The sequence below is a fragment of the Haliotis asinina genome, chromosome 1 (genome assembly GCF_037392515.1).
Source record: "Haliotis asinina isolate JCU_RB_2024 chromosome 1, JCU_Hal_asi_v2, whole genome shotgun sequence".
NCBI lineage: Eukaryota > Metazoa > Mollusca > Gastropoda > Lepetellida > Haliotidae > Haliotis > Haliotis asinina.
The window spans coordinates 98,166,632-98,292,921 of record NC_090280.1 but is presented as its reverse complement, the minus strand read 5'-3'; the positions used below and the strand labels follow the sequence as shown (position 1 = coordinate 98,292,921).

General features: G+C 39.8%; 1 protein-coding gene across 5 annotated transcripts; it reads right to left on the bottom strand.

Moving 5' to 3' along the window:
- Nucleotides 1–5,326: 5,326 nt before the first annotated feature.
- Nucleotides 5,327–93,162, bottom strand: LOC137256364 (RNA-binding protein Musashi homolog 2-like). 5 transcript variants are annotated; one of them, XM_067794183.1, is made up of 16 exons: nucleotides 92,970–93,162; nucleotides 92,745–92,785; nucleotides 92,242–92,323; nucleotides 90,845–90,929; nucleotides 89,640–89,681; nucleotides 69,159–69,251; nucleotides 55,663–55,711; nucleotides 24,128–24,210; nucleotides 23,597–23,681; nucleotides 22,790–22,852; nucleotides 20,933–21,037; nucleotides 17,001–17,144; nucleotides 15,114–15,317; nucleotides 13,182–13,381; nucleotides 12,291–12,349; nucleotides 11,086–11,174 (listed from the first exon to the last, which is right to left on the bottom strand). In XM_067794183.1, the coding sequence occupies exons 1-15, from the start codon at nucleotides 93,032–93,034 to the stop codon at nucleotides 12,308–12,310; spliced, it is 1,383 nt and encodes a 460-aa protein (XP_067650284.1). In that variant the 5' UTR covers nucleotides 93,035–93,162; the 3' UTR covers nucleotides 11,086–11,174; nucleotides 12,291–12,307. The 5 variants fall into 5 exon arrangements, with proteins under 5 accessions (XP_067650309.1, XP_067650295.1, XP_067650284.1 ...); XM_067794208.1 differs by lacking the exon at nucleotides 17,001–17,144 and having other exon boundaries at nucleotides 5,327–11,174; XM_067794194.1 differs by lacking the exon at nucleotides 12,291–12,349 and having other exon boundaries at nucleotides 11,037–11,174.
- Between the last annotated feature and the right edge of the window lie 33,128 nt (nucleotides 93,163–126,290).

Sequence of the window (126,290 nt, the reverse complement as noted above, 5' to 3'; positions counted from 1 at the left end):
AACAAAAATATCTCAAAGTGGATTTTTTTAAAAAAAAAAAAAAAGGCAGTTGATGTTAATACATGTGTTCTAGCGATACTTTTGTGTTCTTTAACATGTTTTACGAGGGAAGGCCGCGGTGTATCATTTAATCATTCAATCACCGGAGTTTACAAGATGGATGGGCATGTATATCACGGTATATCAAGGCCTCATTAACACACGCGGTGTTGTTGCGATCTGTTGGCCATTTTGACTTCGAAGTTTTGTGGCCATTGTTGCCGGAGTGAAAGGACAATTACGATATGCTCAATCACATGAAACAGTACAAAGTACAGAAAGAATAACAATACAACTGAAATGATCTTGTATATTTTTATGTGATTCTTTCACATAGTTTGTAATTGGTAAGAATCACACCAGTGATAGGTTTTATGCAAGATAGTATGACATCATACCATTAGTCAATAGGAAATATTGAAAACTGAATAAACCAAAAAGACTTCTATACTCGGTAAATCCAAAGTTTTGGATTGAGAAAAGTTTTGCTTTTCGCAGTCAGCTGAGGAAACGCTATGATTACTCGGGAAAAAGGTAATAAATTAAAAACACTCTCATTTTAGTGCGACTGCACATGCATGATGATGAAAGTAATTGTAGTAAAATTATGTAAAATGTACCATTCAGACCTCGCACACGAACGTAAACACTTACTCAGTTGCATATCACTTATTTGTGGTTACACAAGCCGTATCCCTGTCTTTCGTCATGGATGATCGCCATTTAAATCCACTCCCACTCTCACACACGTATGGGAGTGTTGGAGAGCGGAGACTCTTAAGGTGATCCTTCAGGTACTTGGAAGCCTTAAAAACCGGACTACATTGATCACACTGTGGGTTATGGGGGTTTCATCGTTCTCACATCGTGTCTGTGATGTACGTCCCGATGAATGGGCGTACTGGGTCTTACATTTAGAACATTTGTAAGGCCTCAGTTTAGAATGACTGTTCATGTGACCATCATAGTGATGGTTGGACATGAACATCTTGATGCAGATTTTGCATTGATAGGTGACATTTGAAAACAGTGTGTGGCCTCTCAGTCTCAATAGTTAAGAATACAAACCACTACCACTTGTACTCATTTATACAAGTTGAGGAAGAGAATCCGTCCGCAGGAAATAGCCTTACTATATCATAGAAAAAAATGTGTGAGAAAGAATTATCATCCGTGACTGAAACACTACACTAGTTTGGGGAAGTACAGCACACCTTGTCATCAGAAACTGCTGAATAACCACCGTAAAGCGTTCACTGTGTAAATCAGAGTTCGACATGTAAACGTTCACCATGATGTTCTTCACTCGTTCACTAACAGTTTGATGGTGTCGGTCTTTCTAGGGTGAGAGTTTCTAAACGGCAAAACACAAACCATTCAAATTTGGTCGATACTTACTCTAAATGTTGGTGTATTTTATTTTGGGTTTATACAACAATGATACCTAAAACTTTGATAAGTTTATGCATCTTTACGGGCACAAAAGACGAAGCTAGACATTGTTTCACAGGCTCATGGGTTTGAATACTGACGGAATGGAAAGATATTTGGTGGGAATACGCACATGTATCTTCTATTTCACGGAATGAATTTTGAGGACAATGTGACCAATAGAAATTCAGATATTGACAATTTTCCTACACCTAAAAAATAAAACGTGCTCACCTCTAGCATGATAAGTCGTTCATTTCCTGCGATGAACTATTTCCTGCCGTACACCGCTCCTACCGTGTGTACTTCGTGGATAGTAGAGACTGCCGTGACGTTTACTGATAACACTTGAGAGGATGAACGCGGAGAAATGATTGCATTGTACATAACCAGTTGCCCAAGTCTTGTGTCATTACAGGTGAATGACAACGGGTACAAGCCTGTGTGATTGTAATATTTCCCTATTATCAGAGATGAAGTACAACTGGAACACATCTATGTGATTGTAACCAGTCACCTTAGTCCCGTATTATTACAGGTGAATTACAACCGGTACAAAACTATATACATATGTTACAGTCAATCTGTTAAATCAGTCATTTCACGTAATGCCTAAACTTTTTAGGCATTTCGCGTAATGCCGGATGCGTTTAGGCATTTCATGAAATGACTGAATTCACTTAGTCGTTACGTGAAATGACTTAGTTTTGTGTTAGTTGATTACACAGATTGCCTAAAGCTTCAGGCAATCCGTGTAATCTCGCAAACTACCCTGACAGCTCGACTCAAAGAGCTCGACTCAATGACAGCTGGACTCAATGACAGCTGGACTCAAAGAGGGGTAATAAAATAAAAACTCGGTCACTTTCTACGCTCAGCATCTATAGCAAAGAACATGGATATCGAAGCAAAATTCGAACCGAATTGCTCGCAAAATACCAGAACAACCCGAAGGTCTTAATTCCGAGAGAGCTTTACACTACTACGTTGGACGAACTGAGACTAGCGTCGACACTAACCGGAAAGAAGACAAAACATGAATACTACCTATTATCGAAGTAAGTGTCATTCATTGATATTTGTTCGGTTTTCTATTTCCATCTTACTGTTGCAATTGCTTTGAACTTCGATGGATTAATAACCCTGCCTGAGCTTGATCGAGTCTTTTACTGGATGGCGAAATTGGTCATGGTACATGGGAAACCGAGGCATCCACAGAGCCAAGGCTCGGTCGAAAGAGCCAATGGAGACATAAAGGATATGTTAGTTGCGTGGATGGGAAATAACAAAACGAACGATTGGACCATTGGATTAAAATATGTGCACTTTCAAAAGAATTCCAGTCTACACGCCGGGATTCAACGTTCCCCGTACATGGCCATGTTTGGCTGTGATGTGAAGGTCGGTCTGTCTTCGTCCACACTGCCGACTGAGATACTCGGTCGTCTGCCAAGCGAAGAGGAACTACTTGCTCTGAACATACCTCAGCGCAATCGTCATGCGATGACGATGACCACCAAACAGCAGCAACACCAGACCTCCAAGATCAAGGGTTGCAACTTGAAGGTACCCTACCAGACACAGGCGCGAGTGGTTATGAGTCCAGCGAGGAAAGTCGGAACCAAGATAAGGGAGAAACGACCAAAATTATCGAAGAACAACCAGAAGGATAACCTGAGAGTGTCCAGCAGGATACGTTGATGGGGAACCTTGATCAGCGACACGTCAACATTCATTCCGAGTGGAATATGGCACAAACGTCGCAGTTGAAACAGGCCGACAGGATGGTGCAGAGAAGCCGTGTGGAAATGGTTGCCGGAAAAGTGGGTGACAACGTCGCTGTGCCTATCCCTCTTGTCGATAGGGTAAGAGGAGACCCAAGGAATATTCTCGGGATTATGTTGGACAGGAATGAAAACGACTTGTACACCATCTGCGTGAAAGGTGGGATTCTCGAGGGTAAATATTAGCGTAATCAGTTCGATGTCTGTCCTCAAACTCTACTGACAGAGCAAAATGTCGACCAAACGAAGACCATCAGCTTGAGACAAGCCGTGAACATGGAGTCTAGCTCAGGTGGACAGGGCTTCATTCACTGTAATTGCTCGGGACATAAAAAAATGTCAAACCAACCGCTGCAAGTGCTTCAAAAATAAAGTCAAGTGTTCAAGCTGCTGTAATAATAGTTTGAACTGTAAAAATAAATGATATATAGTGCGTATTATGGCAAAGCCTACAGTTTCAACAGATTTGAGTTGTAAATGCTTTAGCCAGCTTCACGATTTTAATTGTAAGTGCGAAACGAATGCAGTGTAACATGTATGGTCTGTAATTGAATAGAGTATTGTTGTTAGTCATTTCACGTAATGCCTGACCCCGAATTTCAGTCATTTCACGTAATGTCTGAAAATTTTAGTCGTTTCACGAAATGCCGAATCACAATCAGTCATTACGCGAAATGCCTAAATCGTTTAGGCATTACGTGAAATGACTGATTTCACAGATTGACTGTAACATATATATATATATGTGATTGCAACCAGTTACCTTAGTCCCGTACTATCACAGGTGAATAACAACGGGTACAAAACTATGCGAGTGGGATTGGCATTGGGACACATTGGAACAAAGGTGAAAGTATTTGAGTATATATATTTCTGTTGTCTTCACTATCGTGTATCGTGTACGCACGCTATAGCGTTTTGTGGGTCACCTATAGTTTGGCATGAAATGCATGTGGACCGTCATCCAATGATCTAATTGATCTCAAACTGTGCAAGTGGGGGAGCGAACGCTTTAACCACTAGGTACCTCACTGACCTGTGAGTTTGTGAATGATCCTTCAACATAGCTGTAATAAAGGAGCTTGCCGGCTTACTTGCAGCGAAACCGTTGAAATAGCAGCAATCACATATTGCTGTGGGACACCAGGAATGGTGACTGCAGGTTGCTGACCACAGCTTGTTGACTACAGTTGGCTTTGATAATACAGCTGTTATATTGCTGGCTACAGGTTGTTGTGAGATGGTCATATTGCCAACTACAGGTTATGAGATGGCAGTCATGTTGCTGACTACAGGTTGTTGTGAAGTGGCAGTCATGTTGCGGACTACAGGTTGTTGTGAAGTGGCAGTCATGTTGCGGACTACATGTTGTGAGATGGCAGTCATATTGCTGACTGCAGGTTGTGAGATGGCAGCCGTATTGCTGACTACAGGTTGTTGTGAAGTGGCAGTCTATTCCCAACTACAGATTATGAGATGGCAGTCATAATGATGACTACAGGTTATGAGATGGCAGTCATATTGCTGACTACAGGTTGTTGTGAAGTGGCAGTCATGTTGCTGACTACTGGTTGTGTGATGGAAGTCATATTTACAGACTGAAGGTTGTTGTGGTACCAAATGAACATTGCAGAAAGAGGAGTGTTGCTCTGCAATATGTCTGAAAAATAATATGACTTTAAGAATTTAGGAAACAAATTTTACAGAGCTAAATTGTATGATGCTTTTTGCAGTAAAGAATCAGCACATGCAAAAAAACATTTTAGGGGCCATGCATCTACAAATTTACTTTATGATTAATTTTTATAAACTGACAAAGAAATGCATGTGAAATAGACATCCTCCAACAAACATGTAAATTTTCAATGACATATTTAACAATATTGGCATACTTTCTATTGCCATTCCTTTTATAAATAAATTTAGGTGTTGACAAATCACCTAGTGTGTGTGCTTGCATGTGCAGGACACTGTGCACACACAAGAACTCTGTATCTCCTCATGAACAGAATTAGTTCATGTTCACACAAATCTCAATCCACAATAAACTTAAATCAAAACTAAGACAGGCAAAAGATTCAACCATTTTTATTTCAGAAAAAAATTGTGCACAAAACACGAGCCACAGACGACAAATAGGCACAGGCCTGTAATGTGCCGGCTGGGCAGTCAGACATACATGGGTTACGATGGACAAGATGTGTACATGTCAGTGGCCGATATCACCATAGGGAAGGGGGGAGGTAGAGGGGGAGGGGGTACAACATCAGCTGATGTGTAGAGCCAGATGCTAGCTGCATGTAAGTGTTATACCTATTGCTAAACATACACGAAAAAATATTAAGTCAGCTTGGTCTTTGGCACTTGTCAATATTGTTCAAAGATAATAGTTTACCCTAGTTGCTAGATTATATTAAACGACGACAGGCAACTGGGGAGCTGTGATTGGTCAGGACTAGTACAATGACCTGTGCAACACCATTGCTCCTGCGGAGTTGGTGTTGACAATGTAGTCCTGACCGACCACATCCACCAAACCTTGTCTCACATAGACTGGAGAATCTAGAGGTGATTAAAGCCTACCAACAGAATGTCTACGTCGATCAACAGCCATCAGTGTTCCACACTCACACCTAGCTCCAAAAAAACACTTAAAAATACATACTAACTTCATTCTGGATTCTTCATTCAGCACTGTCAAAACTTCTATTTCAATAAAGCAAAGATGACTAATTTGGTCTGAAGCATACATTGAGAGGCATATTTTCAAATTCAATTTGTTCAGAGGATTACTTGTTTTTAGTTTCGTACTTGTTTTAATCTTGCTCTTTATTGGTTTTTTTTCTTCATTTTTTATTACATCACATAGATCTTGTCACCTTGATACCATCAAAATTTCAAATGAGATTTTGTATCCTTCATTAACGTTGGCTGGGCTCTGAATGTGGGTGTAGGCACTGACGAGTTCACCGACAATATCTACAACAAGTTTCCGACCAGGCTCTGTGCCCAACATGTCATGTTAGTACACAAAAGTCACAGTCGGTCAAATCACATAAACAGAGCACATGTCTACGGGTGACCTTGACCTACTGACGAATGCAGTGCCAGGTGGCGCTGTGGTATCACAACTGTAACGTCCATTGATACCCACCAATTATTGCTATTATCAAGATTATAACAAATTTTATTGCATGATTGTGAAGACTTCATACATTGTGCAAGATAACAATTTAAAATCTAAAATGCTAAAACTTGTTTGACCCGTTTCGTGAGCAGCTGTCTCTGGTCCCTTCAATAGCACTGAGTTGATTGCGTAGTACATTCAAAATATTTACATCCAATCATTTGATAAACTTGAATATTTCACACAAAAAATCACTACAATCGCCCCAGTCACGACTGCACTGGAAACAAGTTCAACTAATCACTGGTAAGCTAATCGATGGTTTAATGCTTACACCGCAAAACAGGTCCTGTTCAAGGCAACAACCCCAGATCAATCAAGCCTTACTCATAGGTAACTGTTATAAAGGGAGATAATGTGACACCACAAGGGAGACAACTCAGTACATACTATACTATACCGTGTAGTGTCTAACTATTGGACTGGGATATTTCCCTTGTTGTAATCAAGTTGTGGTTTTTACATGCTCAAGTTAGTTGGTGTATCGAGAACAATGTTTTATTTACAAATAATGTTAATGAGTCAAGAGGTAGATAACAGCTCAGTTGTTGCCCTCAACAGGAGATTGTGTGGTTTAATCGTTGGTGGTTTGGGATACACTGAATAGTTGCTCCAATCTAAACAAGAGCAGTAGCAACAAGGTGGAAATAAAATCATAAAAATGTTCTTTTCTCAAATGTTTTCCCCGACAAAACAAGATACCCTGTAGGGAAGATAACAGGGTTGTATTAGCTGCAGAGACATGTACTCTGTCTAAAACAGGAAATTAACAATAACAGTATGAAACACCTCTATACAGACTCACTCTTTAGTTCTGTACACACGAAGCACTGTAAGAAGTCATTGAGACATCCTATGTATACACGCGATCCAGGTTATGGCCGTGTGACCTTGACCTCTCCCTAGAGCTAGCCTACAGATCAGCGATGTCAGATCACACGAAGTTTGATCAGGGGAGACAACTGAGATTCCATACCCCTCATGTCAGAGCTGGTGTACATATTCTACAAATCCTAGTGATGCACTCCGTAAGAGACTGCAACTTGTAACTACCTGAGGGCAACTTTTCCATTTGTGCAATGACTATGTACACTTTCCGTGACAACTATTCAGTCAATTTCAAAAGTGACATATCTGCTTAATTAAATCATCTCCATGCCTTTCAGTGATCAAAAATGTTGTTTTAATCCTATCATAAACATCACGGTAATCAATACAAAGGTGCATCTTTGGATGTACTTGCCACTGAAATGCATCACTCATAGGCTTTGGTTTCAAAAGTTAAAATGTCCAATTCCTACCTAGTAACTAGCTACGTATCAACTTGGGACGGATGACTTTTGGCAGTCTCTAGGAACTGCTGCTACACACGTATAGCTATGTTCAGATCTGTAAGTACAACTTGTTATAACTAACACTGTACCTAATTCAACTTTGGAAAACTGATATGTCATGTAATGGGTCTGTAGAATTAAATACAAAATAATTACATCCTTTCAATAAAATATCTCAATATCTCAATAAGGAATAATTTAGAATGATCCAAGAGAAACTATTGCGTGTTCTAATGAACAATAAGGATATCATCTCTACTATCGTCTACTCTACTCGGATCAAAATGTACAGATCAATTTTGGTCTATGTTTAACCTGTGGCCATGATAGTGCTCAGAGCAGCTACTTAGTCTTTCTAGCTAGTACACACAGAAAGCAACAGATTACTGGTGACTGTCTTAGCTGCTAAAATAGCTAGCTTTTCTTCTATCAATGATCAACATATGTACACCTGGATATTCCACCCAAAAAGCTTCAATAATTATCTAAATTTAAAATCTCAAAGAGGTATAGAAATTTCGATGTATCTGATGAAAACATGGCTGAATGACCAATGTCATGGCGTAGCTAATTAAAACTTTGTGCCAATAATTTAAATATATTTGCTAAAATACAATGCCAGGGAGTACGATGTCTACATATGTACCTGCCAATAAAGGATGAGGTCATCAGATGACCTTCAGCATAACCTTGACCTTCAGTGACGGGATGACCTGACTGCGCTGATCTTCAACCGAAGCTAACGAGCCTCTCTAACGACTAACGACTATTGAACTACAGATCCTGAGGAATGTGGCCGTCATCATGGCAACCTCGGCACAGGTCCAAATTGAAAAGACTGGACCGCTCTGTCCATGGCATTTAAATATACGAAAAATAACAACCAAGAGATGACAATCAGGGGTGCTGCCGAAGTTTCGGTAAAAACAGTAAAAATCAGTATTTACAAATTAAACATAGACTAACCAGATAAAATACTTGTAACAAACGCCTCCATCTTCAACTCTCCTTAACAATGGAGTAGGAAGGACGCTCCACACATACATCCTCTTACAACCACATCGCAATGAATATGATGCCATTTGGAAGATGGCAGTCGGACGGCAGCCATCTTGTAGGTGCTAACATTGCTTATCTAGTGTGGGGATCTAGCTAAGTAGTGACCTCTTACTTCAACATCTACTGGTTCAACTTGTTCGTTGCGTAGTTTTTGTACATTTATAGAGACTTTTTGAATCGTGGGAGAGATCATAGAGCTACAAACTACATGGGTTTATTTACACACACAATAGTGCAAAAACAGTGAAAACCACATCAAAACCTACACTACAGTTGACACAACATCCATGTCTGTACACAGGTAACCAACAAGTAAACAGTGTTATATAAGTAGAAGCAATAATTACACACACAGTACGTAGTCCCTGACGTACACGTCGCTGCAGCAGCGGGACCTGCGGTGCACGACGTAGTCCAGCTGACTGGGATCAGTGACATGACTGCTGTCGGCGTCGGCGTCGAGTGAGGGGAGGGGGATGAATACCCTGTACACCTTTTTCCTGCCCTACCATTCCTTTAAACCATCGCAAGACCTGTATCCATATGCCATACAATTACTTTCATCAGGTAACACCTATCACGTCGTAACACCAAGGTAATTCTCATTTGGCAACACCATTGTAAGGTGACATGCTATAGGTGGCACACAGCATCTGTCCTCATAACATGACCTTGCCCAGTTTGCATACGCTCATATATAAATCATATAAATGATCAAATGCACGAATGATGCACATAGCCTTAGCTCTAAATTCAATGAACTGATGGGGCATCAGATGGAACTATTGAGTCTTGAAGACTGTCCTGCCAAGACTGAGGTCACCAATGTAATTTTTCTGGTGGTTTGAGGACAGAGAGAGGAATGGTAGTCACAGACAGAATGCAGTTTCGAGACACGACTTCCTCCAGTGGGGCGAAAACAACATAGGGAGACTTTAGGTATTTAAGTAAAATGTCCTTCCATAAAAATAAACTCTGGCAATAATTGAAAAATAAACATTGTTAAAAAATGGTAACAGGAAAAAAAGTAGAGAAATAATTGATCTTCGATTGTTCAGAACTTCAAGTGATGGAAGATGAAAACACAGGTTTTGGACAAGTGGTTGAAAAACATTTCATAAATATTTCGACTTCATTTGCAGTTGTGAAATGTCACGTCATAAAAATAAAATGTCTTGTAATGAATTTATATGGTGGGATTTCTAAAAAAATAAATTGTTAAAAGAAAAAGCAAAAAAATAGCTACATTGTAAACAGTCATAATGCAAAATAGCGAGGAAGATAAATCTATGAAGTGTAAAATTGAACTGAGACGACGCCATCAAGGTTGAGAATCACAATATGTCCATGCTTGTAAACAACCATTAAAACAACTGCTAAAATAGTATAAGTATGGACCTGCCAATTTGAGTAAAATTCGAATATTATACATGCCAAATTATAATATACACTGCATAAACAAGGGCGATGCCCACCAACATGAAGTAACAGTTTCATCATAACAACTTTATACAATTGTATTGCTATCAGTGTAAATTTGTCAAAAATGTAGCTTACTAATTAAAAACATCTACATAATGTTTGAGTGAACATTTTTCTTTCCTACTCTACGCTCTAACTGTGCAAGCCCGAAGGCGTTATGCAGGGGTTGTTATTACCTAATCAACAGTAGCCTTCAAATGGAATTACTCCCTGTGGAGTTTGGCAACAGGCAGTCTATATCGACCAACGGTGCAATCTCGGAAAAAAACAAGCCAGCTAATGCTAAAAATAAATACAGTAACATTTCTTCTTAAAATCCATGAAAATATAAGATCTTGGTTTTAATGTCATGAACACAATAAAAATTGGTATAAAAACAAAATAACGAAATGTTAACTGGTAATCTACTACAGCAAACATACGTATGAGCTCAGATCACGAGCCATGTCAGCGTATGAATGACAGAGCTCGGCAATATGTCTACAATGTCTACAGCTAACTACATCTACACAACATTTATAACATGGACGTTAGACAAGTTATAAACAAGTCAAAATTAGAAAATAAACCAATAAGAGGACCCCAAAATGGGTATTTCACAGTGAAAACCAGAGGCAACATCATTAACCTTACGCAAAAATATTTACAATACCACTTATGACAATGAACAATACGTATGACATGAATAGTATAGGATGACCTCAAAGTCAAGTCGTCATAGTGACGAGAGTTGCATCAGGCCTTGGCAACAGTGTCTTGGTCGTAGCGACATCGTCCACATGTTGTTGCGGCTGGTGAAGATTTCGGTCTTTCACCTCAAAAATTCTGACCAGTCAGCATTGATGCTCCAAAGCTGGGCTGAAAGGAAGATAAAACACAGGTAAGCTACATCATAAATGCTAACAATAGCTTGTTCCTAAATGCTATCCACGTCATACTGGTTCATTAAAATGTTAACAATGAATCTGACAAAAAGAATTGAACATCAGACTAATTTATGCAAACTGTAGGATTTCTGTAAAGTAATTTAGACTCAGGAAATTGCTATGTGGATTGTATATTACAAACATCAAACATCTTTTGCCAGTATACTGTTTTTTTTAATACTGCAGAAGAAAAAATATATATGATTGTTTTTCAACTGCCACAAAACATTTTCTATCTACATATTACCTACTGAATGGAAGCAGCATAGTCACTGGGATCAAGCAGAGGAGACTACCTCAACACTTATCCTACTTCAGGGACAGACAACTCAAAATCAAAAGTCTGACTCGTGAACATGTAGTAACCCCCCCAAACTTATGAATTTGTTTTTTGATACTTGCTATGAAACACTGTCAATCCAAATTTGAACATTCTATAAGCCCCAACTATGCTGGACAAAAAGTTAGGGATACATCTAAATTTTTAAATTATGAATAATGATCTATGTATTTTCTGACACACTGATAAAATATCAATCCTATACATACCAATATCCCTAACTAAGTCCAGCATAGTTGATATGAACCTCTTATTTTGTCCAACTGTCCCATCTATAGGGTGGGTGTCTCTATATGCACCATGACATGCAGGGGAGATAATCAGGAAAGTAAGGGTGATAGTAACACAGGTGTGCAAGTGTTCTTCTGGAACTAACACATTCGACTTGTTCTACACTACAGCTGGAAATAAAACTCATAACTTCGTTGAGGCAAGATAGTATAGTTTAACACTGCTCTAAACATTCTTTCAGTCGTATCACAGCGTATCTAGAAAAATATGACGGCAAGCTGTTTCAAACCAAATTTGTTGATTCCTGGAATGTGAGAGGATGCTGTACCTCAACACCAGTCATTGCAGTGTCTCATGCAATCTTACTTGACTTCATATACAGTGTAATGTTCAACAAATTCATGCAAGTTGGTTCTGACTTTTCTAGTAGACATTGGTTGCTACGCTACAGGACGAGATCATCCTGGCATATAGTACCTGGTAGGAGCGACACCTCAATGGTAGCCATTTTGGAAGCTTGCCGCAATCAGAGGCCCCTGGGGACAACAACAGTTGGTACGTACAGTAAACATACAGTCAACTGGACACATGGACATTTAGCACCCAACACACCAGCAACTAACACAAAGGGCTCCAGTTGCATTCAGTAAAAGTTTATTTGTTTGACAAGATTGATCTGGTATAGGTCTGGATCTCTGAAATGTTGGGTGTGTAACCTGCACCCTCATACCCCTGGAGCTAACCAATTTTCAGGAATGGAATTTCTCATTTCTTAGTCATCATGACAAAAATACAAAAAACGGAGAAACGCATAAATTGAGTAGAATTCATGTCTTGAAGCCTAAAATTGGGTTAATATTAGACCAAACAAAAATACTGATTCAATTCTGTTCAATTTTCATCTGAAAAATTTGATGGTTCGTAATTTTTACTATCTGAAAAGGGACCTGGCAAATAGGGATTCTGGTGTACTGGGTGTTTTAGTACATCTCATCAACTCCAAACTGAAGTGTTCTCGAAACACTGGCTTTGCAATTAAATATTTATTCCCATGTTTCTGAACACTCCAGACCACCACCATTCAAATCACACTGGCTGAGACTGGTGAAAGCACAATGGAAAAATCAAACAATGGTGCAGGGAGTATATAAAAGTAAGTTATAGAAGATCTGTAAATCCTTGGCTCCCAGTCAGCAGCTTGACTTGAGGATTTGAGAACTTGAGGAACGAGACTCATAAAATTCACAAAGTTACACAATTTACAAAAAATAATATTATCACAAAAAAAATGGCCTTCTCAGAGTTCTCACACCACTGTCTGTCGTTGTTAATAAGCGAATAAAGCTGCACATCCATGTAATGACTTACCCGACTGACAGCAATGTTGTGCCCAAAAGCCGAGGGTTGAGGGCTAGTGGCCTGAACGTAGCTCAGGGCCTCCTGTCCGGAGGTGTACAGATCTATAGGTCCAGGGCTGTTAGCCGGAGGAAACGAGCGACTGCTTGGCGAAGTGGCTGTCGGGAACGCCTGGGCGCCAAAGTTGTTGATCATAGCAGCTGTTGCAGCTGCTGCTGAAACAAATAACAAAATAGCAAACATCGTCTCCCTCCCAAAATTTTCTACGCCATGTTGGTCATGTGACACCTGGAACAGGATGTTCGGCCAATCGCTGGTCTGCAGATAGCATCAACACTGGTTGTGTTCGATCTCCAGTTGATCAGTGTCTCCTAGCAAAGTCTGGCACAGCAATGTCAAGGTCGGACAGTTTTCACTTTGATATTACGAACTTGCAGAGACACTCCGGCTTTACACTCTGGATGATGTATTCGTAACTGGTATACATTAGCCCTAACATTATTTATAAACATGTGTTGAATAACCAGACATGTTTTCTGTAGGAATGGCCCATGTCTGCTTCTGTGATGCCAAGTGTTTGAGTGAGTGACTGAAGCCTGGTGACTATTTTGAGTTAAGATCTACAAAAGAAGTTGAATCTCTACGCTTACATCCATATTTTGGTGGAAGAACTGTGGAAACTAATGAGCGCAGGTGCTACCAAGTTAAGACTGTAATAATCTCTGTAAGACGATCTTCCAGGCCATTCTGCAGAGTGTGTGTTCTCCTTCTGGAACAATCTTGTCTGCATGTTTGTGTGTCTACTTGCAGATCAGCACAGACACAACTACAGATAAACAGACCTCCATACACATACTTATATCAGAAGCATCATACTAAACTATTACCATTAACTTCAATTCTGACTGGAGTAAAAGTGGGCAAAGAACAGGCTTTAGATAGTTAAAAAAAATCCCAAAACCCCCAAATTGTGTATCAATTTTATGAAAATCTTGAAATGCAAGAATCTTGACACATTTCGCCAATATTAATTCCATCCAAAATAAACTGCTTTGTTCTGAAAATGACCAAGGGAATAGTGTTATGTATGTGCCGTCCGCTTTGTAAAACCAGAATGATGTACATGCTCCACCTTCAACATTCTTGTGATTCAATTTAGAGTCGTCAGCCAAAATCTCCAAAAACTGTTTGAACAAAACTAAATGATTGAAGACAGACAAGTACATCTTCATCCAGATGATAATGAGATTGGCATGGTACCTCCTACTTGTGTAAGTTGCGAGCTAACCACATATATACAAGAGACCTACTTCCTTCTTCTGAGTGAGTTCTACATCTAGTGTTTCTGACTACAGAAGGAAAAGGAGCAGACAGACCGTACAGTAAACAATGCATGCATGCAAACAAGCTGGGAGCAAAACACTCAACATGGCCACAGGCATCTTGTTATTATCAGGGATGGTTCTTAAAACAAAAAAATTTTAAATAATTTTCAGTAGTTTATCCGAACAAAAACATCCACTATAATCTTACCGTTAATAAACTAGATTTCAAACTCTGACTTTGTCCTTTGAAATGTGCAAATTTATTAAAATATATCATAAACTTCTGTTTTCCAGCAGCTGTATTATCCAGATAAAAGGGTGGTACATACTGATGTTCACACCATTGCTTTAATTCATGTTTGGCCAGATCATGGCTGTGTAGACACCAGAATGCACTCTCCAACATATATGGTCAAATGATCATAATTACTATCACCATCAAAACATGAACTAAACATTTGCAAGAAAGAACTCTTTTAGGAAAGTTTTACAAATTTCATATTAAGTTATTCATGATTTCCGTTTCATATTATTTCACTAATGATGAGACTATTACAAAAGACAAGCATGTTAAGATGAGCTGCTAGCTGTCAAGGAATATATGGCTGGAAGTACCCACCTATTCCAGAACTACGATGCAGGGAACTTGGGTCACGGTGGATGGGCGAGCTCGATATAGGAATGGGCGAAGGCTCACTCCGTTGGATGCCAGCCGCAGTCAGCTGACTGGGAGGGCCAGCACCAAAGTCAGCATATATGGCCGGGGAGGTGGTTCGTTCACCAGGGGTGGCGGGGACAGGCAAGTAGCCATAACCAGGGAAGCCTAGCAGGACAACAAGAAAATACTTCAATCTGATTGGTCCAAAATTGGCTTCAGTTACTTCAAACAAAAAATCTTTCCTGCTTTCGAAGAAAGATCTTTTAGATTTTTAAAAACATTTCATCAGTTTGAAAGAAAGAAAAGTCCCTCTTGTATATTGAAGAAAGACTTTACATAGGATTCAAGTTTTTGATTTTTGATCTGACATGTTGGCTTCCCTGGGCTGGTCCAGCAGTCTAGACAAAATCACAGCACACTAATTCTACATCTACACAACTACAGCCAATCAGATGAGGCCTAGCATGCATCGGGTGGCTACAACCAGTCGCATCCACCCTTTCATGCATGAAAGTTTGACCATGCAGGTCAAACTAAAAGTGGCGACATCATCATAGCTTTGTGATGAGAGTAGGCATATTATTCTAGTGAGAAATTTTGAGATTTGAACAAGGATCATGATACTTAGTAGAATACATGGTAGCATAATAATGGCTTGAAAATGAGCCGGATTTTTTAGCCGACGACATCATGCAGACAGTCGTCAGTACTCTATGCTACTACAAGCAGGCAGTGAGGTGTGCGTGACAATACCAGACATGCAGGGGACGCAACTCCAGGGAAACCACGACTGGCAGACCACCAAAATTGGATTTATTTCACAATTACCCAGTTACAAGAGCCATTGTTTTTTTAATGGCAAAAGCACATGGGAAGGTGTTAAACATTGAACACATTTTGTTAAATTACACATCAGTATTTACAAAATCAACACAATATTGATAACAATGTACAATGTGATCCTGAGCTCATAAATAACATGAGATAAAAAGCTCATACAAACACCTCAAAAACAGTAACTTGACAAAATCTGCAGCCAAATTTTGTCAAATTTGAAAACTATCATTTTGAAAACAATATAAATGGTATGCAAGAAGTGTGCAAGAAAGTTAAAACTTCTATACAACGGTATTTAATAACACCACCATGTACCATGGCACCCGGTTAATGAGAAGCTGTAAGACTATTGGCTAGCTAGGCGGGTGATACACACATATATGGCACATCACACAAGTGTTCAGTATTCAAACATAGGGAACGCATTAATATCACCACCATATGATCACACCAAGGCAAAATAGAATGATAATATTCTAGGGGCAGTACTGTAGCATGAAAAAAAGACTCCAACTTTCATGAAACATGTCCCAGAACCAGGCATGCTTCTTCATGGCCGAGATCAGGTCATGTTCAAGACTAAGTAATAGGGGTCACATTCAAGGTCAGTTTTAGGATTTGAGTTTAAATTTATTGTTCAAGAACTGTTACTGAAGGTGCCAAATCCTTTCACTGGAGCGAAAGAAAAGGAAAAAAAAAAAAAAAAAAAAAAAAACACCTTGAAAAAAATAAAGGGGCAATATAAATGGGGTGATAAAAAGACACACTGTAATGTGCAACAAATAAATTTGTGCAAGATCAGATTCTGGCCAAGACAAAAGCAAATCAACTGGCTTAAAACAGTAAAGCTTAAAACATAACGTGCAATGCAAACACATCTTCCCATAAGGGCATGTTAGTCAGGTCTGGCACAGAAGACCGGCCAATCACAACACCTCTTACAAACCACTAAGGCAAAACTGCAACCAACTAGAGTGAGACTGAGAAGGTAAGACTGCAGAGGCGGCTTACCCGGTGATCTACCGGTAATTGCACCAAGATATGAGTCGGGGGAGACACAAGCAGTCACTGAACTACGGGATGTAGGCGCACTACGTGCCACGCCCGCTGGACCAAGACTGAGAGCAGCGGCAGCAGCAGCTGTAGTGTTCAATCCTGCATGTGACAAATAAACACATGTAACTAATAAATGGCTGTTAATCACCTCAAAAATTGCCTTGCAAACAAACAAACAGCCTCGATAGACAACTCATGCAAACACTACTCGTCACTCAAAGAAGAAGGGCTTGGGCTGTGGACTGATTGCATTATGCAACAGGAGGTACAATGAAGGGAGGTATTCCATTGTTGACCAAGGTCGGACACAGAAATCACAAGGTCAAGATATAGTGCCAATGAAACTCTTTATTCAAAAATTCATTCAATCCATCACAGCTGATGAATGGTGATGTGAAGAATGTAGCATGGTCTATAGGGACTTCTCTACTCTGGTAGTAACCTCATCAAATGACCAGCCGACAAGGTCAAGGTCGGCAGATGGCAACCTCCCTCGCTCGCTCACTTGCGTACGTATGTTCAGTCACACGAATACCCACAATGTTTGTATGTCTAGGCTTCTGAGATGGGCTAGACATTAGCACTTACATGATCTTGGCACAGAAAGTCATATAATCCAGAACAGAGCACCATGCGACTGGTAGACAACCAATGGCAGACATCTTCAAGAAGAAGCCATGAGCCAGGGATACAGCTGGCGCTTCTGTCTTTCCAGTTAAATATAGGACAGCGACATTATGTAACTATTCTGCACAAAATTCTGACATTCTTTCAGGGGAAAAAACTGCAAAGGACATGGTCATCCCTGCTGTAAGTATGCTATTATGCTGAATTTGTGCTGCCATCAAAAAAGCATTTTCCACATTCAAGTATTCAAACAAGGGAGATAACTGCTACAGAACAGACAGACAGAAGGAACTAAAGCCTGTCTACCAATCCCATGGTGCATCTGGGTGTACAGCATAATTCTCCATATTCAAACACAACAAGGACAACAACAGTAGTGGATACTCCACATATATTTACAATAAAAGATTCATTTCTTAAGACTCAAAGATCTCACTTTAAAACTTTTGCCATGTTAAAATAACTTACATTCAAAAATAGGGTAAATTAGGCTGCCGGAATCAGATACGTCATAAATGTAACCCTGATCGCGTTGTTCCGGCAGATGGAGGTAAGGGAAAAACAGAACACAATAGTTAATAATGAATACTGAGTGAGGATGACCGCCTAAATATCTACGTCTAGCTACACCCGTCGAAGCCACACACCTAACCAGAGAGCTGCCATGCAAAAGTCACAAGGTAATTTCAGGCTAGCATCTCGACAAATAAACACGCAAAGATTTGCCATTTTCGATAGACCGCTATTCACGATCATGATGGTGTAATGGGTTCTGGTTATGCAGCTAGTTAGCACTTAAGCCTAGGTTATAGTGGTAGCGACTCGACCTATTGGAAGCTGTGCAATACACAACACTACATTTTTACTACAATCCAACTGATGGCCACTACATCCTTAAACCCCCTCGAGATCAAATAGACTTGCCCTTGGAGATGTCACAAGCAATGGTAAACCAGGACTGTGAGGACTTGGGGTCAGGTCTATTTAACTTTGTGGAGGTGAAAGGATACTTAGTAACAATATCTACACAATTATGAGGAATATTATTGCATACATTAAAACTGCCGATTTGGCACAGAGTGAGTGATACCTAGACTTGAATATAGGACTACGATACATAACAATAAAATGGTAACACATATCACCACGACTATCACTGTTCGATTCTGCATGGCCTGCCTTGAAATGTGTTCAAGGGAGGTAATTATTGCTTCATATTGGTAAACATACTGGGTTTATTAAGCAGTGGCATGAATACATATATGATCGTAAGTACCGATGACTTGATAAATTTAATTATTTGTGAAAACCACAGGAAAAATATAGTACCCTGAAAATATTCTTTGTCACAATGTCCTTTGGATGACTTCGTCTTAACATTCACAATGATGATGAGCCTGTATGTAGCATAGTAGATGTCACCAGAGACTACTTGGAGGATAACTAATTGTGGTTAAAATATGTGTATCAAAAATAGCAAATTGTACTAAAACCACAGGACATGGGTTTCAGAATTCCCTATCACTTATCAATGAACAGGTATTTAGTGTTTTGAAAATGTTTGTTGATTGCTCATCTAATGTGCCACACCCAGTGGATGAAGGGGCATCAAGCTCCAATACTGGCTCCATTGCTGGCTCCAATACCAGTTCAAATGCTGGCTCCTTGAGTAGGACGATCAGAGGAATGCCATGTATCCAACTGCTTGGAGTTGGAGATAACAGTATTTTTCCTACATTAAAATGTCTAATTTTAAATCTAGTCATCGTACAAATGGATGATAATTTGGAATAGTCATGAACTTATCTAACTTGCTAACATCCGATTGGCCAATATGTCTACATCCTAAGACCTATCCAGTAAACTGCCTACTCTCCTAGAATCTAGATGAAAGTGAGGCTGCCAATGACTGGGTGTATCAGGACAGTCGATTGGTGGGATGGACGCCCGGCACAGCCGGAACGTTGGAGACGGGTATGTGTGAAGGACACAATGTTGTAGGCACACCGTCTTCACAGAACACATACAATCCTATGTACATTAACAGAGTCATATACTGCATGCAGTCTGGGCATCGGTAGCTACTGAACAAAGTCAGACTAATGAGGGTCGTATGACGTTCTTCAACGTACAAACCACTCATCAACCTAAGAAAAAAAGATAAGCCAGTAGTCTTTTCATCTACAATAAATAGATCTAAACAAAATTGAGACGATCAAGAACCAAATCATATACTCTAACAGTGACTTTCTTGTTCTGTTATTGCAACACATAAAGACTTAGATTTAATGAGATTCAGTATTTTGGAGTCAAAATCAAATCCAAATTGACTACAGATCAAACACAACCAATTATAAACAGTCTTAGCCTTCAATGGCTACCGTAAAATGCCAAAATAATAAAAATATACAAAAAGGTCATTTACATCAAGACAGTAAAGAATAGGCGTTTGGCACAATATCTGACTCTTGTATCAGAGAGTGCAGGAACACTGCTAGACCTTCAACACGCCATCAACCATACCCACAATGCATATCCACTTCCTGCTCTATATCAGCAGGATTTGCGCAGATGAGAATAAATGTAAAAATTAATAAATAGTATATTCAAAATTTGCAATATAAAGATATAAATTGCATAAATTAGCTTTTGTTTCAATATTGAAACAGTTTTGATCAACACGAATATAGTCTAGTATCACAGTTGGGAGAACCCTGAGGGATAGCGTTGATAAAATGCCACGTTTTTATCACAAAGGCCTCTCCATCGTATCCCTTGATTATCGCTTGAGTATTTTAATTAGTCTGATCACAGCAAGCCATGGACAACAGAGAGAATTCAATCTTATTTGGCGTTGGGTAAGGACAATCTTAAAGCAGCGCAAATTTTGGCAAAAGGGGTAGTATAATTAAACAGGGTTAGTCTGATGGAGCGTTGAAGGTCTCCCGAGGTCGTCTGGATTGGTCTGTGCTGACTGTTCGTTCGTTCATCGGGAACGAGATCCACGTTCAAAGGACGACCATTGATTCGACGCATGGACAACATCACCAGGTCCATCTGGTTCCGTCTTCCTCTCATCCCGAGTTGATATGTCTAAAAATCGTCTTGCATAAAGAACAGTCGCACCTTCCACATATTGCTCTGTGCCGAGCAGCACGGCGGTCAGCCACAGGCCAACAACCCGCTGCCTTAACTAGGCCATATCTAGAATCCTAAATGAGACTCTGGGTACCACGACGCCAGTTGCAACAGCTCCATACCTGTTGTCATCCCAGGGTAGTAGTACCCCGCTGGGCTGAAGGCAGGGAACCCTCGGCCATAAGCAGCTGCCGCAGCAAACCCAGGGAAGCCGGTAGGAAGGTAACCTGCAGGGAGAGAGGAAACATGTCACTACATGCCGCAATCACACACACACAACACAACATTCACAAACATTAAGAACAGACATTACTTCAAGTCAAACCTTATGTTCAAAGCTTGAATTCTTTGTGTTAACGGTTAATGGATAACTGATATGAATGAAGGTTGGTTAATATAGCTCCGTTATTAATTATGCAACAAACCTGAGCAGTGTCAACCAGGGCACTGCCATCACAGTAGCAACAGAAACATGCACTATAATGCTTGTTCTTCAAGATCTGAGGAAGTTGGAAGGCTATTCTAGCAGGAGATTATACCAGTTACTACCTGTACTGTCATGCTTGTCTTGATGCCATTACATAAACAGGGTTGTTATTTCACAGGCCTGACCACAGCTCTTGAGGCTACTTTCATGCAAGTTCCAAACTCAAAGCTACATTCGGTATTACTTCCCTAACAACACACAATCAAACAAGGGGCATAACTACAATGGCTGCACATATTCTCATTACGGTCATCCATATGCAGCAATTAGGTCTATGCACGATGCAAGTCAGTATCAAATTAAATTAATAACTGTATACAGATGATGAATATATCCATTACTAATATATTAACACTTCAAAATATAGATAGTCTTAAAGACTACAGTATCAGGATTGATTGTTTCTGGGACAAAGGGTTGGAAAGTAAAAATGAAGTAGGTACACAGGCAGGGATCCGACAGGCAGTAGAGATTCAGGCACAGATTGTGACATATGCATTGTCCCGCAAGGCAATCGGCATGGCAACGTTAAGCAGTCAAAGTTGGAAACAGAACTGAAGAAATACATGCAGTTTGAGTCCCGAGTGGAGTCATGCAGGTCACCCTCGGTCCTACTTCTTCTCTCTACACTTGTAATTCTATATACACATGGTCTACAGATGGTCAAGGAAATATACTTATTAAATTATAAAAAAAATAAAAAAATAAAAAAAATAAAAAAAATAATCAAGCAACACACTAATCCAACTTTACCAACTGAAATCATATTGCTGTTGGTTATTTGTAATGATCTCCTTCAAAGGTTTCTCATGTTTCAGAAGTGAGAAAGGTGTGGCGTTTCCATGGCAACGATTCACACGTGTGAAAAGCAGAAGCCGTGGACACCAAAACAATCATGCATAGCAAGACATAAAACATGCAGTTATCTTTGGACAATCTTCAAGTAAGTTACATTACGCATGCTCAAATGGGATTCATGTAAGTATTCAAAGAGCGGCAGAGCTCTAAGTAAAGACTAACAAGTTTGAGATATCAATGGAATAACTAGTCATAGAGAATATTTTTCATCAAAATATCATTAATGAAAGGGAAAGACTATAAAATGTTATTCTAGTAAAGAAATTAAAGTTGTATTTGAATGGTTGACAGAAATTTAGGGTTTTAAAATTGAAGAGTAGAAATGATTGATCCTTACTGTAAACATGAAATTGACAGAACCGTTACACAGTTAGAAGCAGGCATAAGCACAAAGCATAAAGCATTAGCAAAAGCATACAAACATACAGAAATGGTTAGCCTGTGAAATTAGACGGTTAGTCCGAGTGTTGACAGTGGAAAGTGACATGCACAGGTTGACATATGGATAGGTAAGCAGAGAAGAAGCAAGCAGAACAGGGAGCAGCTTGGGAGCTTAGCAGGGTAGGGGTTGGTGGACGCTTGCTCGCTCTCGCTTGCTTGCTGGCTTGCTTGCTCGGCCAAAAGTGCAACTTACACAGCTCCGGCAGACCGACAACATCATTGGGAATTTCCCATACGACCTCTCCTTCTTCAGTCACTACAGAATCATTAGAAAAAAGGGAAACAGTCTTAATGGCAGTAGAGCACATAAGCACACTGGATGTCAGGACAGGAATGTGTGGCCAAGATGAGCACAACAGGTTCATGGCCTAAGACTTGATAGTAGTGCACAATATGACAGACAAATTCACTGGTCAACATACTCCATTGGTGGAGGTTGAATGGCTGGTAGTGCTGGATATCGGCCAATCACTGCTGATGTACTTACGTACGTACAAACGGCTATTATATTCAGGCTACAAGATTCGTGGTAAGAAAACAAGTCAGAAACTCAGAACTATGTCTGCTGTGAAATATGGTGTGTATAAGCGAAGTGGCTGGCATGTGTTTAGAAGAGGACGGACATTGTGCCCCTTGCACCTTTATTTGGCTCTTAGTGAGCGTGCCAGTAGTAGTAGGAACAAATCTACTTAAAGAGAAAAAATGCCATGTCTAATACGTACGTAGAAGTACAAGAGAGTAGTCTCCCTTGTGTAAACCACCGCCACCAGTGTTACCATGACTACCATGCTAGAATTAACATATGGCTCTTCTAAACAACAATTTCCCGGTGATGAAGACTACACAAAATCACGTTGCTAACTTTAGTCTAGGAAAAAACTTCTATGGCTATGTTTCATCTAAGTAGCATGCAAAACTGGTTGCCATGGAAACAGAGGCCAAAGGTCACTGGTACAAGGGGATGATGTCCAGAGGTGCAGACAACAACAGCGGTACCTACCATAAGCTCCCCGAGCCAGGCCACGCCCCCTTGCCAGTTGTGTTGGCAACATAACCTCTTTAGGCTGGGCCTTTTTACACTCAACCTGAAAACGTCAACAAAAATTGCCATAAAAAGTGTCACAAACAGAATCTTTTAAAAATAGAATAATACCAAAATATTCAAAATACATAAATCTTTCTAAATTGCATGAAAGAAAGGATACTTTGACATAACCCTAATGTAAAAAGTAAAACTTCTGGAGCTCTACACACAAGGACTTACACAAGTTCCATGGATTCATCAAATTTTGATCACTCTTAAGTAATACTACCATCCTCTAGTTTTGTTTTTATTTTTATTGATTTTTTATCAAATTAGAAAAAATAACACTTTATTACCAATAAAGATCATTTTCAACTAAAGTATTCATAATTCGATATAACAATTTGCAAGAAATGCAATAAAACGTTTGCTCATTGTGAAATGAAGTTTGTGGACAGGGGTTAGCTCCCTTGCTCTACCAAACCCATCAGTTAAATGATGACTCACCATTTTCTGGTTGATTTCATGGAAATGTATTTCACAAATTTTTTCTACTACATCCTCTTGTTCAAACGTGACAAACCCAAAACCTGAAAAGAAAAAATATCAAAATAAACAATCGATCATATCTTCTGTCATGCATATATCTATATCCAATATCATCTTCTTTATAAGCAGTTATGTTTTGATGTTTCTGATATTTTCTCAGGAGTAAACATTAAGAAAAATGTAACTGATTACATTTAATGCCAAGATGAGCATCAAACAAATGACTTGATGCTTTTTTCCAGTTTTGACAATAACGAGAAGTCTGTTTCTCGCTGAGATAACACAATGTGTTGTTTAGATCTGCATGATATAAATCTGCATACCCAACATATGGTACATGGCCTAGTAACTGATATACACCAACATTACAACTGATGACATCATGGCTTGCTAACAAAATAAACAAGATGGCAATTCCAGAGTTGTCTGTGAGAAGTACATGGTAAATATATCAGGATGTGTTCTTCCCATAGGACACATGGCAGGGAAAACTGCAAGTTATACCATATGATGTGGATGAATACTGCATGTTGGGGGTTAGTCTTAGTTCATGGTGTTACAACACCTGGCAGGCTGAATACCGCAGGTTAAAATGAGGATTGGGTACAGTATACAACAGTATACTGTAACACATTTGTTACTTTTACAGTGTTACTGTGTTTTATACTGTTAGAGTGGTCAGAATATTCTAAGCCAGTATACTACAACACACTGGTATATTATCGTGCAGCACCTTGTTCTAGGGGTCAGTATATCCTCAGCCAGTATACTATAACACAGTATATTGACTGACAACAGCATAGTAGAACCTAGGAGCATGTTTTAAGCCAATGGGAACACATTAACTCTTTGTCAACAGTCAAACTACTTGGATAGTATTCTCATCATTAGGTGATAATCAAGTTAACATTATCTCATTGACTCAAGAAAGAGAAGAGCTGTTGTGATGATTATCTCAGAGCAGGAATGACGCTGTATTTCATGAGCAGCTACTGAAGAAGGTGATGGGGGAAAGGGGGGTTGAAGACGGTGCTGAAACACCCTCATCGATCAGAAGAAATGGCAAGTCCCATCAGCTGTCGTCCGCAGCAGCTTGATCGTCAACATGGACATCAGCCAGCACAAGCAGAAAACAGGCAATGCCAATACGTAGATACAATCACACATTTCAACACACTTAAGCCGTACTCCATGATTGGATATGATTTGGTCTTTCTCTCAGGCACACACATGCCATTAAAAGCCCTGACCAAGATCTATACCGAGATGGGTTTACCCTGGGGCATATAGGGATGGCAATGTTCCACCAGGAGCTGCTGTTGCCGCCACTGTAGCCACCGACGTCGCCGGACCAATATCAAGTTGTCATTTCCCAGCAGCCTTTGCTGTTTTACTACCCATGTGTTAAATAACTACCTCCACTATTTCCTCGACTCTCATTCACGCTGGCATGGACTGCGCTCACGGTCTGTCATCATTGACTTTCTAATTGTGTCCACTGTGCTGGCATCAAACCAAGCAAAAAGTAGAAGTGGTCTTGTTTGATATGCCTATTATCATCCTTCGTGTAGGCGGCAGGCTTCTGTCAACCTGCCTTCAGATGGTGTACTGTATGCTCTGACAACATTAGCCATTCTCTTCAAGCCATTATTTGACATTTATGCTTTTCGTGCACAAGTGTCCCTAAAACATCACTCACAATGGGAACATCACATAAAATCGGTGTCATTTCTCAATCCTTTTTCCATGCAGCAACATTGAAACATTTAAGAATGCAAGATCGTTTTCGATCATGAGCAAACTGAGTGGGTGAGAATATTCAATTTGTTTCAATTTAGACAGAACCACTGCCACACTAAATGACAACGCTCAAGGCAAGAGAAAATTTCTCTGCATTTCATTTGTACACTTTAAGGAGTTGTGTCATGCAATACGGTCATCAATCCAAACAGGCATCCTAGTCTGCAGCAATCCAGCTCGCAAATACTGGAAGGGTACACACCGTCTGGGTTGTCCATTACTTCTAATAACAGGTTATTTTTGGTGAGTATCTGTTTCAAAATGTGCTTACTGGATGAAAATGATACAATAAAATAAATAATTTACTTGTGTTCATAGCATTTATTCACTTCAGATATGAATTTAACAAAATCTGGCATTTATTTGACAAATTAGTAATTGATGTGGCAAAAAATACACCAATTTTATAAACAGCAATAACGTGGTCTTCCAATAACAAATTCAGACCTACTACTAAATCCATACAGATTCAAGCAGAATTAGTCTCAAGCAACCAGTTGTTACAAGAAGCAACTATTGGGGCTCAGCGTATGGTTGTTACACATCATCGCATCACAAATACAGTCAATCAATGTTTTTTACGTCAGTCACTGGACGATTCAGCATGATTAAGTACAGACTGACGTAAAATAAAAGAAATATTGGTAAGTGCTACGTTAACAATACAACTGCGAGGCAATGAATTGCTAGCATCACAATTCTGTGTGATGGAAGCTACCACTGTACAAAGCTTCAGCAATGATACAAACTGCTGCCTCAATAATCCGGCACTGTAAGTGAGAAGGAAGACACCTCTGCATCAATACTACAACGACTTACAAAGGAACTGGAATAGTTTCTATTCCAGGTCCTCCAGGTTATCATGGGTGAAGGGATGCTGATTCAGCCTTATATTGATCCCCACTGTCCTGAACAGTCTCATCGTGCTCAGTTCCATTCACTGATTTCCAATTGCCTACTAAAATGTCTACTTTCGGCCTTATTGGCCAACAATACCATAAACTTTTCCGCATTTTGGCAGACCCGTTTGTCTCAAACATTTATTGACAGAGTAAGATCTATAGGTTGTCACCACAACTTTATTGTGACCAGTTGTCAGCACTCTGGCTTTAAGAAACATAGACAGCTGGTAAATATTGAAGTAGATAAATCGCTAGGCTTTACAATTTGAGCATGTAACCGTAGCGACAGATATCGACTCTATACCTATGGCCTCTAACAATCGAGACAGCAAACATGGAAATGTAAGTCAACCACAGGTCAATCAGAATTAGCCAGACTTTCAGTCATCTAATTAGGTTTTCCTTGAGAGATAGAAAAATTAGTCATTTCATTTCAACACATGTTAGCATTCAGTCATCAATTGTGCTGGTAGCATAACCAGATGCATGTTATCAGTCCGAGTTAAGGACGTGGATCCCATGATTGACGAGATGCTCTGGAGCTGTGGCTGTATCGAGAACAGGAGCTGGCTCCCACATAAACATGCTTAGTTTCACCACATCGATCACAGACATCACCGATACATGCTCACTGTCAATGGACGGGCAATTTTTTCTCCTCCCTCATAGTTGTATTGATCCGTTGTACAGTTTCCTGCTCAACCCTTGACAAAACATCCCATTCTCTGCCATCCCAGTCAAGTGTAGATGGTTTTCACTTCACATCATAAAATGATAATGTTGCAGATAATCACCCAAAATCACAAAAAGGCAAATAGACAATTTACAATTTCAACTGCAATGTTCCTTATCTAATCAAGCTGATATCTTGTATCAAAATACATTATGAAAAATGAAAGTAAATCAGCCTTTACAGCATAGAACAAAGTCATTTACAATACAGAGACTCTCATCCAAGAATGTCTTCATATGAAATATGTCAACATAAATCAATAGAATCTAAAACTCCAATATTTGCCAACAAAGTGTTAATTTTCGTTGAAGAATATTGAAATGCTTTATCAAGGTCAAGATCATATTTAACAAACATCACTCTGCCAGACATCCAATTTGTAAACAAGAATAAACACCACAGTAACCAGTGACATCAGTGGAGATATATTAAGTGATATCTTCTGTGGAAACCAGTTAGAGGATAAAAACATTACTACCATGGTGAACAAAACTGTATCCCCCTTAAACACCGACACAGACCGATATTCACTCATTATTACGACCCCTCCACACAAGTCTTGTAAATAATATATGCTCACTCTCGTTTCAATCGTGTATGTCAGGTATTCCCATGACAACAATCCAAAGGGGTTTAATTACACCACAGACCAATTCTATTAAACAAAGATCAATAAAAATCTCCTCCACCTTGATAACAATTCATTGCCTGTAAAATGAGGGATTCAGTGGGCAATGCCTCCTTATGTTACACAGACGTGCATGACAGTGATGGAACACCACACCCGTCTTGTACAACCACAACACAAAATTTACGATTAGCATGGGATATATAAACCAGACAGGAAGAACACTACACATGGAACTTCAAACCCAGGAAAAGAATACACAGAAAGTATGTTAACCGATTGCGATGAGTAATCCATTGAAATGAATTTTCCTTCAGTACAGGTGAGATCTTAATGAATTCTACCCACGGCACATGTGAACATGCGATGACTGTGGCAACAATAATGCTATGCTATGTTGTGTGATGAGTATTCAGAGGCCATATGTATTCTGCATGTGCAAATACTGCTGAGCAGCTGTGACCTCCGACCTCAAATCAATTTATCAATGGTACAGTAGAACTGTCTGCCTCATCAGCACAACGAATACACCAGTCCCTGCTGTAGGCATCTAGAACTGCCTTGGCAGGGCTTAATGTCAACACACCATACAACTCAACCTCACCAGATATTGAACCCCACTCTCCAATACAAGGGAATATATTTCCTCTTACTGGACGGACAGCTATTTATAGATAATCATCAACTAAAGTCTCTGGGAGCTACTGGTCTAACAACAAATGCTTCATGTTGTACTGCCCGAGCTTCGACAGCAGCCTAGATGCTCCAACCAGCTGACTGTAGCCCACTAATAAATGAGTTAAGACCAAATGCCCCTTGATTGGTGTGGCATCCGCCATAATAGCTCTGCAGCATCGATTCAAACTCCGGTCCCCCACCCATCTTCCTGCAATGTCTGAGAATCGTGGGAAATAACACCATTAGACACAAGTCTACGATCACAAGGGGATCATCTCAAGAATTCACAACTGATCAAACATGATTTAATTACTTCGTCTCATTATCAGGCTCTTCAGAAACGCTGTAGTTCAGGGAGACCTTAACAAATGCCTATAGATCCATCTTCCTTCTGGAATTAACATTGTGGTTACTCAATGATTTTTAAAGTTCAATATGACCTTGACCTTTCAAAAGGACAGATATAGAACAGAACCATGGGAAGTGGAAGGGGTTTCATTCACAGAAATGTCAGGCCAGTCTTGAAGTGTTACAGACTTTAGATTTGACACACAGGAATAGCCATACATGACGGTAGGAATTTAGTTCCTTATGAGACAGCAGGAATATAGCTCTATATGACCTAGCAGGAATATTGCCCTATATGACACAGCAGAAATATAGCTCTATATGACACAGCAGAAATATAGCTCTATATGACAGAAGGATTATAGATCTATATGTTGGCAGTTCCATAATGACAAAGCAATGTAGCATGATAATGATATCACACTTCATGCTATAGCAGTAATATAGCAGTAATATAGCTCTACATAATACAGCAGTGATATCACTTTAAATAATTTAACAGTAAATAACAAAGTCAACATGCACCAACACCCAGGAATTTCAAAAAGACATCTCATTCTTAACGGGGAGGGACTATTCAAATGCTACAAACAGGACAGTGTCATTATTTAATTCCCAAATATTCTATTTCTGGTGGTAACTGTTGACAGCAGATTGTTGTGGCATGCTAACATTAGAAGCTACTGCAATGTCGACAAGGAACAAACAGGTTTTGTTTGACCCAAGTGACAAGAGTTCTTCTTTGACAGTTAACAAACAAACATGGAGGTCCTGACCTACATCCAGGCAGAACCCAGCTTATCATCCATATATTGAGAAGATTAAATATTCATCTAATAAACAAATCAGAAACCATTCAATCACTAACATTTGTGTCAAAAGAACGTTTATTTATTTCAGGATCTAAAACTCAAAATTCTAATATGCTACACCAAGATCTTTAATATCACTACATTAAATCTGTCATTCCATTAGAGTTTAACTCAAGAAAGATTAACTGTGGTGATAAGAAAGAATCTAGCAATCCTTGATTTTGTATGTTAACCAATGTAATGGCTGACCATTGTGGTCAGTAGTGCTATTCACAGGTCAACTTGCAGGCACTATTGGTAGTATCCCTCCAACTAAACATTAACATCCAATATCACCTATCAAGTACTCAAAGCACATCACACTGGTAACAACATGAAGGGACAATCTACAAATTCCTAAGTGGAAGGGCATTGATTTTTAACTTAATACCTCGGAAAGTAGCTAAATTCCCCGGGTGATATCTCGCTGGCTGACAGTGACATTTTTAACACATGGAAGCTGCAGACCCTAACCCTTGTTCAGCCAGCTTTTTAAACAATTTCCTCTGTGCAAAGGAAACAATTTGTGAGTAAATGGTAGCTCTTCCTCCATCCATCAGCCTCGTGGAGAGAAGCAATGCTCGGGTGAGCTAGGGTAACTCGGCCGTTTCCTCATCCCTAGGGAACACAGACTTTCTTCCCGACTCTCAAAAACCTTCATGCATCATCAATTATCACCAAAATTTGTAAAAACAGTGTTTTCCAAGTACTACTTTACACCATTAAAGCTTTAGTTGTAGCTGTATGATGAATAAGGAAGGGCATACCTAGGGAATCCATAATATCTCTGTTTCTTTGGCTCTCTCCAGTTCTAGGTGGTAAGTTTTGAAAATGAGCACATGATTTTACCAAACTATTCCCCTAAAGACATATCAAGTTAAAGGGGAGACTCTACTGTGCCACTTATTGATGATAAATCATAAAACTGATAACAAATGAGCTTTATATTATTAATACCAGTCAAGTTGTCCTCATCAACATAGCAAGTAACAAATTAACCATTTGTGAGTCCAGGAAATAAATAATTCAAGGTCGGGTAGTACACTCAAAATGGGGAAGAGACAAGAGAATGACGACACCTAAATAGAAAACTGTTCCTTTTTCACCTGCCTATGTCAGAACACAGAAGAGAATTTGGTGTTTTGCAGCTTACTGCAACATTCAAGCAAAAGGTGAATTCACTCACTGTACGCACAAGGGAAATAAAACCAGGCCTTTGACGCAATGACAAAACATTAACCATGAGACTACCTCTCTAAAGATCAGGAGGGGAGAGAGTGAAATTGTGGCACTGTCGTTAACTCTTATCACACTGGTGCATTGCTTTTACCTGTATGTATATCAGGCAGAGAGAAAACTGCAATATTCCATCTTATCAGGAAAACCCATAGAAAACACAGCAGGATATATTGGCCACGGTTGATGTTTTTTAAAAGTTTTATTCTATATGTGAGAAATGTGCCTCATTACTGACAACATAAACATCTATAAAACCAGTCTTCATAATGAAGTTAGAATAAAATGAAACACAAAATCTTCAAACTGTTTTCAGAATTGTTTATATTCAGTTACACTTCCTCTTCAAAACAGTATTCTCAAATTCCAAACACCCATCAACCATGTGAATGTATCTATTTTGTTGATACAGTCATAGATTTGGAAACTACCAGCAAACACTGTAAGGAGAAGAGACTCGTATAAAGTTTGCAACAATTTTAACAGGAACAGCCCCCTGGGACAAACTAACTGTTCTCAACAACAAGATGGAGGAAACCTGAATGTTATGACTTATTTGAGCACCAATCTCTTGACACGTGACGAAACATCCACCATATCACCTTCCCTCAAGTGTGTCTCTTGTCACTTCCAAATCAATACGACTGACATCAAAAAGACAAACAATTCTTAAAGAGAACCCTGTCCCCAAGGTCATGTCCTTCTAACACTAGGAAGAGTCCAATACAACTGCAGCCCAAACTCATTCAGTGTTCCCTACAAGTTCTCGTATATTTATTATGATGATATGTCTCAGAAATGTGAAGCTACATATTAAATGTAAATTCACGTTCATATAATTCAACAAGGAAACACAACCATTATAGCTTTTTGAAAGACAAATCGTAAGACAGAAATAATCTCCCATATTACGCCAACTTTATTTCTCATTGGCTATCTCTGATGTGAAGGATTACTTGATTATGATTCAACCCCATGCCCAGTCAAGTGAAATTTATATCTACATTGTCTACAATGCGGACGAGCTGTCACAAATTTCAAGTAACACAATCAGTTGTGGGTAAAGTATGATGTATAGCCCAAAACTCAACTTAAGAAATTCAATGAATACCTAAAAACATACTGCCACACTTTCAGTTTTTTCATTCAAACATATGGACGTGGACTGGATGCTGACGATGCTTGCAGAAGACTGGTAGTTAAGTACAGTTGCCATGTCAGATGAGTTGGGTGTGGATACATGGCAGGGGGTGGGGAAGGGATGGGGGCGTTTGTTGTAGAGAGGGTGTGGAAACGTGGCTGAGGGTGGTGAAGGTAGAGCCTCGGGGGTGTTTGTTGTAGGGTGGGTCTGGGTTGGGCGACACTGAAGGACATTGTGGTGTTGTTGAGTCAATGCTACAAAGTTGTGGGGGTGATTTTAGGTGATTAAGATGACATCTAAACAGGAAGAAGTTCACATTACCAGTAATGCCACTGAAGAACAGAAGACAACATATCAGAACCAACTTCATCTTCAAACCTACTCATCAAGTTGCTTGAAGGAAAGAGGCCAGGTGACACACAGTGACAACGTCAGCAGTCTTCTCACCATCTGTTCCTTAATATTGAATTAACAGTCCAGCTTGGCATTTTTCTCCACAAAAAATGTATTTCTACTGAAGGTCGCACATGTAGTCTTTTCACTAAGTCACCAGTGAGACAGCAATTCCTGCACAAACATGTTTCACTTACATCAGAATGCTGACAGCCAGGCCCAGAAACACCACAACAGACGACATTTATTGAACCGAGAACTGTTAAGAGGACAGTTGAGATACCTTCACGATTTTTGCATTTCTCTTTTTTCATAAAAACATTTGATTATATTTTCCAGCCCTTTCCCCTTAACTTAATTTCAACTCAACTCAAAAAGTCACATTTTTTTATAGTCAACATGAAAGGCATTAAAGCACTTATGAATACCTTCTCATATAAATATGATGCATCTTATTTCCTTGTTCCAATCAAATTCATATCAGGAAAACTGATGGGAAATAATTTTGTTCTACTAAATGGCTTTCTGTATTCAACTCTGTTAAACTACCTCCACGCTCTAACTTTCAAACAGTACACATTTATCAAGCCAATGCAGTGGCACTTGCTGACTTAACTTGGATGTTGACACATGAGGATCAACCTAGCCACGAGGAAGCTGGCAGTCACACCACACAGCTCCACCCTCAAACTAATCACATGACAGCGTATTTGTGCACAGTGTTATGGCCAACACAAATAAAAGACAATATGGTGAGATTCCTTTGTAAAGGTCAAATCCAGCTCAGTATGCAGGATTGTCAGTCAAAATACAATTGCTTCTCTCTCCCAATACAATTGGTGCTCCATGGAAGGCCCGTTAGAGGATGAACGCACTTGACATTCGGACTGTGAACAAGCACCTGGTTGGTATGTGATAGTTTCTCATGTCCATGTGCCGCCAGATGGGGGGTTTGGTTAAAGCTGGTTGAAGCCAGTCTCCAGCTGATTCAACTCAACCTTAGCATTAGTCTGTTCTTCTAGCCCCTCCCCATCAACTCAACCCCCCATAACCTGATGCCCATACCCAAACACCTCAACCCCCTGAAGATAATTCACCTCTGGCTTCCAGAGTCAAATGGACAAAAGGTTAAAGGTGAAAGCATCCTGCCTCGAAAAGACTTTGATAGAGCCCCGATGGTGAATCACTGACATTCTACCAAATTATCCAGTAACCCTGCCATTGGGTCCCTGGTGGAACTTCTCCCTTGTACAAGACATATTCAACACCTGAGTTTCTGGTGTTACTCATATTTCTTTACCTATTATTGATATAACTTGAATCTCTCTACCTATTTATCAATGTAAATCATACATCCCTACCTATTATCGATATAAATTGCATGTCTCCACCTATTGTTTTTACCCGTTTATTCCTACCTATTGTTGATATAACTCACATATGCCCACCTATTGTCGATACAACTCATAATTGCCTACTTCCTGTTTTTCCTACGTGTATAATTCACAATGATTAGCAAATTGAACGAATAACCGGTAAATTAATGCCCCCATTGAAATTAAGATTGATAATGTGGTAATGATGATATTAAAATCCAAGCTCCCTCATCAACATGGCTGGAGGTGGATGGCCAAGCACTTCTAAATCTATTAAAGTCACTACCCACAGAGGACTTTCATCGAAGTATTTGGAGCTGTGTATTGTATACAAGATTAACTAGCACGAGCTGTATGCTTGCCATCTAATCATGATATTCTCTGTCAACCAGCGTCTTGCAGTACTCATTAACGACAGGAAGTAATCAGGTTTAACTGGCAGGGTACTTTAAAATATTCACATACAATTACAATGCAGTCTATCGTCTTCACTACCAACATCGACATAGATCAATAATATATTATCACGCATCGCTTCCTCTTCATTACAGATAATCTGCTCTGAAACCATCTTCCAGGCTCTATGGGGATTTGTAACTCTAAATCAATCGCAACATGTTCAACATTAACCAATCTCTCTTGCTAAGTGGATATTTAAACAAAATAATATATTTTTCCCAGCAGTGGAGTCCATTATGAAGAATGTCTGCTAGAATAGCTAGGCGGTCACTGTGCAACCAAAACTCAGTATATCAAAAGTCATTTAACAACGTATTTCAAGTCAATCTTTCTCCAATACGAAGTAATAAAGCAAAGATTTACTGGCAGAACGTCTGTCAGCCAATCATACAGTAATACAAAATTCAAAGATTAGAATATTACTGCAACATTCTTCAGAAGTCTGCTGGTATAGATCCAGTCTAGAAGAGGTCCTGACGAAACAGAATACATACATACTGTTTTCCCCCTTACATGGACAGACTCACGAATAAGAATTTTAAAATATGTACCACATTTAAATACCATTGAAAGAAAAAACAGAAACAACAACAACAACAGATCCTTAACAAGACTGCAACCAAACACCAGGCCAAAGAAGCAGATACCCTAGTTATGCAAAACTTTTAGATGTCCAAATATGGAGTTCATCAGCATGAAATGTGTCTACAAACCAAGTCATAACTGAGGACATGGCACGGCCAATAGGAACATTCAATCTCTCTTAGGTGAGTCAGAACATAGGCAGTGCTTTATCCAAGACTTATCATCAATATTGACTAATTCAATTTAGTACGACCGTCTCCCACTGGCAACATAGCAGTCTCTGGAATACAGTACCAGCAATTTTAACAAATTACAGTTAATTTGATACAATTGTGTGAGAGGTAAAGTCTAAATCTATCTTCCGTTCTCTCCGCCCACAAGCGGGGAAGCCATTACCATATGCTGACATCAAAAGGAGCGATTCAGCCACGTCTTGGAAACATTTTCTTGTAGAACGGAGGGTGCAGAACTAGTCTTTGATGTGATGCATCACTTGAGAGTGATCGGCTGTCGTGACACGACCAAGTTGCAATTATCGGACTGTTTTATTTCAAACATAAATCTAATATTGAGGACAATATCAGCAAGTCTGCCACGAATAATACAATAACACTGCTTATCTATATCAAATAAATCAGAATTTTGTCTAACAACACACACTTCTTCTCCAAACCGTCAAATATGAATAGAGATTTAATTTCCCAAGGAGGTCTTGCATAAGAGGAGGAGGGACAGAGTTAAAGCTGAAGTAGTTTTACTGCTCTGCACCAAACTCCTAACAAAATGAACCCGAAAAGTCAACAAAACCACTTTCACCTGCACACTGGAATCTGCACTCAAAGCAACACCAGAAAAAAAGAAGCTTGTTCAATACAGCTACACTACTACCCTGACAAGTAGCTGACATTAATTACAACCTTTCCGTCAGGAACAACTACTTTTCATATCATCAACATGTCTTTTTATCTTCAGCAGCAACCTAACATGGCTTGCGTCCTGTTTTCAATCAAATCCATTGGTTAATCATATGCTTTCTTGGGGGCCATGGACAGCCATCTGCCACACAAGAAAGTCAAGATAAAATTGGTGAAATCCTCCAGGAAAAAGTATATTATGTCATGTTCACATTAGGCCTGAGCAGTGGGTGCACTCACTCCCATCTGTTGACAGGGTAGTAGTATATGGGTAATTGGGAGGAAATTAGCTCCTTGCTTGCTCAAAAACACAGTATTAAGAGAAGCTGACAGCCAGCTCTATCATCTAATTAATAGATTTCACATTAAGGGAAAAAAGGACACGGACTCAATGGCTGACAAATGTACAAAAAGCAAGAGATTAATGGAGGAAATATGTGATTTGCAAATGTCACCACATACTGATGTCCATATTTCAAAAATTAATGTCTCTGAAACAATACAAAGCGGACTTTTTAAACATATTTAAAAGTCATCATCATTAGCTCCACTGTGCCATCTGGTATGGTACTCAGCCCTACCTTTGACATTCTAACCAAGGGCATGCATCCCTGTTGTCTCTCTAGTCTTCTAATCATCCCAATCTGTAATGACTGTTAATCACTTCTATCCATCTATCAAAGCTACAACAATTCACTGAATAGTAACAGTGAGTGAGTATGGTATTACATGGCTTTTAGCAATATTCCAGCAATATTATGGCAGGGGACATCAGAAATGGGCTTCACATAATATACCCATATGGGGAATCAAATCCAAATCTTCAGTGTGATGAGTCAACTAGCTAAACACTAGGCAACCCTACTGCCCCTTCAATGAATAGTAGAATTACTTCACATGAAACGTGAGTGACTTAAGCATATAGTCACAATGGCAGTATTGCAGTCATATCAGGACAAACACCACAAGAAACAAATTCATGATAACAGTTCAATGTTAAACTTTGTTTACCATCTCAAACAAATAGTACCAGTCTTCTGATGTAGCTAGGAGACTGGACCTATGGAGATAAAAGAAAAATCTGACTCCTTCTGAAATCATATCCACCCATTGCCATCCTTCCCTGCTTGTGGAAGAACCAGCTCAGTGGGCAGTGATAAGATTAATGTTTTTGCCCCCAATACAAGGGCGATATATAACTGCAAGTTTGATAACAAGAAGCTAGCACCTGGAGTCTGATATGGTGGCAAGTGAAGTCCTTCTAATGGTTTTATGTTCTTGCTGCTGCAAGGAGACTGTTATATACGAGGTGCCTCTCCTCGCCATATCCTCTTCATTGCTAACCTCCATTTTGGGAACATTATGCTCTGGTTAATGATTGTTTGACTTTCCGTCATGTCCATCTAGCTCATCAAGTTCAGAACTTCACACGTCCTGCCCTGTCAAAACCCACAGGCCCTCTTCACAGAACACTACTGAATGGCATGTATATTTATACAGATTACCATAAATAATTTATACTGGTCCCACAAGACTCCATACCTCGGTAGTTGGAATGCTGCTTTCAACAGAATAGTCCAGTTTTCTTTGTTATACAAAACACAATTTACAAAGGCATTTAATGATGACAGATATCAAACTATACTATTCTCTGTACCCACAATTTGTCTCCCTTGTAACAACAACTCCAGCTAGCTCTATCATCTGATTTACAGATATAACATTATGGAAAAGTACATGGGATTCCACAGTTGATGAATGTACAAAACGCAATGGATTAATGGATGAACTATGTGATTTTTAAATGTCCCCCTAAAGTGAACTGACTTTTATGTGTCAAAAGTTAATGTCCAGAAATGATAGTAGGAGACTTCTGACTGCCTTTCCCCCAGAATTCCTGTCTACCTACAATGCCCCTGTACCAACCAAGCAGAAGTAGGGATGTTATTTGAAAATGGTGATGGTTTTAGCAGTGCAGACCTTACACTTGCCGCACAGTTCACAACAGAATAAACACCAGATCCTACATTGGCATTGTTTCTAATGCTTAAGCAGGTATTACCTTTGGAATGGGGAAGCTAAACAGACATAAACACTCACACCAGACACACAGCCCTCCAACCAGTCACAAACATCCACCTCCTTTATTTCACCGGGATGTTCTTTTGAAATGATGTCAGTTTGTTCGCGAAGGCCGCCATAAATATACATTCCCTTATAAATATTGCATACCACAAGACTATTATTACGTCTTCTAAGCATCTTCTCATTCTCCAATGACGTAACAATGCCAGCCCATAAGCTCACAAGCATTTTGCACTTTTCTAATTTCCAAGCCTTCTTAGCTGGTAGAACTAAAAATATCTGTGGTACCATCTTTAACAGCTGAATACTGCATACCACACAACTATTATTTCTTTATACCACATCAAACTCCTTTCATGGAGGACCAGAGTTACTCCACAGTTAGGCAGTAGCTACATAGTTACTCCATCTTCATTGTATTAAATGTCTTATGTCCTAGAGCCAAACCTTCAGTAGATAGCACAGATGGTCATGGAAAAATCTTCCACATAAAATACACACGTAGTGTTTTGTAATCACTTTTGCCTTGCCTCATGGGCTTGCCTCCCTTTCTTCAATCATTGCACTGACCCAACAGATTTGGGTGACCTTTGATAAATCATGAATTCTGAGTTTCAGAAGATATGTTTTCATGTGTCTAGCATTGGGCCACTATGATAGCACACAGCTGTCCTTGTTTTGCATATACAGGAACCTTTTGTACGCCCAGGCACTCTGTCTGGGTGCAGCACATGCCCAATCATCCCTATCACAGCCTACAGTAACAATAGCAGCCTGTGAAGCACCAAGACTAGTACAGAACCTTATATCACATCCATTTGGACTCACACATAATACAGGTCTAGAAGCACTTTCAGATGCACAGTCAGTCTTTCAATAGATTTCTTTTCTAGTAGAAAGCTTTTGAAAAAAAAAGAAAGAAAGTCTTAAGATGTTTTTTTTCCTCAACAGTAGTCAAGACTATCACGAAGAAGCATCATCTGGTTGGGAATCAGAACAGCGCTTGAGCATCCACTGAGTGTTATCAGTTGTAGGGAAGCAGTACTTGGACTGTGTATCAATCCCAACATTCCCTTATCACCAAGCCGCATGCAGCCTATCATAAAAGCTCCAATATTTGTGTACTGGCGTTCACCCAACTTACTAATATTATAGGGCCTATCTTTCACCACCTGCCTCCTCTTTTGTGTACAGCATCTTGGACTTATTAACCCCTGTGCTTCTCAGGCAACAAAGCATACAAACAACCACTTTGTTTAACTGTTAAACAGCACTGAAATCTCATCCAGAATGAGTAAAATCATGGATATGTACAAGGCTTATGCATGAGGCACTATTATTACATGGTGGAGTGATAAAGACCGTTATCACCAGGCAGAAGTAAATAGGCAATCAAGCATGAAGTGCAACTACACTGAACCCTGACCCTGGCAACTGTGTAGGAGTATATCCTTCGTAGGGTACACTGGAATATATCCTTCGTGTCATGTAGTGTTGTTAACATAAAAGGATCCAGTGTCATAACACTGTTATCAGACACTTTGTGTTTACCTAGTTCCAGATCTGTGTCCAAATCAGAGTCGCAGGTGTTACACTAATATTGAATATGTAGACATTGCTCATTACAAAGCTAAAATACCTGTTTAAATCAAACAGATGGCCAAAGTTGATGTCATGGTCATGAATATATGAAAGAACATTTTACTTTCTAATCATGGAAGAAATAGCCAAACAATTTCCTACTCTTCTAATCATATTAACAGTCTCTTTTTTGAAGCGCTTACATTCCTTTGAGAAAAAACACAACCCTTATTTTCTTTTCAGAATACGTTCTGAAAGCAGTCCTCCAGAAAATGGTTTTGCCTCTAATTCCTTTTGAAGAACACCATTACCTCATTTTTTCGTGGTGTAATTTAAATTATTACTAGTCCCGGAGTGTCCTACTTTAACATGGACTGATGGTTGTTAACACAAGTAATCTGGGCATTGTAAAACTATTCACCTGTCAGCTGCTCTTTGATGTTAGTCAGCGTGTTGTGGCACAGCTTGAGAACACGACATTGCTTTTTAGAGTCTGACCAGTCACTGCAAAGACCTTCATTCAATGGAGGGACGCACACGCTTTCTGGGGGGATGAGGATGAGAACAATGCAACTGTTTTGAGGCATCACCCACACACACGCACACACACACACACACACCATCCACATGATTAACCAATCATGAAATGAAATCACAGCAGCAAAATGAGATTGCAATATTACTCGTTGCAGTTTAACTGTGACGATGCTGTAGCGACAAAACTTGGTCATCTTGGAATCCATGTTGATACCCATTACAGACATGATCCTGGTCGAGAAAAAAAAATAACCTACATCATAGAGGCAACTGGCATGTTTACACTGAAAACAGTTTGACTAACTGAGCTTAATTTGAGACCATGATTCTGGTCTACAGATATCACATTAAATGTCCAGTTTTATTCCAACTTTTGCTTCCATCACATGACAGTTGCTATGGTAAAGAAATCTAATGTACACAGGTTAAGTGTTTAATAAATAACTGTAAACGGTTATTCTTATTTCCTATGATGCATTGGCTACATTGTGACAAGATGCAGTGTTATATGGAGTGAATACACATATTTCTCCTCCTCACACTGCTGTGAGAGGAATCCCTCGCACAGCAGGGAGTTCAAACATTAACAAAATAACACAAGTCAGCTTATGATATTTTAACATTCCAATCAGCAACTGAGAGTTGCCATTTATGCCACTATTTATTTTGTCTACAGTGTAAATTCCTAACAGGTAACTGTCAAATCAATGGGGCTGGAGGGATACGGATTGTAGGGCACTAGGGGTGGTGGGGATATATAGATGGATGGATGGAGGATACAAGGCTTAACAGCAGTGTGATATACATGCCTCGAGATACCTTGTCTAATGTGCCACTCCACTCAAGTCACTTTCAATCTCAAGTCAGTGAGCTGGAAGGTCAATTTATATTCATAAGGGTTTATTCGCTGGAGGGGATAATGGCGGCCATGGCGAGAGGGAAGCGATTGTTACAATGGAAGGCAGTAATTGCGAAGCAGACTTGGCCGGTAATACCGAGACATTCTACAGTGGCCTGGCACTGCCACCTTTATCACAGCTGCATTATCATCTCAGTCTTGAAGGTCCACAGCGGGGAAAGCAATAAAAGTGAAAGGAGGCCACAACAGCTAGTCTGTTCTATTTGGTCATGTGATGATCATGTGATTAGGGGTATTTGGTCATGTGATTACAGTACTCAAGTATGATTACTATGGAAATAGTAGAGACTGTTTCAAGATGGGAATTTTGATAACCACTTTCTTTCCTGCCTGCTTTTATTAGTACACATCCCCCAGCCTGTGGACAATTTCAATACTCTACCTACCATTACCTCCCATTAAATGTGTTACTTTATTACAATTGGCAATACCTTCAACTGAAAGTAATGGCTGCCCATCATGCATCACTAAATAGTGATTAAGTTCTCTCCCCACTCAGCTTGGGAATGCACAAACGAAGTGTTCCCCTGGTGCAACCTATTGGCATGGAATAACAAGAGACCAGGAGGGGAACCAACATGGCCGACCTGATGTGCCGTCCGAGACTTCAGATCAAATCTCATTATGCTCAGCCAGGCCTCAAGCATTGATTGGTAAATCCTCATAGACAATTTACATATAGTCCAACAAACTCTCTGGGGTACTCACTGCCTGACACTGGATAAATGTAAGCTTGTCTTGTATATAACACACGACTTCAGACATGCTAGTCAATTCAATTTTCTTTTTTCATTAAGTATAAACATTCTGCATAATAATTAATCAAACCAAGCAACAAACACAATATTTAATTCCAACTTTGGAATAATCTCTGCGGATTGGCCTTTGATAAAGCTGTCCCATTAATTGTTATGTGTAGATAAAGGCCGGGTTTGGATATTGAAAGGCTATGTTTTATGGTGGCAATACAGGGCGTTATAAGCCTGGCCAATGACTGCATGCTCAATACTTCAGAATCCTTCTTCTGACACCAGTGGGGTTCAATTACAATCGGCCACAATGACTTCCAAAGAACTGGTACAGATTCATCTATATTTCCATCTGAGCCAATGATCACTGTGATCACACTGGATTAGAAAATGTGCTTAGGGAGATAGTATCATACTTGTCATGTGATAAATGTACATTATTCCCTCACTGAACTCACATTTTAGGGCATAAGGGTGTGATGATGTGTTTTATGACCTAGCCTGCAAAACATCAGGATCAATGATAATCTCATCAATGCAAATTTCAGCCTTATATTGTATCAGCTCTTGCATTGTCTATCATCAGTCATATTTATCAGTTATATGACTCAATGATGAACAGATAATTTACAGAAACATACCAGCAAAGTATACCAGCTCATCTAGTATGACCATCTGGAGAATCGAAATCTGGTCTTGGTGATGACAAACGATGCTGTAACCACTTGTATCTTACTGTGACCATCTGGAGAATCGAAATCTGGTCTTGGTGAAGACAAACGATGCTATAACCACTTGGCTACACCTGACATTGAATTCACACGACCAATCTCAGAATCAAACTGATCCTGGCAACTAATGACGCACACCTAATCCAGACTACCCAGTACAGGTGATGATCAGGATGAAATGATGTGAAGGCCAGGGATACACCAGAGACTTGTGGTGTCCAGTATTTCATTAAGAGGAGATACTTCATTACTGATTAACAACAACATAAGCAGGTGCTTGATACTTAAAGTCAGGTCATGTCCACTGGAGATTCATGGTCATTATTCCACAAAGGAATTTATGGAACCCTTAAAAAATCCAGTTTAACACCTCAGTAAAGACAGTAGTAGTATAGGTGTTATCACATATCTATTTATTTATTTTCTATATATATCCTAGTCCTGAGATTTCATCCTGGTGACAAAAACCCCTTTAGGTATATAAATATGTAAGTTGTTTACTGGTCATGAAGGGACCACAGGTTGAGGTACCCTTGATGTTTGTTACTGTTACCTTTGGCCCGAAGGGCGAAGGGAACATAAACAAACATTGAGATAAAAATGTAACTACCACAAACTAAGGAAAGACTGCTATTAGCAGCGGGGTGTATTGCAATGCACTTCATGGGGTACATGGGGTAAATTGGAAATAACAGAAGAGCGCTCAGCCAATCAGACAGCAACATTTATGTGTGAGGTTAGATAAATATATATATGCTTTGGCTCTGCAGTTTTCTTAATGAACAGACGAACATACACGTTTACACCAATAAGTTTAAACAGTGTCACCTATCTCCAAATCCAACAAACATTTGTTCCTTACAGCTCTCATTCAGACAGGCAGTGTCTACCACTATCTTATCCCATACTTCATTAATCATCTACTTCACAACCGTTCCCACAGGGGATAACATCACTTTATAGTTAGTCAAAAATAATAGTGATCGATAGCACCATGGCTTAGAGATTTACCCAATGTTCCTCTTGAGCAGGTCGGTGAGATATGGACTAATGTGAACATCACCATGAAGAATACATAGCATATACTAGAAAGGATGGCTATTGTATATTGAGTCATATACCACTTCATGAAGATGAATATAAGCCGCCTGCCAAATATAAGATTAATTAATTTCATTTGCAACACTAAATACTGAAATACATCAAATGTATGTCTGAATTTGACTCCCCTCCTCAAATGTGTTGTGTTTGATGTCACTGAACTGCCAACTTTAACGTAAAGTTCTCAACTTGTATTGATCACAATTAATGCTGCTACAAAATTTGTTCACCATCACCAAATCATTCTGGGCAAGAAAACCTATCTAACTACACATTATCACCTTTCCAGCGCTGTAGAAATGTCATTGATTCTATTTCAGCTGTATGATAATACAGAACTTACCAGGATATACAGAATATACTAGTATTTTCTCGACTATCCTTTACCAACTGACCATTTTGTTCGAAAACCTCTCATAACTGTAATATTGAGCATATATTCAATCTAAGTTATGTCAAACAACTTCATGTTAAAGTGACAGTAGCAGACGGCCCAATTTCAACAAACAACCACACTCATAAGTCAAACAAATGCAAACATTAATAGAAAATGGAGTTTGCATAACAAGGAAATAAGCAGGTATGTAAATTCTCGCAGCGCATCATCCGAGGATAACAACCAAAGACATGGAGAGGATTCATCAATTTCCTGCGTGTTCCTTTCACAGATGTCTGCATTACATGAAGAAGAAAACAGTACAGGCACAGCGCAAACTGCAAAAGAAATCAAATAGCTTTTCCTTCGTCTTCATCATTGTAATAACACTAACTGAGTGATGAATATCGATTTCTGAAATTTCTTGATGTGAAGACGTCAATATGAGAAAGATTCCATCTTGATCACCCATAGCTTGTCCAGCCTGGAAGTGCTTCTCAAATCATCGATCTATGATCAGTTTTTCTTTTGTCAGCTTCCGAAATGTTATGATTGCTCCAGATAGAGAATCTCATTTGATGCCATAACCTGCATTAGCACTGGAGGACAAGCGCCATTACGAAGAGTGTTTTACTCCTTTTCCCAATGAAAAATTGCTGCCCCTCATGTCATGTGAAATTGTTGCCCCTTATGTCAAGAGATATAATTGGCCCCTATAATGTGATCAATACCATATAATCAAAATGGAATTTCACAGAAAAAGAAAGAAAATGTAAAAAAGAGACGTTCCAGTTTGCTGTAACCCAAGAGTCAAGAGTGTTTCAACATGGATGGATTTTGTGTCAGTGTACTCAGCTGAACGTACCATCTTGTCATAAAATGAATCCCTCAGCTTTTCAGAGATTAAAAAAACCCAACAAAATAAACACAGTAACTACGATGTAATCTAATCTGTCTCTCACAAACATCGGACCAAGCATGGTGCTCCTTCGAAACTCTAGTTTAAAGTGCTTATGCTATTCATGTTCAGGGCCGGTCGTGTATTTCACAAAAACAAGTTGTGGATACAGGCACGAAGGTACCACACTTGACAACCTTTGCGCCCTCCATCTCACGATCTTGTGCATCTCGGAATTCAGTTTTTTTTACCAGCTTCACTTCGTGCCTACTATAATTGATTTTCTTCCACTCATTATCAGACATATTTAGCCTGCTCTTACCTAATGAGTAATGAACCAAACGATGTTTAATTCACAAACCCTGTCACGCTTGTCAATCTGCCCAGTCCGGCTAAAAATAGTTCGTTATCGTTGATAAAGACTGCCTCCAAAACGAATGCTGTTTACTGACAGTGGATTGATTAATATTCACATCATGGGCCAAGCCAACTGAGAAAATATAATTTGGTGGGTAAATTATTCAGAAGACAGGCCAGATATCCCCTGTGTACAGTTCCAGCTTTTATCAGGAAGTGTACTCAACTGACACAAGCTGACACATGCAAGTGTGTTCAGCATATCTCATCCCAACCTTACCTGCATCTCTTGAAATTATCAACCTAGTGTTACCTAAGTCTTATACATTACACTAAAATCCATCAACCTCAAACCAAAACATAAGATGATGCCAAGGAGGAACTAGAACATTCAATTCAAAATCCAGCAATTTTTTTGTCTCAAAAGTTAAAATGAAACAATCAAATGTCGTAATAATGTGGATCTTGTACTTCATGAAATGCCAGTCATTTAATATCTGCTTCTTTCTGGTGATAGCTAACAAAGAGATGAAAGTTGCAGCTGGAACTCAGCATGATAAGGAAGTCTATCTCCTCCAGTTGCCAATCACAGAGGGCAGGTTTTCAAATATTCAATTCTGTTGGCAGGTTTATCAACAAGAAGTATTTCTCAGCCATCAAACAAATGACAAATGTCCATAAAATCTAAAAACAAAACCTCACTCTGGCTAGCTGCATTTCGACGTCCAATATTGAGCTGTTCCGTGGTAATGTAGTGGCCTGTTCAGCCATCTTGGTAGCTGCAGGCACAGATTTGAACAATAAGCTTGTTAAATGTGCACCAGGGGCCTTGTACAGGAAATATTCCCCAGCCAATATGATTAACGTCATTACCAACATTCTTAACTCAAATATAGAAACACATTAACTAACTGCTGTCTAACTAGTTGGAACGAGGGGCACTTCCTTTTTAACTGGAGCAAAAACTTGATACAGATCCCACTTTTCACTGAAGAACTTGAGCTACAGATGTGTGACGTTTTATTTTTACTTTCCAGATTTCCTTTCTCTCAAGTCAATACTCAATACTTGCCCCTTGTGGCCTGAACATGTGCCCCTTACATCCTCAACAATCGCATCAGCAAATGCCCCTTACATCCTTAACAATTGACCTCCCTTATCATCAGCAAATGTTTCACATCCTCAAATACACTACCTGATGCAGTGGCAAAATCTGTCTCAAATTCCACATCTTAGTTTGAACAGACTTCCTGAATTTCAACCCTCTAGAGTCCTACATTCTTGTTGTTCAGACCTCTTGACAAAAGCAACATAGCCAAACATCTGATGGGGATGCACAACTACTTGTTTTTACAGGAAACAATGTGTTTAACAAAAACGAGACATACTGAATTATTGTCAGTTGTCAAACTGGGGCATCTGTTTTTTCCACAGAGTAAACTTCTCTGACGTCAGTGACTTGAAGCCAATCTAAATTGAGAGGAGCAGAACCTGCTCGGTGAGTGTGCCAACAACCATTTTTACCTCTAACCTGCTGCACCCCCACATCTAACCTGCAATATCAATTAGGCTGAGAGCCGGCCTACATTCCTACACTCCTGGCATGCTCTTAATTTGCATCAAAGAACCTTCTTCACCGAAGTCTTCTTCACACCTTGGCATATATGAGAATGAAAAAGTATCACAATCAATTTCAAAATGGTGCTTTTACTTGACTGGAGAGATAAACTGGAAGTCACTTTTTCATCAGTGGAGGCTCAGAAAAGCGATCTTCTTCGTCTTCAAAATCAATACAATGTTCCTGGTTCATCCTGCGCTGGCTGGCAGTCCGACAGACAACATAACCGTCACACGCTTACAGAACTGATCCATTTGCTCAAGACCACCATTCAACTATTCTTCAGTAATGACACCACCCAACACTAAATCTTTATCTAGCCTGTTTCTCGGGATCTCACACTCTCATATCTAGCCCATATGCCCCTTCTTAGTGGTTGCCATAGAAACCAGCCAATAAGGGGGATCATTCCTCAAGTATTATTAATCTAATTTTTGAAATTGTGCAAAGCCAAACACGTACAGATGAATTGAGGTTTCAGTGAGATATGCCTAACTCCAAATGCAAGGGCTTATACAGATCCCATCCTGCAAGGTAGTCCTATCAACTTGTTCAATTTGCCAGTGAAATATCCGTATCAATTTCATTGAGTGCTTTCTCCTAAAGGCCTCAAGCCAGATCTCAGCCAGTGTACAATAGAGGATAATTAACATACTTCCCAAACATTGCAGAAAATCTTCTCCCTTCCATAATTAGCACACGACTTACAAGCTGACCTGACCCTCCACCTTGCATGTCCCTCGCCACCTGACCGGCATATTAATCGGCACTCTCTAATGAAGTAAGTTAGCATTAGATTACAGGTTAAACGGTTTGTGACATTTGGTGAACCAACAGCCGCTTCCCCTGCCTCACAAATTCATAGCCAATGCAGTTATTCCCAAGATTTTAATAGGCACAGGACAATTTTAACTTGTGCTTTCAAGTTTTCTTTTTTTCTTTCTTGTGAAATGTCAGAAAAATCAACAGTTCTTTGCATGATGGACAAAAATTATCCCAAGCGACTGTTTTGTCATGGAGGAAAGTAGTTTGTGTTTAACCAGACTCAATGGCTTGGTTCTGTTAGAATTCATTTTAGCTGCTGGAGGGCAAACCGACATATTATTAGCCAAGCTTCACACTGACATTGGAAGGACTGCAAACTCCAGCAGAAGGGTGAAAGTTAAGTCAATTTACGCACATGTTACCATGTTCCAAGCTTAGATGTAATCTGTTCCCAGATATCCGTCATTTAAAAAGATGCCTTTGATTAGGAAGGAAGCTTGGATCAGGATGAACTCACATTTTGTTTGCCATAATGGCAATATCACAAAATATCATGTTAATAACATAACACACAAACTCTTGAGCTTTGCCTGAGGCAAAATGTTCAGGACATGAGGTGGAAGAGATGTCTTTAATTAAGAAAGGTCTACATAGACCAAAGGCTGGTAGTCTTTTATATTTCTGGCCCACTTCTGCTGATTTCCTCCCATTCTTGTTATTAACTAATGTTTTTTGACAGGATGAAAGGTGAATGAAAGGCCTCCATCTTTACTCATTCTGATGAAAGGCACTCGCATTTACCAAGATGGAAATTAAAATGGACATTTATGATGAAGGCTGTTGTCAGCTAGGAATTTCTACTGCAGTGGCGCTGATGTTTGAGCATCTTTTGATGAAGTCCATGAAAATGATGCAGCATTTTAAAATGTTCTGCATGGCTTTCAAGACATCATTCTTCCAAGACAAATAAACACAAATTATACATGTTGCTAATATGGCATAAAAAATACCTATTGCCAGAAAAATTCCACTGCGGAACTGATTCAAGATATAAAGGAAAATATGGAAAGCATTTTTAACGGAAAGACCTTTCACAAAACACAGCAAACCCACGGCACACTATGTTTGCCGGTGAACACACCCCGTTGGCGCTGCAGTGGCAGTAGCAGCAGAGTAGATATGGAGGCAGCCACAAAGATTCAGCTGACTGCATCCAGATTTACAAGGCATGTATGTTTAACTGTTGCTAATGAGTCAAAATGTCTGAACTCTTTGACCTTGATGGATCTGTTCAAGGTCATGTGTTGGCTCTCAAGCAGGAAGTAAGGATTAGTAATTTCAGCTACATCTGTGAATGTTGATGGTGCTATCTCATCAGCTTCTACATCTACGTGGCCTCTAATAGCCTGCCCTTCACTGACGTAGGCACATGTATATTACCACAGTGCATCATCTTGCCATTTAACCTTAATATGGGTCAGCTGTCTGGAATTCTTCATCTCACAGGAAGGTAGTATTTTGACAAAAATCACTCAAGGGTTCTAGCTTTCCCTCTTGGCTGTCACACTCTTGATGGATGAATATGACATTCATGTCAATGAAAATTAATTTCAGATATCATAGTGGCCAAACTTTGACCTGACAACACAAACTGTATTATTGTCACTGTCTCACACTAAGAGGATGTTAGCAAGATCTAGCCCCAGTGGTATCTTAATGCCATCTCACACAAGGGAGATATTGGACAATCTCACATCAGGGAAGTGATATTGGCTTAATGTATGTCCATGTAAAATTAGGGACATTGGACAATTTCACACCAGGCATATATTGACGGTCATTTAACTCTATGGAGATATTGGCTCGATCTCTTACAAGGGATACGCTGGCACTATCTCATACTTGGGATATATTAGTACAATCTGCAACCAGGGTGACTTTGGAACCCATAATCTCACGAAGAAAACATTGGCACCATCTCATACCAATGGAGATAGAGGCATCACTTCATCATGATGAAATTGGCATCTTAGACTTGGAATCGTGTCATGTCACACAATTAAATACTGGCACCAGTGAGATATTGGCATGATCTCACACCAGGGAAATACTGGCACCAGTTCTCCAAGAGTTCTGGTGTGAGGCAGCAGGTGAAGATTGTTTATCTTCCATAAACAGACACTCACAGTTGCAGACCATCCATCATCACCTCTCCCACAGCAAAGCACAGTCCAAGTGGCTACACATCCTTCATAGCCAGACCCACCTTCAAACAACAGGATGATCTGTATCTGGCAATTATATCTGACTACTTCTGTTTGTTGTCAAGGTTACTTTAAAACTGACTTGCATAAAACTACAACTACAATTATCTCTTCAGAGTTCTTATGCTATCACTAAAACTGAACACTATCTGACAAATATATCAAGTTATTACTGGTCTATAATCTAAATGTCTGTTTTCCCTTGCTATCTATTCTTCCCCTGCCATGCACCATTCCTTTGCTAATGGCCCCTCCTGCCATGTAATAAACACTTGATATCCCCTTCTCTTCCCATCTACTGATTGGCTGCAACACAGTTCAGCTTAATTTCCCAGTTACAATACCACTCATTTTTTTCAATTTTATCATCTAAATATTTGATCACTATCTTTGTAAGGCCAATCTGTTTGGTGCACATTCCTGGAGTGTTGTTTAAAAGATTTATCAATCTTTTTCTGTTGCAAAATCTCCAAACAAATTTTGTTAAACTCGTAACACTGCCCTCTGGATATTGTGCAATTTTTTATCCCTCAGATTTTCACCTGGCAATAATTTGCATACCTCCTTCTGGCAACAGTCCCTGCAGAGGGGCACCTGCTGACAAAGACTTCCTAACAACTGCTGTTTACACAATAGGAATTGAAACTGCCTCCAGTCAGGGACATTTCCCAAAGTTCAACAAATCTTGAGCGAAGCATGCAGAAAAAACCTTTGAAATAAAGCCAGCACAATTATAAGAATCTCAGAACATTTCACCTACACTAACACCAGGTTTGGTTCAATTTATCATAATTTGCAAGTTCAAATAACCTTCAGAAAATGTCAGCCTAGGACAGAGGACTAGAAGCTGAGCTCCACACAGGACTGTTAGCACATATCAGTGGATGTTGAGGGTCCCATTGTGGTGGGTGACAATGCCAACAAGGCCGATGGGCCCCATGCAGGGCTGATCAGCAAGCTGCTTTATCCTTCTGATGACAAGACCATGGCAGTGGAGCACAACCCATACTCATGTGCCCATATTCTGCCTATTGTTCACAATGTGTCTCAGGATTTGGTGTTCAGTGATGCTTGTCTCATTTTTCCCTTTCTCTTGACCTCTAGAGCTACTGATGCGAACTTACATGGCCCTTACAGGGATTTACACACGTCTTGAATTCTGTGCATCTCTTGTAAGACGATTCCACATTTAAATTGCAAGAACGTGAGACTATAGTGAGAATGAATGTCCCTACCCTGCAAAACTATAGATTTGTCGCATTGCTACATGCATCATATTTTGACGCAATGAGGGTGCTATTGTTAATATGACTCACACAGGTCTTACATATTAAGACACAAGGTTTTTCATATCATAAGACGTATAAGAGTCTTGTATACTGTGACATGTATAAAGAGTCTTGTATAATGTAACATGTATAAAGAGTCTTGTAGATTATCATATGGATGACACAGTCTTGTATGCTATAGCATGTATAAGAGTCTGGTATATCATAACACGTATAGAAGAGTCTGAAACGTGCCACCTGGGATTTCACTTCTTGTCACAAGATTACTTACTTCTCTATTGACACTTTCCTGGAAGTGTTTTTCTACGACTTTTTAAAAACTTTTAACGATATTTTTATTGGGTCACTGACAGCTTCAAATGATCACAAACATCAGAAATTAATCACATTACTGAACTGAATCAATTTAGAAAATATTTACTTTTTATTTTGATAGCCATGGCAAACAGTTCCACACGAACAACACCGCCAGTTGCAAGGAAATTATTACCTAACTCTCTCAGAACATTCACATAAATGTTGCCACACACAACAAATAATGATTGTTCCTGTGAAATGAAACCTGACCGGAATTGGTAGATTACTTGGAATGGTCAGAGAACATGTTCTACATTCACCATACAGGGTGTCTGCGCAAGTTCTACAAATAGATGTCTCTTAGCAATTTGTGGGTGGGAGGGAAGGTCATATATACACTAATGCAAAACCTGTTGTAGGGAAAGCAGCATGTCGGGCAGACGACTAGAGAGCGGGCCCAGGGGAATTACAAGTTCCCAATCAATGGCCATCATGACGTACTCAGCCCCACTGGGAACGCTGCCTCGGATCGTATTGAGGTCACCGCCAACTACACCATATTGATCACTGCCTCTTTCTTCAGAAATCAACATCTCTACACATGCATCGAAACCCTTCTGGTCCTCCTATATACTGCCCTGGCTTGTCAAATGTTAGACCGGCAGGCAAAACAGTACTTATCTACACGAATGATGTTTCAATAAATTTATCAAGAAATATTAGATGTAAATGAATCATGGTACGTATCCAAGAGACATGCCAACTTGCTTCCACACGGACAGTTAGTCTGAATTGGAATAGATTTCATTTGTGGCCTGCCATTGCTTATTTTGTGTAATAGAATACACTCATCCATCTAGATGAACACGTTCCAATACCATAACCTGATTTAGTCCATTTATCTATGGTGGTATGCCTGTTTACTCTGCTAATACTGTCTGCCTCACCCACTCTATTACTGAAATCAGTTGTGTCTCAAGCAGTACCTAGAAGCGATCAATCGACAGCGTACCGTGAGACACAAAGTCACTGCCTCTTCCTTTCCAGTACCCATAATCCCTCACCAAATGCATTGTCATGTATGATCAGTTTTACGTAGTGGTCAAGTCAAACATAATCGTACTAAACTATATCGCATTGAATTTGGTTTCAGGAACCCATCCATTTCACTTTCATTTTGATGCAAAATATATTCATAAAGACATAAATAAATACAAGAAACATATGTCATAATTCAGTCATGCATGTGGCAACTCGAACAAACTAACACTACTCTTCAAAATACTTACTGACATAACAAAAGATGAATTTTCAAATGTAAGCTATTGTTGGGACTACTTTCTACATACACCGGAACTACTTTCTATGAAGCATGAAGCAGAGCCAGACTTGCCCAGATGTCGTCGCCATCGTCCACCAGAAGACAGAATGGTGTTCTCACCTCACTATGCTGTCAACTTGAGCAAACACAGCGATATTGACTCCATCTCCAGCCAAAGATGGTCGCTCAGTCTCCTTCGAAATATTGAGATTTGCCATCCAAAACCAGACGCCAAAACCACCGATCAATTCCAGCTCAAGTGATGTGACGTCCTTGTGGAAAATTACTTCCTTCACAAACATTGACAGTTGTCTCCAAACCCAAATCACAACTTGGCTTTGTCTCGGCCATTAATTCAATCTAGCTCAGTTTTCTTTCATTTGCAAAGGGCTTTTGCTTCCTCACGATCAGTACTCCAAAGATTATCACATGAAGTCGTCCACCCAAACAATCATCTTCAACGTGGACACTAACTAGAGTCACAGAATGACGCCAATTGATGCCTTAATGGCCAACACCTAGAGGTGGCACATAGTTGGACTTAATAGCTGCTCCATATGAGGAGGACACACTAGCTGGAGCTCTGCGCCTGTCATGATCGTAGTAAATATCTGACACCATTCTTATAACAATCCACACCAGGCATCTTGCTACTCCAAGGAATGATGCAGCCTAAGTACTCCAGAACAGAATATCCTCCATGAAAAATCACAAACCTGAAATGATCTATCTAGATCTAACTAGAACTATCAACTAGCAGAACCAAGAAGACTACGGTCATCACCTTGCTAGGACTACAGAACCATGAAGCGTCTAAAGCAGCTACATCTACAACAGTTGCTGTTACAACTACAACGACACTACCTCTATGGTGGCAACATCATCTACCCCTGCTACATCAATCACCAGATATACATCATGTAAGATTTTAGAACAATCAGAAACATCTACGACTACTGTGCAACTCTTGCGTAAGAAGCAGCCAACGGGAGTAGAAACTCCCCCAACTCCAAGCAGAACTGGAGTGCCAAACTGTCGGGGTGTACAGTCTCCTCGGCTCACTCCTACCCCGACTGTCAGCCTTGTGAATCATACATTGCCTCTACAGCTAATAGGCATGCCTACTACAAATCACCCCTCATCCACGCATATAATACACCTTGCTCAGCAGCAGGATGGGTAAAAGATGAACATTTAGCAGACGGATGCAGTGAGCATTGACTAGAAGTAATAGCATGGTATGTAAGTGCTGTCTTCCTACCAACTACTATGCAGAGAATGTGAGAGAAAGCTGCTAGTAACGAGGCAGTCGACAGGCCAAGACTTCCAGCACCGACCCTCCTAGAGGGCAGTTGAGATGCTTTCTGTTACTGTTAACATAGGGTAAGGGAGCAATGCTAGGGATTAACTCTGGGAAATAGCCTCTTCAGATCAGGGAGACCTCCTCTCACTATATATCATGATACAGTGCACATGTCTGCTAGAGGTTCCTCTCTGTGTCTGGCACAGATCTGGCTACCAGCTAACTCACACCCAGCCCCGGTTCCCCCTCTAGTCCTTTTCCCCCCTGCCCCTCCCCCTAGTCCAAGTTTAAACACCAGCTGTTTATTCTAGCTGCCGTTCAAATCATAAACTTCCTGGGATAAAGCTTTCTGCCATTTGCAGAAATAATCAGCAGGGTTGGCAGCAGTTGCCCATCATATTTAGTAACTCGATAGCTCAGTTTCAGATAATACTTTCCTTACAACTCTTCACTTTTTCCTGACCCTAATCCTCTCCTACACAGTCAAAAATATAAAATTCTTCTTTGCACTGTTTATGTGCTACTGTGTAAATATTTAGAAATTCTTAATTTACCCATCAGTGTTGCAGCCCTCAAAGAACCGATTGTGGAACTCCCTCCCAGTGACTTCCTTGCGTAACCCCCAAACCAGGGCAAACAAGGGTTATCTTCCCTTGCAACTGACCCTTCTTTTTGTTCCTGAAATTCCCTCTGACATTTACTGAAATATTTGGGGATAGGGGTGAACATTTGTCCAAACATCATCATCTGCCTCCATACAACACTGGGGCTCAGAGTCTGGCTTGTCTTACACAAAAGCAACATCCTGGTCTCTGCCTTTGCTTTTCTCAGTGTGTTTAGTTTCAGTGGGCGGTTCCCCCCTGCAGATGCAACTATTCGTGGGAACTTTGTCAGGCTGGGTGAGAAAGGTTAGAAAAATGTCTACATCAGAAGCACATTTTATTCTAATTTTCATTCTTCAGTCCAGGGTTTCTATTAATGGAGTGTAAAATCAGAAGTATCTTACCTACACAACTGATAAACCTGTCAGCAAGGGACGAATGATTCCGGATTTTTCTCATCAAATAATGTATGTCTTAATTTTTAGTGATGTTGATGAGTGAGTTGCTGGATAGAAGTGATAGCTGTCCCTGCCACTGCCGAAATGATATACCCCTCCCTGTTTGCGTGAATAGGACCTCCTTATCCCAATCTTACTAGCCATCTTGTTTATTTATGAGTACCCATGATGCAACAGTTGCTATGTTAACACACAAACCTCTGTGTCTGTTGGTTGTCTTGTCAAACATAAGCATCGCGTCTTCAATCTGCAAAATATAAAAGACCACTTATTAAGATTCTGAATTAAAGCTTGAGTGTCTCGCAAAGCATAAAACATATCACAGCAAGTCAAAACATCCCTTTGCCAAAACAGATTAACAGATTCGCTTCCCTAGATACTCTCTGTCATTAACACTTAAGCAGTATTTGTAATGGGGCCATAAAGATAAATAATACACTTTGTGCTACAATCATCAACATCTACCAAACAACAGAAACTTTACAAAATTTATCTGGTTATTCAAAACATTTTGTTTAAGACTTCATTCAGCAATTCTTATGCAGTCTGTAAATTATCATGCCTGGACCTCAGAATCCTGTGATTGACAGTATAAGCATTAATGTATTAACTTACATACTATACGATGACATGCGTCAAGCAAGTCACCTGATCTTGTAAGTCATCCCTTATGAGAAGTTGGTAAAGACCAATTCTAGCCCAGACCTTAACAGGTCTTTGAAACAAGCACTGTATCCACTACTGTGATGGTATATGTTCTGTTATCATGGTATTTCAAAAACAAGAAGTAACAGAGTACGGTTTTAGGAATATTCCACCAATATCACAGAAAGGGACACCAGAAATGGGCTTCACACATTCTACTCATGTGGAGAATGAAGCTCATTCAAAAACAATGTATCACTACGGTATACAACTGTGGTCATGTTCATATACCCATACCAATCCATGGCATGGTAAAAAGAAATATTTTATTGATAAAAATGAGCAAAAACCATAAATAACAGGAACAACATATTTTTTAGTGCATCTTCATCATCAGTTCAAGCTAAGAAATATTTGACCTCTAGGCAAGTGGTAGCAACCTTCAAATTCTTACAGATTTTTCTTTCAATTCAAGCTTCCCATAGCTTCCCATTGCCTGACTGCACAGTTATAGGATAATTGTATGTCAGTCATAATGTAGGTCAGCCCACAAGCCATGAGACATAGAAAAGTTCACATTGTAAGTGGCCTCAGCAAAATTTGAATCCTGTGGCTGATGTTCAGTCGATGGTAAAGTTCAGAAGAACTACACAGCCAATAATTGGGGAATATGTCCCACATAACTGGTGTATAACCGGGTCAAATGTACCAATGACTTAAAGACCTTTTGATTGAATGATTACAATAATTTGTTGCCAGATGTGTTAAACGCTTGCTGGAGCTTTCATCCCAGGAGATGGGAAAAGTGACCCATCCTATGACATCCCATCAACTACATTGTTTAACACGTATCAACCATAGTCAGCTTATTGGCAGAGGGACCAGCCAGTTGTCGTCATATTGGATGTGTAGGGAGAGTACTAATTCTATAATTCACATTTATAACTGGCCCCAAAACTGCCATACACAATAAAATGGAAATAGTTAAATATTTCACCCAAACAAATCCCATAAGACTCTTCCTCAAATGGTTTAAGGCATAGCTGCAAGTACAGCTGACAACTTGGTGATAATTTAAATTCACAACTAATATCATTGGTAATCCTGAATTATTAACCAGATCGGAAAAAAGTAACAAAGGTCTACGCTACAGCTCAACAAGTCCCCATAAAAGACCTAGCTCAAGTCCTCATTAAATTCACTGACAAAGATTTGCTATATAGGTAGAACTTGTGTGTCCTCAGTCTGCCAGCACCTTGCCATATAGGTAGGACTGTATGTCCTCAGCCTGTAAGTACCTTGGAAGAAAGGTAGGACTGTGTCCTCAGCCCACCAGTACCTATCTATATAAGGAGGATTGTGGCCTGAGATTGCCAGTAGCAGCCCCCATCATCCTGACTGTATGTTACACCATAGTCTCAGCTTCCTAATCAACTCTTGCCTAATATTCTGTCTGGCTCTACACCAGGTGGTCATATATAATGCATGCCTCCTCACAGGGTCTAACTACTGCTGGAGTTGCTTGGAGCCTGTGACCTCCAGGAGGACAGAAAAGGAAGGTTATCTTCACCAAACATTCCATATGAATCTGACCATGTTATACCATGGCAATCCCGCTGTTCAGCAGTGTGTTTAAAATGCCATGACAAGTCACCCTATCAGCTTTCAGTAACGCTTAACAACATCCTGCCGTGGACATAACCTTGAACTAGTCCTGCAGGCGGTGGTATACCAGTGTATATCCCCACCTACGGTTTCCATTAAGATGGACAAATTTGACTTCACTGCACCACAACTAACTTTTCAAAGTTCTGTTTCTGTTGAATTTCTTTGGGTACACTTTTCAGTAAATTTCTTGGCAAGTGTTCTCTAAAGGTGGAGGTGGATGCCATGTTGGCTTGTCTGTCAGTTCGTGTGATCAAGATAGTGGAAGCCTCCCCACAGTGCTTATTGTCAATGCGTAGGTGTACCATTCCAACAAGAATCTTGGTGGTGTTTATTTGCAGCTTGAAGTGCAGACGCATCTGTTTTCAAAATTTTCTATTTTGAGTAATAATACTCATTTATAAAATTGTCAAATTTAAAACAAAATGGAATAATACTGTGATTGCTTTACTTTGCATTTTTGATCCATTGATTACTTTACTCGGTCCTCCATATCCCACAGCACTTGACAGAGTGGGATCTCCAAATTTTAATAATACCTTTCCAATTGATGAATGAACTTCAAAATTGCCTTTATGGCTGGATGGGGAAAATTGTCAATGTTATACTGTCCTTTCTCAACATTCACAGTGAAGGCGACACATGAGAAATAATTTGCCAGCTCACAATATTCCATTGTTTCACTGCACTGTCCAAACAACCCGTGCCAAATTGGATGGATAGACAAAATTCATCTTGGACTTGACAAACTCATCTACAAAGATATTTCCCGATTTCCCGAAAAGACAAACACAATCCAGCTACTAGAGGGCAGCACTGTTGTGTTAGTATGCTGGCCTTCCTCTTGGTGTCTGAATTAACGAACAAACTTGGACTGACAGCATCACCACCTTTATTGACCTCCATGCAGGAGAGCGCCCAGGAGCCAAGATATTGTTCGGGCAAATCCCCAGAGAGAGACCAAAACAACCCTACCATATTAAACTTCCCACCACAGTCAACAAGCTGAGTCCTTTGCTAACAGTGTTTATTCAAAGCTGATCTTTCAATTACTTTCTACCAAGGACGTTGGGCTGATTTTTTTTCCAGCTTCACAACATTTAATAATGCTCTGGAAAAAAGTCAACACTGACAGTCAGTCAAGCATAATGTTCCACAAACTCATTTCAATATCACACAATCACATATACCTGTAAATATTGAAGATTACAGACTACATAATTAATTTCAACATATTTAATACTGCTCACATTTGGACATCAAAGTCACAATAAGCGTAGGATCGGAGTATGAACAAATCCATCCCTGATAGTGCTTAATCAAGGATCTTTTCCATGACAACACTATTCCTACATCGCATGACACCAATGGCAGGCCTGTGACAGATTATGATGGATGAATCCCTCTGAGATCTTCACAAAGCCCAGCAGCACACTCCACATTTACTGCCATTTTAAACCAACAAGAACAAAGGCATATTCATAAGGACTGGATCGGAGGAGACAGTTGTGACATAAAACTGACAAAGTTGTCATGATATCTACTTGTCCTGATGGGGTCATGGAACGATGTAGAGAAATAGGGAAGGATCTTGTCACCAACTGGTTTTAGCAGCTGATATACCAACCAACACTGACGCAATCGTTTTGTCAAATCATGCTAACAAGACACGATTACAACAACTGGAACACAACTAGCCATCTTATACAAAGCAGTTTTAGTGCCAACACCGGCTTCATTCAGTTTAAGGTAATGCTTAGTCTCTGAGTATAAATACAATTTTTATAGTGTTAAATAAATTTCATGGAAAAGGACACCAATGAGATGGGAGATTCAGTACCTGGGAAATCTTGTTTCCTTGCAGGGAGGGCTAGGTAGTAGAGAAAATATTTTGGATAAGGGACAGTGAGACACACTTTGTTCAGGCTAAAGTATTGATGCAACGAATGGACAGAGCATTTCAGTGTCCATGTCCGAGGTGAGATAGGATTACTGCAACAGTGAAACTATTTCAGGCATGATATATCATGCTGTGATGATTGTCTGAACCCTCTGATAATGCTACCCTAAGGTTACCCTACCATCACAAAGTCTTTAGGAAGTGAAGGGATATTTTAACATTTCTAACGACTATGAACCTTAATGTCATAGGAATCTACCAAAATACATACATACATACATACATACATACATACATACATACATACATACATACATACATACATACATACATACATACATACATACATACATACATAAAAAAATGATTAACCGTCACACAGAGATAATGCAAAAGAAACCTATTCTTTCCGAAAAATATTTGTGTGCACTATTCAATTGTGCAATTTTCATTATATTCTCATCAAACAAACTAGTGGTTAACAGCATGACTACTGCTTGATAAAGCAAAAAGCCATAGAACACACATACCTTTAACCATTCTTCCCCATATTAATCTGCAATTTGACAAAAAATATGAGTACTGTGCATCTATTTTGCTGTGAAATTCCCAAAGGTCTGTTAACATGGAGATGAATGCAAAATTAAGCGCTCTCATCCATTTCGAGAACATCAGGGATTGACCGAGTGAACCTGATCTACTCCCACAATGCACCTCCCCGCCAACTGCCATGTCAATTACTGCTATTCCAAGAAATGCTGTCATTAGTAGAATAACATAAATAACCTTCCACACAGATAGCATCTCGTTTTTATCCCCATTGTGAGATTGTTTTTTACCCAGGGAATTTGTAAACAATACTACCTTGCAGATTACTACATAGCCCAGTTACACTATTGCCACACTGAGGTATACATCACACAAACAAGCGTTATGAATATGCTTTCATGGCAACGTGGACAGTTTGGGGTGTAATGTGATGATCACCTTCATTCAAGGTCAAAGAATCTCATGTTAATATTCTGATTGCCATTTGACACCACACTCAGCAATACTCCTGCTTCATGACATGGTCGGAAAATAATTAAGTCTGGGTCACACAATCCTGTGATCAATACTGGAAACAACACTGGGTATGAGTATGCATTCTAGCCAAAATTTGACTGGTGCATTTGTTTGTGGATGAAATATCAACCCCTAATGTTTGAGTACTTAACTTGCCATCCTCCTCAAAATATATCCAAGTCAAAGAGTCTCCAAAACAATCCTATATAGCACATATATTCTCACTAGTTTATATATTTTAATGTGCACTTTAATCCAATTTCAGTTATTCAACAAAGACAAATCTGGGATTAAAACTGCTTCACAGTATTTGAACTGAAAGTTCACCTTAAACAAACCTCGCAATTTGTAAACAACATATCTCACAAGAAGTAGAATGGCGTTACACTAACTACAAAGGAACTTCTCAGGTTGTTTTACTTCCTAAAAGCACAAATCTTCCATCAAACCAAATATTTAACATTTAATTGTGAGTTGTTCAGTTGAACAGAACACAGAAATAAAAACATTTTCTTGGATGTTGCGAGTAGATTTGTCATAGAGAAGTTTTCCATTGATCCATCACAGAACTGGTGTGCGTTCCTAGAGAACTAGACGGAGACGTACAACCTGTCACTACAGGCACAAAAAAACAAAATAACCAGGCACTTCAAGGGGCATGTTCCAATCTTAACCCAAATCTCACAAATTTATGCAACTAATTTCCCCTCCAAATGTGAAGAGCTCCAATCATTGCAAGCAGTAACAAGGCAACAACATTCAATGTGTTTTCTACCCTCATGTATAAAAACTTGCCACCTCTTTCCAGCAGAGGTAATTGAATGATGAGTGTTGGTTCTAAACGACTGCAAGGAACATGGAAGACAATCTACTACACTCCCCTACAGGCTGACAAGAATTAGCACATATCATATACATAGCATTTATTGGGAAACAAATGAAAGCATTGCTAATCTAGCAGCATTCCCATGCTGATTATTGTGATGTAGTCGTCATGGAGTAATGGGGAAACGACACTAGGCCAATAACCCTCAAAGGGTCTCCTATTTATTGTCTCAGCTAACGTTAAACAGCTCTCACACTCGCACTCAATCCATGCTTATCTGGCTTCCCATCTCTGTCTCATATCAAAATGATCTTTTTCAATGCCATCAAATTTATCCAATGTCAACATTGACCATAAATTACAAGAAACCTCTGGAATTAATGTAACTGTATTATATAATACCAATTTGACAAAAATAAATTTTATTTCAGTGAAATCCACTTCATGATTATCTTATTTTATGACATTATAATAAGATTATTAACTAAAAAATTAGCATTTGTAAATTGGGCACTTTGTCAAGTAATTCTGAATTCCTATGGAATCATGCCCATATCGATTATCATTATTGCATGGCAATTTTAGATGCATGCTTCATATCTCATAGCTTCTATGTTTCCACCCTGTGTGCTCAAGGACAGGATATTGATCAACTACAAAGAATCTTGATCATTTATGAATATTCGGAAAGGGAAGAACAGCTGCCTCAAACTAATATATAGAAACGCACACAGCATGAGAGAGGCTGCACTCCTCGTGGGTAGTAAGCCTCAGACAGATGGACCTTGCATGTCCTACAGGGAACAATTCAAAACTTAAAGATCCAAGAATAACAAATGTTGGCTACCAAATCAAAATCACATCAAATCCATCATGCACAAAGCATTAGTGTTGATTTAGACATGTAATGTGCATGATGATTTTCTCCACTTATTTACCAATGATTTCTTCAATAATCAATGCTTTAGCAGCACAGACAAGGTCAAAAGAGAGCGACAACACTACATGAGAATTTCCTTGTATAATGTTTAATAAATTACTTTTTCCTTCATCATTTTATCCCATGGAACAAGATATAAAAAGGGATAAAAATTGCATACAAATTTATGTTTTTAGCACACAAAGGAATGAGTAAATGATTTTATCGCCATTATTTAGGAGCATAAACATGTTTTGTGCAGGAGGGTCAAAATGTCATTTGTAAACTGTCTATGCAAATTATTCACAACATCTCAAGTGTTGTGATTCATCTCCCAGATGAATTTCCGACAAACACATTGTAGACATCAATGTCATGTGGAGCCATACAAAACTAGCCTACGCTAAAGTCTACATAGGAACTGACTGCCGCGGGCAATTCGCTGCATGGTGCTTGATAAACTGAGGTCAGACTGAAACTGGAGATAGCTTATGATAAAGAGGCAGTTTACATCAACCCATAAACCAGAAAGATGAAACAGGACTAAGGTTTATGATGACAAATGTGTCCCTTGAGGGGTGTGACCCAATGTTACCCCCACACAAGGCTGTGGGATAACCTTGTCCCTGTCCATTCATGTGTCGCTTGAGGGGTGTGTGACCCAATGTTACCCCCACACAAGGCTGTGGGATAACCCTGTCCCTGTCTGTGTCCATTCATGACTAGCTTGAGGGGTGTGTGACCCAATGTTACCCCCACACAAGGCTGTGGGATAACCTTGTCCCTGTCCATTCATGTGTCGCTTGAGGGGTGTGTGACCCAATGTTACCCCCACACAAGGCTGTGGGATAACCCTGTCCCTGTCTGTGTCCATTCATGTCTAGCTTGAGGGGTGTGTGACCCAATGTTACCCCCACACAAGGCTGTGGGATAACCCTGTCCCTGTCTGTGTCCATTCATGTCCCTGTCTGTGTCCATTCATGTGTCGCTTGAGGGGTGTGTGACCCAATGTTACCCCCACACAAGGCTGTGGGATAACCCTGTCCCTGTCTGTGTCCATTCATGTCTAGCTTGAGGGGTGTGTGACCCAATGTTACCCCCACACAAGGCTGTGGGATAACCCTGTCCCTGTCTGTGTCCATTCATGTCTAGCTTGAGGGGTGTGTGACCATGCAGTACCCCAACGTTAACCCTAGGCTGTACAAGACTGTGGAATAACCCTGTCTGTGTCCATTCATGCAGAACTCACAACTCGCTTAACTTGAGCTTTACGGTTTATCCGCTTCCATGATAACAAGTGAACCCAATATGTCGGAATATGTGCCATGTTCAACCTTAACATTTTTTTCAAAGATCACAAGGGCAATTTCAGTAGCATTTTAGTCCTATTTCCTGCCCGCTCCGCCATACTTCCCTCAGTTGTAATGGTTTAACTGCTGCCACTGATCATGTTTCCGTGGTGACACTCGATATGAGTGAGAATATAGACCATAGGTATTAGAGTGTCGCAGAGCACTCCTCCCAGCATGCACTCCTCTGACCTTGCCACTGTTGTTCATAACTGCTGTATTCAACAGCTTATCACACCAGTATTAATAACCAGTACAAACATACCTTCACTTGCTTTATGCCTAAGCCTCACAATCAGCCCATTATTGTTCAATCTGAATTTAGTCAACTCCAAGAATGTGATCAAGAAGCTCCAATGACGCATGGGCACCTTAGATTGGCAAAAACCACTGGAATTGAACAAGGATCTTTTTCAAAGTTGTTTTTTTTTTCCCTAAAGTTCAGCAACTTTCCCTCCAGCTAACTATCCCCACAATGTACTGAATAATTGATAGCCTAAAATTTGAAACTTATTTACTGGTGAAGTATTGCCTGAAGCCTGGTTCCCACAGCTCGGACCTTCTTTGTAATATTGATACTAAAACCCTGATTACTTCTTATAGTCAAGCACATTCTCCCTTTAAAGTGCTCCTCAAAAGTGCTCCTCACACAGAACATGCGGTTTGTTGCACATTACAACAAGATACTAGCAACCCCCTTCTGTTTTCACCAGAATAGAATTCTTGATTCTACAAAATGCCCTCATGGTACAGGCTAGAAGACCATCACTGAGCATCATCTGAAACTTGTATGCATGACTAAATTTAAGTCATCAGTGTTCAAAAACAAACATGACTAAGCGACAATTTCCATTCAAAAATACCTCCCTCTCAGCTTGATATTGGACCAATCTGTTGCCATTCTTTCCATATGAGGATGTGTTATGATTCCAGATGGGTGCCCTCAGTCTCACCCGTCCCCTGTATTATTACAACATGCCGGTCTCTACCCCCAACATACACATACACATGCTTTCACAATAACTTGCCTGCCTACTCAATGCAGTGACCAAACCTTTCCATAATCATTTCACACCCACTCCCCAAATTCCATCACTTGCAAAAAAACCCTTCCCTTTCAATTCTGAAAACATCACTATTCACTAGCTACCTACAATTTACAGTTTCAAACCAAAATAAAGGTTCCTCGACAACTGATTCCCCAAGGGACAATACACTGGAAGAGCTGTTATGTCAGTGTCAACATTCCCGCCAGGTCCCTTGATGTCCATGGTAACATCCTTCCCTCTGGCAGAGAAACAATCAGGGGCACTTGCTGCTAGATCACTTGAAGGAACATCTAACCCTCTGCCACCATGGCCAGAACATCACTAGCCTAGGGTCTTCTGGTCATCAGAAGCTAATCACACCACTTCAGGAGACAAGAGCCGTAGCCTCAGTCCCTTGTCCAAGAATACCATTAAAAATGTTATGTACAAAATATTCATGGCAATACCAATATGTCTCATTTCCACGATCATTTACAAGAACAAAATTACTGTATTTCCAACAGAACTTAAGTTACGACATCTAGAAGTGAAAGTGACTAAACTCTAAAGTCATTCTGAATAAAATTTGTATATGATTCAAATTCCACCATAACAATGTTTAATGCATAACTATCACATACTGTTGACACCAGGTGTTTGAAACAAGGTTAGCTATTATGTCCCCATTATTTTTTTTTAAAAAAAACCCCACCAAATTCTAATTATTATCCCCAGTAGAGAGTATGATTTTCCAAATTTGATGAAATATATGATTGCCAAACTTTGTGAATTTTGAGATTGTGTTCTAAAAAGAGCATTCCTTTCTGCATAAACTAATGAGCGTTTTGCTCATCAAATTAGAAAATTCCTTTGAGGAAAAACAACTTCCTCTGAATGGGGCAACTCCCTCAATGGTGTCACTTGATTGGCTGTCCGTGACGGCAGTGTCGAGAGCACAGTGCAGCGTACAACTGCAGCCACTACCTCCACTGATAATGACGGAAGACAGAAGAGCGAACATGGGCCTACATGAAAGGACAACAAAATGAGTCCAAGATGGCCACCATGTTGGGAGTTTCATCTCCTGAGCTTGCCCAGGCGGCCATGTTTGAAGTGGTTGCCCCCTGCAATGACCCAACAACATTCAATCTGGGCATCCAATGACGGCCAAATTAAATCGCAGCCCGAATTCATCACAAGCCTTGGAGTCTGATTGAGCATAGAGGAGGGTTGGAAATCAGGCAATTCAAGAAGAACTCTCACCAAGTGTGCCATCAAGTTGAAACTGAATGATCAACAAAGCTCATGGGACAAGCAAACTGAACGGAGTGCTTTCCAACTAATCAGGTCAGTGACAAAAACATGTAATGTCCTGACTGGTTAGAAAGAGAAAGATAGCCATACAAGTAACCATTCTCCAATATGCTTGAGTCAGCTCTCTCCACCATTATTTTACAGACATTGGCAAATACTGGGAAATTATGTCATTTAGGTGGCTGCTTAGCTCGTCGAACAAGATTTCATTCACAAACATTTTTAATCATTCTATCTCTGCAAAATAAAAACTCCCTGATCCTGTCTTCTGATAGACATGGTGATTGATGTGCATATCACAGCACAGATGGTGAATGCCTTCAGTCCAAAAAAATTATGCTACTTCTACTACAGATAAATCTACCTTCTTTCATGACAATTTATTCCCCACATCTTCATCAGGCACTGCGAAATTCAATCTTTCCGTCCAAGTATCGTAGCTGACAAAACAAAACTATCGCCAGCCACATGGAAGCGGACACTTGTAATATAGAGCGTAAATACAAAGGGAGATAACTCAATAATGACGGGTCAATCAGACTCTTAGATCAGCCTCAGCGGCAGCTATGATTGAAGAAAACCAATATAGGTATTGACTAGCTGGAACGTATTATATCATACTTGTACCACACATCAGAACTGACTGAGCAATGAGAACACTCCAATAAAAAAAATGTGGGACGACAAACCGCCAGATCACAGCAAACATGTCAGTCAAACACAGCACCATCACATAACCATTTCGCCAAAGAATACGACAAGGCCAAATTGTTTTATCAGGAATTCCCAACCTGAGTTTTAAGTTTGCATGAGCAAGATTGCCTTTCCTTTGACTTGCTGTACAGGGAACTGCGCCGAGTCCAACCCATATCAGGGGGAACATCTAGCGAAAACTGCAGTATCAAGAATTTCACGAGCTACCAGGTTTTTGCAGCTCTACAGAAATCGGAATAATTGCATTTATTGATTCAATGGAAAATGCAGTGAATCAAATCCACTCTGGGGTTTCTACGCTGATCCACTTCTATTTATACCTCAGAAGGAGAAGATGAAAATTAACTTTTCCTCAGTAAATAATAATTGAATTCAATTCTCATTCCGCTCAATTGATTTTACTTCACTGTTGCTGGTGCAATGGTAGTTTTAAACATCTGAAACTGTTGGTAAATTACTCGAAAGTTGACCTGAATGAAATTTAACATTTTTTGAAGCCAAGATAAATTAAATTATCCTGCAATTGAACTCAGTTGTTGATTTATGTAATGTCTAAATGTCAGTGTTAATCCACGGAGAACTGTCACTCTCAGAGGTTAAAACAGGGGACAAATTGAATTGGAATTGTAGTCTTATTGACTGGCCCCGTGGTGATACATCGGTTACAATTCACCAGATTAGCTGTTCAATAAGAAGTCAAAATTAGTAGAGTCACCACTTTTGCCTCATGTCCACTCTGACGTACTCTGTGTAAGCCAAGTAGATTTAATTGAGCAAATAACTGTAATAACTACAGAGCATCCAACATTTTGGGGAGATACCCATTTGCTAGCCCTTGGCTTGTCCAAATAACTGAATTTCATCTTTGCCAATTTAGATGCAAAATGGATGTCCGTGAGTGAATAAGTTACATTCCTGAAACAAATTAGCATGACTGTGTCTAGAAGTGTCCCTTCTGTGTTTCATAAATCACTTAACAACAAGCAAAATTCCAAAATCCAACATATGCAGGAGGCAATTAAACTCTTTCCAATTAAATTTGTTTAAAAATCATTCCTAGAATTCAAAAAAGAATGTGCAATTTGAAACTCAAAGCTGTGCACTTGACCAAGCATATCTAACTTCAGCTTCTTACAGTAAGGCACTGTTCTCCCACAAAACAAGTAGTCATGCCCTGTTGGTGCTCTGCACACACAATAGAACCTCTGTACTTCAGTCAACCAATCAGGCAAAAAGATAACTGACACAATAAACTATTTACCCTAAGACAATATATAAAAACACATATTCTAACTGGAAGTTTATGACGGAAGCATAAACTAAGTGCCTTGTATTTGTCACTGGAACTAGAAACAGCCTTGTCTACTTAACTCCAATGTTTTCACATTATTCTTTTGAAGACTACTTTCCTACTACTTCTCACAATGAAGGTGAGACTAACTTTATAATACAGTGAATGACTTGTTTCACTTCTCATATATATTGATTTTTCCATGAGGTTGGGCTTATCATGCAGTGTTTCAATTAATCCCAACTTTCAAGGCCAGAGGTAGTCTATCGTAAAAACATGCAGTTGGGTTCCGTTACCTTGCGTGACTCCATTACTTCTAATCAGCACCTAACAATCACCTGTGTTACTATAAATAAAACATGCACAGATGGCAGGACCTGCACAAGCCTACATTGATGTTAGTCTCAAGAAAAATATTTACATGTCCACAATTAAATGCTGTTTCGAAATTAGTATTTCTATTATTTATAATTTGTGGAACTGTTTTTCAGATAAAGCTTATTAAGTTTAGGAAAATGTAAAGATCTCAGCCGCATCCCAGAGCAGATTTCAAGATACCTATATATATATATGGTAATTCCAAACCCTACATTTTACGATTCAATCGTAATTATCTAGAGAAGATATTACAGTCTCCAAGTGATATTGCAGCATGTCAGCCTGATGGGGCATCCTACATTTTACCACTTTTGTTTCTTACGTGCTAAAATCGGGCAGTTGTCTAAGCCTAGTCTTTATTACCCAGAACAAATAACCAAAATCAGATAAAAGATATTAAAATGTGCAGACTTGTCTGCAATCTACCATCCAGATGATATCCAAACATTTATATATACAACATATATATCACATTATCAAACAAAGGTAGTTGATAGGACAGTTGGATCAGGATGGCAGAAAAAGACACCGCTGGGACTAGCCGATGTGTAGGGAGATTCATCACTGTCTCCAGAATTAACACGCTCGTTCTGTACTCACATCGCCATATTTGGAGAAGTAGTTCTTGACATCTTCGATTGTCGTTGAGGCAGATAAACCTCCCACGAATATCTTCTTGGTTCTAGTCACCATCTGAAGAAAGAGAATTCATCCATTAATGTCCAATTAGAACTGCATCAAGAACATCAAAAGAGCTGACTGCCTGGTGGGTCGGAACCAAGATAATGTACAACACCTACAGACTTTTGCTTTTCGCTCCATGTTATTGTATTTATGACCACTGTCCCTGCATTATGTTTCTATATTATACGTCAGGGATTAATCCTGGCTGATGGGGCCTGTTGTGGTCCTAATTCAGCAGCAGAGTCAGACTCTCCAAATTGGAATAGAAAATGTTCCAAGACATGCAAATATACTTATTACTACGGCAATGTAGGGGTGAACTGTACCAGTAGAAAGGAAGAGGGTTTACTGCTCAGAGTTACATTATTGCACTGTATACAAGCCATCAAAATGCCTACGAATTTACAAAATTACGAACAAAATACCAACATCTTCCCACTGGCCTCCTGAGGTCTTAGCTTGGATTCCCCAATAATTCCCCTCTCTTATTACTCACACACTGGTTCTAAATACAACTCAAGTGTTCAAAGAGATTTTCTTTATTTCTCTCCATAAAGTATTTCTAATGACAGTTCTGAAGATAACCAGGCAATACTTTATATTCTTTTGAAAAGATTTTGTTAAATTTGTTCCATGTGACTAATTCTGAACACAAAGTTATCAAACAGACAATTCATGCCTAAAGATTTAGTATTCAATTATGGCAGCTCTGGCCTCAGTGTATGCCGAAATCAAATCATGGGTCTTTCAAGGGTGATCTAGTTACCATACCCACAATACTATTCCATGCCAATCGTGTCCCTACATATGTATTAAGTGAGTCTTGACTTTTCACCTCTAGAAACAAACAATTCGGCAGATAGTGTTCACAGGAGAATAACAGCATATCAAATTTTGGATAGTTCTTTTTCATTGTAAGAACGTGGCACACAGGTTCGCATGTTAGCATGAAGAATAGCTCTCCCACCCATCAACCCAGCAGACCTAACTACAATCCCTCAGATGCAATATTCATCAACATATTTACAAGACCTAATCAACCCAGCATATGCTGCTGCCATATTGTCACAATGTGTTATAATTATCAGTATAATCTATACATACACATGACACCACTTTAGAAAATATATTGACTGCATTCATCTGCCGCTTAATAATGATTTCTACTTTTCTATGTATCAGAAATAATGAATCGTGGTGAAACATATTCCATGTACAATACTTTAGAAAGCAACTGGATTACATATCTTTACTTGTCTTCTATTCACAGGTCGAATGCAGTACTGTACAATATAATCCCAGTCTTCTTCAATTCACAGCTAGCTGTTGCCCTAACTCAAACATGGCCTCTCAGTTTGTTTACCAGACATTTTTTGAAACAAAATTCATGACAGCCTTTATGTTACACCACAGCATCAAGACACTTAAAAAAACAACAACCCCAAACCTGACACTAGTTCTGTGGAAACATTTGATGACAAATAATGGTGATATTCTGTGATTAACCATATCGACCATTTGGCTTCAATATATACAAACAGAATTCAGATTTAGGGCCATTATCAGGTTGATAAAAGAGCCTATGATAAGGAGGAGCTTGTTTCAGGATTAAAATATTCCAATCCGTTATTGTGAGAGATAAATTGCACAAAATACTGACAGTGCCATACATCACGTCCTGTAAAATGCAGTAGGCAATGGGAGAAGTGTCAACCGGATTCCAGACTCACTCCTATTTTAACAACTATCAAAAGCTACTTTTTCCACATATGATATTCAGACTTGAAATACAGCACATACAATTCATTTCTCACACATTTAACACTGACACAAAATCAATCTTGACTGTGAAAGATTACTCTGTTTGTTGAAATACTACCATTTAGCTAGAGAGGCACCGAGAAGGAGAATTCTAGACAAGTCCGCGTTCAGTCCTTATCAATGCTTGAACCACCAACCTCCTCAATTATGCAAATCACCAATGTGAGGAACATTCATCTTAGCAAGCGTGATTGAATTCCAATCTATCAATCCAAGCTAGGATAACTTTAACCGCCTGACAAAGGTGGCTCTGTGACCTCAGGCCAGCCTAGCCTTGAGCAACACATCACTACTGTCTTTGATGAAACGAGAAAACACAATTTTTAAACTTTTCTCACCTGAGGTTTAGCTGACCCCACCCACATTGCGCACTTCTCGTGGTTTTGTATCGGACTGAAATACCTGTACCAGTGTATCGCACTGCTACCACCACATTATTGGAAAATGCTGGGCCTTTTGTAATGCAGAGAAAGGCATCACCTTGGCAACCCCTATGCATACACAAAACCCGTTCATCTACGCAGCTCAACTTAGCCGGCCGATCAAACAGTGAACAAAAGAAAGGTATATACATTGTATGGAAGGCCCTTCGTGCCTATTCAGACTTGTGTCGCAGCAAACTTTCCCACCTTCAGTATAAAAGAGCTCAGCAAGGGCGGGCAAACACTGCTCAGTGTGACCTGATTTGAGGTGCAGTTGAGACATTTATACTTCATATTCTGTGTAAAGACTCCTTTGTTTAGTCTCTCGTAATTGCACCTGGTAACCTGGAACCCCTCCCCTCCTCCCTCCCCAACCAATCCACAAATAGCAACACTCTCAACCTATCCTGGCCAATATCCACGCATCTAAATCCACCTCTCAATATTGCATCCTCCTAAACCACAGCTGACATAGTCAGGAATGACACAACTCCTGTCTACAGGGCAAAATGGAGCTGTTGACCGGATCTCTGGCCATTCCCCCATGATCTCAGACCCCATGGTCTCCCCAGGCACCTAATCATCATTATGATAATATGAAATCAGTGTTCTACTGTCAGGTTCCTACAGACCAGCTGCTGTGACAAGTACATGCTATTTCCAGATGCACCTCATTAATGCATCTGTCGAATCTAATATTAATACACCATGTTTAGAATACAATTCATACAGTCTTTTATTGTTTGGAAAATAGATTTTTTCCCCCTAATATTATCTGAATATGGTTTCATTGTCCTGTCTTTGGGGTTGGCATTGTTACATTAATAGTAATGGTTTTGTTTGTGAGCTGATTAATGGTGTATGAAGTGCTTGCTTTGTTAGTACAGAGGTATTTGGTGACATGGAAATTATGCTGAATAAAGGATTGAAAACAAACAACTGGAATTGAAAATGGGCCAGTAGAAACAAAAACAATAATGTGAGAAAATGTCTATATGATGGTAAAAGTTCAGAAAGAATAAATGTAAGGTAGTTTAATATCATGGGAGAAAATGAGTGCACGAGTGCAAGGATGAGAGAGTAGGTGAGAGCATGAGAGAGTACATATATGTGAGAGTATGAGAGCATGACAGTGGGAAATAGAGTATGAGGTTCTGAAAGCAGTGAGTACAAGAGCACGTTAGATAAGAGTATGGCTACACTGAAAGTGTGAGAGGCTGAAACAAGGTTACTGACATAATGACTTGTGCAGGACCACATCAAGTGACAGGACTAAGTTGGAGTCGTAAACCCAGATGAATTCACATTTCAGCAGTATTGAATATCAAAGAACATAAACAACACCCTACACAAAAGAACAATGGTAACAAGCAGTAAACTGTAGCTCTTCAACAAGACAGCAAAGAGGGTTTTCTTGTTCAATATTCGGGATACTGAGTATTTTCTGTTCTGTAGTAGCAGTTCCTTTGAATAATTGATCAGCACAAGGCGCTACATTCCTAAACTATATCCAATACGAAACAGAAAATCGGGTCTCCGGGGAAATCTTCAGGCCACTGGCCCTCAATGATACATTTTGCTTTCTGAATGTTCCTTTATGGCAAGACAACCCATCGGTCATCATTCCTCAGGAACAGTACTTTTGTTGAGCTGAGGTGGTAGAAAAAAACTGATGATAATTTCTCTGACAGGGCATTTTTTCTCAATCAGTGTTAGAAACAAAAGTTGGAGGGCTTCATCTGGATTACATGAAAAACGTGAACATCCAAATATACAGTTACAAGATCAAGAGAAAACCTTGACACATACTGCTATATCTTAAAAAACAGAAAAACAACAATTCTGTCTGTTCTATACATGAATGATGCAGAAAGATCATGTGATACCTAAAATACATTGGAAGTGCTGACTGTTTTAGCTGGAGACACTTCTTCCCAGAGGTGCTAATGTTTCATAACTGTTTCCTATCAAGCGATGCTAATAGTGACACTGAGTCAATGTTCATATCTTGTGTCGTACATCAAGCATGTAATGCTTCCCTAGCAAAGTACTACTGTCCTGACAACTGACTGCATCACTGAGAGTGAACATGACATAGATGGGACCTGGCTAGTATCAGAGCACGAAGGACGTCCCTGCCAACTATGATGACCTGCCATCATACAACTCTCAAAACCTCCAACTGCCAATCATACAATTCACAGATCTGAAACTAACAATAGTACCATTTTTCACATATCCCAATCCAATTCAAAAACACCTTCAGATCATAATACAATTCGATTCAACATAAGACTAATTTTACAAAATAATATTTTTTGAGCTTTTGAATATCTGTTAAAGACTAAATGACCGGTATCTTCAGATAGACATAGTCCTCACAAAGCACTGAGACGGCAACATTCACATAACACACTTTTCAAACACTGATGCTCAAAATGGCTCATCACTACTCTTTTGGATTTACAACACTATTTGTTCAGAACAAAAGACACAACATTGAAAGATCTAACGAAAGACCTTTGTAACATTCTATTCCCAGTTATGTTACATCTAGGTGTGTAAGTGTGTTATCTTCCCTTGTAACCTTCCACAACCATAAACCATCCTGATAAGCGCCTTGTAATTCTTCAGTGATACACAAAGGCTTAATTAGAACCATGGTGTGAGATCCAACACATGAACATGCTGATTACAACAGAGGCCATCTCTTCTATAGCAGCCATAACAGCCAATCAGCACCCTGCTGCAATCTGGTGTAGATGGTATAGCAGCCATAACAGCCAATCAGCACCCTGCTGCAATCTGGTGTAGATGGTATAGCAGGTTATATGGCCGTGGCATAACATACAATGTCCCATGACAGATATGGAACACAGGTTTACACACAATAGTACCATTTCTGGTCATACTGTGTTTCACTTTCATCTGATTTTACGTGCTCATTTGTTATTCAACCCTCAGTAATACTCCAGCTGACCAAACACCCAACTGATTGCCATAGTGAAAAACAATTCACACCCTCGGGGCATGATGACCTCCATTGGCCAAATCACAAAATCTGACAACTCCATCCATTTTGCTGTCAGTTACAGCCAGTGTACCTGCTCGGGATCACCTAGGTACCCCTTCTCTTTGTCCTCACATATGTCACAACAGAATGTTTTTAACATTTTGTTAATGACACAATACAACTTAACTTAGTATATGAATTATTCATGGATAACAAAGTACTCCTTTATTCAATAGATTTTTTTATGTGTCCTTGGGCTCCGATGAGAAATATGTCAATCTCATGATATTAATGACATAATAATCAACATCATTTTCAGTTTGAACAAGATTTTTCACTCTTGGAATGAAAAGAAAAACTTAGAGGAATAATTTCTCTGCTGCTGTTGAAACTTAAATCAGTGAGTGATAGAATGGAAATTATTTCGATTTTTCAAATGCAACTTTTAATTTCCAGACAGCTAATATAAACTGATTGATTGCAGGAGGTTTTGTTGGCAGCAACGGCCCTTGTTGGTAGCAGTATTGTAACAAATCAAAGCTGCCTGGTAAATAGACCTTCATATTCCACTAGGCAAGGCACAATTGCGTTCCAGTTGCATAATGGAAGCCCCATATCTGACGGCATCATTATACAGGTTATATATTGAATCTGCTGAAAGTGTCACTTTGGGACTAAATCTGATTGGTTGTGCCGCACGATAGCAACAGCCACACATTGCATCTCCAAGCCACTGATACAGGCGAAAAAATCATTAAAGGGATTTTTCAAAGGCTGAAAGTGTCGTGGCAACATAGCAATGAAATGAAATGGAGAATTTGACAAGGATGTTGGTAATTGATATTCGAAATATTTTCTGTCTAAAAAAGAAAAACTGAACTTCTCCATCATAAGTTTCTCTTGAGAAGAGTTTCTTTTCCTGAAACATGCCAAGGACACGATATGATTTCAATGATATGTGGAAACCAACCCCTTGGAGGGGGATTTCTCTGGTACTAATTAGAATTATTACAATTCTCGCCGCTTACAAAATAGATTCTTACACAACATGCTGTCTGAGGTATCAGGAAAAATAACAAAATAAGGTTTCAAAAGCAAAAAGTGTTCTACCTCAGCTTTCTAAAACAACATGTTCTAAACAACAATCTGCAAGTCATTAACTGTCGAGTTTCCTTGGGTATCACCTCCCATGAGATTAACCTGACAACTTCTTCCAACCTCTACCCCTTGGGACACCCAAAGTGAAGGCCCCTTGTCACTATAATTAGTTGTACAGCTAACCCCACACCTGGACTTTGTCAATTCAAGACCCATCTCTCAAGTCCTTCTATTCTTAAACAGATATTTGTGAAAATTCCACAAAAATGAACCTACCACGATAACATCCTAAGATAGTTCAATACTGAACCAAGACTACAATTTTGAAATGATTCCTGAGTCAGTCTGTTTGAGTTCTTACAAGAGTATCCAAAATCCAACAAATAATTCTTGCCAAAACAACACAATAAAGCAGCCAAAGAAATCAAGACCTAAAATTTGTTAATTACAATATTTACACAAAATAAACTGTTACTACACATAGTAGAATCATCATCCATCAACTCCCTGTCTACACAATCAACTCTAAACATAGTACAAAACTAACACAACTACACAATGTGGATACCCTTGGGAGTGTTCTATAATAAACAAAAACAAAAAAACTGCTTCTCATGTTATGACACCATGCCATTCCTGAGAATGAATGTCTCATTTTTAACCCTCAGTGTATCCCATCTAGCTCAGGAATGGCATTCCCCATTAACCCCCTATTGCTCATCACTGCTGAGGGGTGACATTAACCCCTTGTATCTAGAAACAGAGGAGCATTCCAGAAGTTCAGGAAGTGTTATATACAGTAATTAGTCTCAGCCTGTCTCAGCTTAGGCAGCTTGACGATCAAGGGTACGATAAAGGGGAAAGTTCATTGTGCTGTACTCAGCTCATGTTGACAGTCAATTAACACACTCAATGTACTCATTAAAACAGTTATCACACACATAGTATTTGACATGGATCATATGACAAGTTGTTGTAAAATACGCAGTATAATACTACTCAAATTTCACGTTTCCCACCATATCCACAGACATACCATTCATTGTTTGACAGGGATACTGATATTTCATGCTGCGACATTCAATGAACATTTATTGAACAGTGTATTTATGTTTAATCAATGCGAAATAAAGCTGCACATGCTTCAGCTCAATGACAATAATAGTATTTGTATCACAACATATCCCAGGATTCAGCCACTCTCAGTTGCCACCTCCATGTCTACGTAAATGTTGAATAACCCATAAGACCCATATATTAAGCAACCATGGAACACTGAAAAGATAATGAAGCATCAGCTATCTGAATTGAGGGATATATTCCCAGTATTCCCTTCCCTTAACAGAATTTCATCACCACCCCCTGCTCTTTACATTGTCACCAACATTATCTTCTGTCCCCACCTTCCAATCTTGGGGTGACTATTTTCCCTGTTCTTTCACAGAATCTTTATGCAGTAAATATTTTATCTTATCCCTCCCCCATCTTCCAGCTTGATCAACATCACCACTGATATGTAATCAATCACACTGTCACCAACACCATCCCTCCCTACCCCATCTTCAAGGTGTGAAGTCCACACCTTCATTACCAGCTATATTTTCTCACACTGTCGCCATTACCAACACACTCTTTCCCTTCTATCATACAGCCCTGAGGTTACCAATTCCACCCATCCCCTTTCCCTTCAACACAGCTCAACATCTCCCCATCAACATCATTCCCTGGACCACAAGCCAGTATAATTACAAGACTGGCACACTGCCTAATACACACCAGTCATTAACAAGCACCATTAATTAACATCCTCTCAGATCCTCACCCTGCTGGGACCCTAGATAAACAAGCACCAACACACCATGCACATGACACACAAACAAGGTCGTGTCACCTCTCCATACCATACAAATCAACTGTGCTTAATATAAAGACCTTTTTCAACGGATTTACAATCTCACTTTTCACAAATCATCAGCAAAGGTAACATACTGAATAAAGAAAAGGAACAAAAATCTTGCACATAAATATACATGTACTTATCCCATCAAAATTAAAATAGCTTTATATAAGTGTTGAGTAATCTTGACTATGTCTGTGCCTTGGTATCTTGAAACCAATCTGTGGATACTGAGAGCAATGAGGACATCAGGAACTTTCCAACTATTAATAGAAAAGTCAACTCTGGAGTTGACATTCTTGTCCAATAATGTGGAAAACAGTACATGTATCCTGCTGTCAGGCAGTCATCCTCAAACCATCATCAGGGCGACATGGCTACATTAAAAGCAGTCAACCAGAACCATCACTGGAGGCTCTGTTGCTTTATAATGAGAAAATGACAAGTCAACCACGATTTGAAACCTTCAAAGATCCAGCCAGACAGACTACTTTGTTTTAATTGACAGCTGCTTGTCACATGACAATTCTTGGCAGGGTGTGGCTTAACTTCGCCACAAGCCATTTTGTTGTTGTTACAATGGTAGATGGCAATAACCAGATACTGCTGTCAGTACAACCAACAGGAACATCAGCCATATGAAAGCCCTCAATTAATTTGTTTACATGTCATAAACCCATAAAAAGGATTAGATTCATTGTCTGATATTTGGCATGAAAGTATGTCGTACTAATCCCAGCCATCTAAACATGGCCCTGTTTCACAAATACGATCAAGCAAAGAATATCCCTCTCAGATAAAATGATAACGGCAATATCAACACAGTCTGAAAGGTGGACGCCCTTACATTATTGACTAATCACAGTTACCTCCCTTAGATTTCAAAGTATAATTCATTTAAGTTCCAAATAGGTATCTAGTTTCAAGCTGGTGCATTAAGTGATTTTCCACTCTATCCAATATCACACCACACAATCATAGGACCAAGAATGTTAATCCGTCAGGCAATAAATACTTTGTTTGCGAGCCTTGTTGCACATGTCTAGATGCATCGTGTGACACGGCTGTACTTGATGACACAGCATTCAGATAAAACCAGGTACATTTTCAGCTCTGCCAAGCATGTCCGCCAACAGTCCGCCTGTCTCAAACAAGAGCACAAACCAACCCCTGAATGACATAAAGATACCTAATCTGGGCCTCAGAGAAACACCACCAAACCCTTTCACAGCATTGTATAAAATAATGATCCACTGCCCCTCAAAACAACTGACATAATGCCTTGCTGGGGCTCTGCAAACAGATAGCTGGGCCCTTTTACCGTATATGAATGTGTGAAGCAACGTGTATCATAAACCTCAACTGAAGCACTAACAAGAAAGACAGCCTGCATTTCACATAATGGCAGCCATAAAACCCTCACATAACCTGGCAACAATTTGTTCCAAGTCGAAGAAATACTTTTTACTTTGTTCATTAATGACAAGAAGAGAATTTCCAGCAATTCTATCAGGGAAGTTAATAGCTACACATCAGAAAGTTGTAACAACAATGCCATCATGTTGCAGTCACTGCAACCTTCACTTGACCAGTCTCAAGCGCTACCATAGCACCCTGAATGATCCATGTCCAGCTTAGATGATGCATGTCCACATCAACTCCATGGATAGCAGAACAGTCTTGGGTCATATATTCTTATATCTCCCGGACAGATCCCTTGCCAGTTTCAGGTCACACTGATGGATCCTTGACCAGTACATGGTCATATATTCTTATATCTCCCTGACAGATCCCTTGCCAGTTTCGGGTCACACTGACGGATCCTTGACTAGTACATGGTCATATATTCTTATATCTCCCTGACAGATCCCTTGCCAGTTTCGGGTCACACTGATGGATCCTTGACTAGTACATGGTCATATATTCCCACATATCCATGACCACTCAACTGTCATAGATATTCCTATATCTCATTGGGGAATTCATCACAAGTCTTGGGACAATCTCACATGTACTTGACCAGTTTAAGTCACCTATTCCAATACATCCCCTCAAGGTAAATCCTAATACATGCTGTCTATCATTGGATTGTCTGGTCTAGACTTAGATTATTCTCACACCACTGCCATATAGTTGGAATATTTCTGAGAGTGGAATAACCTAAACTTTCTCACTCCTAATTACAACACACTATAACCATCATCTCCAACATTAACTAGTCCAAGTGAATCAACAGCATGCTTCGGTGCCTCTCCCTCATTACATATTCAGGTGACTCTGGCGATGAATATTCCCTCAAGCTGAGTACATACTTCTATGTACAGGTGCTTGTATATTTACTCTGTCCCGTCACCTTGCCCAAGTAAATGTAGGATCGTCAGGTTCGAGTGTACTTTAGCCTTATCAACTCTAACCTCAAAACAACTACTGCTAAAGGGAATCTATTCATAAAATAAATTTGTCAGAGTTAAATGAAGCGAAGGTATGTTGACAGTAATGGCAGTCCATGCTGCATGGCTGAGCGACAGTTGCTGTGGGTGAAGCTGTGTTTATACTCGCTCATGTGGATCGAACTGAAGTATAATACTTGGGTCATCACTGGATCAAGTTGAACAGCTCAGCTGTTCAACTACTACAAAACATACTAGGCTAGCTGAGTGTGGGATAAATGTTATGCAACACTTAATAACAATGGAGGCAGGAGGCTTGACTAACTTAACCGACAACGTTCATAACATGCTTTAAAGTGTACTCATAGAGGCCAACAACTAGTTAAAACAACTGCACTGTGGTCAGGTAATATGCTAAAATATGTGGTATAACATCCGTATTGCCACAGCAGTTACTCATTATACAAGACTGCAACTTGTCATTTGTTGTATCTGATGGTCTTTCTTCATTCCTCATAGTCCAGGTTTAAAGATGGCCTATACATATTCAAATCTGTAGCTATATAGCCAACTCTTACAACGATCTTAGTTGCTGAAGACCAGTCCTAACCAGAATCTCCAAAGCACCACAGGATTGATTACAATTACGAACCAAAAGTGTCAACCATTAATCATTTAAGTAATCCTAGCATCATTTTTCAGAGGTTTAATCAGTGCTAACTTTGAGTATCAGAAATCTCTGTCTGAAGATTAGCTTAATCTGTGCGCTGGTCTCATTGGTATCACCTCCAGAGCCAGAAGCAGTTTCCCCACGTTACATCCACACCCTGCAACCACATCCTGGCCCTACATGGATTAAACATTCACATGGGTCAATTATTGATGCTCTGACAGGCATGTCAACCTCTCATTAATACAGATTAACATCCAGAACACTCTCCCTCCACTTAGATGGTCCCCATGCAGCTGTAGTCAAGCCTTACCCATATGTTTACTGACATTTCTACAAAGATCCGCTACACAACTGGGGTTTCCCACCTAAATCTGTTCTCCATCACAAAATTCACATACATCTCTGAGAAGACAAATATGGCCTACATAGTAAATTTACCCATCTTTGTTTTATATCCCTAAATTCATCACATATATTGTCTATACAAACGAACAAACGAACGATAGAACGTTCCACATAGAAATACTGGAAATAGTCTATAAACTACACGAAACTAAATAGTGACATGGTATTTAGATTTCTTACGCGACACTAATTCTGATATGCTACACACCATTAATCCCCACTTAGATAAGACATGTCACACTTGAGAGTGCCACTTGAAATTAAAAATTAAACTGACCATTTTCTTCCAGCTAGCAGTAGCCACCACCCTCCCTGAAGTATTAGACACATGTTTCCTGTGAAAGTCTCTGAATAAAGTTTGTGCCACATCCTGCTTGTTTCAGATGGTATCTATGTTACATTAGAAATAAGGCATGTAGAGTGTCACATGACCTGTAACGCTCGCACAAGTTTTTCTTGGTTTTAAAACAGAAGTGTTTTAAAGCTCTGGACAAGAACCATGTCTGTGAGAACTTCAAAGCAGATATCAGTTGAACTCCGGCCTCTGATAGCAATATCAGAACTAGCCATGGCAATTACTGGTGAAATCATGCCCACACGATGTAGTGTTTGTACATATCAGCTTTATCAGACGGGAGTAATGAGCGATCTTATGTCAATAAATACAGTAATAAATTAAAAGCTGGTTTCAAGAGGACAAAGCAACATTTGCAGGCCAAATACAAGGGTAGTACTGAACAATGTTATCATGAAAGCCGGGTTCTTGTCTGTGTTGATTCAGTAGATGTCAAGTCACGAGCTCCCTCAACCACTAATGTCCCTTCCACGACTCTGATAAGCTTCTACCTACCAAGCCTCCATTCAGCAGAAGACTCACACACTTCAAATCTATGTCTTCCACACTGTTCTGAAAGTTCATCTTGCACTCCCCTGTTTACACTAATACCCAAATGTGACTTTCGGTATACATTAAATCGCTATATTCCCATGAGTGTGATACACAAAAGCAAATATGGTGATTATATCCTAGTTTGTTAACACTGATAATGATCAACCACAGCAGTGGAGGTACACCAGCTCTGCTAGTACCCAACATCTTAAGTGAAAATACAGGGTAACCCTAAAAAAATGGGGCATACTATACTTTGGGTCTCACTAATTGCTTTTGTTTAACAGCACGTAATAGAACCTTCTCTTATCAGGAGAGAGACAAGTTACTCCCCAGCACAGCTTCCAAAGCTGCCAGTATACATGAAGCATACACAGGGGAATTCGAGCTATTTTTCGGTGGTGTTAAATTACCCATTTTCTGTTGAAATTGCAACAACCTTTAGCCTGGTGTCTTCTTCCACCATATTGGAATATATTTGCTTGTTTTCGAACATCAATAAGATCATATTCCCTAATAAAAGGATACTTGGAAATTTCATGACATGCATATAGTTTCTAGAAATATGATTATTGACTGAAATTCTTGCAGTCCGTGAAAAGTGCATGTCATCAAAGCAAGGGAAGCAGGTGATGGGTGATGTTGTTAGATTGAGTGTAGTCAGGCTGTTAAGTACTGGCAGGTAAACAACTCCACAACAATACCCTCCGTGAGTGTGTGGACACTCCGTGACTTCTCACTCTCACCACAAACAGACCTGCTACAGTTAAAAGATTCACTCCAATTTCTTCATCATGACTATTTGCACGGAACACACGACACATCTCTGACGACATTTTTTAGATGAAACCCAAGTACAACACAATTTCTGCTGGGGGAAATAATACCAAAAATGGGATTAAATTTGAAATTTAAATCTACTTTTAATCTACAAAAACTTGAATGATGTGGAGTTTTTGCCACTGTTTACCACATAACACAGACAGGACTTAATTTTCCTCTTCCACATGCGAAAAGAGGGCAAGGCAAAGTTAGGAGACTTTCATCACAGACTGGGCTTCTCCACCAGTCCTGACTAGGGTCCAACGCAACAACTGCCAGTCCTTGCACTTCCCCAATCTAATTAGGCCAGACAAGGACCCAGGCGGTCCCACCAGTTTGGGAAGTGTCAGATTTGTGGTGGTAGGATTGACACAGCTTGAAGATGAAGCATTTAGACGCTTCGCCCTAACAGGTCAGATTTCAGGCCAGACTCAGTAGGCATGTCAGGCCATAGCGATACTCTTAACAGCACATTAGGAAATGTTGTCACTCCTTAGGCCACTGACAAACCAGTGAAATCCTATAGGACATACTAGCACCATGCCTATCCTCTACTGCATCTTCTGCAACTGGTACCATATATCCTCATCACTGTCATACTGAATGCCTGAATGGAATATTATTTTTGTAAATATTAAATTTTTCAATGTGTATTTTGCAAGATATTTTCACCTGAAAACATTATTCATGTAATTCTTGTCATCCAGTGCAGTGTGAAACTAATCTGAGTATGTAAGTATGTTAAAATTCATGACCAGTTTACGGATATCATTAGATACAACTTAGGAAATCATTTTGGCAGCATTGTTTGGCTCAGTGCTTGAGGGTGGATGTGGACTTCATCTGCAAAACAGCCATCTCTTCTGATCACTTAATAATGAGGCCTGCTAGGACACATTCTGTGCAATAATGAATCATTTAAAGGCACATCTCAACAGCTGGTCAGACTATTATACTGCAAATCTCATCTCTATCGCCTCAGATGTATTTGACTAGTCGAACCCAACTGTTCTGTAATTCCTACATATCTGACCCTACCATATACACAGCTCATAAAACTGTAGCAAGTGTATGATGTAAAGAAACTACCTGTGGTTATCACCCTGTTTATATACTTACTCTATCCTGTTAAACTGTCTTCGGTACCACTTTTAACCATGTGCAAAAACCCACCCAGTTTCAGTGAAATGTGTGCCATGACCTCTTGTCACACCTCCAGCTGACTCCTGTCTAAAGATCTTGCCCAAGCTACCCTGTGTACCTGCCTGTAGAACCCCAATGCTGTTGACTGCCCACTATATCCAATTTTACCACTTGCATATCCCCTCCAGTTTCGATGATACCTGTACCCTGACTAAGTACCTGTCTCTAGTACCTCTGCCCAGCACAGAAATATAAAATACAGCCCTACCCACTCAGTATACCTCTAGTACCCTGCTTAACTACTGGCTGTACCCCATCTGCAGTACACCATAAACTAGTTCAAGCCTTGTCAGTTAAGTCAGTCCTATACCCACCTATTGCAGTTTATATCAACGGCCATAGTAATATCTGTCGAAGGGAAAGGTATAACTCCACCCAAAATGCCAGGTCAGTCTCAGATAGGAACATGCAGCCCTTAGCCACACAGCTATCTCAATCATGTCCTTTGTTCCCTGCAGTGCTTTATAAATCACCCCTCTGATATAATGTGTGTTTGACACTTTCCTACCAACACTACAGGTCCTCAACACAGGCTAAGGAGTAGGCCAAGGAGGAAGCCAGAGTTCCTGCGGACTTTCCTCATAACTAGCCTTAAAGGCTAACATTAGGAGACCTTGGACATGGTAGATGCGACATCTATAAGATACCCCTCACATGCAGCAGTTGATCAGAGGCTGAGAGAAGATGAGTACAGACATACTTCCATATCTCAGACACACACCTATCTCAACACTGTGACACTATTTCAACAAACTTGCATCTGGTTTGACTGATTGAGAGGTTTTGGAATCCTTCATATTTCAACATTTGTAAATCTTGCTTGTCTCATGCATTCCACTTCTAAAATTCTAAATTTTCTTTCCATTATATCACAACTAATTTTGTTCCAAAATACATACCCTGTGCTCGTATTTTGAAATTTATGACTATAATACATGTGTTGGAGTCTACTTACAAATTCTGTTTTAATATCAGTGCAGGCTGTACCATAACATGTCAACGTAATCTTGTAGCACTCACCCACACACATGCCGCAATATTCAATGACAACACTGACCACATATGTTTTGCAAAGTCTATACAACCGAGCAGGTGCTTGTTCCGATGTTATCCTGTATGGTATATGTAACACAGCAATGGCTGATGATGGAGAACTCTCCTCTCCTTGTATCAACCATCACCCAAAAGGATATGTACAGTATCTCATGCCCTGCAAAGAATGACTACACCATTATAACCTCAGCGCACCAGTCTTTGACAGCCTCCCTCATCTCTACCACTGATAACCCCTGTTACACTATTCCTTATATAACTGGGCGGGGCATGAACAGCTATACTGAGCTAATCTCAGATACTTCATACACCACACTATCTAGACTTGCTAGTATCAGTTTCTAAGATTCCACATACCATTCCACATCAAAAAGGAACCACAAGTTCACCAAAATAGTTACACAGTCTGAGCAGGGAATGCTGTTCCTCTTCCCTTCGTTAATCGCCTTCAGTTCAAGCCCACTTGCTACCCATCAATCAAAGTCTTCAATTACAGACAGTCCAATTAATTGATTGTTCCAAAATTCCAGTCAAACGAAATGAATCCCATCTCGCTAGCAGTCCCTTAACTAATGGCTCTATTACAGGGGTATGAATTTGGCCGCTGGTATCTCTTGAACAGGTGTGTGCTATTCTCCTTATCCCCTACCCTCCAGAAGATGGTATCCCCCCTCTTTCTTCCACCATCACCATCATCATCTGCATAATTAAAACTCATTCCATCACCCTAAGATTTAATCTTAAGATAAAGGGCCTGCGATTACAATCTCGCCAACTTGATAAGGCAACCCTGAGATGGTAGTCAGGTCTGCCAAGATAAGCTTTACCGATGCAGATAATTAGTGCCGAGGATAACGTCATCTGGACTGCCACATAAGTGTTACCGATCTAGATAATTAGCACTCAGGAAATTGTCATGTGACTGACAGGCATCACACTCTAATACAGAAATAGGCTTGCCATGAATAAAGATGTTCCGTAATTCTGTTTCTATAAAGTCAACTCTGCTCAAATTTTACAAAACTTTAAACTACCTTCCAACAACTTGTTTCAGCTCTCAATCTTTACATAACTTAAAACTGTCTCTCAACAGTTTCTTTCACTTAAAACTTTTGTCAGTAATACATTTTCTCATTTGGGTGATATATGATAGAAGGTTCACACTAAGAGTGCAAGACGCACTCCAGTATGAATGGAAGCCTCAATCACAGCCTGTTGAAGTGGTCCCTTGGATTCATGTGCTAAACTAGTTCTTCAATTCATAAAGCGGAATTCATTACTCGACAAATGAGGCGTAAGCTACTTAGAAATGGAACTTTTCTCCCTTCTCCCTGAAGAGCTCTTTCCCACCATGCATCTGTCTGCCAAACTGAGGCAGGCAGCTGCACTGGGTCAAAGGTTAGACTTTTCACAGCCCCACCCATCTTCTGATACCCCAACTCTGCCAGCGAGCAAACAAGGCCCCAACCATCAGCTAACTGCCCCATTACTTTACAAGAACTCACACAGAAGCTTGAAGTTTTTCTTTATTGCGTTCCTTTATTCACTGTACCAACAAAACACTATAGCCACACAGAACTAACAAACCATACATACTGAAAATTGACAGATTTGACCATTCTATAATACAATACTCTCAGTTATCCCAGACTCAAGTAAAAAGGACAGTACACTGGAAGAAGAGTGATCCCTCTTTTAATTTGCTTAAAGCAACACTGGACCACAACAAACCCAACTGGAACAGATCATACCACATCTATCTCTGTGCTTTAGATGTCTTGAATATGAACATCTACTTCAATCTTTTTCACTTGCCTGACCTCTCCACCTAAATATCCAGGTCAACCCACTTCCTCTCTCGGTTCCTATTCATTATTACAAAATATTTAGAATGCAAATCAGACTCCTCCCAAATCCGAAAACAGGTTCTTAAACCATACATCAGGTTCTCACAGAACACCTGCACTTTCTATTGAGGCTGACACCTTACAATTGTTGTGAATCAGAAACAGGTGAATGTAAGCCCAAGTTGAATACATGTAGGTATTGACTCTCTCTCCCTCTTCACACACACAGCTGTTCTGCATCCCCTAGCTCTTCCTTTTTTCCCCTCTTAAACAGTTTTATCTCCCCCTCCCTGACACACAAAGCTTTTCATTCCTTACCCCTCCCTCAGCACTCTCCCCCCTTCCCCCCAAACCACCAGCCCAATTACTAAAGAAACCTGTTCCTCATCTCACATCTTCAAATCTACAGCTACACAATGGCAGTGTCTGTTCCAGCCAATTCAAACAGTGTAATGTTCTTTAGAAACTGTGAATTGGGTCCCAGTGAGAAGACTAATCTTGCAACACCTCTCTAGATCACAGACCTGCGAATTTTTATAGAAGCCACTTGCACTGCTTTGGTGTCTGGGTGATCTTATGTACGTTCATACACACAGAGCACTTAGACAGGACAAACAGTCAGCCTATCATGTGCCTTATTCCTTTACAGTTCCATACCCTTGTACAGGTCATACAATAAGTCACACTTTGATCATGATTGTCCAGCAATGATGTTTGTTAAGATATCAACCATAGAAATTCATTATCGTCAGTCTGCATGACACTTCATAAGGAGAAATTTTACTTGTAAGTCTTCTATGGATGTTATTAAGGATTTTTGGAGCTGAAGTGCACTATCCTTTGCTTTGCCTTTTGAATCCGTTCATACCAAGGAATATTATTATTATTGAATTATCATTATATAAATTTGAAATGACCATGTATATTTTTGGAATAAACCACCTAAAAACAGATTAGGTATAAGGTTGTAACTGATTCTCCTCATGTTGTTTCCATCTCATGATACTGCATATTTTTGTGATATTGTTATAATACAGATCATGCATGTGTAATTTTATATCTTTGTACCTTTACATTTGTAGTTTATAGAATACTGCCACGGTGTCTTCATGGAATGCTATGCAATAAAAATATCTTATCTTATTTTACTTTAATTTAATAAGATCTGGTGAGGGTAGGGGGGGCAGGTTTGAGGTGGGTGCTTCTCTTGGAAAATTTTTGTCAACTGGTTGGCTCAAAGTCAACTTGTGATACCTGAATAAACTCCCTCAATCTTCCGGCCTAGATCTCTACCACATTATCACTTTAACCAACACAGCTTAACAAAACCAAACATACATTTTCTAAAAATCATCTGTTTTGAAATTAATCTATCTATTACGTACCCTTTCACTGACCAAGCAAACAGCTGCCAAGTTGTATAACAAGAAAGGTGTCCAAATACATTAAAAATATCTTTCACTGAAAATTTCATGACAGGTGCACATATGCCTTTCAAAAGAAGTTTGAGTAACATAGCAGACGCTCAGCATCTCCCACTCTGTGGAACACAGTGCATAATAATGTCTGCAGTATTATTGTTCCAGATAATCTTGGCCTATTGGGCTTTATCCATGTAAACTTGTGTTTATATACGCAGCCCACATAATGTCCCTAGGTCATGAAATAAGCCCTTGTATCACACAGGTGGTGCCCCAGGCCGATATTGTCTTCACCACACCCTCAAGGGTTATCAACATGACCTTTTGACCTTGATTAAACTGACCTACAGAAACAGCTTGGGGTGTAGCAGTTCTGTGTGGTAATAATGGCTCTTGCTTCACCCAGACTGGGCCTTTCATTCAGTTGTAGTCCTGGTAGTGGTGATATAATTGGGGAAGGATGTTCATGGCAAGGTAATGGCTTCCTGTGCTTGTGTTCAAGGCAATCTGCCCTCACTTAAACCCATGTATACCTAATGGTTGTTAAAATCCAACTGGCGACTATCAAATTGACATCTCACTCCCGATTCACATGCCAATAAACTCAGTAACAAACTGTCTTAACATAACCAAACACAAAGGTCTTGCATTTTCTGCCCCACCCTAACACAGCAATACTCAAATCACCATGGTAATAAAACACTTATGAATGTAAAGCAACTAACCATTGAATTTCAGTCATTGATCTAATATTAACATAATCACAAAACCAACATCGAAGTCATCACTAAAACTTGGAATAGTCCCCGGTGTCGAGGCTGGATATTCAGAGCGATGTCGATGTATTTTTGTTGCAATCCGGCAGTAGTGATTACTGTATCAATGGTGCCTACCCAGTCACAGGCTGGTCTCTGGCTAGTCCTTCGTGTCGCTCGGTCAGTTACAGTTTGCTATTAGACACAGCACAAAATCAATATTCTCGTATAAGCCATCAGCTTTCCTGTTCGGTTGCTTCAATTTTGGAATGAATTCTAGTGTAGTTTATAGTTATGGGTCTAATTTCGCAAATGAAGGATGCGAGCGTTGCAGTTGGCCTCAGCAAACAGTCACCGGTCTCGGATCAAACCTACCGCATAATGGTGCTTTGACGTCAGTGGCATCCGTCAAATATTTATTCTACCCATAATTCACAGCATGCTAACGACTGCTATTAGACGAACACATTTCAGTTCAATCTACGAGATCAGTTTTTGAAAAACAGTTCTAAACTTGACACCTAGCTTCTCCAATTCTGTATTCACATATCAATAAACAGTGTGGCGTTGACTTGTCTTAATGTTTTGTTGCACATTGTGAAATCAAAACAGAGTCCCGCGGTCACTTCCCAGGACTGTTGAAACATTCCCCAACTCCCTTGTTAGATCAATAGAACAACAAACTCACCTTGGGTTGTGCCTTCCGCGGAAATGCCACCTTAGGGTCTACCTGTGAGGGGAGAAGAAAGCAATAGTTGTCCATCATACAGTATCTGTGCTGGGATGGATGAGAAACCTGTTTGACTACTCCTACCCGACTGATTGATAGAGATGGAAAATGCAGCTATACGTTACTCGTTAGCGTAGGCACTCTAGTGCAGGCAAATACCATTACAGGTTCTTTACCAAGCAAACACTGGCACAAAGGCAGAGATTGGAGAAAGCTCAACGTCAATACAGTTCTATTATAGCTTGTGCTATTCAATACATGATCATTAACACAGTTGGAATAAGTTGTGATGTAATCAACACTACTCTTGGTTGACACATAAACACAGGATTTTGAATGTGGTAAACTTTTGTTTACAATCAACGAGATGTTATCTGGCATCAGGTGGAAAACAAAAAACGTATAAATCGAAGGTATTACGAACACATCATGTCTATGGATACAAAATAACAACTGAAGCCTCTAAGTCATGGTGTCAAGCACATGATTATACATCGTGAGGACATGGCTACGAGTTGGGTGCTAGACTGACGCCACAAAAATAAAACCTTCAGCTCAAAAATGAAAATTATAATTATGAATAAATTATTTTGAATCAATGTCCTAACATGCCAAAGCAAATTAAGATAAGTATCAGGGGTCTTTATGAAGCGGTAACTTGATAAGTCATACACAGCACTACAACTATACCAAATCAGTGGATAAGATCAAGTAGTCGGCTAAATATCTACATCAATAGCAACTTTATCAAGGGTTACTAAACATGCTATTTTCTAGACAACTAAACTTTCAACCAAGACCATACAGCCATGGTTTCATTTCATAAGGACAAATGCTGAATTGTGGATAATTTCATACTAATTATAATTCTAACTGAATCAACTGTATGTTATTTCGTTAATACATGTTGATATGTTTGAAAAAAAATGTAGAAAAATGTCCATGAATGCTTGCATACTGTCACAATGACTGGCATTGATGCATTTCAATTTTTAAGATGTCCTATATTTTGACAGACAGAATGATTAACTGGCTTAATCCATATTCCAACCAATAAATGACAAATTTGTATTTGTAATTTTCTCAATTCATTTAAATTTTTAAAGGGTCATATTTTTGTGGCAGAGTCCAACCAACTACAATGAAGAACGAAGCTACTGTACCGTTTTCGAATCTAGAGCATGAGGGCCGCTAGCTAAAACCTTCTCTACGCTAGCAGGATCCCGGTATGTTACGAAGCCGAATCCCCTGAAAAACAGACCACTACACGTCAGTATACAGAAAACTAAGCTCACAGGGGTGTCGTGGGAGCTTCGACATAACAACGCCACACTGCAACAAGCCTTTGCACAGAGTAGTGAGGGGATGGTGAACATGGTACAGTGAGGATGCAGGGGGATAGATGGGTGAGGTAAAGGGGAATCGTCATTAACTGTTGGTTTAAAGACTACACACTGGGATTTGAAAATAATTCATATTACAAATTCATGATATTTATTTTCATTAGACTGATTCTTATCTATGTTGAAATTACTGTCAGTTACTTAAATTTTTCAACATTTATAAAAACAATTCTGACAGAACCTTTGCACATCACTTTAAGGGGGCAAATTTGAGAAAATGTGTTATTTTCAAAGGGGATATTTCATTTTGAAACCAAAATCTATAATTAATGCGTAACTATGTCTAAGCAGTTCCACTATTACAGGAAATGAAAACAATAATACTTAACACAAAATGGATTAAAAAATTATCAAATAAAAACATATTAGAAAATGAAACACCTCAAGTATTTTTAGGCCAAATATTTTCACAGAAAAAAACAACTCCAAGAACCCTGTCAAAGGTAGAGGGTGTGTGAACAGTGGATCAGGAATTCCGTCTTGAAGTGCGAGTTGTGGAGTGAGAAAAATATTCAAGCTAGCTCATTAGGGAGGGGATTCCCGCTCCGCTAGCACACAGTCGGGATATTTTCGGCTTCATTTCATGCTTGACTTGCCGCTTTATGCCCAGGATGTGGAAACATCATAGACAACTCCTCGTGCCCATAACCTGTGACAGACAGGAGCTCCTAGCATCATTAAAACTGTGTTGTTGCATATATGTAAACACTGTGGCACATTGAATGGACTTGTAGAAATTGACAATCTTCATGTTGTAAATTACGTTTAGGTCAAAACGGAATATGTTTCCACTGTCATTGATGTTTACTTCAGTCTAAAATTCATCGTCTGATAATTATTTCACATTTCTCGAGAGGGGGCCACACGGGAATGTATGTTTACTTGCCGGGATGATTAGAGTTACTGCAGACACATACAGCGTAGCGACCAAATCCCGAAGACATGAAGCATGGACAGGGTGGATATCGGATAGAGTGCATGAAGGTTATGAGGACCATTTGACTAGGAAATTCTAGCATTCGTACAATCTACGCTACATTTCTACACTAAACACTGGACGCGAAGTGCATCCTGGCCCGCTCTGGGCACTCTAGCTGATCAGAGAGCAGTTGACTGATGTTCGTGCACACAGTAGCAAAGTGTTGAAACCACCCTACCTGGACCTCTTGGTAGCGGGATCTTTCATCACCATTGTTTCTTTGATTTCTCCGTATTTCCCAAAATACTCCCGTAGGCCCTCTGAAAACAATATTAACATGTGTTATATTCGGAAAAATATGACGTTGACAGTTTGGATTTTATGAACGGAGGCCCATGATGAAAGGCCTCAGATCTAATGGCATCGTGCTTGCAGATTGTTTATCGTAATCTCTGACTGCTATCAGCGCTAAACTGCAAGTCACTTCGGTTGTAGAATAGCTTTTCCGTTCTCAGAAACCATTTCCCTCATCTCGTAACGAGAGAGATCGGCTTACTTCCGAAAGAACTCAAATCACAATTCAATAAGTCCCCTACCCACCGCCTCAGTGTAGGTGAACTTGAAGGCGAGATCAGTCGCCTCGCTGGGCCGACGGCTGAGTTGATGTACACCATGAATGGACGGGCGAGTGCATATGACTACAGCATGCGAAACAATAACAGAAGAAGAAGACATACTAACCTGCTGTCGTCTGCCACGATAGGCCCCCGATAAACATCTTCCTGCAAAAGAAAGAGAAATGGTGTGACGAGAGCGTTTGGCCATGTTGAAACGCTGACCTAATTGGACGAGTTTAGCGTTCTCGATAAAGAGAAATCTTCCAAGTGTTACAGGGAAAGAGAGAGCAATGTCGGCCGGCTGTCAGACAAGAAGATCGGGGTTTTTAAGATGGCGATAGTCACTTACCCAGGGTCATTAGGGATTTCGTCCGTGCTGTTTGGTGATGACTGTTGGGTAGAGTCCATCTTCATATTTCTATCCGGCTACTCCTAACTATCTACTCCACTGACTGACTGACTCGCACGTGGGCTGCTGCTGCCCAGATAGTCTCGCGCTCACATCTATTGGCTCGTCGTGGGTGGGCATTTCGCGCGTCGCACAAAGGCGCGAAGGACTGTTGATTGACACCTCATCCTGATGTCCTGATTGGCTGAGAGGCCGTTGCCAGGCAACTGATATCAGTTTACACTGACGTCATGGGAATATTTGACTGGTCGTTACGCCCTGAGCCTGTGCAGCACAATGAAAACAAACCCGCCCCACATGCTTATGTCAGAAAATAGCAGCCAATGACAAGCCGAGGCCCTAAGCTCAGTAGCGCTTTTGCTTTGATTACACACGTCAAGTCCTATTGAATGCATCTGTTTTTTGCCTCTGTGCGAGATCGTGGAGAGAAATGGCAATAATCTACCGTACGATTTATTCACATAAACCCTAGTCGGTGCGAGCGGGTCCCTTGAGCCCAGTACTGAGAAATGCTGACCAACCGAAGCGTGCTAATTTAACTAGAGAAAAAATATAGATAAATTACAACGGTAAAAACATTACCGATTAATCTCAAAATGGCATGATCGCTTTGCTGCATGGCATCCATATGGGCTTGAGAAAGAATTCGTGTAAAGGTTACTGAAGATCGTATTCTTGTCTATTGTCATGCAAGGTTTAGTCTGTCGATAGTTGAAGAACAGCTCGCAGACACTGGGTTGTAAATTCCCCAACGACCGCGCTTCATCCCCAGCCTATACACATCCTAGAAGCGTCTATCAACGATCAAACATTTTCTGATTTCGTATTTATCACTATTTACGAACACATAACAAATCGATATTGCATATACACCACGTATCCAGCTGTTGTGATAGACTCAATTAATCTGTTATGTGGTGTAAACTGGATTTACCGCACACAAGCGGTGATTTCTTGTGCGACTATGTTGTTAAACGTTGCGAATTGCTATAACGCATAGCCGTTATTTCATTGTTTGGAAATGTAGAACAACAATGTTTGGAAACACCTTGATATATACCACATAATTTGAAATAGTTACAAGCAATATCGGAAAACCACTGTATTGTATGGATACAATGTGGTAAGGTACGATGCATTGTCATACTCTGTTCTCCAGATAAAAGATAATCAATTTCATCGGAAATGTTGCAAGTGTATTTATAGCGACATACAACCATTTACTTGCGCTGGAACTTTAAGTGCAATACTAAATCCTGTATTGACATATGCAGCCTACTTTAAGTTCAAGTGACCCCCACCCCCCCAAAAAAACAACAAAAACCCAAACAATTATTGAATTCTTTACAAAACAATTTAATTTTAATTCATTTCACGTCGTTAACTACTATCCGCGAAATGTTTTCCTAAATTATTATGATTTCCTAAATGATCATGATTTGAAAAATAACTATTATGTATTAAACTATAGGCACAAATTTTATTGTCTCAAAACGCCGAGAAAAATAGCACTTTATTCATAACATTAGTATTTACGCTGAAAGAGACAAACTATTGACGTGACCTTGCTCGTAATTCTCTGTACAAAATGATTGGCGGCCTAACGATGATTGTTAATGCCCCAATTAGCATATCCTGGGACAGTGTGGCCGGTCGGTATTGTGGGGCAGTGACCCGTATCCTCCTCATCATGCGGACGCTGACAGTTAGCGCTCTGTATCCTCAGATCTACAATCACCCAGGGGTCACGAGAGACACCCCGAACCCCGTTTCTGTTGTCTACCCGTTCGACCAGTCTCGCTTCTTTTGACTGCGAAAACAATGACCTTGAAAGAAAACCCGAATCCCGTCTGTCAGCAGTACGGCTGCGTCCAGCACAACCACGAATCTCGAGTTGCTACGTCACATGCACGTGCCACGAGCCACCGTTCACGAGACATCATTTTCAGGAAATCGTCATCTTGGGGAATGGACTATAATTTTGATTCACAATTGAGTGTTTCGAAACATTATAATGTAATTACATCGTTAGTGATTATTTTAAACCGCTTAATGACGTGATGTAAAAAGAAACCTATATTTTATTTCTAAAGTTTAATCTAATGTGGATGTAGTAAAGCTGACTGGAATTTGATGACCGTTGATTGTGATGATTATCGGCTTTCGAAACAATCACCATACCGGCTTCCACCGGCCCTTCGTCACGTGACTCTATCACAACACTATCCAATACAACACTCCCAGTTCAAAGTAGTTCATCTGATCACCAATGAATTATTCCAAAGGAGTTAATTATTAAAAATATTTGATTTGGATATTAACTCATAAAAATCACGAATTGATATTTTCCAAGCAATGTTAGCAAGCACGGATACGACACTTTGTCAAAAGGAGTGCTGTTTTAGTGATTTGGCAATTCGCTTTGATTTATCGTGAAATTTTGTTTTTGAAAACATATGAGCTGAAAGTTGGGGCAGGTGGCCTCTGGGGTATAGCGTATGGTTTTACCACGTTAGTTATAGTGCCCAGTGGTTTGCTAAACTAATGCTAATAATAGCGATTAATATGATGACTAGGGTAAAAACCCAGACGATGCACCGGGTGCAGACATATATTTCTTGTATGTTTGTCTAGAAACCCAGAGTAATTGGGAGTCACTGCACCGCACGACAGGTTCTCAGGTTGTGGATTTCGCCCCGCCCAGAAAACAAATAGCGCCCATCTGTCGCTGTATAGGGTGGTGCATGTTGACATTCACTCGCAGTTCTCGCAGTCGTTCCCGCTCTCGTTACACTTGCATAACATTATGACACAACCCCTAGATGATTCAAAGGATTTCATCAAATGTAGGTTAGTTATCACCGGCTTTGGATTTGTTTGCGATGATGAATATTATCAGCATTGTTTCATAGCTAGACACTGACCGTTTAACTCACCTGTCAAACTTTTATTTTTTTTATTGTCTGTTGTTAGGATTATTATTAGTATTTTAATAATTATTATTAGAATTGTATTCACCATAAGAATTGTGATTGTTATTGCAATATTATTTTTTATTCTTAGACTTGTTATTTTTATTATGTCACATGTTTGTTTTATTTTTTGTAATACTATTAACAGTAACAATACGGTTTTCCTTTGATGATGAAAAAATAATCGACATTATTGTTATCATTACCTAGTAGTTTGTATACTTTGTAGATATGTATTACTTGTGTACGTGTTCACCTTTAGTATGAAATTAACACAAGAAGGTCACATCCTGGATTAATTCTGTATTTTCCTGTTTTGTCGGTGTCGATCACAGGCGTTTAAGAGAATGCGTGGCTGACCTTATCTAAGCAATGTTATCTTTATCGTAAAATTAGCCGATCGCGACATTAAAACAGTTTATATATGTTAAATACGTTTCTCTGTTGTAATTTTCAGATACATTTAGCTCATTGGTCTTATTTCCACTGCGATGTGAATATCATAAGCGAATACATTGAGTGCGATACAATGAGAGAATCATCACCAGCTCGCATCTCGATGAGCTGTTAATACAGTGTCCATCAATCACCCTCCTCCGTTACGATTCCAACTCCTTATATCACCATTGGTCTGAGAGTGTGATATATGGACCTGTTGTGTTATGCTTGTCACGCTGTCATCAACAAAGTCTACGCCCGGGTCGTGGATACACACACAGTAACCGTACTAGCAACTGCTTATACTCGCCTTTTAATTTATTTGCGGGATGAATTGCGATGGTATGAGAGGCTGAGCATGACGGTGCTGTCATCTGTGATGGAGTAATCTCCGAGTATTGAATTTCTGTTTGACGTTGCAGATAGACATCCACAAGTACACCACTGTCGTCGACCAAGGGAATACCGACGTTAAATCGCTACTGAGCGCCATCGCTGTCACATTTCATCTGAAAGTGGGTGTGGTCATGGCAAAAACGTTGCGTGTGTATATCTGAGTGTAACCGATCGCGGTTAATTCATGGTGATATGTAAAACGTATATACAAAGATACCGTAAACTAACATGTCGATATAAAATCAATAATCCAGTGGGTGAACGTTTCCGTTATATAGCTACAGTGTGAAATATTAGTGCCAGTGGGACTATTTCGATCTGGGCGTACATAAAAATAAAAACGTGATGAAAATTGTATGGGTGGATCGCTAATAGCGCTATGCTCGAGCGGTTGCGAGCCGTGAAGATACGAGTTAGAACTGATCTTCAGTGCCATTATTGTCGCAAGAGGCGACGAACGGAATTAGGTGGTCAGGCTCGCTGACTTGGTTGACACGTCGTTGTATCCCGTTTATGTTCATCGATGATCATGATGTCGATCACTGGATTGTCTTGTCCAGACTCGATTATTTACAGACAGCCGCCATATAGCTGGAATATTGTTGAGTGCGACATCAATCAATCAATCAGTCGATCAATCGATCGATCAAATAATCTAGTGGTGGCACCCACCACTTGCACCCACACGTAATCAGCTACGGGGAGTGAAGCACACACATGCATTCAGAGTGACGTTTTCATTGCCGCTATCGTTGAGATCGATGTACACTATATATTGTTCTGTTCTGTTTAGTTTTGTTTATATTCTTTTTGTTTTATAACATACGCCGTCTATTTTTTTCTGTGAAATTTACTTTTGTAATTAATACACTATTTATCAAACCCAATCTTGTTTTACGTCATTTGTACCTTAATATATTGTATTCCGAGAGGACGACATGTCGATACGACCAATGACGATGACGTCACGTCACGGGAATCGGCGAGAACACAGGCACGACTTTGAGTTACTGGAGCGAACGAAATTGAATGGTAGGAGGAACAAAGATATACGACTGCGTCGTTTGACGTCTTCGCGGATACACCTACGCCGGCAACGACGACAGTTATGTTGAACACCTACAACAAGAAATGGTCATTTAACAAGATAATGGACTTGCGATGTTCACGTATACGTTTATCCGAATTTACCGATCATTTGATGAATTGTACTGGAATCCCCACACTAAAGAGACCCAGTACTAATAATGTACTTATACACGGCCTTGAACTATGGTAGGACATTGAGGGGGTACTTACCCACATTATATTAATGTACACACAAGGTAGAAATCTATATTCCCCCTGATTGGGTGCTCCGGTGTTCAATAATTGTTGTTCTACTCATAATCACTAATCACTGTGCTGCGGTCGTTTGTACAGGCACGTCGTTGTCAACGTTGTTTTCATTGTGTTGACAGGTGCGCGCTTTTCCGGCTATGAAAATTCCGTCCATCATTGAAGGATAATCTATATATCTATGTAGATAAATGTCAATATCTGTCAGTCAGTGAATCTGTGGGAGTGGGGGAGGTGATGTTGGTGGGTGTGTCTGATGGAGGGGGGGGGGTTTGTTTTAAAGAACGTGGCCACCACCTGCTTCGTTCGTTAACTCATAGCTGTCAAAATAATGCTTCGTGGCAGATGTTATCTCCACGTGTTCTTATGTCGTTATCATATGTTATCTTTGACATTCGTATAATTTGAAACCAAAAATACCAGATTATGTACTTAATGAGATATTTTTTGCAGGTATATCTATTATATCATTAATTTAATGACATGTCGATTCTAATGTTATTCCTAATATTATCATATCAAACACATCAAACAAAATTATTTAATCATGAAAAACATATTTATCCACATCTATTTCATTATGCATCAACTAACTACGCAGTGTCTACTTCAGATATTTTCCTCTCCATGATTTCAATGTTCTTTTAATGTGATAATGCTTTACAAAGAGCTCTTATGCCAAAATATCGTAGTTTATCATCGTCCCCGGTGTATTGATTAGAACGTCTCGAGCAAAGGTCAGTGTTTCGATTCCCTAATACATTAAAACTTTGTCCAACGAATATTGTACGATCATTAAGAATGTTTATCCACAAAATAGTAAAATTCATATTAGACCAGAACATTGTTTAATTTCAGAACTTAGGCATTCTAGATTTGCCAAATCATTCTCGACTTGAGTTGGAGTTTTAAGTCTCTGTAGTCAAGACGGAAGGGGCTGTATCATAACCGTAAATGACATTTTTCACACTGTGGCACGACTGTCCTAAACGGATAATACAGGGTCTGGTATCCTGCATATCTCCAGACAAATATCCGTGTTAACACATTGTATTAGCCATTGTAAATAGACATCTCGGTGGGGTAGCCACGCACTTACTCAGACACACGCACAGACTCAGACACAGACACAGACACAGACACAGACACAGACACAGACACAGACACACGTGTGAAACCACATTTCACTTCATCTGTAACACACACACTCGAGCATTTGCCAGCTTATCGATTTGTCATGAACGTATACATAAGTTTAGATTAACCTTACAACGTGTACTACGAAGGCAAGCTATAAATAGAACATTGACCCGTTTCTTTGTTTAATTATTTACTGTGATAAGGAGTATATGTTTTCATTTTCATCAGCCAATAATATTTATTGATGCTGATATTGAATCGCGATACCCAACGAGAAGAAACAATCGAAGATTGAAGGAAAACAGTGATAGAGTTCGATATTTGTTTATAAAACCAATGGTTTCATTGTAGTCGACCTGGATACCGTTATGACGTTAGTGGTGTGTTGAATAGTGCAGGAGTGATCAGCTCAATGTGGGTCTTGACGGATCACACACACTTACTGTAGCATCAGCAAACCTATATATACAAGTGCATAATGACTTGATCACCCACTTGATGGAGCATATTTGTTATCGAAAACGTTTTTAAAGTAAACAAACTGTCTTAACGCAACCGTTCTATCAAGTATGAAAAAGTGTCTGAATTGTGATTTGAGCAGGTCTGTTTCAAATTATTTACTTTTAAAAACCCAACCCCTAAAAGAACAACGATAAGAATTACAAAAAAATCCACAACAACCAAAACCCACAAAACAAATAGACAACAACAATAAAATGTATGTATGTATGTATGTATGTATGTATGTATGTATGTATGTATGTATGTATGTATGTATGTATGTATGTATGTATGTATGTATGTATGTATGTATGTATGTATGTATGTGAGTGAGTGAGTGAGTGAGTTTAGTTTTACGTCGCACTTAGCAATATTCCAGCTATATGGCGACGGTCTGTAAATAATCGAGTCTGGACCAGACAATCCAGTGATCAACAACATGAGCATCGATCTGCGCAATTGGGAACCAATGACATGTGTCAACCAAGTCAGCTAGTCTGACCACCCGATCCCGTTAGTCGCCTCTTACGACAAGCATAGTCACCTTTTATGGCAAGCATGGGTTGCTGAAGGCCTATTCTACCCCGGGACCTTCACGGGTCATGTATGTATGTATGTATGTATGTATGTATGTATGTATGTATGTATGTATGTATGTATGTATGTATGTATGTATGTATGTATGTATGTATGTGTGTGTGTGTGTGTGTGTGTGTGTGTGTGTGTGTGATTGTGTGTGAGTGCGTGCGTGCATGCGTGCGTACGTGTGTGTGTGTGATTGTGTGTGTGCGTGCGTGCGTACATGTGTGTAGACAGCATCTGTGTGACTGTCAAAGTAAAGCAGTTTACGAGTATATACTTTTTATATTTACTTCTTTTTTCCCAAGGTTTAATCAATAACAATAAACATAAAACCTTAATCAGACTACGAGATTAATGCGTCTTTCAGCGATGTTTTGACTGTATAGAACGTATTTAATTTGTGTCTAATGCTTTAATTTGTAAGATCGACGGTGTATGGAATGTGTTAACGAGCACTGAACAGACCTTAGATATAACCTTTCACCGTTATCGCTTACTCCCCTAGGTTTGTTGGGGCAACGGAATGTCCGTTCGCTGAAATATATACCTTTCTGTAAATCAATTATTTTTCTCTGACCGTAGCTCTCGCAGCCTGTCGGTCACGTGGCCCAGCTCTGTATATTTAGCGCATCAATGTATGTTTCGTATCGACAGCCCCGTGACAGCTGGTGCGACACGACTGTAACCCTAGGTTCGTCTGACATAAAATAATATTATATTACCATGACAACAGTGGAACCGCATCAGCTTGTATACGAACTAAGGATATATGTTATAAAGATAAAGCGACTTGTAAACCATCACCTGCCCTTTTTGAAAAAGATTAATAACATTACAAGCAGGTCCGCGTCACAGAATTGCGTTGATTTAGGTGGACTTGACAACGCAGAGATTGATATACAACACAGACCGGGTCAATAATATTTGTATAGAATATTCATGTGGAAAAATGACAAGTTGTTGACGGAACGCAAAGATCAAAAGAATGTTAAAAGTCAGAATCATTTTTGGAACGAAAACGGAATGAGATAGAACGCCATGTTACAGACAAGCTCGCATTTCATATTTCCGGGAGATTTCCTGTTGATGGGTAGAATCTCGTAAGCAAGTGGGCAGTTGAGACACGCAAATGCCTTGTTGCTGTAACGAGGGATGTTGAGATACATTCGAATGGCATCATAATCTATTTAGATATATATTAAAATTGAAAATCTATTAATCTATGATATTGTATTTGTATTCATTATGACCGGAAGGAATGGGAGGTTTGAGGGGTTGTTGAAATATAGTTGTCATAAGGCGACTGTTCTAAATTATATTTTGCAAAATATTACATACTACATATATTTAAGGTACTGTTTACACATGAACTAATGCATTGTAAAACAGTAAGTTCAATAAGTGAAAAATATTTGTGAAAACTGGCGAATTCTGAACAAAACTTTACACCAAAACGTGAAAAATATGTAAGGAAATTCAGGTTAGTCAGACCCAATATGCGTGTGCCTGAGCGTGTGAAGTATATAAAAAATGTTTTATATACTCCTCACCAAAAGTTAAGACTCACTTGAAACACTCACTATATGTCATGTATATAATATTGTTACATAGAAGATTGATTTGGAGAACCAACTGCAAACATTATGCAGATGAACTGCACGAGGATCATGCAGCATATTGCTGAAAAGTATGCGCAAATATAGGACATATGTGAACGGCCGTATTTCCCCTTTTGGTAAGCTAGGAGTATACACTATAAAATGAACTAGCATTACTCAAAATTGTCTTTAGAATTTTATGCAGGGTGGACAGTGAATTGAGTGCCAACTGATGAAGAAAAATGTTTCCTTATTTATGTCTTCTCGAAGCACAGATCTTCTACTCCTTATGCCTATTCTCGCCCATGGAGGGGCGTTGTATCGTAAAGGATGTCAGGCCATATACGGCGGGCATTCGTAGTTACGACATTCATAGGTTTTCGATAATTTGGTAGCTAAAATGGACATACGTAATTGTTCCATCATCCGTAGACATTCGATCCTCTGGTGCCCGAAGTGGATATTCTTAGCCATTCGATCCTTGGGTACTCGTAGTGGACATTCGTGGGTATTTGATCTTTTGGTGTCCGGATCCTCGTTCTGCTGTAACTCACATTTTACATGTATCAAGGGGTATTGGTTCTGTTAAGGTGGTACTTTTAATATACGTAGCTGATGATTCATAAAACCGAAGGGTCGGTGAAGTAGAGCTGTGTTTGTCACGCCGAAGAACCAGACTCGATTCTTCCACATGAGCATAATGTGTAAAGATGACACACCATGATATTGCTGGAATGTTCCTGAAAGTGGCACAAATCTCAACTCACTCACACGAACACGAAGTGGAGAGTTATTTTCTGGATGAAATGTTAAACACTTTCAAACAGTTAACTAGAGAATGTTCTTTACTTCCCCTTTAGTGACCTCTCCAACGATCCAACTGTCAACGTGCATTTGGCGTGTGATACTGGCTTCATGAAACGAATGCTGTAATTTCCCGAGCAATAGAGAATCCTACGTACTTTCCTCGTACGTTTCTACGCACTATGTCCAGACAGTCGTCCTATAACGTGCGTCGTAAGGGGATAACGGAGGCAGTGAGCTTCCAACCCGGTAATGAACACTTTACAGCCTAATTAGATGTTTCCGTTTTGTCAGAAGAGAGATCCTCTTCTAAACGACAATGGGAATTCCGGGTTTAACTAGGTCCTGCTACATCCAGTAATTGGGTGAATATGGTTTTACACCGCTTTTATCAATATTCCAGAATATGGACGCCAGAAATGGACTTCATGGTCTTTAGCGTGACGAGCGAACGCTTTGGCCACAAGGCCACAAGGCCACAAGGCCAAAGCGAGGCCCCAGGTATAGCAGATCGTGCTCGTCATATCAATCACTGCTTTGTTTGGCGTTTTTCCAGACAGAGTCCATGTTTGCAGAATATCTGATTGTGGCAGCTAACAACAAACAAGCAGACACACTTGGCGACAGTTAGCAGGCAGTATCTGGAGCAGAAACCACAAGAACTCCAGGAACGTCTAGACTCAGACACCTACACACTTTATCGATATAAAGATGGGCATACTATATCACACAACGTCATATGCCCATAAGCTAACGCCTATATTGGTTGGTTGGGTTACGTCGCACTATTCCAGCTACATGGCAGCGGCTGGTGCCTGGACTAGACAATCAAGTGATCAACAGCATCAGCATTAAAATACGCACGTGGGATACAACGACATGTGTCAACCAAGTCAGTGAGCCTGAACACTGGATCCCGTTAGTCGCCTCTTACGATTAGCCTTGGTTACTGAAGATCAATTCTAATCCGGATCTTCAAGGGCTAATGTAAATATCAAGCACAGTAATTGGCTGGCAACTAACACGTCATGAAACCACGAAGATCCGAGTTAGAATTGGTCCTCGGCAAACCGAGGCGATTAGATAGATCTGGTTGTCTGTTTTACAGTTCATGAGCCTCATTATTTTCCATTCTCAAGGCTCACATTAAGGTTCTGGATCTAAGAATCTCCCCTCTCACTGGGGCCCCTTTTCAATTTAGAATACAAATTATATATATTTATATAGATGTATATGAAACTTCGTCAAGGGATCAGGATGTCAGGCTCGCTAACTAGTTTGACTTGGTAGATTGGTGCTCATTTTGTCAATCAATGGATTGGCTCGATTATTACAGACGGACGCCATATAGGTGGAATATTGCCGAGTGCAGCGTTTAACAACAAACAAAGAAAGGAGGTCATGGCCATATAACGTCAACGTTATATTATCCACCATCATAGCAACATAACTGCGTGCTACATTATGTAACGTCATATCCATATCATCATATCGCTTTTATACGACATTACACAGAAAATTCATCATCTACAAGAGCGATTTTGATTTCGCGCTTCAGCGGCCTTTGCACGCTTTAATTGTCATCATCGTTTTCTCAGCTTGTATTCTTGATCAATTAATCTTTTTAGCTTTAAATAGGGCACACCGATGACCACCCGTGCCTGCCTGTTGTATGCAAACACTTCCATTAGGCGCTACGCCATATCACGCAGAGGAAACGAGACTACACAAGCAGATGTCCCACTTGTATGGGTGGCGTCCTCCACTTCCGGTTCCAGCGGGCGCCCGGTGCAGATGGACGCCGGCAGGTACACGAGGGAAAATGATGCTTTTCACACCTGTTCCAACATGCCGAACGTCAGTTTCATTATGCATCAAAACTGATCTTCAGGCATATCCAGTAACCCAATCTATTTTACGTGTTAGGGAGGATATGCATTTAAGCACGATTGATATAGATATAGCAGGTTGATAAACGGGCTTTTCATCCCTGGTGCTCATGGATTAGTCTCAAAAAGAGTACCAGGGAATATCGGAGTTTAGAAAAGTAAGCTGCGCGGAATTTGTGTAAAGTATGGCAACCACGTCAATACGCCGACGTTGTGAACGTAACCGAGCGTTTATGAGCGTAACGCGCAGTTCCTGTCGGGGAGGAGAGAGTGCAGGACATGCAGGTCATGCTGACCCTTCGGACGGGTCTATTTTGGGTTCAGGTGGACGAGTCGACTTTACACTAAACACTAAAAAACACTAAACACTTTACACTAAAATATGTTTGTTTGGTCTAATGAGTATGGCGTAACGCCGGTTTAAGCGATACTTCAGCATCGTCACGATGGGAACACCAGAAATGGCCTTTACACATTTTATCCATATGGGGAATCGAACCCGGGTCTTTGGCATGGTGATCTTTAACCACTGGTTAACCTTAAACTGGTCCTTCCACACCACCTTTCCAGAAGTATTGCGACTGACTGTAACTGATTGATAAAAGCAATACAAACCAGTGCTTGATATCATGAACATGCGATCAGCCAATCTGCGAGCATGACCATCCGATTCATGCTCTTCATACTAGCATCCATAGGCGCTGTATGTTCTCATTCGATGAATCTAAGCAATTGGGCCAACTTAAGGTTGTGCGAGTCCTTACAGTTTATGTATATCATTTGTGTGTGTTAAAAGCGTCAACTGCTTCAACCATGTACACCCATCCACAACTAGTCCGGACTAATACCTGTTTTAGTTCTGGTCAACTAAAACAGGTATTAGTCTGGACTACTGCCAGAACCACCCACGCATGCTCGCACTCTATATGTGTAATACTTACCGAGTGGTGTTTCCTGAACATTATTAAACCTTATTTGTATTACTTCCAAAAGCTGTAGAGGGACTAGAAAATATGATACCTGCATACATGCAACTTTCCCAATGAAGAATACGTTAATTCGCCAAAAAAGATTTATTCATTCCCGTATATATCTGATATAAGCTACAACGCTGGGGAAGGCTAAACCGACGAGTGCCGGAGGCGACAGACACCTTGTCATGTTGGACGCGTGACGAGAACACGTGTTATGGCGGAGTAAGACATGCCCGACACGTTTTACGTCCTCTATATTCTCTCACAAGGGTAATTACATTCCTCCCTGTGATCTTTCAGCCACATGGGCCTGCAGGCATTTTAAGAGAGAGAGAGAGAGAGAGAGAGAAAGAAAGAAAGAGAGAGAGAAAGAGAGAGAGGGGGAGTGAGAGAGAGATAGGTAGAGGAGAAGAGAGAGATAGGGAGAGAGACAGAGAGAGAGTGAGAGAGAGAGAAAGAGAGAGAATGAGAGAGAGAAAGAGAGAGGATGAGAGAGAGTGAGAGAGACAGATAGAGGGAGAAGAGAGAGATAGAGAGACAGAGTGAGAGAGATAGAGAGAGATAGAGAGAGAGAGAGAGCGAGAGCGAGAGAGAGTGAGAGAGGGAGTGAGAGAGATAGATAGAGGGAGAAGGGAGAGAGACAGAGAGATAGAGAGAGAGAGAAAAAAAAGAAGAGCGTGAGGAGTGAGATAGGCAGAGTGACAAAAAACTATTTTGTACGAAAACATTAATTCGTACATGCACTATGTACATTGTTAACACATATACTTGGTCGCACCCCTGTCACCATGACGTCAAGTGGCGTTTACACAATCAGTTTTACAGAAAACCTGTTTGAATTGTAACCTGACTTGATCAATACCATGTTTTTATTTATTTAGGCTCATCATTATACCAGCAACATGCTATATACAAACTATTTCCTTACGCACCTGAGGTTGCAAGTCAAGATCTGATCAAACCACTGTGTGTGCACTGGGCGCCTGTTTCCTCGCTTGTCCCGCTCACCTTCAAGTGTTGTATTTGAATAGTCAGGTAATTGATCGATAGATCTAAAGCTTGTTGACGACAGGCCGATCGTCGCATGCGATAATCGGAGGGACAATGAAAATATCGCAACTAATTACACACTGAAGCTACAGTCTTCAGTGGCGGGAGTGTGCAGTATGATGGTACAGTAAAATACACACCGGCACCACACGATCATGTGTGCACAAAGACGCATGTAGACAACATCGCGCAATACTAATGGGAATATACTTACGCACTACGTTGCACCGTAAAATACACATCGACGCAGTGCGGTATCAGCACAAAGAGAATGAGTTTAGTTTCACGCCGCAGTAAGCAATATTCCAGCTATGTGGCGGCAGTCTGTAAATAATCGAGTCTGGACCAGACAACCCAGTGATCAACATTATGAACATCGATCTATACAATTGGGATACTATGACATGCGTTAACCAAGCCTGACTCCCGATCTCGTTAGTCGCCTCTTACGACAAGTATGGGTTGCTGAAGATCAATTCCAAACCGGATCTTCACAGATCAGTGCACAAAGACACACCAAGACTACCTCGTGTAACACTCAGTGATGGAAATATGCACCATGCACTATACGACACCGTAAAACACGCACCGACACTACACAGTGAAATATGTACTCAAACTACGAACACCACGTACGACTGGGACACTTCATTTTATCGTGAGATCTGCACATACAAGTTGCAGAGCTGACTGTGTAATGCTGTCTCCGGGTAGGGCGTTAGAACAAACAGGTAGAGTGGGCCAGATGTCAAGGGGGTATAGTCTGAGGTATTAGGAGCACTAGTTACCAGGTGTATACCCATTGAGCTCTCATAGCCAATTGGCTGCTTGTCTATGACATCACCAGGTCGATCTACAACAGAATGTTATGACCAAGGTGAGCGCTTGAGAGCCATACTTCATTGTTGGTGCGTGGGACTCAGCGTTATATAAGCATACACCTTTTCTTTTTATTTTTGTAAGGTATTAACTCGCTTTATGGCGTACTGAACTGAAGGAGGATAAAAAATAAAAAATACACATGTTATTTTTAAAAAATTGACGTGTTTGACAACACGTGTTGGGTCGATCTGATAAGGTGGTTTCCGTATCAGACAGGTTTTTAATTATAAACTAAACGTTATAAACATCCATGTAATGAGCAGCTTAATCAGCGTCCTACTAGGACCACCGAGCGGTGGGGTAGGCTAGTGGATAAAGCGTTCACTCATCACGCTGAAGACCAAGGTTCGATTCTCAACATGGGTACAATGAATGAAGCCCATTTCTGGTGTCCTCGCCGTGATATTTCCGAAAAGCGGCGTAAAATCAAATTTACTCACTCATCCACTACTATAACCACCTTTTTCTTAGGAACTAATCCGATATTTTCACTTTTCGCTTAGATATGACATATAGTCAATTATGGTTATAACGAACTTACTTTTTTGTTCGGGATTACCGTAATTCGTGAAAAGTTAAAATATACAGCAGGTGTCCTGGTCTGAAACAGCTCATAGAGATTCACCACTTATAAATCGTGTATAGGCGATTTGTCATTTAATGTTAAATATTTTTCAGGATCAAACATGCACAAAAATGAAAATATGCCATACCTTCTGACAAACCTTCAACGAACACATCAAGAAGTGTGTTTAGTTGAAAGCATGTGCAAATGACTGCTTATTCCAAATATCTTTGGTAGCTAAAACATAGAAGGAAACAAAACACACAAGAAAATGGTAATTGACTGGCGTGAGTTTAAATATGAAGCATACAACGTTATGGATGACAAGTTCTTGTTTATTGCATAAAGCGGCACCAACTTCTGGAATGCCGATCAAACAAATAGTCAAATGTAATGTCAATAGCAGCTAGCAACGACTAACAGGTGAGAAAGAGACAGTTTTCTTGTGTAGTCATCCCTCATTTAGTGTCCATAGAAAGCTTCCATCAAATCTCTTTTAACAAAAATCCCCTTTAACGAAAATCCCCGGAACATCGTCATTAGAGACATCTATATTGCTGAAAATAGTGCATTATCCAACTATTACAGGAAGTTGCAACATTCTTGTACACTGTACACGTAGATGTGTGCATTTGCCATTGTGTGTAAATGTGTCTCAGGAACACACCATATATTACAAGAACATGTCGTTAAGTCCCTCTTTCTGTGATTGATGATGCTAAGAAGACACGGAACTCTCTACGTGCAGTCATTTAGACGTTAGTTATTCTGAAAAGCATGTCTTCCTCTGAAACCATATAGCCTTTAGTAAAAAGACAAGAGATTTTTAAAGGGGTTCTTCTTTTTCGCTATTCTCTTTAAGTTTGGTTTCCGTGGCACTACTTGGTGGAGATAGAGGGTGTAGAGACGATACTGGCCCTACTGTGAAAGAAAATCGTGTGATTCATGGACGGGGCTCGCAGAACCTTCTGTCTCTCTACTATCATATTTGGGATTTTCTTCTGAAATAGTTAATCGAGTCAGTTTGTGTACAAGAGATCACTGCGAGTAAAACAGTTACCTTAGCAACGATACAGATACTTGAATATCAGAGAACGGTGGTGTCTCTGAGATTTCGTTATTCATAAGTGATGTCTCCGTCAAAAGTTTAAGATATTCAATTCTCAATTCGTCTTTTGTTTCGGTTTGTAGGACATCGGCTCATGTAGCATACAATAGGAAAGTGTACATGTTCATAGAATAAAAAGAACTTTACAAAGTAATGAAATTAAATGGCTATCATTTTTTTCTATAAGCAAGAACTTCTTTGATGTAATTGAGAAAGGTATATCTATAAATACTAGCAGTATATTATGATACATTATAGCGACTAAATTTAGCTGACTATTTACAAAAGTTTAAGATACGCCTTAATATAACTTATATACTTATATTATATTATTACTAATACTATGTTTCAGTTGCCATGTAGGTCTGACGACAATGATATCAAGGACTTAGGTGTTCTTGGTATATGCGCACATTTAAAATGGGCATGTCTGTTCTTCAATTCAGGGATACACATATTTCTTTTCGCCAAGGGGGTCGTGGAATAGTCCAGTGGTTCGTTCGTCATGCCGACCTAGGATCGATTCTCCACATGGGTACAATGTTTGAACCCCATTTCCTCCGTGATATTGCTAGAATATTGCTAAAAGCGGCGTAAAACTAAACTCACTCACTCTTTTCGCCAAGCGCTGCCCCTGCAGTCTTCCTATCTGCTGATATATGAGTGTACTTCGGCTGTGTCCTCAAAGTACGTTTTTGAAATTAAAATGATAGTTAGTGCAAAGGGTAGGAGAAACTATGTCATATGACTCTAGCTATACCAAATATACATGTTCGTCTCGTATACTAATCCCATAAAAAATTGCGACAACAGTTACCATCATATATAAGATATATACACAAGGAAAAAACTTAAGCAACATCCCTACTTCCTTATCATATATATTCCATGTATCGATGGGAAACATGTACGTATTGGACTGATCTTTGTGTGACGGATGTCCAAGATAGTACTGATGCCTAGAGACAGAAGAAAACTGCATACTTCCCCAGATGGTCTCCAGTACTGAGTCATAGTTTATGATGAAAACACTCGGAGGAAGCGGTAGAAAAGTTAGTCACTTATAGCTGTGGCAGGTACAAAAAGTACTTTTACCTGGTACTCAGTCTCGTTTTGGCTTCAAAATGAGTCACTTTGTAACACAAATAGCCGTTTCGCTATAAATGCAGCCAGATACGATTGAAAAATACATTTGTATGAAATATATAGTTTGCTGTGCTTTATTTTTTCGAGGGTGAATAAACTCATGAAGTCGTCATCGCGGATTAAAGTTGACACCACCATTCCTACGAAGAGACGATTATACCTTACATTAAACGCCTTAAATCTGAAACTAAAAAAAATACAAGTATAAATGTGTTGTGATATAATTTGAAATGATGGCTGCAGTTTGCTCCAATATTTGGCACTATGATTCTCTCACAATTTCTCTTGCCTATGTCAGACTGTGTATAGTGGCATCTTAGAAGTTGGGAAGTATAGTATTGACAAGCTTTATGTATAACACTTTTGTTTCGCGAGTCAGGCGTTTCAATAGGTTGTTAAGCAGGAAATGTGAGTGAGTGAGTGAGTGAGTGAGTGAGTGAGTGAGTGAGTGAGTGAGTGAAGTGAAGTGAAGTGAAGTGAAGTGAAGTGAAGTGAAGTGTGATACTGTTTTCAGCAATGTTACAGCACTACATTTCTGGAAAGGGACACCAGAAATTGTACCCAAGTGAGGAATCGAACCCTGATGGAACGAACGCTTTATATCCACACGACTACCTCACAGCTTGTTTGTAGAATAGTACAAACGTTAAGATACGTGACCACCTCTATCTAAAGTCTGTTTTGTAAAGTTTGTCCCGAAGGGAGCTAGCTGTGAAGGTCCGGGTTAGAGTACTGGCCTTCAGAAACCCTTGCTTGTCGTAAGAGGCGACCAACGGGATCGAGTGGTCTGACTTGGCTGACACATGTCGTCGATTCCCAAATGCACAGATCGATGCTAATGCTGCTGATCACTCGATTGTATAGTCCAGACTCGATTATTTACAGACCGAATCAATATAGCTGGAATATTGCTGAGCGCGGCCTAAAACTAAACTCTATCACTCCCTGAAGGGAACTCCTGTACACACCGAAGTCCGAAAGGAGGAAATGACTTATCAACACAAACTGGAATCAAAGACAGTCTAATCCTATTTACTTTGGAAATTAATGTTTGGTCACATGTGTGTGTGTAAAATGTAAATACCACATTATCAGGTCATTGTTAGGTTGCTTGATTGTGGATTTTGCCTTGAAATGAATTGTTTGGTTGCTCACAACGGATCAATATATTTGGGATATGCCACGAGTGTTTAAAATGAGATTCATGCAGGTAGTAATTCAAACAGCATAACTTTTGTGAATTGCATGATAAAACCTGTAAATGCTCTCAGTGTGTGTACCCTTCCAGGTCAGCCATTCTCAACACCCTCACTGACATCATGAGCATCGGTCTACGCATGTGGGTCATGGTGACATTCATCAAAGAAGTCCACTTCACCACTGAACGCGTTAGTTGCCTTTCACCAGCAGACCACTTGGTGAAGACCGACTTAATCATTGTCTATATCTGTTTGGTTTGTCTGTTTGGTTGTTATTTAACTCAGCAACACTTCAGCTATGTAACAGCGGCCTGTAAATTGTCGAGCGTGGACTAGACAATCCAGTGATCAACGTCATGAGCATCGATCTGCGCACTGGACACGATGACATGTGTCAGCTAAGTCAGCGACCCTGACCACCAGAATCCTGTGGTCACCTTTCGCTACAAGCATGGGTTGTTGTTGACCAACTCTAAGCCAGATCTTATGTAAATGCTAAACAGTGTAATAAGCAAATGTGAAGATGAGTGACATATTTATAACTGTGTACATGCATCTTATTACGTTAGGTGATATCATTCCCAAAAGCCGAAAAGGTCCGACCTCTAATATGGTAACAAAAAGTACATTTTATACAACCTGTAAGGTGTAATACGTTTCTAAAATATAATTCCTTAATTTTTTCACTTCCTCCTACCCCGCGGTGACGACGGATGTGCATCACGTGATCTTTACTGTTGTGAATGGGAGTGTTACGTCATGACATGTGGTTTAAATTGGGTGATAAATCTTTAAATACTGGTCCCCTGCAATGCTTCATAACGATGGACTACTTGAACACGTGGGTAATTCGAAGCAGATGAAAGTCTTCATTTATACCAGCTTGAGATAGATTTACATGTAGGGTGTTTTCTTTAAGGCGGTTTTCTCTGTAATAAAACTATTTGGGTTGTCTCCGAACAAACATGGAGGGTGCTGGTGCCTCACACATGTAAATCCGTTTAATATGTAAGAAATATTCCAACCTGCGCTTCACAGGACCTAAATTCAAACAAAACAATACGACTTTCGTAAGTCTAGTTGCATCCCCTTGAAAACTGATTACTCTTGGGTTTGACACTTGTGGCATTTCAGTTGCTTACAGACAATTTAAAACCACCTGCTGTGTCTAAAATTCCAATCAGGGGGTCCTTTTTTCAAAGGTTTTCAACCCAGCACGACATGGCAAGACGTCATTAATGTCTATCTTGCTTTCCTCATTAATACCGCATGATGTACAAGTTAATGAAAATGAGAAAAACAGTGAGGTCAAATAGTTTCGATCCGCGGCGAGTCGGCATTCTCCGTTGTTTTCCGCTCTTGTTGCCAACGCCATCCCGGAAATGATAGTTTATGAATTCATTGTAAATTGCATCACATCAATATGTTCTGAACAGCAAAAGAAACTCAACTCTGTTTCTTTGTCAAGTTTTTAAATAGAAGACATAAACAAGAACGCTCTGTCGTTTATGACATTTACTATTTTCGAAAGTTGCGTTACTTTGGCTGTTCAGTATATTATTTGTATGACAGAGTGGTTATAGTTACGGTTTATTCTCTGATCAAACAGATATAGCGTTCACACTTTGTTTGTTGTTTAAGGTCGCACTCATCTATGTTACGGGTGTCTGTAAATATCCGAATCTAGGCCAGACAATCCAATGATCAACAGCATGTGCATCGATCTAGGCAATTGGGATAGAATCACATGTGTCAACCAAGTCAGACAGCCGTACCCCCGAAAGCCGTAAGTCGCCTCTTGCGACAAGCATGGTTTGCTGAAGACCCCACTGACCCGGATCTTCATGGGTCGCCATGTTGGAAATAAGGTGATTGTGGCGGTGATGTCACTTCCTGGAAAAGCTATGGTAATGGCTTTAAGGAATTAATTTAAACTGACTGGAAATATTATACACAGAATTATCACGTTTGATCATTGTTGTATTTTATGACGGTGGAATTCTACAACGTACGTGACTATCGTAGAATATATTTTTAAAGATGGACCATATTGAACGTGACATGTGTTCACATATACCGTTAGGATTAAAGCGGGTATAAACTTGGGTACACAGTCATAAAGATATGACTGGTACTTGTCTCTCACAAAAACAATTGATTGGGCTGGAACAACGTCAATATAAGGTTTGATAGATGTGGCGGTCACCTTTGGGGGAAATATATAGATAGTGGTTAGTGCTGTCTCTACACAGACGTGTTGACGCGATATTGAGGTTGTAAATCGATTTACAAGGGTAAAAGGTTGTAGTACGTGGTAAACTATGCGACACCCGGTATCTTGGACAGTACCTGGATTGTGTCCAGTGTTGTGGACAATACTGGGTGTCCTTGTGTGATTAATTTATGTGTTGTCTGAACAGAGTCGGGTGCCTTGGGTACCTTGGGTATGGTTGTGTGAGGTGTTATCAAGACAATACCGGGTGTCTTGGTAGCGGCGTTCTCAAAGGCAGCACTAGGTAGTTCTGGTATGGTCTTACATAGGTGTTCTGTGTATGTGTTCGACTAAATAGTACCAGATATCAATACAACACCAGGTGTCTCGATATGTGTTTCAAAGTGATGTGCTGCAGATCACCGGGTATCTCTGACTGGTATTCGGGGGCGTGATAGGAAGGTGGGGTGATAAATCCGATATTGCTAGAGCCTGGTCGCGTTTAGGAACCAAGCTATCTGTCGTGATAAGTCACACGTCCAACCCGACTTGGCAAAACATAAAGTCATTGAGCTTCTTACAAACACTTCTAGCAATTCGTATTCCGCGACCCTTAACCGCACATTCCTTTTCCGCCGATACATATGCAGTATAGACGCTTTTCATTCTATTTACAATGCAAGGTCTATGGTTAAAACGCGGGAAAACGTCCACAGTGTTTAGACGTAATTTCACCAAGTCCGCACAGGAACGGTCCGATATATTATGTTCTGTTGACAAATGTTATATTTATGCGAACGGCTGAAAGGGAAAGCTTAACAAACTCTTCAATAGATAAACGGCGCTGTATACTTTGGTGGTGACCCCTCTCTATGAATGACCCTAATCAGATATACGTTCACGTGATTTGTGGTTCTTTGTATCGATCGGACACGTTCCTAGTAATGCCACCATTTTGATTCTTGATTTTGTATGTGGCAAAGATTATTCACACACAGTTCAAATAGAAATCAACACAGTTTCAACACATGGAAATCCCCTTTTGGTTTTGAGTTGAGACGTTTTATCCAGGGCGTGTACTATTTGCTGTTAATGTTTAGATCATATTTTGGCAACACGACTGTAAGCCAAGTGACTCCCTTGCATAGGGTGTGTGAAAAAATATTTGTTTCGACCACATACGAGCAGACGATAAAATATATTAACAGTGACATACGAGAAGACGATGATATTTACTAACAGTGGAATTCAGGCAGACGACAAACTTTACTAAGAATGGCATACGAACAGGCGATGAAATTTACTGTGAGTGACATACAAGCAGACGATAAAATATAATAACCGTAACATACGAACAGACGATAAACTGCTAAGAGCTCATACAAGCAGACGATGAAAGTTACTAGCAGGGACGCACAGGCAGACAATAGAATTTACTAACAGTGGTCTTCGAACACGTTCACAATGCCTGTTTTGTTGTTGGAAGTATTATTCCATATACACAGTGTTACATTTGTTCACTTCAACAATATATGTGTATTCAAGACAGACGATCTCTTGATTGTTTGGAGACACGCGTCGCATGGCAGAGCATTGTTGTGTGACGTCAGAGAACAAACACTTTTCATGCAAATTTTGTGTGCAGGTTTTTACTGGTCGATAGGGAGTAGCCTTGTCTGTAGAACATTTTGTCCTTTGAATACCTAAGTCGAGACAAGCGGGTAGTACATGGCGGTCTTTCTTATGTATAGCTTGTCACTGTTTCATATATAATCTAGAAAATATTGCTTTATAAACTTAGGCAAGTCTTGATCAGTGTATTTTTACACTTACACACACACCTGGTGACAGTTTTCAGGTTTTTTTTACTTGTATGCCCAGTGCGATTTGTTTCAATAATCGCGGAATTAGCTGGGTGTTGCACTGGGTACACACATATTGTAGACCATGAAACGGGGGCACACAATTAGCTTGGTGTTGTAACTGGGGCACTCAAGTTGACATATATTGTAACCAACACACAAGCAACAGACAGTAGTAACAGTAGGGTACCACGTGTAACCACCAGAGTAACCCTATGGTATAAAAGTGACTATCTAATATGTCGCCATATGGTATAAAAATACGTCTAGATAGCCGTGTGTTATAAAGTGGATTTCAAGTAGCTATTGTATTAAAGTGACATCAAAGCAGTCACGTGGTATAAAAGTAGTATGAAAGTAGCCATATGGTATAAAAGTGACATTCCAGTAGCCATGCTGTATAACAGTGACATTCTAGTAGCTCTGTGGTATAAAGTGACATTCTAGTGGACATGTTGCATAAAGGTGACGTTCTAGTAGATATATGATACAAAAGTGACATTCCAGTTGCCATGTGTTATACGGTGACATTCCACTCACAATTTGTTATAAATTGACATAACAGTAGCCACGAAGGTATAAAGATAGTGTTAAAGTAGCCATATAGTATAAACGTGTCTTTCCAGTTGCCATATGGTATAAATAAATAAATAAATAAATAAATAAATTGTTTTAGGTATCCATGTTTTTTTAGAGTAAGTGAGTGAGTTTAGTTTTAAAGTTACATAAACAACCTAACGAGATGTTACATATCAACATCCCTGACACAGTTTCAAGTCGAAGTGTTCCGTTAAACGAATTCACATCGGAGAAGTGTATAAACTTTGTAACGATTTGATAGACTCTAACATGTGTTCCCTAAAGAAAAGTTTCAATTATCTCATATCTTACACTACATGCTTTCCTAATTATCCCGCTCCGCTGGCTACTCTCGCTTCAAGCAGGGCTAGTCACCATTCTCTTTCAGACTATCTCCCACTGTCTCTATCTCAAATGAATCTTCAGACTTTTTAAACTCAGACTGGCTGAGAACTGAACACCTGAAGTATTTCAATTAAAGAAAAAATCAATTTCACAGAGAGCGTATATAAACTTAATGTGATGACGTCCAAATCTGAATTGAAGGAAATCTTGTTCGTCACCATGGTAATTACTGGTGTATAAACATCTACATTACCGATTCTAGTAGATTACAGAGTTTAATCTAAGCAAGTAGATACTTTTTCTATTTCTTATGTCAGTCACAATATTCAGAATAATAAAACAATCAGGCAAAATAAACAAACTGAACTTTACGTAAAAACCCGCAAACGTTAGACAAACTTTCAAGACTGAGAACAGACGTCGGACCAGAGACAGTCTAAAGGTTCCCTAACAACTAAGACAACCCTATCAAATGCATCACCATCGACTTAGCATTTATTTTTGTTTCATTCTTCACCACCAGCAAATATGGGTTTATTATTACTCTGTAAAGCCCATGACTTATTTCATGATTTTAAAATTGGTGCTGTGACATTTTCTGTGTGTGAAAAATAATGAAATGAATTACATTATATCAAAAGGAGAAAACTCTAAGTTATTTATCTCCATCATGTATACCTAACAGCCAAAGAAACGAAATGTTTTAAAAAAATATCTCAAACAAGTAAGTGTTCATGTTTATATCTTCTAAATAATGACTTGACAAAAAAATGCATCTTTAGCTGTTCAGTATGGCTAAAGCAAAAGCAGAGGCCAGACAAAAACGTTGTTAGAATACCACAATGGAGAAATTCTTATGCATCCAAGACATAACATAGACGGCCATTTGGAAATCTACTCAGGGTTTTGTACAGAAATATATCTATCGGAATTAACGCCTTGCCTGAGATGAAAAACACAACATTTGTTTTAGATTAACCTCTTCTTTGTGAGCTGATCACCAGGATTAACACGGAAGCGACTCCTAAAACGACGTGATCAAGTGTGAACACCCCTTTTGTTGCTAAACAAAGAACATGTTACTTACTGGTTACGTACGTCGTGACTACTGGTATCGTTTGTAATTAACACTTATCAATTAACACATGTGTGATGAGAGCCATGGTCTTGAAACAAAGCTGGTCTAACATTGACACGATAAGCATGCAATTGACACGTCTTGTCCGCAAGGCTGTCGCAGCGGTGTGAGGAGTTGTAACATGATAGTACGCACAGTTAGTATATTGACAGCGGTGTGAGGAGCTGTCGACTTGGCACGTTTATTGATGCGAGATTATCGTGCAAGCAATCACTGACGTAATATGGAGACCCGGATGTTGCATGCACTTTGTTCAACACAAACCAGTGGAGACAAACGTTGTAATGTCAATAATCGTTGTTGGTTTAAGATTCGTGAGTAAATTAATAGATGTATGTTAATTTGAACTTATGGCATTTCAATTTGAACCGGTGACTAATATTTTTCCGTTATCGTTTAGCAATGCTATCCGGCTGTAAACAATTTTACCTACATCCGGGTCTATTAAATTTGTAATAACATGTCTAGATTGTGAGGGTCAAGCGTAATGTATTTCAACAATTTGGGGTAGGGCGTTTCTTGTCCGTTAAAGTGAAAGACTGACCTCTACAGTCTGTTCACAAACTGTCAAGAGTTTGTTTTTTTCAAATGCGTCTGATTTTCTAATGAAGTATATATATCTTCATGGTGAGAAATAAGGGAACACGCGGCAATGTTACGGAATAGTGTTTCTGATGTCGTCCACTGAAACAGGGGCGGAGGGGTGGCCCAGTTGTTAAAGCGTTGACATTTGAGTTCGGTACCTCATGGGTACAAAACACATTTTAGAATAAATGTGTTTTTGTATGCGTTCAAAGTAATAAAACTACTGACGAATATCTTCATTGTGCTTACCAAACTGCCTGGGGCGATGCGCAGCAGTAACGGTACATGTCACGTGACAGGAAGTATCAATTTTCAGCCATGTTGCACATGCAGTGACGCATACAGTAATTGGTCCTTTTGGGAGACACATTCGTAATCAGAAGAGACTGTTTTGGGTTAGTCAGTGATAGTTCAGTAACGTTTTCGGTCGAAGAAAATGATTCAGTGATATTCAACATCGATGATTAAATAAGAGACTCACAAAATTGCTAACCTGTGACAAAAAACTGAGCACGCGTGACCTTCACTGACCACGGGGGTGGGTCGTTGTAGGGTGTGTTATTATCCGGTTGTGTGAGGGATATTTGAAATGTCTGTGGTATTGTCTGAGATGTCTAAGATGTTTGTATAGTGCCAAGCACACCGTGGATCATGCCCACCCCCAGCTGTCCAACAATGGTAGGATGTCTGGATCATCGGTCAGCTGGGCCACTAAGACCACTGATGCGGTCATTCGGGATTTTCTTTACAGGTTTAAGGGCATGACGCCGTCACGGTATAGTTGCCAACAGCCATAATAAGAAAATAACCGAGCGGCAAGTGGTCCTTTTGAAGTGAGGATCCTGAACGGCATCTTTGAAAGTGATGGAATGTGTTTTGTAGGATAAATGACAATGTGTGCTAAAACGCTTGATTGAATATAACGTGGTTGTGTATAGACGTAAGAGCCAGGCTGATTCGACCGAGCGCACTTTGGCCGTCGTTTTCAGTTACTGATGGGAAAGCAATGACTAATTGTGGTGCTTGATGAAAACTCTTTTAATTTCGACAATCTCGGCTTAGTATTGACATAGTAGTTCGAAAGTCATCAGTGGGATCAACGTTATGGATATATAACCCACTTGGAGTTGTGATTAGTAGTGAACGCATAAAGTTGCTTTACACTGAGTGATTGGTTTGTGTCGTGATTAGATAAAGGAGTCGTTTTATCAATCAAGAGGAATGATACATGGCGGAATCTTTAGGAAGAGCATCCATCCGCCATTTTAATACCACGTGACGAGATCAAGGGCAGTCACACGGCGTTCAGCTCCGCCACGATCTTTCCACTTTGAGACACGTTAATCAAACGCCTATTTGATTACGCGTTCTAACTTTCCACGTTACGTCTTTTGTAGGATATAAAATATCAATTCAAATCCGCTTCAATGTTGAGCGTCAATGAAGTGTTGAAAAGATTAACACGTCGCCTTTCAGGTACTCTTGTGCGTCACTGACATCGCGTGCGCGACACGAGATTTTGCGATATTTGTCGAGAGGACTTGTTGGAGAATCGGTCGTGCGTGGCCACTTGTGACGGTTGTTTTACATGTGGGTTTAAACCAGAGATGTTCTATCTAGTTATGTAACAAATCAACACGGTCACATATCGCCAGATTAATCAAGTGTTATTTTTTTCATTCCCGTTAATGATTTAAAGGGCCAGCATGGACGAAACCAGTTATCATGAATGCTCATTCAGATTTAAAAGGGGTATTTGATTAGTTGAGTAGCGACAAAGACCCGACGAAGACCCGGGTTCGAGTCCCCAAAATAAGTAAAATGTGTGAAGCTCATTTCTAGTGTCTCCAGCCGATATATTACCGGAATATTGTTAAGGGCAGCGTAAAAACATACTCACTCACCCAAGTCGTTCAAACAGCTTTGATAATCGGCACACTTCAACTGGAAGGCGCAGGAACGCCATATCAACTAATAACACGTCACACGTGGCCTTTATATTTTAGTTAACAACGGGATCGGGTGGTCAGGCTCGCTGACTTGGTTGACACATGTCATCGGTTCCCAATTGTGCAGGTCGATGCTCATGATGTTGACCACTGGATTGTCTGGTCTAGAGTCGATTGTTTACAGAATAGTCTACAGGAGACGGAACCCAGTCATAGCTTTTTTGCCAACAGTGTCACGCAATTTCGTCGTATCGTGCAGCTCTGAAAGAGACAGGAGTCAAGTCTGACATTAGAGCGCTATCAGTATGCAACGCTCCTCGTTTATAATTTTACTGGTCAAGGCAGTCCAGTCAAACTTTATTTCGCCATCATTATAACACGTTCCAGTCGTATCCGCCAAGTCGACTTCAAACGCAGGTTTTAAACTCATTACGAAGTTATTTATTTCCTATTTGCCACTAATGCTGATTTTCAAGTACAGAGACATAATCTAAGGTAGTTTTCACCGCCTGCATAATTTTATAAACATTACCAGTATCATGTCTAGTGCAAACAGAGTCAAATATTTACATTAAAACAAACATAAAAAATGAAAATCATATGCATGAAATTATTCTAGTCTATGCTTAAACGCCCTCGCAGTACACGACAGCGTCGTGTACGCGTGGAACCAGCTGAGAGGAATCTCAGGCAAAAAACACACCACTAATGGAAGCCTAGCCTGTGTTTTCAAGAACAACACTACTAAGTACCTAATTGCTTGTGTACTGACTAATTCTGAAATTCGCAAACAATTATCGAGTTTCAAAAGAAATATTTGCCGCTCCCATTAGGTGTTGTGCTGTCACTTTGAATAGTAATTAACAGTCAGGTCCTAATGTTTTTATAATTAACTAATTAGTCCGACACATTAGTTGCAGATTTTCTCGACCGTGGCGCATAACGGCTCGCGGAAACACATCCCACGTGCGGTAATCGGAAACGGTCGGATGCGCAGCGAAGTCCCCGTTTTCGCACTTCCGATTTTTTTTGTTTTTGCTGTTCATTTTGTAATCTGAATGTTATTTACTATGTCAATAAATCAACATTTTCTTGAACGGAATATGCTAGCGAGAACTAGAGCATGATATCTAAAAATAAACAAGATACACGTGAGTTTTCCAGGCATTTTTTCCTGAGAAAATATCACAAGGCATGTGCGAGGTGTCTGAGCAAATGGGCGTATCTAAGAAAAAAGATGATTGACCCTCATGATGAGTTCATATCTTCCTAATATTTAGTGTGATAATAAAGAAAATAAATATTCAGTGCAGACGCTCGGTGTGTGTCAATAAACCCCGATAGTAAAAAATACATCTGTGCGCTTAGCATGATCATATACACGTACCTTAATGAACTATTCAGAACGAATATATATGCTAACGTACCATGGAATTTTAACTTTGATAGATGTACATAATCACTCTTGTACAAAAGTGAATGTTTCCTGTTTTATTAAGTTAAAATATCAGTTAATATATGTTAAGGTATATCACCCCTTACCTGGCTCCTCGAATCTGAGAACTGTGAAAGTCCCGGGGAAGAATACGCCTTCAGCAACCCATGCTTGCCACAAAAGGCGACTATGCTTGTCGAAACAGGCGACCAACGGGAGCTGGTAACCAGGCTCGTTGACTTGGTTGACACATGTCATCGGTTCCTAATTGCGCCGAACGATGCTCAGACCCCGCCATATAGCTGGAATCTTGCTGAATGAAAAGTAAGCTCACTCACTTCTCGAATCTGATTCGACATTAATATAGGCAATATTGTATTGCCTCCCGTCAAACAGCACACCCTGGAGGGACTGGAGAGTCATCTTTGTGTTAAGACTGTCGTACGTTAAAGTTACGAACAGTGTATGCTTGGACTGTATTGTCAAGGTTAATGTATAGAACCACGACTGTAACAGTGCAATGACGTCGTAAGACTATGTCAGTGTATGGGGTTACGCACACCTTGTGATAAGACTGTCGTAAGTCTATGTCAGTGTATGTGGTTATGCACATCTTGTGCTTTAACTCCTGGCGAAAGACTATGTCAGTGTATGGGGTTACGCACACCTTGTGCTAAGACTGTCGTAAGTCTATGTCAGTGTATGGGGTTACGCACATCTTGTGCTAAGACAGTCGTAAGTCTATGTTAAAATACATCTTAGTGTTACGGCTGTCGTACATCTACGTTAAAATATGGAGTTACGAACATCTATTTTTCCCTTTTGTAATTACTAATACCATACACATCACTTCACATTTCATCAAAGATAATAGATATAACACAATGCATGTTGCAGCTGATCAATGTTGATTGTCATTAATATGTGACTGAAAATTAAAATCAATAGGCATGGGAAAAACAGAGTTCTATCAGGTACAGTGGGGCTAATTCATTACCGATTGTTATAATTGTAGAACGGAGATGTAACACACTAGATTATTAATGATGCGCATAGTTTCAACTGATGGTATTTATGTCAAGTAAAACGCAAAATTACTCATACTGCCAAGAATTTGAGTGACCAAGAGTGAGTTTTAGGTCGCTGTTGGCAATATTCCAGCAATATCACGTCTAGAAAAAAACACCGGAAATGGGCTTCGCGTATTGTAGCCATGTGGAGAATCCAACCCGAGACCTCTAGGCTAACACGTCGCCCCGGAAAAAATGGGGTAAGGGTGAGAGTTACGAACACCTTACTGATACGGTCATCACAAGCCTTTGCTGAAGTAAAATCTCTTGATTCGATTTAAATATATGTCATTGCCAGGACTGAAATGGTTTCGGGGCAACACACACATCTACATGGCTTCTAGTATATGAAATTATACTCATGATAAAAAACCAAAAGCTAACAGAAAAAGGAATTTTGTTTTAGTTCTACTGAAAATTTCCCCAGGTCCAGTTAGACACCTGTAACGACAAGCAATGGCTGCTGAAGACTAACAACAACCGGCATCTTCATGGGTTTATCTGCGAGACTAAGCAACAACCGCAGCAACTGAAACACCTTATGTCTCCTCCATCTCTGAAGACGACACAGTCTGCTCCATCACCTGGCAATGATTTGGCTCCGGTTTTCTGGGATTCAAAAGATTGCTACTGCTAGAAAGCTTCAGAAAGGTCACAGCATTAATGGCCAACATTGGCCTAATCTACTTAGGCAACTGTGAGAGAATATTAACTCTAAGCGTCGCGGAAATATCACAAAAGGTGTGTTTTCCCACTGCGGCGATGTACCTGTACAGGAGTCTGCTGTCGCCATGACTGCAATATATGACAGTAGCTTTGAACTCATTGAATGTTTTCAGTGTTCGTCAGATTCCTAACTCTTCCCAAACGAGAAGCGAGAACTGTCTGGGATGAGTTCTGACAAGAGTTTTTTGCGATGAAGTCATTTCTGCTGTTTAGGACTTTTTACACCACCAGGACACGTTCTACACCTTTGGGACACATACACTCCTGCATCTATAGAAAAGTGTACAGGCCTTGTAGGGGTATTTTTGGTTGGTTGGTGGGTTGTGTAACGCCGCACTCCAGCGATATGGCAGCGGTCTGTAAATATTCGAGTCGGGACCAGACAATCCAGTGCTCAATAGCATGGACATCTATCTTCGCAAACTGATGAAAATCACCATCGATTAAACTGATGAAATACTTCTTTCCCGAACAGGGCCCAGATCCACAAAGTGTCCCTAGAGTTACGACCCGTGATACCTCTATGGTTTCTTACGGACGTCGTGGCGAACACTTCGAGGCATCTCTAACCTAGCACAATTTTTCTCTCGCTCATCAGTGCAAGTTGATTGGCTGTTTTCATCTTCGTTCTATTCCAGCTGACAAAAAAATGAAACTGCGTCTGCGAATGGATTCAGAGTGTCATAGAATGAAAACATGCTGAGAGAATGAATGCGAATGAAGACACATAGGAGATAGCTTCAGGTGATGTGTTTAACACGTCTGAACATGTGTACAAATCAAAAACTGTCAAAACGCCACAGTGATATGAATTATTGTAACCTTTCACTGGCGACACCATTATTGTATCTCTGGACAGGAATGTTTTAGACGTACCTTACCGTCAAGGTATGATTTGTTAACACGTTTTTCTTCGGTTTTTTTTGCGTAAAATGTGTGCACAAATGACAAAAAATCTGCTACAAGACCCGAAAGAGATTGAGTAGTTTTACATCAGCGGATCTTCTTGCAAGCTATATTTGTTAATCCATTTGACGTGATTGAGAATAGAAGGGTTAACAGCTGGGACAAAACTAAGGGAACAAAAAGACGTAAAAATGCCTTCATCATGTAAAAGAAGTATTTTTGAAATTGTGATTTGAAAGACTGAGAAAAGCAGAGAAAACTAAAACTATCACTTTTTACGGTAACCACGTCACGAGCCCACAATCCTTGAAACGTTAAACAGGTGTTTCATTGTTTCCGATCAGATACCGTCTCGCTAGGCGTCGCTTCATCACTCTCCCATCAGCCTCGTTCTGGAGCGCCAGTCATGTATTCCCATAGATAAGAACTTGATTGGAAGTACACCTTGTCCATTGTTAAGTGTCTGGTAAATTTATTTATGTTTTATCTTTTCAACCCCATATATCATGTTATTCATCCATGAATACTTTATTTTGCTATTACCAACAGAAAAATGTTGTTTACAAACCTTGTGCTGGCGTGGTTTTTGTTGTATATTGTTACCGCATGACTTCATCTTTCGTCCTTCCGTTGACAGCACTGATGAGGTGCTTTCAGAGTGAAAACGATATATTTTAACACAGTGAATGTTCCACTTGAATGCTGACAACATTTAAAACTGTTGATGTGAGTTCTGACGGAAGTTGTTTTGAGTTGAAGATTCTTAGCCTGGTTCCTGTTCAATTGGTCTCAGACCCGTGACGATCCGGGTTAGAACTGGTCTTGAGAAACCCTAACTTGTGCGCATGACGGGATCGAGTGGTCAGACTGACTGAGTTTGGTTTTATGCCGCCTTTAGCAATATTCCAGAAATATCACAGTGGGGAACAGCAGAAATGGGTTTCACACATTGTACCCAGTCAGACTCTCTGACTTAGTTGACGCATGTCATCGCATTGAACAACCAACCAACTGATCCATTGGCTTGTGTGATTGTTGTCGAAAACTGCACTCACATATGTCGGATGATCTCGACCTAATCGAATATGGACAAGACAATCCAATGAGTGACATCACGAGCGTCGATGTAAATAAGATGACATGCCTTAACCAAGACAGCTTACCTCACAACCTAATGTTTTCAGTTTCTCTCCAAGTCTATATTGTGAACATGGAATTCTGTATTGCCTGCTAAAGATTTAAAACAACAGCTGTTGTTACTCACAAGTTTTTTAGCTTTCATGTAAACTGGTTTCAGTGTTGCTTAGCGCAGCAAGCTTAGCGCTATTAGCAAACGTATTTGGCACAAGAAACTACCATATCTGGTCATGGGTACGCATGCGTTGGATTTTCATGTACGTAAGTCAGTATCCTGGACCAGAGGAATTATAACAAACTGCTCCGCTGGTGTTAATTTTGACGAGTTCAATATTGGTTCACAAGCAGAGTTCAGTAGTCCTGTATCTATTCATATTCGGTTCATAGAACCAATGCTTGGTACACCTGCTGTCTTCCGAGTTCTGCCTTGATACTCGTTTAGGCAGACGAGAGCCTAGTCAAAGGGTAATCCTCAAATGTCCACATTGAAGAACAAATCTGTAGAATTTTAGTTTTTTTTCGTATCTCTTTCACATTTCTACCTTTTTTTGCCCATTCATTTGCGGAACTCGTGAAATACACCGTTAATCTACGAGTGAGGGGTCCATTCAGTATAGTCCATACTAACTGAGAAAAAGAAACTCAACTAAAACATGAATCCACATCTAGCTCAGACTGATAATTCATTTCCGGTTACTGCTACTGCTTCCGGTATGTGAGAAGCTTTGCATGCTG

Excerpts from the sequence above, each read along its gene's own strand:
- LOC137256364 (XM_067794194.1), bottom strand. The coding sequence starts at position 93,034 with ATGAAGATGGACTCTACCCAACAGTCATCACCAAACAGCACGGACGAA. Across the intron at positions 13,382-15,113 it reads GCATCGTAGTTCTGGAATAG|CAGCTGCAACAGCTGCTATG; the intron begins GTGGGTACTTCC and ends TTGTTTCAGCAG. Across the intron at positions 11,175-13,181 it reads ACAACATTGCTGTCAGTCGG|CCCAGCTTTGGAGCATCAAT; the intron begins GTAAGTCATTAC and ends TCTTCCTTTCAG.